This window comes from Triticum urartu, chromosome 5A, assembly GCF_056163025.1.
Source record: "Triticum urartu cultivar PI428250 chromosome 5A, HENAU_Tu73, whole genome shotgun sequence".
Taxonomy (NCBI): Eukaryota; Viridiplantae; Streptophyta; class Magnoliopsida; order Poales; family Poaceae; genus Triticum; species Triticum urartu.
This window is the reverse complement of record NC_141877.1, coordinates 424,920,461-425,032,137: the sequence shown is the minus strand read 5'-3', so window position 1 is coordinate 425,032,137 and position 111,677 is coordinate 424,920,461. Positions and strand designations below refer to the sequence as shown.

The 111,677-nt window shown below is 44.8% G+C and overlaps 8 protein-coding genes and 3 long non-coding RNA genes across 13 annotated transcripts; 6 read left to right on the top strand and 5 right to left on the bottom strand.

The window, feature by feature from the left end:
• Window positions 1-25,612: 25,612 nt before the first annotated feature.
• Window positions 25,613-26,568, bottom strand: LOC125509406 (low molecular mass early light-inducible protein HV90, chloroplastic). The gene is made up of 2 exons (XM_048674371.2): window positions 26,259-26,568; window positions 25,613-26,175 (listed from the first exon to the last, which is right to left on the bottom strand). Exons 1-2 carry the CDS (start codon window positions 26,427-26,429, stop codon window positions 25,822-25,824), a joined length of 525 nt encoding a protein of 174 aa, XP_048530328.2. The 5' UTR covers window positions 26,430-26,568; the 3' UTR covers window positions 25,613-25,821.
• Window positions 26,569-30,078: 3,510 nt separating this feature from the next.
• LOC125509402 (S-adenosyl-L-methionine-dependent methyltransferases superfamily protein) lies at window positions 30,079-33,664 on the top strand. Of its 3 annotated transcripts, none has more exons than XM_048674368.2 (2): window positions 30,079-31,100; window positions 33,377-33,664. In XM_048674368.2, exon 1 carries the CDS (start codon window positions 30,115-30,117, stop codon window positions 31,042-31,044), a length of 930 nt encoding a protein of 309 aa, XP_048530325.2. In that variant the 5' UTR covers window positions 30,079-30,114; the 3' UTR covers window positions 31,045-31,100; window positions 33,377-33,664. The 3 variants fall into 3 exon arrangements, with proteins under 3 accessions (XP_048530325.2, XP_048530326.2, XP_048530324.2); XM_048674369.2 differs by lacking the exon at window positions 33,377-33,664 and adding an exon at window positions 32,300-33,277 and having other exon boundaries at window positions 30,079-31,096; XM_048674367.2 differs by having other exon boundaries at window positions 30,083-31,096; window positions 33,377-33,629.
• Window positions 33,665-34,253: 589 nt separating this feature from the next.
• LOC125509403 (low molecular mass early light-inducible protein HV90, chloroplastic) lies at window positions 34,254-35,322 on the top strand. Its single transcript, XM_048674370.2, has one exon. The coding sequence runs from the start codon at window positions 34,673-34,675 to the stop codon at window positions 35,189-35,191; it is 519 nt and encodes a 172-aa protein (XP_048530327.1). The 5' UTR covers window positions 34,254-34,672; the 3' UTR covers window positions 35,192-35,322.
• Window positions 35,323-35,764: 442 nt separating this feature from the next.
• On the top strand, window positions 35,765-51,369 carry LOC125509405 (uncharacterized). The gene is made up of 7 exons (XR_015604800.1): window positions 35,765-36,338; window positions 36,447-36,980; window positions 38,190-40,994; window positions 50,135-50,248; window positions 50,321-50,395; window positions 50,495-50,773; window positions 51,160-51,369. It is a non-coding gene; the product is annotated as an uncharacterized LOC125509405 (long non-coding RNA).
• On the bottom strand, window positions 40,993-57,487 carry LOC125509401 (glutamate receptor 2.1-like). The gene is made up of 5 exons (XM_048674366.2): window positions 57,229-57,487; window positions 49,347-50,677; window positions 48,386-48,689; window positions 46,217-46,617; window positions 40,993-42,319 (listed from the first exon to the last, which is right to left on the bottom strand). Exons 1-5 carry the CDS (start codon window positions 57,485-57,487, stop codon window positions 41,636-41,638), a joined length of 2,979 nt encoding a protein of 992 aa, XP_048530323.2. The 3' UTR covers window positions 40,993-41,635.
• A 13,335-nt stretch (window positions 57,488-70,822) lies between these two features.
• LOC147971716 (uncharacterized) lies at window positions 70,823-72,429 on the top strand. Its single transcript, XM_087524088.1, has 3 exons — window positions 70,823-71,680; window positions 71,873-72,216; window positions 72,372-72,429. Exons 1-3 carry the CDS (start codon window positions 70,823-70,825, stop codon window positions 72,427-72,429), a joined length of 1,260 nt encoding a protein of 419 aa, XP_087380214.1.
• Window positions 72,430-72,759: 330 nt separating this feature from the next.
• Window positions 72,760-77,931, top strand: LOC125509400 (uncharacterized). Its single transcript, XR_007284079.2, has 2 exons — window positions 72,760-73,061; window positions 77,389-77,931. It is a non-coding gene; the product is annotated as an uncharacterized LOC125509400 (long non-coding RNA).
• On the bottom strand, window positions 73,468-81,772 carry LOC125509398 (glutamate receptor 2.7). Its single transcript, XM_048674364.2, has 5 exons — window positions 81,306-81,772; window positions 78,741-80,071; window positions 77,376-77,679; window positions 76,224-76,627; window positions 73,468-74,157 (listed from the first exon to the last, which is right to left on the bottom strand). Exons 1-5 carry the CDS (start codon window positions 81,562-81,564, stop codon window positions 73,702-73,704), a joined length of 2,754 nt encoding a protein of 917 aa, XP_048530321.2. The 5' UTR covers window positions 81,565-81,772; the 3' UTR covers window positions 73,468-73,701.
• On the top strand, window positions 81,536-83,537 carry LOC147971715 (uncharacterized). Its single transcript, XR_015604799.1, has 2 exons — window positions 81,536-81,671; window positions 81,748-83,537. It is a non-coding gene; the product is annotated as an uncharacterized LOC147971715 (long non-coding RNA).
• A 1,399-nt stretch (window positions 83,538-84,936) lies between these two features.
• Window positions 84,937-92,018, bottom strand: LOC125543469 (glutamate receptor 2.8). Its single transcript, XM_048706836.2, is given in 6 exon segments — window positions 84,937-85,417; window positions 85,419-85,834; window positions 87,008-87,414; window positions 88,009-88,315; window positions 88,695-90,034; window positions 91,754-92,018. Coding segments are annotated over 6 exon segments (2,883 nt in total). The 3' UTR covers window positions 84,937-85,269.
• An 8,717-nt stretch (window positions 92,019-100,735) lies between these two features.
• LOC125509397 (glutamate receptor 2.2) lies at window positions 100,736-109,402 on the bottom strand. Its single transcript, XM_087526293.1, is given in 5 exon segments — window positions 100,736-102,839; window positions 103,653-104,012; window positions 105,924-106,227; window positions 106,977-108,307; window positions 108,933-109,402. Coding segments are annotated over 5 exon segments (2,460 nt in total). The 5' UTR covers window positions 109,273-109,402; the 3' UTR covers window positions 100,736-102,714.
• Between the last annotated feature and the right edge of the window lie 2,275 nt (window positions 109,403-111,677).

Below are 111,677 nucleotides of genomic sequence, written 5' to 3'. Positions count from 1 at the left end.
AACATGACGAATATGAAACCCTAGAAGAATATAAATATGTGGAATCATAAAAGACGAGTGTGCATATGGAACTCTAGAAGAGAAATCTGGGATCCTAGAGAACAAGTATAGGACTTTATAGGAAGACTCAAAAGAGGACGGATGTGGAACTCTAAAGGAGGAAGACAAATATGGCAACCCCGAGGAAAGGTACAAGGACAAATATGGGACTTTAGAGGAAAACTTGGAGGACAAATACGACAACCCATCGAAAAATTCCATCATAAAAAAACATTGGATCGAGAACCAAGGAACAAAAGAATTTAGTCTAAGGTGCAAAAAGAAGTTGACCTTTTTCTATTCGTTCTTCAAGAACTGTATATCTTGGCGAGATCTTCATCCCGAAGTTACTTGACAATAGTATAATTGGAGTGGATACACAACTCACAACAAAAATACGGGAAGTCTACTAGGTAGACTGGTCCAAGTGAAGAGAAAAGAAAGCCATACGGAACTCATAGTATTTTATGGAAATGTTCATATTTTTGAAGAGATGGATAAAACATTAGGTGGTTGTTTGATACCAGACAAAAAAATTCAGAGGAATCAAAAGAAGAGGGAAAATCGGTCACTATTCAATAGAAAAACAAATCAGGAGCAAGGAAAAGTATTTCATTTCTGTTTTCCCTGCAACCGCATATGATATGGATGAAGGAAGAAATTTAGCAACACTTTTCCCGCATGATCTAGAAGAAAATAAGCCCAATCTTTGACTTGTCAGTTTTACCTCTCATGCTAATAGCAAGTAAACTCTAAGAGTTCTGCCAATATCAGTCCCGTTATTCCAAGGCCGAGAGTGAATCACTTAGCCAACGTGAAGAAGCTATTAGCACCTTACCGAATCAAAATAAAGAATGCCAATCTTTGATGATTTTTTTGGCATCAAACTACGCTCGAATTGGTTTATTCAAGAATCAAAAACATCCCAATGTGACAAAAGAATCTAATCCTAGAATTCCTATTTGAGAAAATTTTGGGCCCTTACCTACAGTATATCTGATTTGTGTTCACCTTACTATTTACTACTCCCTCCGTTTTTATTTACTCTGCATATTCGATTTGATTGAAGTCAAACTTTAAAGCTTGGCCAAGTTTATAAAAAATGATATAAAGATTTACCGGAACAATCATATATGACGTGAAAGTATATTTAATAATGGATCTAATGATATTGATTGATTATTGTGTATGTTAATATTTTGGTTTATAAACTTCATCAAAGTTTACAAAGCTTGACTTTGACCAAAACTAATACGCGTACTAAATAAAAACAGAGGGCGTATTGCATAATCAGATACTGTAGAAATAAATTGTTCCTTGACAATTTTAATCAAACCTTCCAGGTACTTCAAGGACTTGTATGCACTTTGTAGATGAAAATAAAGGGATTTCTAATTTAATTTTTGCGAGGAAAGGATTTCTAATTTCGGTAGTAAAGTAACGTTGGATCCATTTCTTTTGAATTGTCACTTTGTCTGAATCTCAATAGTAGCATAATCATGTTCCATAGTGTCTTCAAAGTGCGTTTTTTGATTAGTTCACGTGGGTAAGTTCCCCCCCCCCCCACCCCCCCACAAAAAAGGTTGGCGTGAGAAAGTTTAGAGCATCTACAGCCAGGCATCTCAAACCCGCCTCATACGTCCGGGTGGACCGCCCGGTCACTATCCTCTCGCAAAATTTTGACTCAGACGGCCCTCTCAAACGGCCTTCAAACGTCCGGGCTAACCGCCGCTCCTCATATCCAGCCCAAATATGGGGCGTATATGGGGCGCGCGGGCACACCCGCCACGTCTGACCCGACAGCTCGACCACACCCCAAATTGCACCAAATCCACCCCCAAGACCAACCGGATCCATTTGATACGTCCTCTCTTATTTCTCCTCCGTGCCGTCTATCTCGCGCTCCGTAGCCGTTCCTAGCCTCTGCACCGCCAGCTCCGGAAGAGTGGTCCTCTCTCCCGTCCTCACCGCGGGGGACGTCGTCGCCGGCCCGGACGCCATCGTGGTACGTCCTGCAACTCTCTGGCTCCGCCTTGCGCTTGATGTGTTCGACACATTGCCCGACTAGATTTTTCATGATTTTGTTAGGGAAAACGATGGATTCCGATGCTTCATCGGACAAGGAGTAAGGACCGAAGGAGCTTGACCAAATGATTCAAGATGAGGTCGCCAATTCCCCGGATTCGGACGAAGAAATGGACATGATTATGCTCATGACAATGCAAGAGGAAATGGACCGCCAAGTCAAAGCTGGTTCTTTTTCTTGCAAGAGATCATGTGGGAAAAGTATTGCTATATTTTTTTCCTTTGGCCATTTCATATGTGACTGTAGGGCAAACACCAATGAAATACTTTTCTTTGCTCATGAGCTTTTTTGTTGAATATTGACCCATTTTCCCTCTCTTCTTTTGATTCCTTTGAATCTATTTTTTTGTCTTGCTAGTGGTATCAAACAACCACTCAATATTTTATCTACCTCTTCAAGAAAATGAGTATATTTTCAGAAAATATTTGGAGTTCCATATGGATTTCTTTTCACTTCACTCGGACCAGTCCGCCTAGTAGACTTCCTGTCAAGTAAATTTAGGGATGAAAATCTTGGCAATATACAGTTCTTGAAGAACGAATAGAAAAGGATCAACTTTTGTTTGGCATTTTAGAGTAAATTCTTTTGTTCCTCGATGCTCAATCAGACCTTCTTTTTCTGATGAAATCTTTCGTTAGCCTCTCGTATTCGCCCTCCGATTCTTCTTCTAAAGTCATCTATGTGTCCTCTATGCATTTCTCGGGGTTGCCGTATTCGTCTTCCGGGTCTTCCTCTAGAGTCTCATATTCGTCTCTTGGGTCATATATATCCTTTCTGGGCTCTTATATTCATCTTCCGAGTCTTCCTCTAAAGTCCTATATTCGTTCTTTGGGATCCCATATTTGTCTTCTAGGGTTTCATATTCACACTCCTCTTTTAGGATTCCGTATATTTAGATTCTTCTAGGCTTTCATATTCGTCGTGTTGAGTCTTGTATTCGTCTTTTAGGGTCTCATAATACTATTTTATAAATTTAAAAATTCACATTTATATTTACAGGATCATGCAATACGCAAAAAATGGTATTTCTACTTTAAACACCCATAAAAGGCGATTTCGATCGAAATCCCGAACATGATAATAGCTTTATTTCTCTTGTTCTTGATGATATTGTAATGGAATAGTGAAATAATTACTATGCAATAGAAAAAACTTGTATCCTGGATTTTTATTGAAATCGTGTTTTGAGTAGAAATACTACTTTTTTTCTTGTTGCATGTTATTGTAAATATAAAATGGGTTCAGAAATTTTAAATTTTAAAAATAGGCCCCTGGAGGATGAATATATGACTAGAGAGGAAGACTCTGAGGATTAGGAGACCCTAAAAGATTAATACAAGACCCAACATGACGAATATGAAACCCTAGAAGAATATAAATATGTGGAATCATAAAAGACGAGTGTGGATATGGAACTCTAGAAGACAAATCTGGGATCCCAGAGAACAAGTATAGGACTTTATAGGAAGACTCGAAAGAGGACGAATGTGAAACTCTAAAGCAGGAAGACAAATATGGCAACCCCGAGGAAAGGTACAAGGACAAATATGGGACTTTAGAGGAAAACTTGGAGGACAAATACGACAGCCAATCGAAAAATTCCATCATAAAAAAAACATTGGATTGAGAACAAGGAACAAAAGAATTTCGTCTAAGCTGCAAAAAGAAGTTGATCTTTTTCTATTCGTTCTTCGAGAACTGTATATCTTGGTGAGATCTTCATCCCGAAGTTACTTGACAATAGTATAATTGGAGTGGATAGACAACTCGCAACAAAAATACGAGAAGTCTACTTGGTAGACTGGTCCAAGTGAAGAGAAAAGAAAGCCATACGGAAATCATAGTATTTGATGGAAGTATTCATATTTTTGAAGAGATAGATAAAACATTAGTGTAACGCCCTGTGACCGTTGTGCCACGTGTCTTCCTGTTATTCGCTGTTGTTGCCATGTCATTGCTTGCGTGTCATGCATTGCATATCATGTCATCATGTGCATTTCATTTGCATACATGTTCGTCTCATGCATCCGAGCATTTTCCCCGTTGTCCGTTTTGCATTCCGGCGCTCCTATCTCCTCCGGTGGTCCTTTCTACCTTTCTTTCGTGTGTGAGGGTTAAACGTTTCCGGATTGGACCGAGACTTGTCATGCAGCCTTGGTTTACCACCGGTAGACCGCCTATCAAGTTTCGTGCCATTTGGACTTCGTTTGATACTCCAACGGTTAACCGAGGGACCGAAAAGGCCTTGTGTGTGTTGCAGCCCAACACCCCTCCAATTTGGCCCAAAACCCACCTAAATCTCCTCCATCATCTCGGTCGTTCGATCACGATCGCGTGGCCGAAAACCGCACCTCATTTGGACTCTCCTAGCTCCCTCTACCTATAAATATGTGCACCCCGTTCATTTTCGCGGTTGAAACCCTAAAAAACACTCTCCTCGCCGCGCCGGACATGTCCGCCGCCCCGCAGCCACCTCACTCCATACAATAGCCGCCCGCCACGTCACCGCCTCCGCCGCCTCAGCCAACCGCGCGCCGCCACCTCATCCCGCGCCGCGCCCTCCTCTCTCCTCCGCCGCCGCGGGCCCGCGCGGCCCAGATCCGGCCCGCGGGGCCCGAACCGCCGCCGCCCCGCGCCTGGGCGCTCCGCGCCGCCGCCTGGGGAGCCACCCCGCCGCCCGGACGTGCTCGCCGCCCGAGCTGGCCGGAGCAGTTCGCCGGCGCTGCCCTTCGCCGAGCTTCGACCCCGCCGCCTCAGATCTGCTGCTCCGCCCCGCCGTTCGCTGCCCTGGCGACGGATCCGGCCGCCCCGTCGCCGGATCTGCCGACCCCGACCCGAATTCGGCGGTCCCTACCTCCTCTCTGGCGATCCCCGGCGTTCCCGGCGAGCTCCGGTCATCCTCGAAGTCTGTGCCACGAAACCCTAGATCTGTTCTCGGAGGGTAAAATTCCACTAAGTCCCCGAATTCCTAGTTTCATATGCTCATGTTCATCGTGTCGTAACTTTGCATCCATAGCTCCGTTTTGAGCATATAGCATATCAAAATGTTCATATCAGAGAGTACATCATTTCATCTCATTGCATCATTTTCATTTGAGTTCATCTTGATGCCCGAAATGCTGTTAGAAGAATGCTATTTGAGATAATTGTCAGATCTGCTGCTCCATTTAGCTATCTGTCATTTTTGCCATGATTATTGTGTGCATGATATGCCCATGAGCTCTACATGTGTTTTGTTAAGGGTTTTGCCATCTTTCCAGAGGTGCAACCCATGTATTTTTGTGATGTGTGTGGTGACTAGCACAAGCTTGCAATGTGAGGCACATGGTAATGCTGATTTCAGGGACTTAGCATTTCCACTAAGTCCTTGATCTGTTCATCTCATTATGCCATATGTTCATGTTGTTTTCTAGTGATCCGTGCCTCTTTTGAGGATGATCAGTAAGCATGATTTGTTAATCTTGTAGTGCTCTATCCATCCATGTCTTTATTTGCATTTATGGAGCACCCTAGCTTGAGTCAATCGAGCTCTACTTTTGCTATTTCGTGAATCTGGGCAGATTGTCTACTTGTTAGCGATTTTGCCGAGGATATTGTAGTTGATCCGTGCATGCTATGTTATTGTTATTGCCATGTCTAGCTTGCATTTTGTGTATTCTTGATGGGTGCATGCGTAGATTGTCATGCCTTGCTCTGTAGTGAGTGCATCGAGCTCGTAAACATGCCTACTTGATATCTGTTTCAGCATGCTCCAGTTTTCACCAAGTCTGTGATCTGATTATGTTTTTGCCATGTTCACATGCTTGCAAATGTATTTTCTAATCCCTTTCGACTCAAGGTCACTAAGGGACTTTTGTTAAGCTCTTTGAGTAGCCCCATGCCATGCTTTACTTTGCCATGTTCAGGTCCTGTAGCATATTATTTTCTTGCTCCAAAGTGTGCTACCTGATCTGATATTCCAGGTTTGTGTTAATTTCACTAAGTCTGAGATCTGTTTACCATATGCGCTTTTGCCATGCTTGTTTGAACCTGTTAATGGATGAATTGGTCATAGCTCAGTGTTCATCTTTTTGTTAAGCATCATGAATGGATCCCTGCCATGTATTTTGTTGTCATGTTTGAGTGCTGTAGCATGTTCATCTCATTGCATTTAGATGGCTACTTGCTGTAAATCGCAGAACGTGGCCATATTTGAATCGCTTGCCATTTCCAAACCGTAACTCCGATTCCGGTGATCTTTATATTGTTTTCAAGCGATTTCATCTCACCTTTCCAGTGGCATACTTGGATTTCCAAGTTGAGGCCGGGTTCTTTCATTCCCTTGCAAATCATGCATATGCATCGCATACCGCATCCCGCATATCATACCATGTTCATGTGTTGGTTGTTTACTATGCTGTGTGTTTCTTTTCCGGTGTTGCTTCTTCGGGTTGGTTCCGTTAGCGTCGTGTTGTGAGGATTCGTTCGTCTACGTCTGTTTGTCTTCTTCATGGACTCGTTCTTCTTCCTTGCGGGATTTCAGGCAAGATGATCATACACTCGAAATCACTTCTATCTTTGCTTGCTAGATGCTCGCTCTTTTGCTATGCCTATGCTGCGATACCTACCACTTGCTTATCATGCCTCCTATATTGTTGAACCAAGCCTCTAACCCACCGTGTCTTAGCAAACCGTTGTTTGGCTATGTTACCGCTTTGCTCAGCCCCTCTTATAGCGTTGTTAGTTGCAGGTGAAGATTGAAGTTTGTTCCTTGTTGGAACATGGAGATGCTGTTCCTTGTTGGAACATGTTTACTTGTTGGGATATCACTATATATCTTATTTATTTAATGCATCTATATACTTGGTAAAAGGTGGACGGCTCGGCCTTATGCCTGGTGTTTTGTTCCACTCTTGCCGCCCTAGTTTTTGTCATGTCGGTGTTATGTTCCCGGATTTTGCGTTCCTTACGCGGTTGGGTTATAATGGGAACCCCTTGACAGTTCGCTTTGAATAAAACTCCTCCAGCAAGGCCCAACCTTGGTTTTACCATTCGCCACCTAGCCTTTTTCCCTTGGGAGTCGCGCATCTCGAGGGTCATCTTTATTTTAAACCCCCGGGCCAGTGCTTGTCTAAGTGTTGGTCCAACCCAGAGCACCGTGCAGGGCCATCCCTTGGCAACTTGGGTTACGTCAGCTTCTGTACGCTTAGCTTATCCGGTGTGCCCTGAGAACGAGATATGTGCAGCTCCTATCGGGATGTCGGCGCATCGGGTGGTCTTGCTGGACTTGTTTTACCATTGTTGAGGATGTCTTGTAGAACCGGGATACCGAGTCTGGTCGGAATGTCTCGGGAGGAGGTCTATTCCTTCGTTGACCGTGAGAGCTTGTCATGGGCTAAGTTGGGACACCCCTACAGGGATTTGAACTTCTGAAAGCCGTGCCCGCGGTTATGGGCAGATGGGAATTTGTTAATGTCTGGTTGTAGAAAACCTGAAGTTGACCTTAATTAAAATGAATCAACTGCGTGTGTAACCGTGATGGTCTCTTTCCGGCGGAGTCCGGGAAGTGAACACGGTGTTGGAGTTATGCTTGATGTAGGTTGTAATAGGATCACTTCTTGATCATACTTTTATCGACCGTGCTTTGCCTTCTCTTCTCGCTCTCTTTTCCGAATATGTTAGCCACCATATATGCTAGTCGCTTGCTGCAGCTCCACCTCTTACCTTTACCTTACCCATAAGTTTAAATAGTCTTGATCGCGAGGGTGCGACATTGCTGAGTCCCTGTGGCTCACAGATACTTCCAAAACCAGCTTGCAGGTGCCGATGAGACCGTGCAGATGACGCAACCAAGCTTAGGAGGAGCTCGATGAAGATCTTGCCCTTTGTGTTGCTTCGTTCTAGTTGATCAGTAGTGGAGCCCAGTGGGGTCGATCGGGGTCCTTGTCGCATTTGGGGTTCTTCTTTTATTTCGGTTCCGTAGTCGGAACTTGATTGTATCTGGTTGATGTAATGCTTTATTCATGTATTTGTGTGAAGTGGCGATTGTAAGCCAACTATGTATCTTTTCCCCTATTGTAGTACTTGGGTGGTGTGAAGATTACCTCACTTGCGACATTGCTTTAAATGCGGTTATGCCTCTAAGTCGTGCTTCGACACGTGGAAGATATAGCCGCATCGAGGGCGTTATAATTAGGTGGTTGTTTGATACCACTAGAAAGACGAAAAAATCAGAGGAATCAAAAGAAGAGGGAAAATCGGTCACTATTCAATAGAAAAACAAATCATGAGCAAGGAAAAGTATTTAGTTTCTGTTTTCCCTGCAACCGCATATGATATGGATGGAGGAGGAAATTTAGCAACACTTTTCCCGCATGATCTAGAAGAAAATAAGCCCAATCTTTGACTTGTCAAGTTTACCTCTCATGCTAATAGCAAGTAAACTCTAAGAATTCTGCCAATATCAGTCCCTTTATTCCAAGGCCGAGAGTGAATCACTTAGCCAACATGAAGAAGCTATTAAGGCCAGTTCTTTTCGGCGATTCTTCCAGAATCGCCCCCTCCCCAGCTTCTCCCAGAATCGCCATTTCATATATTTTTTACAATCCTAGCTAATTAGACCTTAACTAGACAGGGTTGTCAAAAAAATATGGAGTGACGATTCTGGGAGAAGTTGGGGAGGGGGCCGATTCTGGGAGAATCGCCCAAAAGAACTGGCCCTTAGCACCTTACCGAATCAAAATAAAGAATACTAATCTTTGATGATTTTTTTGGCATCAAACTGCGCTCGAATTGGTTTATTCAAGAATCAAAAACATCCCAATGTGACAAAAGAATCTAATCCTATCATTCCTATTTGAGAAAAAATTTGGCCCTTACCTACAGTATATCTGATTTTTGTTCACCTTACTATTTACTACTCCCTCCGTTTTTATTTACTCTGCATATTAGATTTGATTGAAGTCAAACTTTAAAGCTTGGCCAAGTTTATAAAAAATGATATAAAGATTTACCGGAACAAGCATATATGACGTGAAAGTATATTTAATAATGAATCTAATGATATTGATTGATTATATATTGTGTATGTTAATATTTTGGTTTATAAACTTTATCAAAGTTTACAAAGCTTGACTTTGACCAAAACTAATACGCGTACTAAATAAAAACAGAGGGTGTATTGCATAATCAGCTACTGTAGAAATAAATTGTTCCTTGGCAATTTTAATCAAACCTTCCAGGTACTTCAAGGACTTGTATGCACTTTGTAGATGAAAATAAAAGGATTTCTAATTTAATTTTTGCGAGGAAAGGATTTCTAGTTTTGGTAGTAAAGTAACGTTGGATCCATTTCTTTTGAATTGTCACTTTGTCTGAATCTCAATAGTAACATAATCATGTTCCATCGTGTCTCCAAAGTGCGTTTTTTCTTTAATTCACGTGGGTAAGTCCCCGCCCCCCAAAAAAAGGTTGGTGTGAAAAAGTTTAGAGCATCTACAGCCAGGCGTCTCAAAACCGCCTCATACGTCTGGGTGGACCGCTTGGTCACTGTCCGGTCGCAAAATTTTGACCCAGACGACCCTCTTAAACGACCTTCAAACGCCCGGGCTAACCGCCGCCCCTCATATCCAGCCCAAATATGGGGCGGATATGGAACGCGAGGGCACACCCGCCACGTCGGACCCGACAGCTCGACCACACCCCAAATTGCACCAAATCCACCCCCAAGACCAACCGGATCCATTTGATACGTCCTCTCTTATTTCTCCTCCGCGCCGTCTATCTCGTGCTCCGGTGCCGCGCGTGCTCCGTAGCCGTTCCCAGCCTCTGTGCCGCCAGCTCCGGAAGAGCAGTCCTCTCTCCCGTCCTCGCCGCGGGGGACATCATCGCCGGCCCGGACGCCATCGTGGTACGTCCGGCAACTCTCTGGCTCCGCCTTGCGCTTGATGTGTTCGACACATTGTCCGACTAGATTTTTCATGATTTTGTTAGGGAAAACGATGGATTCCGATGCTTCATTGAACGAGGAGTAAGGACCGAAGGAGCTTGACCAAATGATTCAAGATGAGGTCGTCAATTCCCCGGATTCGGACGAAGAAATGGACATGATTATGCCCATGACAATGCAAGAGGAAATGGACCACCAAGTCAAAGCTGGTTCTTTTTCTTGCAAGAGATCATGTGGGAAAAGTATTGCTATATTTTTTTTCCTTTGGCCATTTCATATGTGACTGTAGGGCAAACACCAATGAAATACTTTTCTTTGCTCATGAGCTTTTTTGTTGAATATTGACCCATTTTCCCTCTCTTCATTTGATTCCTTTGAATCTATTTTTTTGTCTTGCTAGTGGTATCAAACAACCACTCAATATTTTATCTACCTCTTCAAGAAAATGAATATATTTTAAGAAAATATTTGGAGTTCCATATGGCTTTCTTTTCACTTTACTCGGACCAGTCCGCGTAGTAGACTTACTGTCAAGTAAATTTAGGGATGAAGATCTCGGCAATATACAGTTCTTGAAGAACGAAAAGAAAAGGATCAACTTGTGTTTGGCATTTTAGAGTAAATTATTTTGTTCCTCGATGCTCAATCAGACCTTCTTTTTATGATGAAATCTTTCTTTAGGCTCTCGTATTTGCCCTCCGAGTCTTCCTCTAAAGTCATCTATTTGTCCTCTAAGCATTCCTCGGGGTTGCCATATTCGTCTTCCGGGTCTTCCTCTAGAGTTTCATATTCGTCATCTTGGGTCATATATATCATTTCTGGGATCTTATATTCATCTTCCGAGTCTTCCTCTAAAGTCCTATATTCGTTCTTTGGGATCCCATATTTGTCTTCTAGGGTTTCATATTCACACTCCTCTTTTAGGATTCCGTATATTTAGATTCTTCTAGGCTTTCATATTCGTCGTGTTGAGTCTTGTATTCGTCTTTTAGGGTCTCATAATCCTATTTTATAAATTTAAAAATTCTTGAACCCATTTATATTTACAGGATCATGCAATACGCAAAAAATGGTATTTCTACTTTAAACACCCATAAAAGGCGATTTCGATCGAAATCCCGAACATGATAATAGCTTTATTTCTCTTGTTCTTGATGATATTGTAATGGAATAGCGAAACAATAAGAGACCTTTTACGGTGCATCAAGATAATTTGAACCGTTCATTTTTGTGGTTAGAGCGCTCAGATTAGCCAATACTACTCCAGATTTTCGGTAGTATATTGAAGAGTTAAGGGCATTTTTGGTCGTTTATCAATCACATACTCCCTTCGGTTCTTTTTAATTCGCATATAAGATTTGACTGAAGTCAAGCCTCGTAAAGTTTGACCAATTTTATAGAAAAAAATACCAACATTCATAATCTGAAATCAATATCAATAGATGTGTCATGACTTAAAGTTTCATATTATATATCTTTAGCATGGCAGATGTTGATATTTTTTCATATAAATACGGTCAAACTTTGTGAAGTTTGACTTCAGAGAATTCTAATATGCAGAGTAAAAAGGACCGGAGGGAGTAGTTGTCAGACGAAATCGATCTAGAGAAGGGAATCGGTCAACCTGCTGCTGTGTATGTGCTAAGTATGTGTATTGCCTCGGTCAGCTTACTTCGTCGTCTTTGCCACCGCACGCCCCAGAAGTAATCCATGATGGCCTCATAATTTGTATTGGGCTCGAGGTTCCATCGGAGGAAATGAAGCTCGGCAGTGGCACTGCTGCTAGTTGCGTTTCTCGTCTGGTATCTGGCGTCGTGGTTGTCGCCTCAGGAGAGCCATACTCGAAGTGCTATGTCGAACATATCGCCGGACACCTCAGGCACGAGGCCGCACACTTGCATGGGTTGACTCGGCCGCCGTCTACATCCATCGGCTCGACGAGGCCAATGACTGCATGTGAAAAGGTTCCTCGTCTATGCCCGACCATCCAAGAGCCCCCACGGCAAACTCCATGAGCCCGGCCTTCGTCGGGCTGAAGCATACACTGGTAGAAAAAGGGCCTGTTGTCCCGGTTCGTAAAAGCTTTTTGTCCTGGTTCCTGAACCGGGATTAAAGGGTCGGTACTAATACCCTGCCCCTTTAGTCCCGGTTCAATCCAGAACCGGGACTGATGGGTCTCCACGTGGCCTGTGCGCGGAGCCTAAGCAGGAGACCCTTTGGTCCCGGTTGGTGGCACCAACCGGGACCAATAGGCATCCACGCGTCAGCATTTCTGTGGCTGGAGTTTTTGTTTTTTTTGAAGGGGGGGGTTGGGGATTTTGGGGGGTTAATTTAGGTGTTTCATATATTATGTTAGCTAGCTATAATTAATAGAGAGAAGTGTCCTCTCTTATGTCCGTGCTTGGTCGACGCTACGTACTATACATACGTATAGAGAGGACTAGACACGCTAGCTAGCTAGTAAGCAAAAGAAGAAAACAGAAGATCGTCATGAACATATATGCATACAGAGAGAAGTGATATCGACCACCTCTCCTTCTCCAAGAGATTGGTCGAATAACAAATTCTCGTATATCTATCCGACACTACCGGCTACATATATACAATAATTATCTCTTACAAATATAATCATACGGACTCATGGTCCATATAGTATTCTCCATCTTTAGTGATCACGTGGTCAAGAAAGAATGCCGCCAATTCCTCTTGAATTGCTCGCATGCGAGCTGGTGCTAGGAGTTCATCCCGCTTCCGAAACATCTAATTTGAAGAAGGGGGTCAATACGTATATATATGAATGAATGAAACTCAACACAAATGATGGTAATAAAATAAAATTGTGAATGTTGCTATTTACGTACTTCATATTGTTCGTCAGTGTAGCCCCGCTCACAGGTCGTGTGGCGGATGGACTCGCAAACGTAGTATCCACAGAAATCATTCCCTTTTTCCTGCCACAACCACTTTACAAGAAATAGAGGTCAATCAAACTGATAAGTAAGAATGTCAAATCAATAGGAGATGCACGGAATATGCTATTATAGTACTTACTTTAGGGTGTATAAATTGCAGCTTCTTTGGGAGTCCTGGAGCTTTTTTGAAGAATTTTTTCAAACCCTGCCAGACAAAGAAAACAATTACTTGATATATCAGGAAATGAACAAAGTTGCTAATATGGTGGATAATGATCGATTTAACTTACTTTTCGAGCATTTGAGTCATGTCCGCATAGTCCTGGGGATCTTTTTGTTTTGAGTCTAAGACAGTTACTAGTCCTTGCTCAAGCTTAATCTCTAGGAGAATATAGTGATAACTGCACACACATGCATAACTCATCAATTACATTACTATAACCTTGACTAATATATAAGGGAAACCGAATACGCACAAGACAGTAACACTCACTTGAAGTTGTAAGAAAAGAGTATTATATCTTTGTTTTCATTTATTACCAATGATCGTAGCAAGTTGGCCTCGGTATCTGCAGCATGAAATTTAACCTGAGTTGCATCTATGAGATATGTGTTAATGAACCCAATATCACCGACTTGTCTTTTCTTCAATTCGGCGATCTTCAATCTCCATAATATAGTGAGGATAATTATAAATACATGCAATGAAAGAGCTGAGCTATATAGAGAGACTTAATGACAGAAGTAGTACTACTTACATACAGTAGCAGGTGACCGTTGTTTTATCGAGGGTCAATTGATTGAAAAACTGAAAGAACTCCTCAAATGGAACAGGCAACAGTTCAATTCCAATGAGGTCATGCTCCTTTTTAACTTTCACATACAAAGTACTCCTCCCCCCAGAGTCTCTGCAGATTTTCAAGTACCAATCATGCAATCTTCGCATCATCGTTGATAGAGATCTTTCATCTTTGACGAGAGGCTTCCCGTATTCGTATCTTTGTATCTGCACCTCCATGGGTTCATAATGTACATCGTCGGGCAGGTAATCGGCAAGATTGCTATAACCGGGCACCATCCTCGGATCATTAGCGACGTTGTCGCTAGGCACCTTGAGCGGGGGGCACGATTGCTTCGCTTGTTCGCCGAGCTGGGCAATTTGTTTCCCAGCTCGTCGTTCTTTCAGCCTTTGATCACTGACAGTACTTCCCGACCGCTCCGCTTCGGCAAATTCCTTTCCAATAATGCGCTCATAGTTTCCTTTCGGCGGAGACTTGGGTGGTTTTGTCAGGGCAGCCAGAGTGCGCTTCGCTTTCACCGGATCTACCTTCTCCTCCGGAGGTGGATGTCTCTTTGCTTTCAACCCTTGAAACCAGTCATCCACTTCGGTTCGCGCGATCTTCGCATTCTCCTCTGGGGTCCTCTCGTATGGTAACTTCTCTGGAGTTTCAGAGAAGGACCGAATATGTATGTCCTCCCGCCACTGGCTGTACTGCTAGACGCCGGCCGAGCAGACGGAGCGGATGTCTTCTTTACTTGCTTATGAGGCGGAGGAGAAGGACTACGACACGCCGGAGCAGCCGGAGCGGCGGCAGGTCTCTTCCGCCCTTGCTGACGAGGCGGAGAAGGAGGAGGCTGGCTGCTCAGGCGCGTTGGCGCAGGCGGAGAAGGAGGCGGAGTGCCGCCACGCGCCGGAGAAGGAGCCGGTCGAGTGCCCTGATCGTCACTCGACGGAGGAGGAGGCGGTGGAGGAGGCGGAGTGCCCTGACTCGCCGGAGGAGGAGGCGGTGGAGGAGGCGGAGTGCCCTGACTTGCCGGAGGAGGAGGAGGAGGCGGAGGCGTCCAGTTCGGAAGGTTGATGAGCTCCTTCCGCCATAGGCATGGAGTCTTCAGAGCAGACCCTAGCCTAGTCTCCCCTTCACCGGTAGGGTGGTCAAGCTGGAGGTCCTCAAATCCCTCCGTTATTTCATCCACCATCACCCTAGCATATCCTTCTGGAATCGGCCGGCAGTGAAAAGTTGCGCCGGGTTCAGTAGGATAAACAGAGCCAACAGCCGCCTTGACCTTCAAATTCATCCATTGCGTCATAAGGTGGTAATTTTGAGACTTCGTGATAGCATCCACGCGATAGCTGGCAGGAGACGTCAAGGCATGCTCCGGCTGAAGCAGCTCGGTGGAAGCCACGCTGCTTCTCCGCTGAAATGGCGGGGTAGCTTCGGGGGAAGTTTCGGCAGTACGTTTGCTGCGATTTTCTTCTCGTTCCTCTATCGCTTGTACCCTTGCTTGGAGCGCCTGCATTTGGGTCTGCTGCAATTTTTTCCTCCTCTCCAGGGATTTGTAACCGCCTGCGTCCGGAAACCCAACCTTCCACGGAATGGAGCCTGGCGTGCCTCGTGTCCGTCCAGGGTGCTCAGGATTCCCGAGGGCCATTGTGAGCTCGTCGTTCTCTCTATCTGGAAAGAACGTCCCTTGCTGCGCTGCTTCGATATACTGCTGAAGCTTCCTGACTGGTATGTCCATTTGATCGTTCGTCCAAATGCACTTCCCTATTACAGGGTCCAAGGTTCCGCCAGCCCCGAAGAACCAAGTCCGGCAACGGTCTGGCCAGTTAATTGTCTCTGGTTCGATCCCTTTATCAACCAGATCATTCTCAGTCTTGGCCCACTTAGGCCGGGCTACGAGGTAGCCACCTGACCCCGTGCGATGGTGATGCTTCTTCTTTGCAGCATTTTGCTTGTTTGTCGCCGACATCTTCTTACTCTTTTCCGATGTCTTGTGGGCCACAAATGCGGGCCAGTGATCTCTGATCTTCTCATATCTGCCCTTGAATTCTGGTGTCTCTTTATTTTCGACAAACTTATTCAGCTCTTTCTTCCACCTCCTGAATAGTTCTGCCATCCTCTTAAGATCAAAAGACTTGATTAATTGCTCTTTAACTGGCTTCTCTAGATCATTCTCTGGCGGTAGGGTGAAATTTGACTTCAGCTCAGTCCAAAGATCATTTTTCTGCATATCATTGACATAAGACACATCAGGGTCTTCTGTAGCCGGCTTTAACCATTGTTGGATGCTGATCGGGATCTTGTCCCTAACCAAAACCCCGCACTGAGCAACAAATGCGCTCTTTGTCCGGAGGGGTTCAATCGGTTGGCCGTCGGGCGCGATTGCTATGATCTCAAACTTTTCATCCGAGCTCAACTTTTTCTTCGGGCCTCGTCTCTTTACCGAAGTTGTGCTCGATCCAGAGGGCTAGAAAAAAGAACAAAGACTTAATTAATATGTGTACATACCAAAACAATGAATGCATCAATTAGCTAGTCAACAGAAGCTTAACTAATATATATACCTGGCCGGACTCGGTTCGGTCACCGGAGACGTCATCACGGTCTCCTTCTTGCACCGGCATTGGGTCACCAGAGCCGTCCTCACGGTCTCCTTCTTGCACCGGCATTAGGTCACCGGAGCCATCATAATCATAGCCAGCTGCTCCCAGACCATCGGTGTCGTTGAGAAACAACGAGCAGACGGCATCACTTCCTCGTGCGATTATGTCCCCCAACAACTCTTCTTGTACTTCGTCTCGGGCGGTGTCCATAGTTTCTACAAATATTTACAACATGGCAATTATTATTCAAACATGACAGATGGATATATTAGTGGCAAACATAGAACTAATATTAATTAGTGGACTCGACGCTGCTTCTCTAGGGTTTGGGGTGGCCTCGACAACGCTTCAAGGATAAAAAAAGAGGAAGAAGAAGAAAAAAAGAGGAGAAGAAAGAATAGAGGAGTACTTCTTACTCCTCTATTCTTTCTTCTCCTCTTTTTTTCTTCTTCTTCCTCTTTTTTTATTGGGAACGAGGGTCGTCGAGGGTCACCGAGCGGTAGAGGAAACCCTAAATAGCAAGTATCGTGGGTGTGAGATACATGTGGCCGTCGGTGTCGGACACTACATCCACGTCCCACAAGTGATGTGGGCGTCGAAGCCCGCGCCACTTGTGGGACGTGGATGTAGTGTCTGACACCGACGGCCACATGTATCTCACACCGACGATACTTTCTATTTAGGGTTTCCTCTACCGCTCGGCGACCCTGACCCTCGACGACCCTCGTTCCCGATATCTTCTTCTCTTTTTTTTCTTCTTCTTCCTCTTCTTATTTTTTTTCTTCTTCTTCCTCTTTATTTTATCGGGAACGAGGGTCGTCGAGGGTCAGGGTCGCCGAGCGGTAGAGGAAACCCTAAATAGAAAGTATCGTCGGTGTGAGATACATGTGGCCGTCGGTGTCGGACACTACATCCACGTCCCACAAGTGACGTGGGCGTCGAAGCCCGCGCCACTTGTGGGACGTGGATGTAGTGTCCGACACCGACGGTACATGTATCTCACACCGACGATACTTTCTATTTAGGGTTTCTCCTCTACCGCTCGGCGACCCTCAACGACCCTCGTTCCCGATAAAATAAAGAGGAAGAAGAAAAAAAAGAGGAGAAGAAAGAATAGAGAAGATAAAAAAGAGGAGAAGAAAGAATAGAGGAGAAGAACTCCTCTTTTTTTTCTTCTTCCTCTTCTTTTTTTATCCTCTTCTTCCTCTCATGTTCGACGACCCTCGACCCCTCGGCGACCCTAGACCCCCTCTCGACCCCCTCATGTCGAAGTTATCGGGTAGGGGGTATATCGACAACGACATACCCGATACATACATACATACATATCACATGCATCCATACATATATGAACAAAATTAATATCTACTAATTAACAACCTAAATAAAAAAACTAATACATATAGGAAGAAGAAGAAAAAAAAGAGAAGAAAGAATAGAGGAGAAGATCTCCTCTATTATTTCTTCTCCTCTTTTTCTTCTTCTTCCTCTTGTTTTTTTATCCTTTTCTTCCTCTCATGTTCGACGACCCCCTCTCGACCGTCGACCCCCTCTCGACCCTCATATATAAAACATTTTCTTCCTTCTATTCCTTCTTCCTAAATATATAAAACTTTTTTAAAAATGAAACTAACCTAAAATGTACTAAATCAGAGAACATATATAGATAAAAAATTTCTAATTAAAAATCTAACTTTTGCATATATGTATTTTTAAAACATCATTATAATTGAAAACATACATACATACATACAAAAAACATATAAAAAATACATACATACATACATATATGAACATACATCAAAAAATACGTATATCTAAAAAATACATACATACACATATATATGAAAATATAAAAACATGTAAAAAATAGCATGTATAATAAAAAAATGCACGGCGGCGGCGGGGGCGGCAGACGTGCGGTGCTCACAGAGGCGGCGACGTTCGGGGCAGGGGACGGCGGCACGGCGACGGCAACGGGGCAGGGGCGGCGCGCGTCGGGGCAGGGGACGGCGGCGCGCGGCGACGGTGTCGGCCGAGGGCGCGTGCGAGGGCGCGGGCGACGGCGTCGGGCGAGGGCGCGGGCGACGGCCGGCGAGGGCGTGGGCGACGGTGACTCGGGGCGCGGCGACGGCGACGGCTGGGGCGGCGAGCGGCGTTGGGGCAGCCTGGCGGCGTCGATGTGCTCGGCGTCGTCGGGGGGCAACTGCGAGGGAAATGTGAAATTTTCCTAAGTGCTGGCTTATATAGCAAAGGCATTGATCACGGTTCGTGGCACAAACCGTGACCAATGCCTCCCTTTAGTCCCGGTTGGTGCCACCAACCGAGACCAAAGGCCTCTTTTCAGCAGGCCAAAGGGCGGGAAGCGGCGGCCTTTGGTCTCGGTTGGTGGCACCAACCAGGACTAAAGGGGGGCATTGGTCACGGTTTGTGCCACGAACCGTGACCAATGGCCCCCTTTAGTCCCGGTTGGTGCCACCAACCGGGACCAAAGGCCTTGTGCGGCTGCTGCGTCGAAAGTTTAGTCCCACCTTGCTAGTTGAGAGGGGTGCGCAGTGGTTTATAAGCCCCACTGCCGCACCCCTGTCGAGCTTCTCTCCATTGCAGGCTTACGGGCCTAATTGTCACTGCTATGCCTGTGGGCCTACTGGGCCTCCTGCGGGCCTGAATCCTGGCCCTTTGATGGGTTTCTAGTCGTATTTAGGCTGTGGGGGCCCAGTAGGTGGCATTTTTTTGTTTTTTTGTTGCTTTATTTATTTTATTTTCTTTTGTTTTTTGCTTTATTTTTTAATTCTTTATGCTTTTAGTTTTAGAAAAATTATAAACTTTTTGTTAATGTCATTAGTTTTCAAATTTGAAAACACTTTTTTTGTTTTTTTGTTTTCTTTGTTGCTTTATTTATTTTATTTTGTTTCTACTTACAACAAAATACTTATTGTTGCTATTTTTCCAGTTTTTTTGTTTTGTTTCCTGCATTATTTATTTTCTTTTGTTTTTTTGCTTTATTTTTTTATTCTTTTTGCTTTTAGTTTTAGAAAAATTATAAAATTTCTGTTAGTGCCATTTTATTTTGTGATTAACTTTACCATAAAAATAGTTTTTTCCTGTTTTTTTTATTTGTTTTTTGCATTATTTATTTTCTTTTGTTTTTTGCTTTAATTTTTAATTCTGTTTGCTTTTAGGTTAGCAAAATTATAAACTTTCTGTTAGTGCCATTAGTTTTCGAAAAATTATAAACTTTCTGTTAGTGCCATTAGTTTTCAAATTTGAATAGTTAAAATTTGAATTCTTTGAAAATTGTTTGAATCACAAGTTTGTGATTAACTTACTAAAAAATGAGAATAGATGCGCTTATAGAGAAAATTCAACCTAAATTCCTAGTAAATTTCTATGAATTTCAGAGAAATTTACTATGAATTTAGGTTAAAATTTTCTTTATTAGGGCATCTATTTTAACTTTGAGAGGAGGTCAACAAGGCAGAGAGGGAAGGGCTTATAAACCGGTGTGAGCCCCCTTCGGTTGGCGAGGTGGGACTAAACTCTGCCCGCAACAAGGACCAACCCTTTAGTCCCGATTTGTGGCACAAACCGGGACTAATGGTCATGGGCCAGGGGCGAGGAGCAAAATTATAAACTTTCTGTTAGTGCCATTAGTTTTAGAAAGTTGAAAGTTGGCATGGGCCAGGGACTAATGGTCACGGTATTACGAGGGCCGAACCATAAGACATGAAAGCATTTCAAATGAACTCTGAAAAAGTTGAAAGTTGGCATGGTATCATAATTTCACCCACATAGCATGTGCATGTACAAAACGGACAATGGTAGCATGTTCGTGTGTTACAAAGTTGGCATGGTATCATCATAATAGTTGCAGGAGAAAGTCTTCACTTTTTATTCGCTTGTGTCATTTGCTTATTGCGCCGTAACCATGGATAATTTTCATTGTTTATCAGGATGCTTGGGTCAGCCTTGACATTGAAGGGAGGAATTTCATAAAACTTTTCATAATCTTCAGACATGTCTGTCTTGTCGTCCACTTCCAGGATGTCCCTTTTTCCTGAAAGAACTATGTGGCGCTTTGGCTCATCGTATGATGTATTCGCTTCCTTATCTTTTCTTTTTCTCGGTTTGGTAGACATGTCCTTCACATAGATAACTTGTGCCACATCATTGGCTAGGACGAACGGTTCGTCGGTGTACCCAAGATTTTTCAGATCCACTGTTGTCATTCCGTACTGTGGGTCTACCTGTACCCCGCCGCCTGACAAATTGACCCATTTGCACTTAAATAAAGGGACCTTAAAATCATATCCGTAGTCAAGTTCCCATATGTCCACTATGTAACCATAATATGTGTCCTTTCCGCTCTCGGTTGCTGCATCAAAGCGGACACCGCTGTTTTGGTTGGTGCTCTTTTGATCCTGGGCGATCGTGTAAAATGTATTCCCATTTATCTCGTATCCTTTGTAAGTCAATACAGTCAAAGATGGTCCCCTGGACAACAAGTACAACTCATCACAAACAGTATTGTCACCTCTGAGACGTGTTTCCAACCAACTGCTGAAAGTCCTGATGTGTTCACATGTAATCCAGTCGTCGCACTGCTCCGGGTGTTTGGAGCGTAGACTGTTCTTGTGTTCATCGACATACGGGGTCACCAAGGTAGAGTTCTGTAGAACTGTGTAGTGTGCTTGAGACCAAAAATATCCGTCCCTGCATATTATTGAGTCTCTTCCAAGAGTGCCTTTTCCAGTCAGTCTCCCCTCATACCGCGATTTAGGGAGACCTATCTTCTTAAGGCCAGGAATGAAGTCAACACAAAACCCGATAACATCCTCTGTTTGATGGCCCATGGAGATGCTTCCTTCTGGCCTAGCGCGGTTACGGACATATTTCTTTAGGACTCCCATGAACCTTTCAAAGGGGAACATATTGTGTAGAAATACGGGCCCCGGGATGACAATCTCGTCGACTAGATGAACTAGGACGTGTGTCATGATATTGAAGAAGGATGGTGGGTACACCAGCTCGAAACTGACAAGACATTGCGCCACATCACTCCTTAGCCTTGGTACGATTTCTGGATCGATCACCTTCTGAGAGATTGCATTGAGGAATGCACATAGCTTCACAATGGCTAATCGGACGTTTTCCGGTAGAAGCCCCCTCAATGCAACCGGAAGCAGTTGCGTCATAATCACGTGGCAGTCATGAGACTTTAGGTTCTGAAACTTTTTCTCTGGCATATTTATTATTCCCTTTATATTTGACGAGAAGCCAGTCGTGACCTTCATATTGAGCAGGCATTCAAAGAAGATTTCTTTCTCTTCTTTCGTAAGAGCGTAGCTGGCAGGACCTTTATACTGCTTCGGAGGCATGCCGTCTTTTTCGTGCAAACGTTGCAGGTCCTCCCGTGCCTCAGGTGTATCTTTTGTCTTCCCATACATGCCCAAGAAGCCTAGCAGGTTCACGCAAAGGTTCTTCGTCACATGCATCACATCGATTGAAGAGCGGACCTCTAGGTCTTTCCAGTAGGGTAGGTCCCAAAATATAGATTTCTTCTTCCACATGGGTGCGTGTGCCTCAGTGTCATTCGGAACAGCTAGTCCACCGGGACCCTTTCCAAAGATTACGTAGTGTAAATCATTGACCATAGCAAGTACGTGATCACCGGTACGCATGGCGGGCTTCTTCCGGTGATCTGTCTCGCCTTTGAAATGCTTGCCTTTCTTTCGACATTGATGGTTGGTCGGAAAAAATCGACGATGACCCAGGTACACATTCTTCCTGCATTTGTCCAGGTATATACTTTCAGTGTCATCTAAACAGTGCGTGCATGCATGGTATTCTTTGTTTGTTTGTCCTGAAAGGTTACTGAGAGCGGGCCAATCGTTGATGGTCATGAACAGCAACGCCTTAGGGTTAAATTCCTCTTGTCTATGCTCATCCCACGTACGTACACCGTTTCCATTCCACAGCTGTAAAAGTTCTTCAACTAATGGCCTTAGGTACACATAAATTTCGTTGTCGGGTTGCTTAGGGCCTTGGATGAGAACTGGCATCATAATGAACTTCCGCTTCATGCACATCCAAGGAGGAAGGTTATACATACATAGAGTCACGGGCCAGGTGCTGTGATTGCTGCTCTGCTCCCCGAAAGGATTAATGCCATCCGCGCTTAAAGCAAACCATACATTCCTTGGATCCTTTGCAAACTCATCCCAGTACTTTCTCTCGACTTTTCTTCACTGCGACCCATCAGCGGGTGCTCTCAACTTCCCATCTTTCTTTTGGTTCTCACTGTGCCATCGCATCAACTTGGCATGCTCTTCGTTTCTGAACAGACGTTTCAACCGTGGTATTATAGGAGCATACCACATCACCTTCACAGGAACCCTCTTCCTGGGGGGCTCGCCGTCAACATCACCAGGGTCATCTCGTCTGATCTTATACCGCAATGCACCGCATACCGGGCATGCGTTCAGATCCTTGTATGCACCGCGGTAGAGGATGCAGTCATTAGGGCATGCATGTATCTTCTTCACCTCCAATCCTAAAGGGCATATGACCTTCTTTGCTGCGTATGTACTGTCGGGCAATTCGTTATCCTTTGGAAGCTTCTTCTTCAATATTTTCAGTAGCTTCTCAAATCCTTTGTCAGCCACAGCATTCTCTGCCTTCCACTGCAGCCTTCCACTGCAGCAATTCCAGTACGGTACCGAGCTTTGTGTTGCCATCTTCGCAATTGGGGTATAACCCTTTTTTGTGATCCTCTAACATGCGATCGAACTTCAGCTTCTCCTTTTGACTTTCCCATTGCGTCCTTGCATCGACAATGACCCGGCGGAGATCATCATCATCGGGTACATCGTCTGGTTCCTCTTGATCTTCAGCAGCTTCACCCGTTGCAGCATCATTGGGCACATCGTCTGGTTCCTCTTGATCTTCACCAGCTCCCCCCGTTGCAGCATCACCGTATTCAGGGGGCACATAGTTGTCATCGTACTCTTCTTCTTCGTCGTCTTCCATCATAACCCTTATTTCTCCGTGCCTCGTACAAACATTATAGTGTGGCATGAAACCCTTGTAAAGCAGGTGGGAGTGAAGGATTTTCCGGTTAGAGTAAGACCTCGTATTCCCACATTCAGTGCATGGACAACACATAAAACCATTCTGCTTGTTTGCCTCAGCCGCATCGAGAAACTCATGCACGCCCTTAATGTACTCGCAGGTGTGTCTGTCACCGTACATCCATTGTCGGTTCATCTGCGTGCATTATATATAATTAAGTGTCCAAATTAATAGAAGTTCATCATCACATTAAAACCAAAGTGCATACATAGTTCTCATCTAACAACATATAGCTCTCCAGAGCATCTAATTAATTAAACCATACATTGAAACTATGTAAAACATTTCAATGCGAAAACAACTGCGATCATAATCGCAACCAAGGTAACAATTGATCCAACGGCATAGTGATACCAAGCCTCGGTATGAATGGCATATTTTCTAATCTTTTTAATCTTCAAGCGCATTGCATCCATCTTGATCTTGTGATCATCGACGACATCCGCAACATGCAACTCCAATATCATCTTCTCCTCCTCAATTTTTTTATTTTTTCCTTCAACAAATTGTTTTCTTCTTCAACTAAATTTAACCTCTCGACAATAGGGTCGGTTGGCATTTCCGATTCACATACATCCTACATAAATAAAATCTATGTCACGTTGGTCGGCATAATTTTCATAAACAATAAATGAACCAATAGTTATAAAGATAATATATATACCACATCCGAATCATAGACAGGACGAGGGCCGATGGGGGCGGATACCAAAACCATCGCACTATATAAGATGCAATAATAAAAGTAAGAAAATAATACAAGTATCTATGTAAACATACAAGTAAGAATATTTTTCTTTTCAGAAAGAAGATAAGAACAAGAGGTTCACCATGGTGGTGCCGGCGATGAGCTCGGCGCGGGTGATCGACGGCGGTGAAGACGGGGACGGGGCGTGACGGTCCGCTAAACCTAGACAAATATTATGGAAAATGGAGCTTGGAGGTCGAGCTTGGAGAGGAGAAAGCTTAAGTAGTGTGGCTCGGGCATTCCATCGAACACCATGTGTGCATAGGAGGTGAGCTAGAGCACCACCAAGCCCTCTCCCCCTCGGCCAGAGAAAGACAGAGCACTGGGGCTCGCGAGCGAGGGATATATATAGGCACCTCATTGGTCCCGGTTGGTGACATGAGCTGGGACTAAAGGGGAGCCTTTGGTCCCGGTTCAAGCCACCAACCGGGACCAATGGTGGTGGTCCAGGAGCGAGGCCCATTGGTCCCGGTTCATCCCACCAACCGGGACCAAAAGGTCCAGATGAACCGGGACCAATGGCCCACGTGGCCCGGCCGGCCCCCTGGGCTCACGAACCGGGACCAATGCCCATATTGGTCCCGGTTCTGGACTGAACCGAGACTAATGGGCTGACCCGGCCTGGACCAAAGCCCTGTTTTTTACTAGTGTTACAAGGTTGTCTTGGAAGAAGTGAACCGGCGCCGACGTCGCAGCTACCTTCGCCGGGCTCCCACGATGCCTCCGTCGTCATCACTTCAGCGTCGGCACGAGGTGCCCGGCGCTCATGGCCTGCAAGCGCGGGTTCGCCACTTGCACTTGAACTACGCTAGTAGGAGCTTGTCGCGGCGGCGGGTCTCCTGCAGGACCGCTCCGGTAGGCGGTAGCCCGACGGAGCAGCGGCGACGTGGATTGTAAACGCACCCACGCATGCCTCCTAGCTATTTTTTGCTGGTTTGTGCGGCTGCAGCGGCCGGGGATGGCGGAGGACTTCCAGTGCAGTGCGTGCATGGAATTATCAATATGCCTTAGACCAACAGTTTGCTCAATCCACACCCACCGTTGGATCAACTAAATACTACTCATTATACTGAGTAGTATGATGCACCGTAAAAAGTCTCAATAATTACTATGCTTTTTGACATAAAAAACTGAGTTATCATGAAAAATAGAAGGATGGATAAAATTCAATTTGTCATATTAACTGACAAATCAGTGTGCATGAAATGTACTGTACTAGTTAATTGTAAAATCAAGTTTGTGTGAATGCTACAATAGCAACGTTGAAGTTTAAGACTCTCTCTCCGAAATTTAGGATGCGGGATGAGCCATGCACCCCCTATCTGACTATCGGGCATTTTTAAGGAATCCAACCGTATAATTTCATTTTTCATATCCGAGACAAGGTACGTTCATAAGCCTATTATATTCCAACCCGTCTCTTATTTTTTAGAAGATTTCGAATGATAAACAATTCAGCTCCCGGTAGCATATGAACTACAGTATGTATCTGTAATTAGTACTACAAAGAATACGAGGACGATCCGTTCTCATCATTTACATGTCCTACTCGGTACAGGTTGTGTTATCCGGTCGACAACAAAGCTATTAGTTTTACACGTTGATGAAGGGCGCGCCAGTGATGATCTCCGTTGCCGCCAGAGCGACGAGTCCGAGCATGGCGAAGCGGCCGTTCCAGAGCTCCGCGTTGGCGTTCATGATGGCGCCGGCTCTGCCCTCGGCGCTCTCTCCTTGGAGCAGCGGCACCAGAGAAGCTACGGATAGCACCGCCACGGAGTAGGCGAACCACGCCTGCCCGGTGCCGCTGCCGAGCTGCGAAAGGAGCCCGTCGCCGCGCCCTGCCTCCACGGCGAGCGCCGTCACGAAACCCACCATGGCCAGGCGCCCATTAATGCGCTCCGGCGCAGGGCCGCTGAACGCCAGCGCGTCCCAGATAGAGGTGCTCGCCTGTGCCGTGAACAAATATCAGAAAACTGTCACTCGGCTGAGTTTAGCGACGGCGCCGTGCCGCTTATACAGTTGGTACGTACCTTGGGTTTGTTTGGCGGTGGTGCGCTCGGGCCCCCGGTCTGTGCCCTGACGACGAGGGCGCGTCTGCCCAGCGCTGGCAGAGACTGGGCGCCGAAGCGGCTAGCCGAGCCGCGCGGCAGGACGGCGGCGCCGGCGCCGGCGAAGGAGCTCATGGCCATCATGGTCGCCATTAATCAGCTGCGGACGGGAGGTGCACGAAGGACAGAAGAAGCTACAGATGCTGCAACAGGCAAAAAAAAACTGCTAGATGATTGCTAGTGGAGTGCTACTTGCTGCTGTGTCGCCTTGTGTTTACTGATGTATTGTTCCGTGTGAGAGGGCACAATTTATAGGCCGTGCTCCACGCAAGCCAACCCATGACGAGCTGAGCGCGGTGGCGGCGACCGTGCCCACGTCGCGAGCAGCTCTCGGCCGTGAATTATCCTCTACGTGGAGCGAACCAGTGAGTACGCGGACGTGGAGGCCACCATGCTGAGGGCAACGCCAAACTGCAGACAGACAAGTTGGAAGCTTGTGTCGACGCACAGATCTTAAAGAGGCACGTGTGGACCAGAAGCTTTTTTTTTTAAGCTCGTGTGGACCAGAAGCTGAACTTTGGCATTTTTCTTTGTTTCTTACTTTGGTTTTCTTTATTTATATTTGATTTTTTTCTTTTCCTTTTTCTAAACAAAACACATTTCTATACATTGTACATTTTTAGTATACATGAGGAATACTTTTGATACATGTCTAACATTTTCCAAATACTACATGGTTAAAAAATAACTATATAATTTGATGTCTAACTGTTTTCATACACATTATGCATTTTTGGTATACATAAAAAACGTTTTTATACATGTTTAATATTTTTTAAAAAACTTTATTAATCTTTATTTCAAATACTTGTTTAAAAAAATGAATAAGTGTTAAACATTTTTCAATACAAGCTGAAACATTTTTTTAATGGTACAAAACTTTTTTGTAAAAACTATGCAAACATTTTATTAAACAATATAAACATGTTTCAAAATTTCAGAAACATATTTTCCAAACGCGTGAACATTTTTTATATGTAAATTACATTTTTTGAATGGTACAAAACATTTTCTTTAATTATATGGAAAAAATACAATGAATAATATTTGCAAAAAATATCACATACATTTTTTAAACTCGTGAACTTTTTTCTGATGTCACAGACATTTGTTAGTGCTTAAATTGTTTTTAAGAAGTTATACTAACAAAATATATACACTGTGTTAACATTTACAAATTCGCAGTAAACTTTAAAAAAAAGTATATTAAGTTTTTAAATACATGTACTACTCCCTCCAATTCTATGTATGTGTCGTGGTTTAGTTCAGATTTGAAATAAAATCATGACTCTTATTTTATATCGGATAAAGTATAATATTTTGAAGAATATAAACAAAAAGAATAAGAGAATAGAAAAAACTATTAACAAAATTGATGTATGTGTACCTGCATGATTATGAGCCGGACCATTTCGGGTGTCCTTGAGGCTAGACGTTGCTTGTGTCTCGCCGATTCCACCAAACATTGTGTGCATATTGGTGCCGTTATGCAACATGAGGATTTGTGTGCAAACAAACTGGTGCAGTACATGGCCCAAAGCATGTATTCCCCGCAGGATCTACCAGGCCAACTTCCAAGGAAGCCGAAAAATAGTGCTAGTAATCAAACACGTCCTAAGAAACTAGATGATACTACACACGTTGTTGCGAAATATTTTGCAATATATTTTTAATAAAGATTGGTTGTATGAAACATGCATATTTGGAGTAATATGAGAACTAAAACTAAAAATGCATATGATTCATTGTGTTTGATTATTTTATTATCATAAAATATTTATTAAATTTAAATATAATAACAAATTTAAATATTTATTAAATATAAATATCATAATAATTGAAGATTCTCATGCATGTTTGCATGTTGAGGTGAAGTTTTTTCCATGCATTATACATGATGAGATGACATGCTTGCATATGAGAGAAATATGATAGTGAAGAGTAACTATTTAAATATAGAAAAATCAGGATCGTCTTCTTTTTGCATCCACCCACGACATGACATGAGCAGTACACATGGTTGTCTCGAGATCTCTGTCTGGCCGGAGTTTCAGCAAGCGGAGATAAACCCGGAAAAAAATGTTGCGATCCCGTCCCCTTCGTAGGACATGCCGCCGTGAACAAACGCTAAGCACACCAAACTGAGTGTCTAACAATCGATACGACTCGTCAACACAACCCTGAGGATGAACATAGATATGGGGGAAGCCAAAGAACCATTGTTACCATTGTCGTTTTCGCTCCAGCTTACCATGATGAAAAACTCAAAAACCCTCATAAAAACGGACCAAGAGACTCGGATCTGGGTCCCCTCATTCTCTGACCGTCACAACAATTTTTGGAGGCAAGTGGAACCTGTGATGGCACCCGCGGGTCGAGGGGAAAAGATAGGCTCCTCCTCTTTGGCAACCCTTAGAAAAATGATTCCTAGATAACGACCTTGTTTTTTTACTACATTGTGTTTCGTGTTTAAAAGAAAATACAACAGCAGCAACAGTTTCATCTCTGAATAGATGATTTTATATTCTCAACATTCCCACTGTTTGTTTTTGTGTTGCGGAAATGATTTATTGGTGTGTTTTTCCCTTGTGTTGCGGAAATAATTCATTGGTATGTTTCCTCTTGTGTTGCGGACAATGGCATAGCCAGAATAGCCGCACACCCAAGACCATCCTCGCTGCTACAGTGTTTAGTGCAGCTACAGTGCATTCATGTAGCTACAGTCAGCGAACATTTTCATCGGCACGGCCCTGGTAGCCCGGAGCCTGGTTACGCCCCTGGTTGCGGAAGTGTTTTAGCTTTTTCTTCATACAAATTGATTTTGTGAGAGTACATCTGCCCAACCATTTTCCGCATTTTAAATTGCCTTAGATGATTTACCGGTTTTTGCTTTGATTTCTGATGCCCATGCCAAACTAATGTGTGAAAAATGAGGACAACTCAATCGGGCATTGGTTATTTACACGTTAGTTTGTGTTGGGCAGTATACTTGGAAAAGTGGTAAAATGAAGGACATCACTCCCTTTTCCACCTCCATCTCATCGTCGAATAAGGGTTCTCCAGTTTCTTCTCCATTTGGTCGTCATCTTCAATGCCGGCGAGGAGCATGGATTATTTTTTTCCCGATGATCTGCTGGATGGGGCGGGTGGTGCGACCGGCAAGGTGGCATCAGTGAGATGGTGGAGCCGGTGTTGAGAGGCCTTTCATTCTTCCAGCTTCCCCTTCGTCATGGCGGTGGCCCTCTCGGCGCTGTCGCCAAACTTGGAAGATTGTGCAGGTGCATGTGTGGTTTCTGGACTCCGGATCTGTTGGTTCTCGTTGGTATGGGCATCTCGATAAGCCGGCGCAAGTGGTGGCACTATGTCGATCCGGATCTTCTTCGGCATGCTGGCCTACTGGGCCGAGGATGGTGACTTCTCGTCGTCAGCAGTCTGCGCGCATGACCAAGGTTATCACCGGCTATGGAAGGGAGTGGTGGTGATGGCGGCGGCGGTGCGCCCTCATCCCGCGTCGACGATGTTTCTGGATTGTTTCTCCAAAATGTTCATTGTAATTTCCTTATTTTGCGGGGTGCATTGTACCACTGCTTACTTTTAATATATGGTCCTTTTCGTAAAAAAAATTAAGGAAGAAAATGATTATGAGTTTTTTAAAGAGATTATATTTCAAAGAAGACTTGCCCGCGAAAAAAAAAATCGAAGAAGACGAAAAGGATTAAGGAGTAAATAAAGGACCAAAAACAAGTACCCCAGCCGCTGCCTTGACGGAGAATCGGAGATGGCGTTCCCGGTGGCTGTCCCACGCCCGAGACCCATCCTCCGTCTGGACCGTCTCCACCTCACCCCCATCCGCGCCGCCGCGGCAAGAACCCCCGTTCCCCAGCCCCTCCCCGACGAGCTCCAGCTCGTCGCCGACGTCCGCTCCCCGCACAACCACATCCGCGTCGCCGACGTCTCCCCGCGCGCTGCCGGCCACCCCCTCGCCGGCGCGCGCCTCCTCCTCCTCGACGGCCCGGGCAACATCCACTCCGTCTCCTTCCCTCGTCGCCCCTACTGCCCCCTCACTTCCACCTACTTCGACGTCTTCGCCACCCTCCCGCCTCTCCTCCCGCGCCCATCCCTCGCCGTCCTCGGCTTCGGCGCGGGCTCCGCCGCGCGCGCCCTCCTCCATTTCTACCCGGACATATCCGTCCATGGCTGGGAACTCGACCCCTCCGTCATCGCCGTCGCCCGGGACTTCTTCAGCCTCGCGGAGCTCGAAAGGGACCACGCCGGCAGGCTGGTCATCCACGTCGGCGACGCGCTGGAGGCCGAGGCCGTGCCGGGGGGCTTCGGCGGCGTGCTGGTGGATCTGTTCGCCAACGGGAGCGTGCTGCCGGAGCTCCAAAAGGCGGACACTTGGCGCCAGATAGGCGCGATGGTAGCGCCGGGAGGGAGGATGATGGTGAACTGCGGCGGGGGCTGCGTGGAGGCGGAGGAGGAGGGGAGAGACGGCGAGGCAGTGAAGGATGCGACGCTGCGGGCGATGGTGGCAGCGTTCGGGGAGGGAATGGTGGCGGTGCTGAGCGTGGATGAAAGTTGGGTGGCGATGACAGCGCCGGTGGCGCGGGCATCGGAGGAGGCGGCGGCGTGGAAGGCTAGGCTGCCGCCGGAGCTGGGCCACTATATTGACATGTGGAAGCCGCACAATGGCAATGGTGATGCATGAATAGATGGGGATTATGCAGTGGTTCTCTGTGCAAGAATGCAGAGTGATTTCTGTAAGTAAGCGCACCACATTACTGAATTCTTCTTGTCCCTATTACCTATACATTCTTGGAATTCATTGACTAGTGACTAACAGGGCATGCCAACTAGAGAAAATGAAACTATATCTAAGCTATTTAAAATGTAATTGTCACAAAATGAGTGGTCTAAATCTATGACAAATTGTTTTTTCTGTGGTATGGAACTATGGATAGTGTCTGCTGAAATCTCTAATAACCAGATGGTAAATCAATGTGTGTGATCACAAATGTGAATTGGCAAGAAAGAAAGATTCTAAAGGCACAACAAGATTTCAGATCCGATGAGCTGTCGGTTATTTTAAAACCTGTTCAAATCACAATTTAATAGTTCAAAATTTCGGTATTATCTCAAATGTGGAGGAGAGCAAAGGTGTTGTGTTTCATTGTTTAAGATTTGTTAGTGGAGTTCGTGCAACTAAATATCCCCGCTTCACTGGTATGTAGTTATTCAGAATGATTGTGGTAACTGATAACAGCATAAAATCCAGATCTCTTCTGTACAAACTGTAGTGATTTATTTGTTACTAACTTCTGTTGTGCTGATTTGGTATTTGCCGTCTAAGATGCAAACTTGTAGATTTTGACAGTACAGTTCTGGAAGAGAAAATATTTGGGATTTTTCAGCTGCTTTCTCAATTAAGTCACACATTGCATGCTGCATTTTTGTACCTAACTTTAATGTCAAGTACTCCCTCCGTTCACAAATACTCCCTCCGTCTCAAAATAAGTGTCACTGATTTAGTACAACTTTGTACTAACTTTGCACTAAATCAGCGACACTTATTTTAGGACGGAGGGAGTATAAGATGTTCTAACTTTTTTCTGAATCGGGTGTATATAGACACGCATTAGTGTGTTTGTCACTCATTTCAGTCCTACGTAGTCCATATTATATCCAAAACATCTTGTATTTGTGAACGGATGGAGTAGTTAACTGACCTAGTTTAAAAGACCAAGGATCACATCCTTTTTAAGCTCAAGGGAAAAAACAGAGCCACATTGGAAGGCAAGATGTAACAGTCTAAAAGGTTACATTGAACTTCATATGTCGATGTGTGGAGACAATTCCCTGCAAAAAGCATCAAACTGCGTATGATTATAGCAAGTTAACCCTGTTGGTATTCCTTTTTTCTCCCTTATCTTTATTTTTCAAGCGTTGACCATTCCCTTCAACAGGCACATCAAACTGCAGATGATTATAACAAGCTTTCAAAAATTGGCTCAGACACTACATGTTGCGTTTTTTCCAGCAATTTTCACGTCTTCGGTAGCTAAATTATCTACTCCTCTCTACAGACATTAATTAAGCCCTGACAAAAACAGAGTCGGCATAGACAGACTTCATGTAAATGGATATTTGAGGAAACAGAAGACAGTTAGTTTGCTATCTAGTACTCCCTCTGTCCGGAAATACTTGTCCTAGAAATGGTTGTATCTAGACTTATTTTAGTTATAGATACATCCATTTTATCCATTTTTAAGACAAATATTTCCAGACAGAGGGAGTACTTGATTAAGACAATTAGATTTAATGCTAGTTTCCCTCTTTAATAAACTCAACAAAGAACAGAAAAGATGTGCTGCATGGAAAAGTCCCACCCAACAGCTTGTAAAGTTGCATTTCGATTTAAAGCATGCATTGCAACAGCCGATTCCCTCCAAAATGCGTCCGAACTAGTTGACCTTTACATACGCATTCCTTGTGCTCTTTTATTCCCCTTTTCATACAAAGAAAGACAAGGTTGTTCTTTCCTTCCTCCTCATCTTTTCTCCTTTGATCCCTTTCCTTTTTCGCTTTTGCTCCTGCCCACACGCCTGAGTAAAACTATTTTCGCCCCCAAACCGAGCGCTTTGCCTTTGCATCTTGCTAACCATGCCCTTCAGCGTTCTTGAAAGAAGGCAAAGCTTGCGCTAATGGATCGGAAAGAGCTCATCTCCCTCTTTTCATTTCCCGTGCAACTTCCTCAGATTCCTCTCCCGTGCACTGACTGACTGTTTCAGTAGCATCTCTTTCTTTCTATGCTTTGGCAAACATCTTTTTCTGTTCCTTTTCACTGGCTTATAAACACAGGCGTTGCATTGCACAGTCGGGCTGTCGTATCGATCCGTTATCGCTTGAAGTTTCGGCTACCTAGCTAACTGGTAGAGTAGTGCGTACGTGCAGGACCTTCCTCTTCTTTCACATCCGTTCTTTGTTCTTTGATTTGAGATTTGAGTTGACACTTGTAACTCTGTTTGTTTTTCCGTTTGCAGGCAGGGTGCAGGATGGGTTTTCAGAGAAAGATTCTTCTGCCCGAGAGAGCCACCATCCAGAAGACCGACGCTGGAACTCTGCAGCCGCTGAAGATGAAGCGGCCTCGTGATGGTGAGGACGAAGGCGCTTCGGGGCCGCTGACGCCGACGGCGAACAGCGCAGGGACCGCGCATCCGTGCTGCCCGCCGGCGCCGCCGAAGAAGCCGAGGCTCGTGCTGGGGTGCAGCCTGGACGGGTTCAAGGTTCTCAGCGTCATGGACTTGCGTTGCTTCCTTCGTTGACGAACCACCTTGCTTGCTTGTTTGTTTGTTTAGTTAGAGAAGAGAGGGGATTTTCTTTTGGTGTTTTTGTGCTCTTCAACTGTTCTTTTTAGCCGGAATAAGCCTGTAGATTTGCATTGTGGGCTGCTATGATATGCTGAAGCGGCCGCGACCTTATTACAGTAATTATCACTGAAACTAGAGCTGTTCAAATCGGCAAAGGCTCTTATTTTTTTTTTCTTTTATCTCCTGACGACGAAAGATAACCCCGTCGGGGCCTCGGTGCGGGGCTGATCTGCACTCTGAATAGCTTTGCGTCAAGAGCAATGGATCGGTTTCAACAGTCACCCGTGTCATTCATTCCCAATCCCTGGGTTTCAGCATTCACTGCGTCTTGGACGATAATGGAGCCAGGAATTGAGTTTATCCGAAATGAATACGCAAGTCTTATTATATCTTTCTGAACACGGTAAGGTCTTAATTTTTTGTAAGGCATTAGATCAAGAAACGTATGCATGATGGGATGGCACAATGCAAAGAAGAAAGTTTACCGGTGCTTTCCTGCCTGCAAAGGCTCCGCTTCCGCGCATGTACACACGTGTTTCTCTAAGATCTTTCCATTAGCTCGCGCTAGAAACAAAGCCCGAATTTAACACGGTGCTGCGCTTCTGGTCCGTACCGTAGGTGCTGGAGTCCGCGGATGCTTCCCAACTTTTCTAGAGTATCTGTTTGGCGTTTCATGATGAAGCCCTTGTCCGCACGGTGGCCTCCACGTCCGCTCCCTCGCTCCACGTAGATGGTAACCCACGGCCGGGAGCAGCTCGCGACGTGGGCACCGCCGCGGCCACCGCGCGCAGCTCGTCAGGGTTGGCTCTCGCGGAGCACACGGCCTATAAACTGTGCCCCCTCTCTCGGAACAATACATCAAGCAAACACTCAGCGACACAACAACAATCAGAAACTGTACTAGCAATCATCTAGCCGATTCCTTGCCTGTTGCAGCATCTGTAGCTTCCTTCCGTCCGCGGCTGATTAATGGCGACCATGATGGCCATGAGCTCCTTCGCCGGTGCCGCCGTCCTGCCGCGCGGCTCGGCAGGCCGCCTCGGCGCCAGGTCTCTACCAGCGCTGGGCCGGCGCGCCCTCGTCGTCAGGGCCCAGACCGAGGGCCCCAGCGCACCACCGTCAAACAAACCCAAGGCGAGCACCTCGATCTGGGACGCGCTCGCATTCAGCGGCCCTGCGCCGGAGCGCATCAACGGGCGCCTTGCCATGGTAGGCTTCGTGACGGCGCTTGCAGTGGAGGCAGGGCGCGGCGACGGGCTACTCTCGCAGCTCAGCAGCGGCACCGGGCAGGCGTGGTTCGCCTACTCTGTGGCGGTGCTGTCTGTGGCGTCGCTGGTGCCGCTGCTCCAGGGCGAGAGCGCCGAGGGCAGAGCCGGCACCATCATGAACGCAAACGCGGAGCTCTGGAACGGCCGCTTCGCCATGCTCGGCCTCGTCGCTCTGGCGGCGACCGAGATCATCACTGGCGCACCCTTCATCAACGTGTAAAACTAGCTTTGTTGTCAACCGGATAACACAACTTATACATAGCTAGTAGGACATGTAAATGATGAGAACTGATCATCCTCTTATTCTTTGCAGTATATACTAATGGGATATATATATTTTTTGTCCCTCAATCAACTTTACCGGTAGTTTAGAAATGGTCTCAAAACTACAAAACCAGAAAAACCTAGTCCCTCAATTGTCGAAACCGGATATTTTTTCATCCCTCAAACGACTGTGCTGACGTGGCATGGTTTTGACCACTGACCTCGCCACAACCTCACCTTTGTCTTCTCCCCCTCTTTCTCTATGCACAGGGAAGCACCTCACCGCACGTCTGCTCCGCTGCCTCCGGCAGTCGTGGCCTCACCTTCGTATTCGTCCACCTCTTCCTTGGCTGCTGATGATACATCCATACGCAACTTGATCGATCCTCCTGTGCGAAGCTAGCCAAGCAAATTGATTTGGTCCCGGCCAGAAACGCCCAAGTCTCACGCACATACACACAAACCAGTCGGCTGGAAACACAACGCAGGCACGCACACAAAAGCTGGCTATGTTTGCTAAAGGTTCGTCTCGAGCCTTGCTGATTTGTTGATTCTTTAACGACTGTTGTTTACAGGGGATCCCCTAGCTCGCTCCCGCTCTGGTTCCAAGCCTGATCCCTGACGGTATCCTCTCGCTCCTGCTCCCGTCCCGCCGTGCCGACGGCAGCGGCAACAGGTCCAGCGAGCCATGCAGCCGTGCTGAGACTGCTGGTGCCGCAACGCAGGAGCCCGAGATGGCATGTGCATGGCGCCCTTCGTGATGTGCGACCCTGTTTCCCTGTGAATGCGCTGGCGCTGCCGTCCGAGGACGTGGGCACTGGCACATGGCCACCGTGCACTACTTTGACAACCACGGAGTGGAGCGCGCCGTCACAACGGTGTACGACCAGCAGCAGGCACTCGCAGCCACCGCTAGCTCCCGTGTGGAGACGCCCTGAGGCCAGGCCCATGGTAACCATGTGTGATGTGTCATCGGATTCTTCTCCGGCCTGGGTGAGAGAGAGAAGACAGAAGAAGAAGACGAAGATGAGTTGGACGATGATGTGGCAAGTTCAGTGGTCAAAACCGGGTCGGGCTCTCCTGCAGGGTTCCCATCTGTCCTGGTATGCCCCATCACTTAATAAAACGTTTTCCTTTTCTTATAATTTATTGAAAACAATTTTTCTTTGTCTTATCCGTGCGTACCGCTGCTGCCACTCCCTCTTTCACAGCCACTCATTCCACTGTGAGGGAGGATTTCGACCAGGAGAAATCTACCGTTCAGGTCCGTCGCCGGCGGCAAGACCGGAGCTGTATAGCGCCGTCCATCTCTGACGCGCTTCGCCGCCCAGAGCTGTCACGGCTAGCGCCACCCGTCTCCGGCGCGCTTCGCCGCCATGAGCCGCGGGGTTCGAAGGCAGTAAGACAGAAATCGCCGCCGCTCGCCTCCGGCACGCTGCGCACGGCCTGGGGCCGTTGTATTGGCTGGAGGCAAGATGGGATCCATCACGGCTAGCTCCGTTCGCCTAAGGCGCGCTGCGCCACGCCCGGCCGTGGACTTGGCCGGCGGCAAGACGGGGGCCGTCGCGGCTAGTGTCGCTCGCCTCCGGCACACCCAAGGCCAGCCCAAGGTTGTGGCTGATCCACTCCCTGTGAGGTGGTGGCACGGTGGAACTGCAGCGCGTGCAGCCGGTGGCTGAGATTCCGTGGGAGTTCGTGTGGTCACAGTGGAAGATGCGAACTCGATGCAAACTCAACAGGCAAAGGTGAGAGATGATTCGCTACTTCATCTACCTTTGTGCTAGCACCTAATTAGCTCTCGGCTACATACGTACGCAAGCTATTACTGGTAGCAATGTACTAGCTCTGTACTAGTAGCTAGCTATGTAGTGAACTCTAAAGTATGCAAGCTATCTACTCTGCTCTATTTTTCAGTCATACAGTACAGGGGAAATCACAAATTGGTGAAAGCACCTTTTAATGAATTTAGTGCCTATAAGCAGGGGCGGCGCTAGGGGTATTCTTGGGTCTTTATGTGAATACCCACGATTTTTACAAAACAATGTTGATTTTGGTAAAACAGTGACAATTTTAGAAAAAACAATAATTTTGGCAAAATAAATACACATGAATACCCGGTTGCAAATTCCGGGAGCCGCCACTGCCTATAAGAACACATTTAACTGGAAAACTAAACCTCAGTTACACGTCTAACATATCATAAGGAATAACCAACAACTAATCCATATTCATGTATATATTTTTATTTGAGCATAAAACCGTTGTGCATCTAACATTAAAAGGAACGGTAAGATAAATTATTACATCTCAAAGGAACTGTCTTGTAGAGCAATCCTGAGATACGAAGTTTACATAGAGCTATTTAAAAGTGTTTATCTTGTATGTGGCTTGATTGGCTACCCAAGACCTGGAAGAACAAAGAAATAATTTCTTATGACATATAAACTTCAATTGGGAATATGACTTGTAAGTGAACAATACCTGAATTGGCAGCTGGTCATTTTTGAGATGTTGGCCATCCCGAGTCCGATAACATTTGGGAGCTCTACATACAATGTTGATTCAAAAGTCAATACAAGGGAATGACATGTGCATGTTCATTTTAATTTATAGCGATTAACTAATAAAATTCTACCTGACTTGGTTGAGTGCTAGTTGGCGGCTGGTGATTATGAGATGTTGGCCATCCCGAGTCCGATGACACCACAGAAGTCTACATGTAGTGTTAATCAAAAAGTAAATGACCCGTGCATGCTCGTCTTAATTTTAACAACAAACTAAATAAATATACCTGACTCGGTTGAATGCTATGATAGAAATATGGTTGTTGTGGTCGCAAGCCAAGTAACTGTTGAAAACTAGTAGTGCCTACCTGCGATAGCGGAGCAGGCAAGCCATGATGTAATACTTGCAAATTATAGGTATTGAAGAATTTTCATCTGCTTGTCCTGTAGGTATTGAAGAATGGCACCTGTGTCTCCTTTTTGGATTGATTGCATACGCTTTGATCGGAGATAATTTTTATAATCCTTTTGACCAAAGCTAAGACATCGCCTACCCCCTGCTTGTCTACTCATCACTTCATGACCAGATTTTGGTCTAATACCTGAATCGTTCAATATGTCAATCTGGGCCTTCTGAGCTTCTGTAATTCTTCTTTGGGATCGCAGTAGATGGGCTTTGCTTGGAGTTACAAGTTCATGATTATGAGCATCCTCAAAGCTGCTTACAACATACTTTCCATTACCACTTATTTTGATGGTCATCTCTGCCATACACCCAACTCTTGTATCTGCTCGCTTTCGCTGGCATTGTTCCTTGCTCTTGTCCTTGAAACCTGCCTTTGAGCATACAAATTTCTTTGTTCGAATAACATTCGTTGAGGATTTATCATGCCAAAATTTCCTGACACTGAAACCAACATGTCCTGCATATGCATTATAAAACTCATATGCTATATCTTCATTCTCAAATTCCATTCCTATCTCTGGTTTTAACCTTTTGCTGTAATCATCATCTGTGTTTCGACCTGCCTCTCCCACATCTGTGGTGTCATGATCTACACAACATAAAAAATATAATATACTAATTAGTTCACGGGCGACACATGGAGTAAAAGATAACACGATATTCACAATCCTGGTTTTAGTGAAACCTGAAAAGCGCTTATAGATAGAACAATGCTTTTTGGAAAAGGACACATGGTATTCACGGGGCATTCGAAAAATATTGATCTTTTTCTTTGATACAATAATCTCTATCATTAGAGTTAGCAAAAAGAGAATATGTCAAAGGAGAAATCTCAGGCAGTAAAATTTATAATAAACTTAGGTGGTATTCTGATGCATAATGTACGCAACATCATAGGAGTAATCATCATTAACGGAATTATAATGCAATTCCGAAGGATTAATTTGCATGTGTTTCAAAGAAACGGGGCTACGGAAGATGAAGTACTGGGATAATTTGCATGTCATACATTCAACTCTTTGTTTATTTGTTTCTTTCAATCTTATCAGCTTCGTATGATCAAGAGTGTTGACAATCTGTACATTCCAGGCGCAAGAACATACCTACGGACGATGAATTGGCAGGAGCTCCGTCCATGCTGAAGAACACCGTAGATGTTGATCCACGGAAAGGACAATTTCCTATCAATCTTGATCTATTCTCCTTTGAACCGGGGGCAACAACAATGGAATAGATCGGTACGAGAAAGGACGGATGAAGCCATGAAGAGATTTTGGCGGCAATCTGTTGTTACGCGGGAGATAAACCTGTCGTTTTGCTGATTTTCTGGAACTTAACTGCAATTATAGAGATACGCTGGGTTGTTTAAGTGGTGGGGCCCTATCAGGACAGGTGTCGGACATCCGTTGGCCCTGCACGATAGTGCGTACTGGGAACCCTGCAGGAGAGCCCGACCCGTCAAAACCATGCCACATCAGCACAAAACCATTTGAATCCGTTTGAGGGACGAAAATATCCGGTTTTAATAATTGAAGGACTAGATTTTTTTGGTTTTGTAGTTGAGGGACCATTTCTATACTATCGGTAAAATTGAGGGGCAAAAAATATACTTTTCCCTATACTAATTAAAGACGGTCTATTTTTTTCTCACTCGAAATCTTCTTAATTATCTCTATTACTCTATATGTTGACATACATTCATCTTTCTACCGTCGTATGTTCGAGGAATTTTTGATGAAGTTTAATCCGGAAGAAGAGTAGATAAAACATGATTAACATAGTACTCCCTCCGATCCATATTACCCCACGAAGAAACAGGAGGCTTGCGAGTAGGGATGAAAGCCGGGAATCGGCAGCGTGGCAGACGTGCGCGGCGGCTCTGGCAATGGTACACGAGGAGAGGTCGATTAGCCCATGTTGGCCTGGGTTTAACCCTAGGTAGAGCAGGCCTTCCTAGTTGCCGCAGCGACTCTGGTAATGTTTTCCTCTTGCTATGCGGCGGCGACGACGACAAACCCGTGCTGGCCTGGGCTTAACCCTAGGTAGAGCAGGGCCTTCCTCGTTGTCGCAGCGACTCTAGCAATGTTTTTCCTCTTGCTGTGCGGCGGCGGCGGACGCGGCTTCGAGCTTGCAGTCCTACGAGTGCCTCCGGCCCTTCTTCCTCTTAGGCCGACTGCACGACATGCTGCTCATCCGTCAACGACTTCTTCTTGGTCGGCACCACCGTCTTGTGGGCTACGTGGGGCTTGCCTTTGGCGGAAGCAGGCCGAAGGCAGCGTCGAGGATCGGCATGTCGTTCATGACAAGCGGCCGGAAGCGTGAGTAAGCGGGAATTTTTTGGAAAAGAGAGGGAAATGAGGATGGTTGTGCCGCCGACTAGCAGGCTAAGGGGAAGAGTAGGCAGGCGTTGTAGGTGCCAACGCAAACAAGGTCTAAATTTGAACCAGGATGATCGCGCGACGGACAAAAAATAGATGCAGGCCACGTTTAGATCAGCGTCTTGGACTGTCTTTTATATCCGTTTGGACCCAAACAAACAGGACCAATTAGTCCGCGTTGGAGTTGCTCTGAGGCCCGTGTCCCACATCGCGCGCGCAAGGTGTCCGCAATTATTTTCCTGTTCGCGCGCAGCTCGGCGAGTGGCGGGCGTGGAGGTCGCCTGCGCCGCCGACATCGCAGCGACTCTCCGGCTGTGCTCTGCTCCACCACCCAACCACCCTTTCGACGTACTACTCCAGAAGGATTCAGCCGGCTGTTACTGGAGCCCGCGCCGTGCCGCGCCCGTGCAGGTACGAGCCTGCTCAGTTCTGCAAATCCCGGAACTCTTGGTCTAGCCCCCGCAAAACTCTTCTCTTTCTAATTTTGGGGTATGTTTTCCCAAGGATGTCCTACATGCTAGTACATGGTGAAAAATACCAATTTTGAAAATACCAACTTTGCGCCAAACATGAGTGTAGCTGAACTAAGCCAAAACCAGATGTCTCATTGCACGCCAGGTGTTTGTTAGAGTGCCGATTCGTGGATACACTCGAATTATGTCTGTTTTTGCTGTGAAACAATGCCCGCATCTGCGGCAACCCCTAAATCCCTAAACCATCCAAGGAGCCAACATGTGACAAGCTGTACGGGACTGAAGTTCATGACAAAAAAGAATGTAATAAACAGTTGAATAAATGGTTCAGTTCAATCAGGTCTGAATAGGGTATACACACGGAAATTACTACGAACAATGACCGGACTGGGGCCAGTGCTGACAAACTGGATGCCCAGGATAAGTTGAACTTTATGTATGGGCATAAACATAATTAGCTGTTGTATGTCGAGCTAATTCAGGCCAATCCTTTACCATTCTAGAAATTTATTCAGCTGGAGACTGCTTTATGCAATACCAAATGAGCTAGAAACAACTTGAACTTGAAACAGGTGCCACTCATGTGCTAAGACTTCTGCGGCCGGTATCAGCGACAGTCGAACCATCGCGCGTATGGTCACTTGTTTGTTGACCTATGACTTCTTCGACCCTGACAAGAGACAGTTGAACCATCCCTCCTCGAGCATCTTCACTTGTTTGTTGACCTGTCTCTTCTTGGACCCCCATAGGAGACTGTTGAACCATCGCTCCTCCAGCCTGCTCGCCTCCATTTCCTTGTGCCTGCTCCCCATTTTGGCCAGGTTGCTCGCCTCCAGCCTGCCCGCCTCCATTTCCTTGTGCCTGCTCCCCATTTTGGATAGGTTGCTCGCCTCCAGCCTGCCCGCCTCCATTTTCTTGTGCCTGTCCCCCATTATGGCCAGGTTGCCTGTCTCCAGCCTGTTCGCCTCCATTTCCTTGTGCCTGCTCCCCATTTTGGCCACGTTGCTCGTTCCTTGGATACAAGTAAATGATCACAGCTACCACAAAACAGGATGTCGTGATAGCTACATTAAGTTTGAAAAGTCCTCGAAAACTGCCAAACGTGAGTTCGTCTGGATCAGGTGCACGTCCTGCATTGTTACAGTTGTTTTCATATCCTACTCCGATCCATTTCTTCTCAATTTGATTGATGGTATCTCCTCCTATTACACTGAGGATTGCCTTTGAGATGTCCCCAACTAGAGGAGATCCTTTTGGAAATGCCTGTTAAAGAAATTTATTGTTCTATTAGCTTATATGCATAGCTCTAGAGCACTTCATATTCTGCTATGGTGATGCCTAAAGGAAAATCAAAATTGAACCCATGTGGTATCAAAGAAGTCCAGATTGTCGTTAGCATAAGTGTTTTAGAAAGTCATTCTGATGTGCATAAATAAAATTATGTGGAAGCACATGTTATTTAGTAAGAGCTAGGAAATCCAAAATTTTCTTGGTCTAAGTTTTAAGAGCTCATTTAGATTTATGTATATGAACGTACGTGGCAGCACATGTTGACTCGAGGAGTCGGGGAACTAATAAACAACAGTGCTGCGCCTAACTACTTAGCACCCATTCGTTGTGCGTAACTGAACATGCATAATTGGATTCTATATCTATGTGATAAACAAAGATAATTTTTGCTTGTATGGGTGAGTTGTGCACAATTTCGAATTGATAAGTCATCGGTGTTGCCATCACTTGTTTGAACACTTGTGTCAGCATTATCGTACATGTCGTTAATGAGGATAATGTACTTCGTTGGAACTTTGTGTTTCTCCAAATCCACCATATGACATTCCGCGGTATCTTATCGAGTTATCATAGGACTTCTCCAAATCAATGAACACCATATACAGGTCCTTTTGTTACCTGTATCTCTCCACAAGTTGTCGTACCAAGAAAATGGCTTTCATGGTTGACCTCCCAGGCATGAAACCAAACAGAATTTTAGTCACGCTTGTTGTTGAAGATTGGTATTAATATTCCTCACCTCTGTTCTTTAGGCATCTTGTATGACCCAAAAAAGAGGTTGAAAAGGTTAGTTAGCCATACTACTGCCGTCTCCAATGCCTCTCCACACCTCAATAGGGATACAATCAGGGCCCATCTCCTTGCCTCCTTTCATCCTTTTTAAAGCCTCCCTGGCCTCAAACTCCTAGATTCGTCGCACAAAAACGTATGTTGGCATCATCAAAGGAGTCGTCCAGCTCAATGGTAGAGCTCTCATTCTTTCCATTGAATATTTTGTCGAAGTGCTCTTGCCATCTATGCTTGATGTCCTTGTCCTTCACCAAAAGCCGATCTGCTCCATTCTTGATGTATTTGACTTGGTTGACATCCCTCGTCTTCATCTCTCGATCTTGGCCATCTTATAGAAGTCCCTTTCGCATTCCTTCATGTTTAATCGCTGGTAGAGGTCCTCATACACCCGACCCCTTGCTTCACTCACAACTCGCTTTACTGTCTTCTTTGTCACCTTGTACTTCTCTATGTTGTCTGCACTCCTATCCAGGTGTAGGCGTCTGAAACATTCTTTCTTCTCCTTAATAGCCTTTTGGACATCATCATTCCACCACCAGGTATCTTTAGCTCGGCTTCTACTTCCCCTGATCACCCCAAATTCCTCTAAAGCCACCTTCCGAACGCAAGTCACCATCTTCATCCACATATTGTTTGCATCACCCCCTTCCGCCCAAGAGCCCTCCTTAATAACTCCTTGAAAACATGAGTTTCCTCTCCTTGAGCTCACACTGCTTCGTTCTAGCGACTTTGGCACGCTTATCCTACTGGACACAAATCTGAAAGCGGAAGTCAGCACCACAAGCTTATGTTGAGGAACAACACTCCCCCTCCATGTATCACCTTACAATCTAGGCAAGCATGTCCGTCTTCTCTTGAGAGGACGAAATCAATCAGGCTAGAGTGTTGACCACTGCTAAAAGTCACTAGATGGAATTCTCTCTTTCCAAAGAGGGTGTTAATTACAATCATGTCGTAGGTTAAAGCCAAGCTTAAGACATTCCCTCCTTGATTCCTGCTGCCATAACCAAAGCCCCAAACCCACGCGAACATTGAGGTCTCATGCTATGAAGAGCTTCTCGCCAATAGGTACACTTCTAACCATGTCCCAGGCCTTCCCAGAATTCCCTTTTGGTCCTCTCACTGTGGCCTACTTGCGGAGCATACACGCTCATAACATTGAGAACTAACTCCCCGACGACGAGCTTTACCAGGATAATCCGGTCCCTTGCTTGTTGACGTCTACCACTCCATACTTGAGGCTCTTGTTGAATCTGCCTACTCCATTTATGCTTGTAGTTCTCCCCTTGTACCATAGTTTGAAGCCGGTATCCTCCACCTCCTCCGTCTTCTGTCCCTTCCATTTGGTTTTTGGACTCATAGGATATCAACACTCCTCCTCACCGCTGTATCAACTAACTCTCATGACTTACCCGTTGGGGACCCTACGATTCCAGCTACCTAAGCCGATCCTACTAGGCCCAACTAGCTTCCTTGCCCATCGCACTCGTTGAGTCAAATGCGAAGACGCTTACTCATTTTTCGCTACACCTAGGTGTCGACGTAGCGCGCCACTAAGGATGTGATGATCCGATCCTTAATCACTTACAACCACATGCAGATCAAGATACGGCACGCCACCAAGGTCCAAGGGGTTATGGCCCGGCTCGTGCCCATTTGACACCACACCAGGGTTCCGATATGGCGCGTGGCGTCTGGGTTTCATCTCCATAAGAGTGCTGAGTTTGGACGTTGGCTCGCCAAGTCTATCACAACCCTCCTCCTTTACCCGGGCTTGGGGCCGGCTATGTTGAGACATGTTAGAATTGAGTATTTGTGCACTTCGAAAGAAAATAGTATATGCACAACATGTTAGAACACATGCACCACTCAAAAAATTGAACATCAGCATGTTGTAATCATAAATACATGTGGTCAAATGCTTTCACAATTTTTCGCTAATCTATACATATGAAATGACATGTTGTAATCTGAATTTAAATACTTTGAAGACGAAACTTTCTGACAAATGTTGTGAAGTCCTATTTCAGCGGAAGGTTTCTATACTCGCGTAGGTTCCATGAAGCTCCCCTCTTGTAAATACTTTCTCTTACATACTCAAAATATTATATACTGTCGGGGTCTCCCAATCAATTTTCTTTCAAAATATGTTTTTTAATGCACACGTTTGATTTTCCAGAATTATGTACTACCCATAGAAGCACATATTTTTCCATTAACTAGTAGTGATACCATCCTCTTACTTAGGAATAGCACCTGTGGCGGCATAAATCATTATGAAATTTCAATGTCAAAGTTGATCATTAGTCACTTCAAACAGTGATCTTTCAGGATATGCCACTGTATAGTATGGAATCTATTACTCATGTGAATAGATTACATACAATGATCTTTCAGGAGTAACAAAAGCGGCGGGTGGCGACGCTGATTGGAGTTCAACTAGGATGGCAGGTGGAGCTAGCTATGCATGCGTGTGTGCGTCTGACCGTCTGTTTTCTTCTTTCTTTGTTTAGATGTGCGTTCGTCTGGGTTAGATTAGGGGCATGGGTCAGTTAGTGGCCCCGTAAGTCAGTAGGGGTAACTTATGTCAAGTTTACAAATGCTGACACGTTTTTCTTCTGGTCAACTGGCCAAAAGAAATGGTTAACCCGCAGAGGTGTAACAGAGCGGTAGTTGTCATGCATTGTCAGAAGCTAGAATGGTAAAACTGAAATGTCAATTTTAAGAGTGGCATGGTCCAAATTTAGAGTGGCAGAAAAAAAATTCCGAGGCCAGTAGCATAACTTAGTTGACTTAGTGCTAAGGAGTTATGAACTAGTGATTAACGGCCATTTTATCAGTAAACATCAAGTGTTCACAAAGTGCATATGTTATGTGAGCATTAGTTCAATACCATTTGACATCTGTTCATTCAGTTAGGAATTAGGTATGCAAAGCCAGCAATGCTCGCATCTTAAATAAAACTAGCAGCGATGATATGTGTGTATGTATGTCTGTAATCTATACGTTTTAAGAAAAAAATGTATAACTGTCAGCTCAAGAAATTTATTGCAAACAAACAGATGAAATTAGGTTACTTACATATCCAAAACCTGCTGCCTTATAAAATGGAACCATGGTGTATCCTTTGCAGTTCCTTGCCAGAAATAATCTGATGTATGGAACTTCATGAATGAACGCGGCAATTCCGCCATTTTTGCTTCCCTTCGAGAGTGCACTGTAAAATCCGTCATAGGTACTATAGGTCTTGATCTTCGATTTGTCGAAATTGAGTTGTTCCAGTAGACTCTGGACGTAGGAACCATGAGTGCATCCTACATAGTCCCCACTTCTACGGAGGTCATGGATATCGGTTATAGTTGGATTTAGTTGTCTTATGGTAAGCATTGTTGCCAAATTTGCGGTGTAGCTTGCTGACAATACAAGGAAGAAAAACACCCATACAATCAAGACTATCCGAGATAGTAAGTGTCTCACTCTGTCTGAAATTTTTGATATGGAGTTCAATTAGTTTTTCAGTCATATGGAAGGAAAATTCAGGAACCACATAACTACATAATATAGATGAAAGTGATGAAACTTGATACGTAATTTTCTAGAGAGAATTCCTTCTTTAACACCGTGTCTAAATTTTATGCCCTATTTAACATCGACAAACGATTTCTTCCCTATCTAACAAAGAGTTTAAATTTTATGCCTTTTATGACACTTTTGTCTATTTTGAGCCTCAATGACAACTGAAAAGACCCTTTTGCCCCTCATGTTTTATGTTTGTGCGCGCGTGTGTGCTGCTGATGTTGCGTGTGTGTGCGTGCGTGTGTGTGCTGCTGATGTTGCGTGTGTGTGCGTGTGTGTATGTGCTGCTGCGTGCCTGCGTGCTTGTGTGTGCGTGCGTGTGTATGCTGCTGCGTGTGTTGCTCGGTGTGTGCTGTCGCATGACTGCGTGTTTGTGTGTGCGTACATGCTGCTGTGTGTGTGCTGATGCGTGGGTGTGTGTTGTTGTGTGATGCGCGCGTGTGTGTGCTGTGTGCGTGTGTATGTGCTGCCGCTGCGTGTGTGCGTGTTGCGTGCGATGTGTATGTGTTGCCGCTGTGTGTTTGCTACTGCCCCGTACTGATATTGCATGTGTGTGTGCTACTGTCCCGCACACATACATATCACATGAAGGGCAAAAGGGTTTTTTCAGGTGTCATTTAGTCTTAAAATGGAAGAAAGTGTTATAAAGGGCATAAATTTTAGACTCGTTGTTAGATAGGGAAGAAAAAGTTTTTCAGTGTTAAATAAGAAAACAAAATTTAAGATAATGTTAAATAAGGAATTGTTTCAATTTTCTACATGTGGTGCTTATTAAGTTTTTCAGATAGTGGGAATTATTTGCTAGTGTAGTTATCTTATGGCTCACGACGCACTGAACAGGGTTCTGGACAAGCATAGCTGCAAATCCTGAACGTGTGGTTGAGAATCAAACTTAGATCATCAGCCAGAGACAAGAGGTACCACACCGAAGCTATTGTAGTGTTAATTATTCGTAATACGGCACTGTTTCTGTGACAAAACTATTGTATATAAGATACTGAAATGACGTACAAAGTAACCTGACCACTCGAGCTTTGTTTTATACACCCCAGGCCTATCCGTTAAGCTTCATGTACTAGACAATGCAACCAAAAGTCCGAACTGATGAAAAGAGCTAGGCAATCTACATATACACTTCAATACCCCCTCTCACGTGTGATGCGGGAAGTCAATACATGGATAGATTTAGAGGTATGGCTAAAGAGGCCTATACATGGACACAAAGGGGGGCAGCAGCAATTTTTGGATAAATTGCGAAAGCCTGGACTTGAACTCAAGAAGGCCCTGATACCATGTTAAACTTCATGCACTAGCCAAAACAATCAAAAGTATGAACTGATGGAAAAGGCTAGGCAATCCACATATACACTTAAACATATCCAACAGCAGGAGCATCTAGTTTTGTAAGCTATGTCTACACGTTCACGTTCTTGCATACTTGGAGCATCTCAGATTGTTGAGCATAGACCCAAGGTTTGTTCCCTACATTGGTTGTTTGCTCATCTAAGACATGGAGGCAACTGGATGCATGCCTATTTGCTACAACATTGTAACTTTGTTAGTTGCACCAAGAATGAAATAATGATTTTGGTGCAGCTTGATACTTCATGTCATATGTTATGTGAAAGTTAATTTTCTCTTAAGGAATAGAAGTATTTTGGTAAATGTACTTACTATCTCCAAATAGAGAAAAAAATGTCATAATCCCGATGTTTCTCAGAACTTCTCCAGTAATATTTATGTTGTTTTCCAGAAGCTCCAATATGCAGACAACAAACCATGTGTAGAACAATAATCCGATGCTTCTGAGCCACAGGCCACGTGATAATGGCTCAACGAAAATCCATGCTTTGTTAGTTCTGCTGCTCTTGGCTGGAACAACCATTGCCACTCCTGATTCTGTGTACGGTAGAGTGAAATCGACGTAGGAAGTTCTGTTATGTGAGATTGTTATATCCCCAATTGCTACATCATATTTCTGCAAGGCATCAAACAAAATTTGCTTTACTGACCAGCACAATGATCGCTTAATCTTTATTATGAAAGCTGTAACTATTTCATAAGGACATGAATAGGTAAACCAAGAAGAGCCTAACTATGCCATGTTTCTTATCATGTACTCCGTCTGTAAACTAGTATAAGATCGTTTGGATCACTACTTTAGTGATCCAAATGATCTTATATTAGTTTACAGAGGGAGTAAAGATGATGTGTATATTTCTCTGATATAGTACTATACCTAATGAGTTGCAAGCAACAGTTGACACGTTAATGCAATTTTTGCTACAATAACATAGTATCCCCTCTGTAAAGAAATATAAGAACGTTTGGATCACTAAAGTAGTGATCTAAACGCTCTTATATTTCTTTACGGAAGGAGTACCAAACAGTCACCTGACCCATAGTTAAGCATGATATGGTCGTTGTACAGACTATATAATAGAGAAATATGCCCCTGCTTAACATCTCCTCTCAATTGCAATTTATTTGAGCGGGCTGTGTGCCATTTCTTTTACATGGTTGCACTAAACTAAAAGTAGTAAATATATGTGTGAGCTCTTACATCATGGCATGCATATAAAATGTACTTTTAGCAAATTCAATGCGGAAGTTGAAGCCCTGTTGCGGTTATTACCTTAAGGTAAACTTGGTAAATAAAATCATCATAACCTCCACTGCTTGTGTCATTTGTAGTGCCAAATGCTACATATTCATAGGGTAGTGCATAGGGAAGTCTTTTAACTGCCTCTTCGAATACATCAATTGAAAGGCCACTTGCTTTAGTTGCCCCTGTGATTGGATCCTTTCCACTTGTCATAAATTGTGGGTATACACTTACGTGCACTCCTACTCGAAGCTTCTTCCCATTTACAGGAGCTTCCCACCCTCTCGGTATCTCTGTTGATTTTCCCGGCCAAATCACGGGGTTTAGGTCAGAAGCTAAGCCTGAATGATGTGGCATTGCTTCCCCGTGATATAGTCGCCGGGAAATACCATTCTCTGCAGTCCAAAACCCAATTTGTTGCCACCCTTTACCAACTACATTTATGATCTGAAATGTAGAGGCTTGCAGCTGCCTGCCAGAAAGGTCAAAATGACCACTCAAACCTCTAAATTTGTATTGCAAGATGGTCTTTAGGAGATCCGGTCCATAAACAGAAGTTCCCAAGCTTGTCATATTTCTTGCAACTGCTGGTTTTTGAAATGATGTTTTGTTCTTAATACCAAGGTTTTCAACTGCTTGTGCTACCGCCCATATAGTATCATAGCCCCAGAGTTCAAATATGGTTGGTTTCAGTGGTGGATCATTTGGGTTATCAATCTGTAATCTCCTGTTCCAGCGTATGGTGAAGTTATCCAGTTCTGCTGATTTAGGAGTATAAAATTTTACACCTAAAACACCATTCATTGCATCCATGACAGAAGGGTCCATGGAGTCTATGACATTGGTTAGTCCATCTGTCATGATCCATACGAATCCTTTCTTCATCATACCAACCTCTTTTGCCTTTGTGAAGAGGATCGACGCCAAATCAGGTGACATATGCACCACGAAGACCCTTGTTTGCATTGTCATTAACTTATAGAGTTCTTGGGTAATTTGTTCAGTAGTTGCTGACAGAGGGATCACACTCCGATAGGGAACACGGGCATCAATTTCTTGGAGGGCGTCGATGAGATATGGTATGACACCTCTACCATAGTCAGTTTCTTCATAAATTGGCACCACCTGTCTCCACCCGTAGGCCTTAATTAGGGAGGCAATGCTATTCACTTGTGTAGAGTCACTCAATGTTGCACGAACAAAATATGGAAGACTGCCAGAGTAAAGAGATGGGCTTGTTGCTGTGAAGGAGATGACAGGGACCTGAGTTTTATTCCCGAGATCCGATACAAATGCTGCTTGTGAAGATGTTTGAGGGCCTATGATAACTTGGACACTGTAATTCTCTAGCAGGTCAAGAGCTGTGAAGTTGCATAATCAAATTTTAGTTGAATGCAAATTTGTGGCTGCCAGAAGCTTCGTAAATTCCGAATCGAAGAGTGAAGCAATGCCGTATGGTATTTACTCAATATATGTTCGTTCATAGCACTCTATAGCGTGTGTTTCTACTGTCCTAGCAAACTTACACTTGTGAAAACAGGATTGCAAATTTTTACCAATTTACAGATGAAGCTGCAAATTTGAACCCACAATCTTTGTATGAATGTAGCAAACCATGTCGTCATACAATGAATGATTACAGTTCGCTCTGTTCACATGAGTTGCTTGTTTTTAAACATGGCATTTATCGTGTTCCTGCATTACTAGTTATGCTGATAAATAGTGTTTATTTTACATTGGATTTCATCACAAAACTTTTAGAAGCCTCTTATGGAGTATATTCCGTGCTCTTTTACTACAATAACAGTTCTAAGCAATGCTTGATTCCCCTTTTCCATTTCAGGTCATCCTATCATAGGGATATTTCCTTGATCCATCTGGAGGATTGTTTGAAGGTATTTTGGTGTGATTTTTCCATTGGAAGTGAACTTCATATTTCCATTGAAAAAAAAGTGTCCTCACATAGAAAGATGACTGCTAATAACGGCATTCTGATTTTAAGTCCACTTGTTATGTTCTGATTTTTGCCAAAAAAGGTTTTCGCCTCGCTTTATATATAAAGCATCGATCATCAAGCACCCAGTACAAACACACGCCACTGCAACACACGCACACACCCAGGGCAGGATACATAGGCGCTGAGCGCAGCAACACCACCCCTAGCACTGCCACCACGAAGAGATGAAGCTACATATGACGAACCATGTGTTTCAAGGCGGCGTCTTCGGGAAGGGTACGACACCGGAGCGCCGCCACTGCTCGATCCTAGTATCAGAGTTTTCCCTGGAGCCGCATGACGGGCAATGAGAGCCGCGACGACGCCTTCAAGAAGGGAACGATCTTCGCCGCCACCGGTCCGTCCGAAGATAGAACAGGTTTTCACCTCGGCCAACACTCACTGGCATCGAACGCCACACCTCGGCAACCATGCGCCCACACGGCCATGGTGACCGGGCAGCACCAAGGCACGGGCTCTCTGCCCAAGAGCACCGTGCTACCACCACCAGGGCCACCGCCTCGGCATCGAAGACCTTAACACCACCTCACCCGAGACCCGCCGCAACCCCAACAAAAAAGGCGAGCGGAAAGGTCCCACCTTTCGTACCCCTGGGCGACCCCCAGCGTCGAGACCCAACAGGCCGGCCAGAACTGGCATCCACCGACCCGTCCTGCTACCCCGAGTGCGAGACGAGCTCGGTCCTGCAGCACCGGGAGGGGGACGAGGTCAGTCCTGCTGCACCGTGCGCGAGACGAGCTCAGTCCTGCAGCATCGGGAGGGGGACGAGGTTAGTCCTGCTGCACCGTGCGCGAGACGAGCTCGGTTCTGCAGCACCGGGCGCAAGACAAGCGGTGGACCACAACTAGGAGAGGACCAGCCCTTTGATGGGAATAGCGCCCGGCGACGAGGAGATGGCGAAGGTCGAGACGGTCCGAACGTAGACGAACCGACGCCAAAGCAGAGTCCGGTCGTCGCCGTGGCCGAGACCACCGAACCATCGTGTAGCCGACACGTCACAGGAAGGTCGCCGCAAAGCCAGACCTCATCGTGTCGCCGCCGCCCACGGCCAGAGCAGCCACCACGCTGAGAAACTGCCCCACCCGCACCATCCGCCAGGATCCACGCATCAGATCCGGCGCCATCCACCACCATCTTCCACAGAGCCGACCACGACCAAATCCACCGCCAGCCGAGCTCCCACGCGAGCCGAACCAGCCTGGCCGCCGTTGAGCCCAAGTCTCCCGGAGGCACACCAGGAGCCAGATCTGGGCATGCCCAGCCATGGCCGCCGGCGCCCCTGGCCACCCTCGCGGACACGGAGCCGCCCGCGCAGCCACCATGACCAGGCGGCGTCGCCTGCCGGCCGGTCGCCGCGCCGCCACGCCCCCCGCACGCGCCGCGCCTCCACCTGGATGCGTCGTCCCGCGCCACCCGCTGCCAAGCAAAGAGGAGAGGCCGCCCCACCGCCGGCGGCGGCAACCGGGCTTTGCCCGGCCGCGCCCTCGGGCGGCGGCGAGGGAGGGAGGAGGGGGAGGAGGTGGGGTCTCCGGCGGCGGCGGTTAGGTCTCCTCCCGTGACGGGAGCCTCTCTGTTTCGTCCTCTGTTTTCGTTGCACTGTTACTCTGATTTTTTGTGAATAGAAACTGTTGATCAGTGAATCTCTCTGTTACTCTGTCAGTACGGAGAGAACAGTCCAGATACGAAGGGATCAACACCATGGCTCTGATCAAGCAACCGGGTTACCTTATCACAAAAAGCACGCTAAAGCACTTGCCCACCAAAGATAGCTATCCATTGTCGAAAATTTATATGATGAATATGCCGTACGATTAAATTTCACAAAATACAGATGACCATACATCTGAAAACATGAATAAATCTATAATCTCTGGGTACTGAAATTTGAACCCAGTCAATTCACAGCAATTAGGTGGCTAACGGGATTACATCCGGGTCGGAACTAGCAGTAATCATTTTTGTTGTTAAGGTTTCTCAGACCAGCGAACTTATCAAGGATAAGCTAAGCTAAACATAATTGGGTTATTAAATATGTATGCACTAACCTTTATGAGAGTAAAACTCATAATATTTCCTTGCAAAAAAGTGTTGTAAATATTTCTTGGTAATAGTAACTTAGGTCATCTCCAACTTGGACCCCTAAAACGGACACAGGATCCGTCCGCAGATGCATCTGCGGACATGAATACGGGAGGCGGCTATCCAACCGTGTACGTCAAACGTCCGGAGACATTTCGAACGGAATCTGAACAAACCGAATGATTTTTCATGCAAATCGGATGATTTTCATTTAAATCTTGTTAGGAAATATTAGTATTGGTCTAAGAGTCCTTATTAGACTACGTTTCCTTTCCTTACACCTCAAGTCTTGCGTGATACGAGTATATATATGCCCCTTGGGCCTTCAAGCGGTTGCTACAAATCAGCCGGTTGATTTGTTACAAAATTAAGCCACCTAACCAGCCGTCCGGTCTGACGGATACTGGCCGTGCAATCACAGCAAACGGAGTCAACGTCTTCCTCCTTTGTTCTTCCATCCACCACACACATCATCCAACATCTGCACACGTCAGCGACCTCGCGGCATCGGAGCCGTCGGCGACCACTGCATCGCAACACCGAGAAGCCATCCGGGTGCTGCTCAAATGGCAACGCCAAGCGCGACGAAAAAAGCTTCAGCGCAGCAGCTTCCATGGCAGCACCGTGCGGCGCGAAGCACCGGCGATGCTCCATTGCAGCCCCAGCGCAGTACATTGCAATCCCCGGCAGCGCTCCATTGCAACCCCCGGCGAGCCTCAATGACCCCGTGGCGCTTCATCGTAGCTCTAGCATGCTTCAATGCAGCTCCGGTGCTCTTCATTGCAGCTCCGGCATGATTCAATGAAGCTCTGGTGCACTTCATTGCAGCTCCGGCATCGCTTCAATGCAGCCCCGACTGACCTTTAACGACTCAAGTGGTGCTCCATTGCAGTCTTCGGCAGCACTCCATTGCAACCCGTCGAACTTCACTGCAGCACCACGAGCAGAGCACGTCGCGTCGGATGCCGACAGCACGACGAGCGTGTCACGTTGGATGCTGCTTTGCAGCACCACGAAGCGTTGCTGCCCCTGCGAGATCCATGGTCAGCTGGTGCTGCAAGGCCGGCCGTGAACCTGTCTGCTGCAAGGGCTCATCCATGGGTGGGGGGGGAGGGGGGGGGGGCGCTGAGCCCTGATCTCGCACGCCGGTGCGCTAGTTGGGCAGCAGCCAAGCCCATCTCGCACGCCGGTGTGCTGGTTGGGCAGCAGCCGAGCCCCGATCTCGCACGCCAGTGGCTTGGAGCGGTGGCTGGCGCCTTGCCTTGCAGCCTCACCGCGGCTTGCAACAACGGTTTGGGTGGGGCTTGCAGCATCGTCCTGTTTGGGTGTCTCTCATCCGTGGAGGTGGATGGGAATGGGGAAGGAGAAATCGAAGGAAGAAGTTGACTCGGTCGAGAGATAAGGATAAGGTGGACGGGGCGGTGGGTGGGTCCCACGAAGGAAGTGTGTCGATCTACGCCCATTGTCCTTAGCCAGCGAGTTTCTTTCGTCGTCGGTTGTCATGGGCTATGATTTTCTGTGCAATGCTTTATTCTCTTGATGTGCCATCTTCCTTTGACATCCATCTTATGTATCTTCTACTGATGTGGTGTCTTTCTCTGATGAGTCATCTCTTCATTATCCCCTTTGGCTTGACTCGACAAGTTTTGAAGACTCTTCATACTATGGCAACACTCTCAAGACGCATAATTGGATTATCATTTTTTTTCTTCTACTACTAAACTTCTTAGGGCGCCGCTGAGCCCTGATCTCGCACGCCGGTGCGCTAGTTGGGCAGCAGCCAAGCCCATCTCGCACGCCGGTGTGCTGGTTGGGCAGCAGCCGAGCCCCGATCTCGCACGCCAGTGGCTGGGAGCGATGGCTGGCGCCTTGCCTTGCAGCCTCAGCACGGCTTGCAACAACAGTTTGGGTGGGGCTTGCAGCATCGTCCTGTTCGGGTGTCTCTCATTCATGGAGGTGGATGGGAATGGGGAAGGAGAAATCAAAGGAATAAGATGACTCGGCCGAGAGATAAGGATAAGGTGGACGGGGCGGTGGGTGGGTCCCATGAAGGATGTGTGTCGATCTACGCCCATTGTCCTTAGTTAGCGAGTTTCTTTTGTCATTAGTTGTCATGGGCTATGATTTTCTGCGCAATGCTTTATTCTCTTGATGTGCCATCTTCCTTTGACATCCATCTTCTGTATCTTCTACTGATGTGGTGTCTTTCTCTGATGTGTCATCTCTTCATTCTCCCTTTTGGCTTGACTCGACAAGTTTTGAAGGCTCTTCATGCTATGGCAACACTCTCAAGACGCAGAATTGGATTATCATTTTTTTTCTTTTACTACTAAACTTCTTCAAATGCAATGCTATTGCATACGCTTTGCATTTGAGGGGGGTGTTAGGAAGTATTAGTATTGGTCTAGGAGTCCTTGTTAGACTATGTTTCCTTTCCTTGCACCTACGCCTGCTCCATGGTAAAGTAAGCATGTACCAATGCCGGTGGGGGTGTTCGCTCGTCATCGGACGCCTCCTCCATCGCTGTGTCGTCCTCGCTCACCTCCGGCGAGCTCGCCAGCAAGCCGGCCTCTATCCGTCGCGCATGACGGGCCTGCCATCCCACTGCAACGCCGGCCAACTCGTGCTTCTGCTCCGTCAAGAGGCTCTCCCACATCACTCTAGAGCTCCTGGTCATAGCGGAGGTGGCGCACGGAGGAGGAACAGAAGCAGGCGTGTTGCGGTGCGAATCGTGCCAAGCGTGGCCACGCATAAATAGTGGGCATCGGCCAGGACAAGCGGTGGGCGGTTCAATGCGGGCGCCGGAGTGGGTTTCTCAGACGCCGTGCCTGTTTAATGCCGACAAGCAGGTGAACGGGCACTAGTTTTGAATGCAGTAGTTAGTCGTCCCGTTTCGTCCAGTCATGTCTCTCCGACATTGAATAGGTGTGAAGTTCGTTTCGTCCAGTCATGTCTCTCCGACATTGAATAGGTGTGAAGTTCGCGACGCGGCATGGACAGGATGCCGCTTTAATGGTGGCTCCAGTGACCGGTGGTGTTCGCTCTGGATCGACATGAATGCGGTGCGGGGAGCGGAGGTGCGGTCGCGCGGGAGATGTTTTTGGTTGGGACCGGGGTGCTAGACGCGTACATGATGACGGTCCGAACGCCCGCAAACCTCCTCCTGTTTGCGTCCGGTTTATTTGCGTCCAGTTTGCAGGATTTCGGACAAGCGGATTTACGCCCGAATTGGATGGCTTGCGGTGTCTCGGCCCGGGCGTTTTGAGGGTCTGATTGGAGATGCCGTTAGTAAGAATTTAGTAGCCGGACATTGTCCTTTTATATGTTTCTGAACTTTACCGAGAGATATACGCTTAAAGTACTTCATTTAATATGATTGTCATAAATTAGCCTTGTTAGTATCTATTTATTTGGTTTACAACCTTTTCTGTCCATCAGCATTTGTTAGTTGGATGTCTATTGTTAAACAGAAGAAGTACGGAGTATTATGGAGCACATGGAAAGTAAAGTAAAAACCATTGATAAATGTTACAATTAAACTCCTCCAACTTTGTCCATTAGTAGTGGTGGCACGTTGGAGGATAACTATGTTATTTTTCCATCGAAACTGTGTTGATAATATTTCACTTTTGTAGCTTATACTAACTTGATTGATGAAAGTTGCGGTCAAAAAAAAAAACTTGATTGATGAAAGTCAGTTATATAAGTTGTACTTTGCAGAATGTGTAAAAAAAAAGTTGTACTCTGAAGCATATACTATGTAGCAACGGAAGTATTAGGAAAGAAGTTTTTCATGATAGACTGCAGAACTTTTACCTGCTGATGCAGCTTGGACATTGTTACTTTTGGAGTCCCTGATGTGGAGAACTAGCTTCGGGCTGTAGTTTCTGTGGACTGCATAGAAGTCTTCCAGGGCCATCAAAATGCTGGTCCGTGTCATCTTGCCCCCCAATGAATCCAAGTCAAGGATCACTCCGACAGGGAACTCATCTGCTCCACTTGTGGTAGCATTTTGAGCTGCGCCGAAATGGATGATAAGTAACAGGAAGAAGGTGATTTGAGATGCTCTCTCCATTGAGTGCTGCAAGGTTCGCGAACTATTTTGTGCCCAGAATCTGAGGCCGCCGAGGTTCATATATAGTTGGTTTCTTTGACGCATTCAAGCTAAAATTTCAGCGTAACGGCATCGGTGGCTAAATTTCGATACCTTGAGCCATGCATATTTTATTGCTGAGGAAATGGTTCTACCCCATTTTCAGTTGTGGTTTCCAAAGGTCAAATGATGTAGCACGGCCAAGGAATTTAAATACAAAATACGTAGTTGAGGACATGTTGCATTGATGGGTTCGATGATACAGTAGTGGAGTACTCCGTTGCTGCATGTTACCACCGGGCTGTACAGGTACTTAAATACTACCAAGCGACCAGTAGCTCCTTCCGTTCAATCTAACGCTATATCCCTTGAAAGCGACAACAGCTGTTATCCAATTGTTTTCAAATGTTTGCCTTATTTCCCCAAGGAAATGGATTTTGTTGACGCGATTTCTGTTGTTTATCTGAAGTCCAATTGCTGGGAAGTTGTCCAGAATCCCCTTCATTATGTTGGTTAACTAGACTCCAATTGCTGGGAAGTTGCCCAGAATCCCTTTGATTATGTATGTCAAAACCTGATGAATGTGACAATGGAATTTCCTTACATCAGAATGCGTGTGTTGACATTTGAGGAAGGGAAATTTCTGGAATTATTTCGCCCGGTTACTCATAGGCGAAAAATGGATTGTCGGGTTGTCTCGCTGTCCAAAGAATTGTACCTACGTAAATTACCAAAACATAGGTGTTGGGTGATGAACAGATGTAGACTTCCTAAATTTTATTTTGCTGAATTTCTATTGGATGAGCTTCAGTTTGTTATTAGCATAGCTGGATCGCTGGCCTTCTCAATTTTAATGTAATTCAGCACAACTGGTCGAGTATAAACCAGTAATTTTCGAAACCAACTTGATAACAAAGTCAGACACGAACCAGGACATGCGCATTGAGTTGTATCAGTAGCACTCTATGAGTGCGCTCCACGATGACAATCATATTAGCCTAGTATTACAAGTGGTGCCAATTGCAAACAGGGAAATTGTTTTTTGATGTTTGGCAAACCATCTAACGGCACTAAGAGTTAGGCACCTTTCGTGCCATGATATAGGAAGTTGCAAAAAATTGTGGAAAAGTATGACTAACTGTGTGGTGTTATCCCTGTATTTTTTGAAGTGATAGCTGTGCGTAATTCAACGAAGTTCCCTGTGGCAACCCCAAGAGGACTGAGCTGGATAGATTCCTTAGTAAGGTCAAGCTGGGTCAATGTGAGCTAGATCCAACGTGGTGGACGCGCTTGGACGTGTCCAGGCCTCTTTATATCCACCGTAGATATGAGTTGGATTTAAGGGGTGTCGGTCAGTCTGGATGTATAGGGCTAGTGTGAGGGGTGCGGCCGGTTTGCGATTTCTTAACCGGTCAGCGACTGGGCCGTCCACCCAGACGTATAGAGGCAATATAAGGGGTTTGGCTGTAGAAGCACTCATGCTGATTTTGGGGAACAGTGTTGGAGGTGGAGCCAACAACTTCCCTATCCGTGAAATAAATTGTTGTTTACTGGAAGTTGGAGCAAATTAGAGCATCTCTAGCAGATCTCACAAACCGGACCATCCGGCAAAATAACTGCCGGTTTGCGAGATGGAGGGGGTTTGACCGGTCCGAATAGATCCCACAAATTCGGCCGTCCTAGAATTTATTTTGTGGGATCTCGAATCCGCAGGCTCATTTCCTCCATGTCTATGGGGTTTCGTTCGATTTTGTCGGCTCCCCTTTCCTTTGGTGCGAATGCATTTTCGCCCGCTTCAGTTCGCACCTCCACTCCCTGCCACCACCACCGCATATCCCCCGCCCGTTCTTGTTGCCCCGTGCCGTCCGAAAGCTCCGCCGCATCCATTCCACCAAGTTTCAGCACGGGGAGTGCCCTTTTGTGTCTGAGGACTCACCGCCACCGCTGGCACCATGGATCCGCCCCGGAGCTTGGTGCGCGGCCTTGTAACAGGCGGATCCGGTTGGTTCCGGCCCCGGTGAGCCTTGGAATCAGTAGGGCTTGCCCGCGCGCATCGGAGGAAGTGGTGGCGCGGCTTTGCTTCGGCCGGCGGGGAAAAAAGGGCGGCACGACGAGACTTTGCTTTGGTTGGCGGGGAGAAGAAAGGGGCGGCGCGTCTTTGCTTCGACCGGCTTTGGGCGAGGTATGTCCAACACCTGCGGGTTTGTGCTTGATTTGGCTCGGTTGAGGTTCGGGTCAAATTTATGGACGATTCGCATGCATTTTGTAGATGGATTTGAGTTCATCTTCGCCGCCTTCGTCCGATGGTTCGGACATAGAAGAGATTATCCTGGACAACAATGTCGACAACCTAGTGTTGTTGCATCGTGTGGAGGAATTTGAGACGGGGGCCGAAGAAAACCGCCTAAAACTTTACCACTTATACGTTGTTGCATCTTCCCGTATAGTTTTGGCGGGCTAGAAACAGCCTAAAACTTACCATCCACCTCGACGGAACCTTGCCACCACACTGCCTCGCGCCGGCGGCCCCACACTGTCTCGCGTCGCCCCTCGCCAGCGGCCGTCATGCGTGTCACTTGACTAGCGGATCCTAGGCCATTATCTATTTTTGTTTAACTAAAAGTAAAATAAAAGAAGATTTATGGGGAGATGTTATGGGAACTGATAAAAATAATTCTGGGACAACTTTCTCTAAATTTTATTGTGTTTTTCGAAGGAGCTGTTGAAGTTGCTACCAAACACACCCATAAGAGCAACTCTAATGGGGCGACCCAAATGGATGCGCGTCCGTTTTTCGTTCACGGGCGGCCCATTCCAGGCCCAATTTTGAGCCGAATTTGCATCGGCGCAGACACGAGATGAACGCGCACGCGCGCCTACTCCTCTCCCCGGGCACGCCTGTCGGTGGCAGCCACCACCATTTTCCCCAAAAACGCTCCCGCCCGCGCGCGCCCCCGCCCCCCAACCAGCCATGGAGGACGCCATCGACCTCGACCTCGACGCCGCTGCTGGCCTCGCCTCCCTTGCCTCGTCCGGCGCCGTCAGCCCCTCCGGGAAAGGCAAGCCTCGTGCCCCGCGCAAGACCGCTGCGGCGACCAAGCCGAAGAAGGCGCTGATGCCCGAATAGCGGGCAAGGGAGTCGGCCAAGAGGAAGGGCCGGAGGCACGCCGCAGACATGAGGGATGAGGCCACTGCGCAGGTCGCCACCGCCGCCGTGCAGCAGGAGTTCACCAACGCCCGCGTCGCCGCGGCAACGAGGAAGGCGCTCTATATGCTTGGGATAAACCCTAGCCAGCACAACCTCATCCAAGCCGCCGTCGCCGCGGCCAGCACCGGCTCGTCGGTGTTTCCTCGGATGGTGATGCCCGACTCACCCCGCGCATCGGCTTGCAACCCGGTCCACAGCCCATTTGTGTCTGAGGACTCACAGCCACCGCTGGCACCATGGATCCGCCCCGGAGCTTGGTGCGCGGCCTTGTAACAGGCGGATCCGGTTGGTTCCGGCACCGGTGAGCCTCGGAATCAGTAGGGCTCGCCCGCGTGCATCGGAGGAAGTGGGGGCGCGGCTTTGCTTCGGCCGGCGGGGAAAAAAAGGGGGCGGCACGACGCGACTTTGCTTTGGCTGGCAGGGAGAAGAAAGGGGCGGCGCGGCTTTGGGCGAGGTATGTCCAACACCTGCGGGTTTGTGCTTGATTTGGCTCGGTTGAGGTTCGGGTCAAATTTATGGGCGATTCGTGTGCATTTTGTAGATGGATTTGAGTTCATCTTCGCCGCCTTCGTCCGATGGTTCGGACATAGAAGAGATTATCCTGGACAACAATGTCGACAACCTAGTGTTGTTGCATCGTGTGGAGGAATTTGAGACGGGGCCGAAGAAAACCGCCTAAAACTTTACCACTTATACGTTGTTGCATCTTCCCATATAGTTTTGGCGGGCTAGAAACAGCCTAAAACTTACCATCCACCTCGACGGAACCTTGCCACCACACCGCCTCGTGCCGGCGGCCCCGCACTGTCTCGCGTCGCCCCTCACCAGCGGCCGTCATGCGTGTCACTTGACTAGCGGATCCTAGGCCATTATCTATTTTTGTTTAACTAAAAGTAAAATAAAAGAAGATTTAGGGGGAGATGTTATGGGAACTGGTAAAAATAATTCTGGGACAACTTTCTCTAAATTTTACTGTGTTTTTCGAAGAAGCTGTTGAAGTTGCTATCAAACACACTCGTAAGAGCAACTCCAATGGGGCACCCAAATGGACGCGCGTCCGTTTTTCATCCACGGGCGACCCATTCCAGGCCCAATTTTGAGCCGAATTTGCGTCGGCGCGGACACGAGACAGACGCGCGCGCGCCTACTCCTCTTCCCGGGCCCGCCTGTCGGTGGCAGCCATCACCATTTTCCCCAAAAAGGCTCCCGCCCGCGCGCGCCCCCGCCCCCCAACCAGCCATGGAGGACGCAATCGACCTCGACCTCGACCTCGACGCCGCCGCCGACCTCGCCTCCCTCGCCTCGTCCGGTGCCGTCGCCCCCTCCGGGAAAGGCAAGCCTCGTGCCCCGCGCAAGACCGCTGCGGCGACCAAGCCGAAGAAGGCGCTGACGCCCGGACAGCAAGCAAGGGAGTCGGCCAAGAGGAAGGGCCGGAGGCACGCCGCGGACACGAGGGATGAGGCCGCTGCGCAGGCCGCCGCCGCCGCCGCGCAGCAGGAGTTCACTGAAGGAAATATGCCCTAGAGGATAATAAAGTTATTATTTATTTCCTTATAATCATGATAAATGTTTATTATTCATGCTAGAATTGTATTAACCGGAAACATAATACATGTGTGAATACATAGACAAACAAAGTGTCACTAGTATGCCTCTACTTGACTAGCTCGTTAATCAAAGATGGTTATGTTTCCTAACCATGAACAACGAGTTGTTATTTGATTAACGAGGTCACATCATTAGTTGAATGATCTGATTGACATGACCCATTCCATTAGCTTAGCACCCGATCGTTTAGTATGTTGCTATTGCTTTCTTCATGACTTATACATGTTCCTATAACTATGAGATTATGCAACTCCCGTTTGCCGGAGGAACACTTTGGGTGCTACCAAACGTCACAACGTAACTGGGTGATTATAAAGGAGCATTACAGGTGTCTCCAAAGGTAGATGTTGGGTTGGCGTATTTCGAGATTAGGTTTTGTCACTCCGATTGTCGGAGAGGTATCTCTGGGCCCTCTCGGTAATGCACATCACTTAAGCCTTGCAAGCATTGCAACTAAATGAGTTAGTTGCGGGATGATGTATTACAGAACGAGTAAAGAGACTTGCCGGTAATGAGATTGAACTAGGTACTGGAATACCGACGATCGAATCTCGGGCAAGTAACATACCGATGACAAAGGGAACAACGTATGTTGTTATGCGGTCTGACCGATAAAGATCTTCGTAGAATATGTAGGAGCCAATATGGGCATCCAGGTCCCGCTATTGGTTATTGACCGAAGACGTGTCTCGGTCATGTCTACATTGTTCTCGAACCCGTAGGGTCAGCACGCTTAAGGTTACGATGACAGTTATATTATGAGTTTATGCATTTTGATGTACCGAAGGTTGTTCGGAGTCCCGGATGTGATCACGGACATGACGAGGAGTCTCGAAATGGTCGAGACATAAAGATTGATATATTGGAAGCCTATGTTTGGATATCAGAAGTGTTCCGGGTGAAATCGGGATTTTACCGGAGTACCGGGAAGGTTACCGGAACCCCCCGGGAGCTAAACGGGCCATGATGGGTCTTAGTGGAAAAGAGAAGAGGCAGCCCTACATGGGCTGTGCACCTCCCCCTTCCCCTAGTCCTATTAGGACTAGGAGAGGTGGCCGGCCCCCTCTCTCTCTTTTCCCCCTCCGCGAATCCTATTCCAACTAGGATTGGGGGGGGGGAATCCTACTCCTAGAGGGAGTAGGACTCTCCTGGCGCGCCACACCTTGGCCGGCCAGCCTCCCCCCTCTAGTCCTTTATATACTGAGGCAGAGGCACCCTAGAACACACAAGTTGATCCACGTGATCTATTCCTTAGCCGTGTGCGGTGCCCCCTGCCACCATAGTCCTCGATAATACTGTAGCGGAGTTTAGGCGAAGCCCTGCTGCTGTAGTGCATCAAGATTGTCACCACACCGTCGTGCTGACGGAACTCTTTCCCGACACTTTGCTGGGTCGGAGTCCGGGGATCGTCATCGAGCTGAACGTGTGCTCGAACTCGGAGGTGCCGTAGTTTCGGTGCTTGATCGGTTGGATCATGAAGACGTACAACTACTTCCTCTACGTTGTGTCAGCGCTTCCGCAGTCGGTCTGCGTTGGGTACGTAGACAACACTCTCCCCTCTCATTGCTATGCATCACATGATCTTGTGTGTGCGTAGGAATTTTTTTGAAATTACTACGAAACCCAACAGTGGCATCAGAGCCTAGGTTATTTATGTTGATGTTATATGCACGAGTAGAACACAAGTGAATTGTGGGCGATATAAGTCATACTGCCTATCAGCATGTCATACTTTGGTTCGGCGGCATTGTTGGACGAGACGACCCGGACCAACATTACGCGTACGCTTACGCGAGATCGGTTCCCCCGACGTGCTTTGCACATAGGTGGCTTGCGGGCGACTGTCTCTCCAACTTTAGTTGAACCGAGTATGGCTACGCCCGGTCCTTGCGAAGGTTAAAACGGAGTCAAATTGACAAACTATCGTTGTGGTTTTGATTCGTAGGTAAGCTTGGTTCTTGCTTAAGCCCGTAGCAGCCACGTAAAACTTGCAACAACAAAGTAGAGGACGTCTAACTTGTTTTTGCAGGGCATGTTGTGATGTGATATGGTCAAGACATGATGCTGAATTTTATCGTATGAGATGATCATGTTTTGTAACCGAGTTATCGGCAACTGGCAGGAGCCTTATGGTTGTCGTTTTATTGTATGCAATGCAATCGCGATGTAATGCTTTACTTTATCACTAAGCGGTAGCGATAGTCGTAGAAGCACAAGCTTGGCGAGACGACAACGATGCTATGATGGAGATCAAGGTGTCACGCCGGTGACGATGGTGATCACGACGGTGCTTCGGAGATGGAGATCACAAGCACAAGATGATGATGGTCATATCATATCACTTATATTGATTGCATGTGATGTTTATCCTTTTATGCATCTTATCTTGCTTTGATTGACGGTAGCATTATAAGATGATCTCTCACTAAATTATCAAGAAGTGTTCTCCCTGAGTATGCACCGTTGCAAAAGTTCTTCGTGCTGAGACACCACGTGATGATCGGGTGTGATAGGTTCTACGTTCAAATACAACGGGTGCAAAACAGTTGCACACGCGGAATACTCAGGTTATACTTGACGAGCCAAGCATATACAGATATGGCCTCGGAACACGGAGACCGAAAGGTCGAGCGTGAATCATATAGTAGATATGATCAACATAATGATGTTCACCATTGAAGACTAATCCATTTCACGTGATGATCGGTTATGGTTTAGTTGATTTGGATCACGTGATCACTTAGAAGATTAGAGGGATGTCTATCTAAGTGGGAGTTCTTAAGCAATATGATTAATTGAACTTAAATTTATCATGAACTTAGTCCTGGTAGTATTTTGCAAATTATGTTGTAGATCAATAGCTCGCGTTGTTGTTTCCCGTGTTTATTTTGATATGTTCCTAGAGAAAATTGTGTTGAAAGATGTTAGTAGCAATGATGCGGATTGGATCCGTAGTCTGAGGTTTATCCTCATTGCTGCACAGAAGAATTATGTCCTTGATGCACCGCTAGGTGACGGACCTATTGTAGGAGCAGATGCAGACGTTATGAACATTTGGCTAGCTCAATATGATGACTACTTGATAGTTTAGTGCACCATACTTAATGGCTTAGAATCGGGACTTCAAAGACGTTTTGAACGTCATGGAGCATATGAGATGTTCCAGGAGTTGAAGTTAATATTTCTAGCAAATACCCGAGTTGAGAGATATGAAAGTCTCCAACAAGTTCTATAGCTAAAAGATGGAGGAGAATCGCTCAACTAGTGAGCATGTGCCCAGATTGTCTGAGTACAACAATCGCTTGAATCAAGTGGGAGTTAATCTTCCAGATAAGATAGTGATTGACAGAATTCTCTAGTCACCATCACCAATTTAGTAGAACTTTGTGATGAACTATGATATGCAAGGGATAACGGAAACGATTCCCAAGCTCTTCGTAATGCGGAAATTGACGAAGGTAGAAATCGAGAAAAACATCAAGTGTTGATGGTAGACAAGACCACTAGTTTCAAGAAAAGGGCAGAGGGAAGAAAGGAAACTTCAAGAAGAACAGCAAGCAAGTTGCTGCTCAAGTGAAGAAGCCCAAGTCTGGTCCTAAGCCTGAGACTAAGTGTTTCTACTGCAAAGGGACTGGTCACTGGAAGCGGAACTACCCCAAGTGATTGGCAGATAAGAAGGATGGCAAAGTGAACATAAGTATATTTGATATACATGTTATTGATGTGTACTTTACTAGTGTTTATAGCAACCCCTCGGTATTTGATACTAGTTCAGTTGCTAAGATTAGTAACTCGAAACGGGAGTTGCAGAATAAACAGAGACTAGTTAAGGGTAAAATGACGATGTGTGTTGGAAGTGGTTCCAAGATTGATATGATCATCATCGCATACTCCCTATACTTTCGGGATTAGTGTTGAACCTGAATAAGTGTTATTTGGTGTTTGCGTTAAGCATGAATATGATTTGATCATGTTTATTGTGATACGGTTATTCATTTAAGTAAGAGAATAAATTGTTGTTCTGTTTACATGAATAAAACCTTATATGGTTACACACCCAATGAAAATAGTTCGTTGGATCTCGATCGTAGTGATACACATAATCATAATATTGAAATCAAAAGATGCAAAGTTAATAATGATAGTGCAACTTATTTGTAGCACTGCCGTTTAGGTCATATTGGTGTAAAGCGCATGAAGAAACTCCATGCTGATGGGATTTTGGAATCACTTGATTATGAATCACTTGATGCTTGCGAACCATGCCTCATGGGCAAGATGACTAAGACTCCGTTCTCCGGAGCGAGCAACTGACTTATTGGAAATAATACATACTGATGTATGCGGTCCGATGAGTGTTAAGGCTCACGGCAAGTATCGTTATTTTCTTAACTTCACAGATGATTTGAGCAGATATGGGTATATCTACTTGATGAAACATAAGTCTGAAACATTTGAAAAGTTCAAAGAATTTCAGAGTGAAGTGAAAAAACATCGTAAAAAGGAAAATAAAGTTTCTCCGATCTGATCGTAGAGAAGAGTATTTGAGTTACGAGTTTGGCCTTCAATTAAAACAATGTGAAATAGTTTCACTACTCACGCCACCTGGAACACTATAGTGTAATGGTGTGTCCGAACGTCATAACCGTACTTTATTGGATATAGTGCGATCTATGATGTCTATTACCGATCTATCACTATCGTTTTGGGGTTATGCATTAGAGACAGCTGCATTCACGTTAAATAGGGCACCATCTAAGTCCGTTGAGACGACACAATCTGAACTGTGGTTTGGCAAGAAACCAAAGTTGTCGTTTCTTAAAATTTGGGGTTGTGATGCTTATATGAAAAAGTTTCATCCTAATAAGCTCAAACCCAAATCGGAGAAATATGTCTTCATAGGATACCCAAAGGAGACTGTTGGGTACACCTTCTATCACAAATCCGAAGGCAAGACTTTTGTTGCTAAAATTCGGAGTTTTTCTAGAGAAGGAGTTTCTCTCGAAAGAAGTGAGTGGGAGGAAAGTAGAACTTGACGAGGTAACTGTACCTTCTCCCTTATTGGAAAGTAGTTCATCACAGAAATCTGTTCTTGTGACTACTACACCAATTAGTGAGGAAGCTAATGATGATGATCATGTAACTTCAGATCAAGTTACTACCGAATCTCGTAGGTAAACCAGAGTGAGAATCCGCACCAGAGTGGTACGGTAATCCTGTTCTGGAAATCATGTTACTAGACCATGACGAACTTGCGAACTATGAGGAAGCGATGATAAGCCCAGATTCCGCGAAATGGTTTGAGGCCATGAAATCTGAGATATGATCCATGTATGAGAACAAAGTATGGACTTTGATGGATTTTGCCCGATGATCGGCAAGCCATAGAAAATAAATGGATCTTCAAGAGGAAGACGGACGCTGATAGTAGTGTTACTATCTACAAAGCTAGAATTGTCGCAAAAAGGTTTTCGACAAGTTCAAGGTGTTGACTACGATAAGAGTTTCTCACTCGTATCTATGCTTAAGTCTGTCCGAATCATGTTAGCAATTGCCGCATTTTATGAAATCTGGCAAATGGATAAAACTACATTACTTAATGGATTTATTAAAGAAGAGTTGTATGTGATGCAACAAGAAGGTTTTGTCAATCCTAAAGGTGCTAACAAAATATGCAAGCTCCAGCGATCCATTTATGGACTGGTGCAAGCATCTCGGAGTTGGAATATACACTTTGATAAGTTGATCAAAGCATATAGTTTTATACAGACTTGCGGAGAAGTCTGTATTTACAAGAAAGTGAGTGGGAGCACTACAACATTTCTGATAAGTATATGTGAATGGCATATTGTTGATCGGAAATAATGTAGAATTATTCTGTAAAGCATAAAGGAGTGTTTGAAAGGAGTTTTTCGAAGAAAGACTTCGGTGAAGCTGCTTACATATTGAGCATCAAGATCTATAGAGATAGATCAAGACGCTTGATAAGTTTTTTCAATAAGTACATACCTTGACAAGATTTTGAAGTAGTTCAAAATGGAACAGTCAAAGAAAAATAATTTCTTGCCTGTGTTATAAGGTGTGAAGTTGAGTAAGACTCAAAGCCCGACCACGGCAGAAGATACAAAGAGAATGAAAGTCATTCCCTATGCCTCAGCCATAGGTTCTATAAAGTATGCCATGCTGTGTACCAGATCTATTGTATACCCTACACTGTGTTAAGCAAGGGAGTACAATAGTGATCTAAGAGTAGATCACTGGACAGCGGTCAAAATTATCCTTAGTGGAATAAGGAAATATTTCTCAATTATGGAGGTGACAAAAAGGTTCGTCGTAAAAGGTTACGTCGATGCAAGTTTTGACACAGATCTGGATGACTCTAAGTCTCGATCTAGATACATATTGAAAGTGGGAGCAATAAGCTAGAGTAGCTCCGTGCAAAGCATTGTTGACATAAAAATTCGCAAAATACTTACGGATCTGAATGTGACAGACCCGTTGACTAAAATTATCTCACAAGCAAAAACATGATCACACCTTAGTACTCTTTGGGTGTTAATCACATAGCGATGTGAACTAGATTATTGACTCTAGTAAACCCTTTGGGTGTTTATCACATATCGATGTGAACTATGGGTGTTAATCACATGGTGATGTGAACTATTGCTGTTAAATCACATGGCGATGTGAACTAGATTATTGACTCTAGTGCAAGTGGGAGACTGAAGGAAATATGCCCTAGAGGCAATAATAAAGTTATTATTTATTTCCTTATAATCATGATAAATGTTTATTATTCATGCTAGAATTGTATTAACCGGAAACATAATACATGTGTGAATACATAGACAAACAAAGTGTCACTAGTATGCCTCTACTTGACTAGCTCGTTAATCAAAGATGGTTATGTTTCCTAACCATGAACAACGAGTTGTTATTTGATTAACGAGGTCAATCATTAGTTGAATGATCTGATTGACATGACCCATTCCATTAGCTTAGCACCCGATCATTTAGTATGTTGCTATTGCTTTCTTCATGACTTATACATGTTCCTATAACTATGAGATTATGCAACTCCCGTTTGCCGGAGGAACACTTTGGGTGCTACCAAACGTCACAACGTAACTGGGTGATTATAAAGGAGCATTACAGGTGTCTCCAAAGGTAGATGTTGGGTTGGCGTATTTCGAGATTAGGTTTTGTCTCTCCGATTATCGGAGAGGTATCTCTGGGCCCTCTCGGTAATGCACATCAGTTAAGCCTTGCAAGCATTGCAACTAAATGAGTTAGTTGCGGGATGATGTATTACAGAACGAGTAAAGAGACTTGTCGGTAACGAGATTGAACTAGGTACTGGAATACCGACGATCGAATCTCGGGCAAGTAACATACCGATGACAAAGGGAACAACGTATGTTGTTATGCGGTCTGACCGATAAAGATCTTCGTAGAATATGTAGGAGCCAATATGGGCATCCAGGTCCCGCTATTGGTTATTGACCGAAGACGTGTCTCGGTCATGTCTACATTGTTCTCGAACCCGTAGGGTCAGCACGCTTAAGGTTACGATGACAGTTATATTATGAGTTTATGCATTTTGATGTACCGAAGGTTGTTCGGAGTCCCGGATGTGATCACGGACATAACGAGGAGTCTCGAAATGGTCGAGACATAAAGATTGATATATTGGAAGCCTATGTTTGGATATCAGAAGTGTTCCGGGTGAAATCGGGATTTTACCGGAGTACCGGGAAGGTTACCGGAACCCCCGGGAGCTAAACGGGCCATGATGGGCCTTAGTGGAAAAGAGAAGAGGCAGCCCTACATGGGCTGTGCACCTCCCCCTTCCCCTAGTCCTATTAGGACTAGGAGAGGTGGCCGGCCCCCTCTCTCTCTTTTCCCCCTCCGCGAATCCTATTCCAACTAGAATTGGGGGGGGGGGGATCCTACTCCCAGAGGGAGTAGGACTCTCCTGGCGCGCCACACCTTGGCCAGCCAGCCTCCCCCCTCTAGTCCTTTATATACTGAGGCAGAGGCACCCTAGAACACACAAGTTGATCCACGTGATCTATTTCTTAGCCGTGTGCGGTGCCCCCTGCCACCATAGTCCTCGATAATACTGTAGCGGAGTTTATGCGAAGCCCTGCTGCTGTAGTGCATCAAGATCGTCACCACGCCGTCGTGCTGACAGAACTCTTCCCCGACACTTTGCTGGATCGGAGTCCGGGGATCGTCATCGAGCTGAATGTGTGCTCGAACTCGGAGGTGCCGTAGTTTCGGTGCTTGATCGGTTGGATCGTGAAGATGTACAACTACTTCCTCTACGTTGTGTCAGCGCTTCCGCAGTCGGTCTGCGTTGGGTACGTAGACAACACTCTCCCCTCTCGTTGCTATGCATCACATGATCTTGCGTGTGCGTAGGAAATTTTTTGAAATTACTACGAAACCCAACATTCACCAACGCCCGCGTCGCCACGGCAACGAGGGAGGCACTCTACATGCTTGGGGTGAACCCTAGCCAGCACAACCTCGTCCAAGCCACCATCGCCGCGGCCAGCACTGGCTCGTCAGCGTTTCCTCGGATGGTGATGCCCGACTCACCCCGCGCATCGGCTTGCAACCCGATCCCCGGCTTCCACGTCTACCCACAGGCCTCCCGCCTCTCCGGGGAGTGCTCACCCGACGTGAGCGTGGTCGCGCCTTCCACGCCCGCGCCCATCGAGCTCAACGCCACCCCGGTGGACGGTGGCTCGTCGTCCAACGGCACGAGGAAACGCACGCGACAGACGCCGGCCGACGGTCTCCCGGACGCCCGTAACCTATTCGAGGAAATGCCGTCCGTCATCGACGAGGACTACATGCAACACCTCATCTTCGAGGGTGGTGCGCCGGGCGCTGGCTACGATCCCGAGGAGACGCAAAGCCAGGACGGCCGCGGGGCGTTCACGCCGGCTGCTGGCTATGATCCCGATCAGGCGGCCTTCATGCGTGATCAGGTCGGCATCGACCTGGACGGCTTCCCCCTCGACCACGAGTTCCCGGACGACTATGGGCTAGAGGAAGAGGACGAGTGCGACATCGAAGTGGAGCCTTTGTTCGAGGACGAGCTCGCCAACCAAACCGCCGGTCCTAAGCCGAAGCGCAAGAGCAAGCGCACGAAGGCGTACACAGCTGCCGAGGACAAGCTTCTTTGCGAGTGTTGGCGAGACATTGGACAAGACCCAAAGACGGGCGCCGAGCAAAAGCATTCAACCTTTTGGACTCGTGTGCACCGCGAGTTTCATGACCGCAAAAGGTTTCCATCCTACCAATTTGTGAGCACGCGCGGGTGGGTCTCCATTTCCAAGCGGTGGAGGGTGATCCAATAAGAGTGCAACAAGTTTTGCGTCACCCTTGAGAGCGTCAAGGCCCGCCCCGTGAGCGGCATCGGCGTGCAAGACATGGTATGATAGCAAGCAAGCCGCCCTCTTTTTTGCCATCAAGATCATCCTTTTACGTCTTCATTTTGCTATCACTTGCCCATATGCTTGCATGGAAACATTTTATAGGCATCCAAGGTTCAACACAATGGCAAGTGCTTCAACCTCTCCCATTGCTATCGGATCATCAAGGACGAAGAGAAGTTCAAGGCACAATATGCCGCGCTCAAGGCACATGGGGGGAAGGGCGCCGTGGAGGATGTTGGGGAGGGCGAGCCGGCACGACCGCGGGGGAAGACCAACTCCAAGAAGGAGAACACGCGAGATGCGGCCACCAACGCCTTGATCGCAAGCGTGGACGGCATGATGAATAAGAAGGACTCAAGAGAGGAGGAGCGCCGGCGTTTCAAGGCGGAGCAAATGGATGCTTTCATGGAGATCCAAAGGAGAAGGCTTGATCTTGACGCCAAGAAGCAAGCCAAGATGTTCGAGCTCGAGGCGGAGAAGCAAGCCAAGATGCTAGAGATCGAGGCCGCCAACGCAAGACAAAGGCGAAAGAAGTGGCTCTTGCAACCATGATGACCGGGGTGGAGATCATGAAGGTGGATTTCAACGCCTTGTCGCCAAGGAAGAGGCCGTGGTTTGAGAAGATGCAGGCCGACATGCTCAACTTCGACGACGAGTGATCTATGACGTCGAGGGGGATCTTTTTTGTATGCCGGCAGGTGTGCCGGTATGACCACGAGAGCCGCGATGGCGTGGTCGAACTGAAGTCTCACCATTTTTTGTGTGCTGGCATGTGTGCCGGCCGGCTGGCAAGTGCGCCAGCATGAACTGTGGTGTTTTCTGAAGCCGACATTCTATGCCGGCACTGGCATGGTGCCGACATGAGACATGGCCGCTGGCATGATCGGCCGCGGGCCTTTTTTATTTAAAAGTTGAATGCGGATATGAAATAGGTCTACGCGTTGGGCGCATTACCGATCCAAATGCAAAACTGGGCGAGCGGTGAACAGACGACCGATCCAGACGGACAAAAAGCGAACAAATACGCTGTCCATTTGGTCGCCCCATTGGAGTTGCTCTAAGGCCCGTGACCCCACATCGCGCGCGTCCGCAATTATTTTCCTGTTCGCGCGCAGCTCGGGGAGTGGCGGGCGGGTAGGTCGCCTGCGCCGCCGACATCGCAGCGACTCTCCGGCTGTGCTCTGCTCCACCACCCAACCACCCTTTCGACGTACTCCAGGAGGATTCAACCGGCTGTTACCGGAGCCCGCGCCGTGCCCGTGCTGCGCCCGTGCGAGGACAACGCGACAAGGTACGAGCCTCGCTCGACGCTCAGTTCTGCAAAACCCCTCTTCTCTTTCTAATTTTGGGATATGTTTTCCGACGGATGTTCCATGATGTGTTTATTTCATGCCGCGCACATGCTACATGGTGAAAATACCAACTTTGCTCGAAACATCAGTGTTAGCTGAAATAAGCCGAAACCAGATGTCCCGATGCATGCCAGGTGTTTGTTAGAATGCCGACACTTGAAAATATGTCTGTTCTTCGTGCGAAACAATGCCCGCACCTACGACAACCCCTAAATCCCTGAACCATCCGAGTGGCCAGCAGGTGACAATCTGTATGGGACATGTGAAGTTCATGAATTCACGAGAAAAAGAATGTAACCTTGTACGTAAGAAGCAAACACTTGGCTAGATGGTTCTGTTCAACCAGGTTTGAATAGGTATGGCAGTGTGCTTAAACAAGATTCACACATGAAAATTAGTACAAACAATCATCCGACTGGGAAGAGCGTTGGCAGACTGGATGCCTAGAGTAAGTTGAGCTTTATCTATGAACCGTAAACATAATTAGCTGTTGTATGTTGAGCTACTTCAGTCCAAACTCTTACCATTTTAGAAATTCATTTAGCTGGAGGCTGCTTTATGTAATACCAGCTAGCTGAGCTAGAAACGACTTGAACTTGAAACAGGTGCCACTCTTGTGCCAAAACTTCTTCTAAACCCCCAAGAGACAGCCGAAGCATTGCGCCTGTGGCCACTTGGTTGTAGACCTATGTTTTGCATCTCTTCTCCAGCTTCATTACCTCTTTCATTTCCTTCTGCCTGATCTCCCTTTTGGTCAGGTTGCGTCTCAGTTGTTGAGTTTTTCTTTTCATAAAAGTAAATCGCCACGGCTATCAGAAGAGAAGAAGTCGAGATGGCTCCACTAAGTATGAAAAGTCCTGTAAAACCATCAGGTGTGAGTTTTTCTGGATCAGGTGCACGTCCCGCATTGTTGCAGTTGTTTTGATATCCGATTCCGATCCATTTCTTCTCAATTTGATTAATAGTGTCTCCTCCTATTACGCTGAGGATTGCCTTTGAGATGTCCCCAACTAGAGGAGATCCTTTTGGAAATGCCTGTTAAAGAAATTGAGAGTTCTGTTAGCTTATATCATAGCTCTAGCACACTTCGTATTCTGCTATGGTGATGCCTAACGCAAGATGAAATTGAACCCATGTGGTAGGAAAGAAGTCCAGTTTGTCATGAGCGTAAGTGTTATAGAAACTAATTCTGGTGCACATACATGAACTTATGTGGCAGCGCATATTGCTTGGTAAGAGCTAAGAAATTTAAATTCTTCTTAATATATATGAACATATGTGGCAGCACATATTGACTTGGGAAGAAGTAAGAAACTACTTAGAAATGAACATGCATAATAGATTATATATTTGTGTGGTAAACAAAGAGGATGTTTTCACTTGTATGGGTGAGTTGTACACGATTTCGAACTGAGTACTTGTGTATCTTAAAGCGAGTTAGTGTTTGTATATTTCATTTTTTATGCACAAAGTGCATCCAGAATTATCTAGTACCCATAGAAGCACATATTGTTTTCCCATTAACAAGTGGTGATACCATCCACTTACTTAGGGAATAGCAGTATAGCACCTGTGATGGCATAAATCATTATCAAATTTCAATGATAAAATCAATCATTGTCAATTCATACAGTGGTCTTTTAGGGTATGCCACTATATAGAATGTAATCCATTATTTGCCACTATATAGAATGTAATTCATAGAGTGCTCTTTCTGTTTGTGCTTAGAGGTCGATTACTTCATGATTTGCCATATTGACTTTAGCTGTTCATGTTTATTTCTCTATTGCTCTTTTTCTTGAGAACTACACGTCTTTCCACTAAGAGATTAACAGTCAATGTGTTACTGGCTCGAGATAGCCTATGTTTCTGAACTAAATGAAAGGAAGAAAGCATGACCTGAAGAAAATGAATTGAGCTGCTAAAATGACAGACAGATTAAAATAATGATCCACAACTCAAACTACCCAACTGTCCAGCACCCAATCCATCTAGGATACTCTGATAATAAACCATTTTCTGGACTCTTCCTTGATCGTTGACACTAAGCACAAATAGAAAGTTCTGGTTAATTGGAAACCTTGTTATTCCTTTCCTTCCACACCATCCAAGCAACCAGGATGAAAAGGTACCAAAGCCCTTTCTTAAAATACTACTGAGTACTGTGCACATGCGCCCTGGAAGTGATTCACCAATCGCCATACTTTAACTCTCCTTATGAAATGCAAAAAAGGGGTTTCACATTCTCAAGGAATCTGGTGGTTCTCACTGGCTACAAGGACAAGGCCAAAACTGGTTATGGTGGTTGGCACTGTCTTTCTGGTTGAGATGCGGGGGTAGATGATGCCCAGGTGTGCCCATCACGTGCTATCACTCATCCTGTCTTTCTCCTAATGGATCTGAGTATAAGGCAAAGCACTGGACCAGTCCTGGCAATTAGTGATGCATGAAGGCGTTGGTGGTGAACAAAACTAGGCGGAGACCTATTTGGAGTTGAATCCATGCTTTTTGATGTGTTTATAACTTTATATTCTTGGTTGGCTATGGTGAAGTAGATCCTGACCATAATGGTACAAAGTTTTATCAAGTTGCAAATAATGGATTTCATCTTGCATAGTAGTAAATCCTATATGCCTGCTCTATGAGCTGGAATGATGATTTTTTGACTTTATTTGGATAAGATTGTTTGTATATGTAAGCTGAATTTTGAGCTTCCTTGTGGGTGTGTTTGTTCTTAAATTCATTTTCCAACTGTCTCCCCAAATTTATCTCTTCGAAGTCTTTTTAGTTTGATTTCTGATTATATTAACTTGTAACTTGTCATCTGAGTTATGTGATTAACAGCCATTTTATTAGTGAACATCAAGTGTTCACAAATGTGCGTATGGTAATTATGTGAGCATTGGTTCAATATCATTTGCCCTCCACTCATTCACTTAGGAATTAGGTGTGCAAAGCTAGCAATGGTCCCATCTTAAATAAAACTAGCAGTGATGAGATGCGTACAGGAATGTCTATGATATATTCGTATTCAAACAAATTTAATGACTGTCAGCTTCAGAGATATATTGCAAACAGACAGATGAAAGTGTGTTACTTACATATCCAAAACCCGCTGCTTTATAAAATGGAACCATAGTGTACCCTTTGCAGTTCCTTGCAAGAAATAATCTGATGTATGGGACTTCATGAATGAACGCAGCAATTCCACCATTTTTGCTTCCCTTTGAGAGCGCACTGTAAAATCCATCATAGGTATTATAGGTCTTGATCTTCGATCCGTCGAAATTGAGTTGTTCCAATATTCTCTCGACGTAGGAACCACGAATGCATCCTACATAGTCCCCACTTTTGCGGAGCTCATGGATATCAGTTATAGTTGGATTTAGCTGTCGTATGGTAAGCATCGTTGCCAAGTTCGCGGTGTAGCTTGCTGACAATACAAGGAAGAAAAATACCCATACAATCAAAACTATCCGAGATAGTAAGCGTTCCACTCTGTCCTCTGAAATTTTTGATATGGAGTTCAATTAGTTTTTCAATTATATGAAAGGAAAATGCAGGAACCCACATAACCGCATAATGTAGATGAAAGTCATGAAACTTACTATGCAAATTTCTACATATTGTGCTTATTAAGTTTTTTCAAGTGTGGGAATTGTTTGGTAGTCTAGTTATCTTATGGCTCACAACGCGCAGAACAATGTTCAAATCCTGGACAACCATAGCTGCAAATTTTACCCCCCCCCCCCCCCCCCCAACTTGTGGATGGGAATCGAACTCGGATCATCAGCCAGAGGCAAGTTACCACACCGCTAGGCTATGGTAGGTTTAATTATCAGTAATATGGTACTCCCTTTGTAAAAAAATATAAGATGTTTTAGACCACTACTGATCTAAAACGTCCTATATTTGTTTACAGAGGGAGTACAATGTATCTACGACAGAAGCTATTGCGTTGATAAGGTAATGAAATGGCTCACAAAGTAACCTAGCCACTTGAGCTTTGTTTTGTACACCCTGGGCCTATCCAACTGCAGGAGAATCTAATTTTCTAAGCTATCTCTACACATTCGCGTTCTTGCATCGTTCAGGCAACTAGAAGCATGTCTATTCACTACAACTTTGTAGCTTTGTTTGTTGCACCAACATTAAAACACTGCTTCTTCATGCAACTTGATACTTCATGTAAGATGATATGCAAAAGTTCATTTTCTTTCAAGGAATGGAAGTATTTTGATAAATATACTCACTGTCTCCAAACAGGGAAAAGAAGGTCATAATCCCGAGCTTTCTGGGAACTTCGCCTGGGATATTTGTGTTGTTTCCAAGAAACTCCAATAGCCAGAGAACAACCCATGTGTAGAAAAATAATATGATACTTCCGAGCCACAGGTCACGTGATAATGGCTCAACGAAAATCCATGTGTTGTTAGTTCTGCTGCTCTTGGCTGGAACAACCATTGCCACTCCTGATTCTGTGTACGGTAGAGTGAAGTCGACGTAAGACATTCTGTTCTCTGAGATTGTTATGTCTCCAATTGCTATATCGTATTTCTGCAAGTGCATCAAACAGAGTTACTTTACTGACCAGCAAAATGATGATGCTTAATCTTTGTTATGAAAGCTGTAACTATGCCATGAGGATATGAATAGGTTAACTGAGAAGAGCCTAACTATGCCATGTGTTCTTATCATGTAAAGATGACATGTATATTCCTTTGATATAGTACTTTACCTTACGAGTTGCAAGCAACAGATGGCATGTTATTACAATTTTTTACTACAATAGCATAGTACTTGCAAGAATGGTTACCAGACCAGTAGGGAAGCATGATATGGTGGTTATACACACTATACAATGGAGAAATATGGCCCCAGATAGAATTCAATTTGGGTATTTATCCTCGTCGTATCCTTTATATGGAAATCCAGGTCCAGGGGATCATTCCCTTGACTCTTACTGATGATATTTTTTTTACTCCATCAGAAAATGAACAAAAAGCTGCCAAATTGGCCTATTTCTTGCGCGTAGCTACCAATTGAAGTATTTTGAGGATTTTTTTTTAAACTGAATTGAATGGAGAAAATAAGAACTGGAAGAAGAAAAATTTTCTCAACAGGGGGAGGAAGTCCCTTTGAAATTGGATTTGTTGTTGTAAGGGGATTTTCAAGTATTATCTAAAGGAAGGAACAAACGAGGATAAGAGAAAATTCCTTTTAATTTATTTTATCCACGTGAGATGTATTGCATACTATTCTTCCATTTTCATCCGAAAGGACTTAAAAAAAAATCTATTTCACTATCTCATTCCATCTAGTGCTAAGAAAGAACCCAATGCACTGAAATTCCTGCTCAACATCTCCTCTCAATTGCAATACATTATTTGGGTGGGTTGTGTGCTATTATTTTTTACATGGTTGCATTAAACTAAAATGTAGTATCCCTCCGATCCATATAACTTGTCGCTGCTTTAGTACAACTTTACTAAAGCAGCGACAAGTAATATGGATCGGAGGGCGTACATAAATGTGGGAGCAGTGAAATCATGGCATGCATATAATTTTACTTTTTGCAAATTTGATGCTGAAAGTTGAAGCCCTGATGCACTTACTACCTTAAGGTAAACTTGGTAAACAAAATCATCATAACCTCCAGTGCTTGTGTCATTCGTGGTGCCAAATGCTACATATTCATAAGGTAGTGCATAGGGAAGTCTTTTAACTGCCTCTTCGAATACATCAATTGAAAGGCCTTCTGCTTTAGTTGCCCCTGTGATAGGATCCTTTCCACTTGTCATAAATTGTGGGTATACACTTACGTGCACTCCCACTCGAAGCTTCTTACCATTTACAGCAGCTTCCCACCCTCTGGGTACCTCTGTTGATGTTCCTGGCCAAATCACGGGGTTTAGTTCAGGAACTAAGCCTGAATGCTCTGTCATTGATTCTCCTTGATATAGTCGCCGGGAAATACCATTTTCTGCAGTCCAAAACCCAATTTCTTTCCACCCTTTACCAACTACATTTATTATTTGAAATGTAGATGCTTGCAGCTGCCTGCCTGAAAGGTCAAAATGACCACTCAAACCTCTAAATTTGTATTGCAAGATGGTCTTTAGGAGATCCGGGCCATAAACAGATGTTCCCAGGCTTGTCATGTTTCTTGCAACTGCTGGTTTTTGAAATGATGTCTTGTTCTTAATACCAAGCTTTTCAACTGCTTGTGCTACCGCCCATATAGTATCATAGCCCCAGAGTTCAAATATGTTTTGTTTCACTGGTGGATCATTTGGGTTATCAATTTGTAATCTCCTATTCCAGCGTATGGTGAAGCTATCCAGTTCTGCTGATTTAGGTGTATAAAACTTTACACCTAAAACACCATTCATTGCTTCCATGACAGAAGGGTTTGTGGAGTCTATGACATTGGTTAGTCCATCTGTCATGATCCAGACGAATCCTTTCTTCATCATACCAACCTCTTTTGCCTTTGTGAAGAGGATCGAAGCTAAATCAGGTGACATATGCACCAAGAAGACCCTTGTTTGCATTGTCATTAGCTTATAGAGTTCTTGGGTAATTTGTTCATTAGATGCCGACAGAGGGATCACACTCCGATAGGGAACACGAGCATCAATTTCTTGGAGGGCGTCGATGAGATATGGTATGACACCTCTACCATAGTCAGTTTCTTCATAAATTGGCACCACCTGCCTCCACCCGTAGGCCTTGATTAGGGAGGCAATGCTATTCACTTGTGTAGAGTCACTCAATGTTGCACGAATAAAATATGGAAGACTGCCAGAGTAAAGAGATGGGCTTGTTGCTGTGAAGGAGATGATGGGGACCTGACTTTTATTCCCCAGATCCGATACAAATGCTGCTTGTGAAGATGTTTGAGGGCCTATGACAGCTTGGACATTGTAATTCTCTAGCAGGTCGAGAGCTGTAAAGGTTCATAATCAAATTTTAGGTGAATGCAAATATGTGCTGCCAGAAGCTTCATAAATTCAGAACCAAAGAGTAAAAAAATGACATAGTATTTACAAAATATATATGTTGGTTCAGAGCACTCTGTAGCTATGCTTTTGTTGTCCTAGTTAACTTAAACTTGTGGAAAACAGGATTGAAAATTATTACAGATTTGCAGATGAAGCTACAAATTTGAACCCACAATATTTGGATGAATGTAACTAAACTTGTTGTCAGTATAAAATATAATTACAGTTCAGTCTGTTTACTTGACTTGCTTGTTTTGAAATATGACATTTATAACCTGTATTACTAGTTACGCTGATAAAGTTAAGGTTTCTCAGACCAACAAACCCATCAAGGGAAAGCTAAGGTAAACATAATCGGGTTATTAAATATGTATGCACTAACTTTTCTGAGAGTAAAACTCATATAATATTTCCTTGCAAAGAAGTGTGAATATTTGTTGGCAATAGTAATAGTTTAGTAACCAAACATTGTCCTTTTGATGTTTCTGAACTTTAGCAGGAGATATATGCTCAAAGTACTTCGTTTAACAGGAATGTAATAAACTAGCCTTGTTGCTGTTTATTTATTTGATTTACAACTGTTCTTCCCATGGGCATTTGTTAGCTGGATGTCTATTGTTAAACAGATGAAGTATTATGGAGCACATGGAAAGTAAAGATATAGCCAAAAAAAACACTCGTTCCTAAGTAAAAACCATTAAATCCTTTTGATAAATGTTACTATCAAACGCTTCCAACTTTGTCCATTAGTAGTGGCACATTGGTAAATAACCATGTTGATTTCCATCAAAACTGTGTTCATAATATTGCAGTTCTGTAGCTTGTACTAAGTTGAATGATGAAAGTCAGTTATATTCCTTTGCTCGCTGTGTTCAGAGTTCTTGCCCTTTCCACCAGCCTGATGTATGGCCTGGGGTGGAATTTAAACTTTTCTGGCTCAGCTACTTTGGTTTAGCCGAGCACTGTGAACAGTAATCTGTGTTTTGCTTACCTCGTTTAATTAGGGGGGGGGGGGGGGGGGGGCTTTCGATAAAAAAGACAGTTATGTAAGTTGTTTTTTTATGACAGCGTAAAAAGTTGTACTTCAAAGACAATAAGAAGTTGAGAAAGCATATTTGTAAGCAACATAGGGAGTGGGAAAGAGTTTTTCCTTTTCATGATAGGCTGCAGAACTTTTACCTGCTGATGCAGCTTCTACGCTGTTACTTTTCGAGCCCCTGATGTGGAGAACTACCTTTGGGCTGTAGCTTCTGTGGACTGTATAGAAGTCTTCCAGAGCCATCAAAATGCTGGTCCGCGCCATCTTGCCCCCCAATGATTCCAAGTCGAGGATCACTCCAACGGGGAACTCATCTGTTCCACTCGTGGTAGCATTTTGAGCTACGCCAGAATGGATGATGAGTAACAGGAAGAGGGTGATTTGAGATGCTCTCTCCATTGACAGTGCTGCAAGGTTTGTGAAGTATTCGGTGCCCAGAATCTAAGGCCACCTTGGCTTTTATAGAGTTGGTTTCTTCAAGCTAAAAGCTTAGCATGACGGCGTAGGTGACTACTCTTCAATGCCTTGAGCCATGCATATTTTATTGCAGAAAGAATGTTACTAATTTCTACCTCATTTCAGTTGTAGTTTCCGAAGGTCAAATGACGTAGCACGGCCGACCAAGCAATTTAAATACAAATACGTAGTTTAGGACATGCTGCAATGATAGAGTTCTATAATAGTGGAGTACTCCTCCTCTGCATGTTACCCAGGTACTTAAATACTAACTGACCAGTAGCTCCTTCCATTCAATCTTGCAATATATCACTTGAAAGTGACAGGAGCTGTTATCTAATTGTTTTCAAACGTTTGCTCTGTTTCCTGAAGCAACTGAATTCTGTTGACACGATTTTTGCTGTTTATATAAATTCCAATTGCCCCCTTTTAATATGTATGTCAAAACCAGATGAATGTGACAATCATATTTCTCTACGTCAGAATGCGCGTGTTGACATTTGAGAAAGGGGAATTTGTGGAATTATCTTGACTGCTTACTTGTAGGAGAAAATGGATTGCCGGGGTAGTCTTGTTGTGCAAAGAGTATCTACGTAATTACCAAAACCTATATGGTGGTTCATGAAAAAAAAACTGTATGGTGTGTTTTGTGATGAACATACGCATCCTCTCTCAAATTTATTTTGCGAAATTTCTGTCGGATGAACTTCAGCTTGTTGTTAACATTGCTGGGTTGCTGGTCTTTTCAGTTTACTCTAATTTAGCACGGCTGTTGAGTGGAAACCTATAATTTTCTAAACCAATGATAACAAAGTCAGACACGAACTTGCAAAGGGTGTGTGTATCAGTTTGAGCTGTCTGATCTCCATAATACAGTAACATTTTAGATGTCAAGGAGGTGTGTATCAGTTTGAGTGCACTACATAATGACAATCATATTAGCGTATTATAAGTGATACCAACAGAGAATTGTCTCTCTTTTTCTTTTTCTTTTTTTGTGATCAGAGAAGTTATCTGTTAATGAAAATATTGGCGGACCATCTGCCACTGGCAAAGTTGAGTCACCTTTCGTAGAAGAAGGTGTAGAAGTATGACTATTTGTGTGGCGTAGAAGAAGAGATACCCCTGTATTTTTGAAGTGATGGCTGTGCAAATTCAAGGAAATTCCCTAACCCAAGAGGACTGAGCTGGACAGATTCCTCAATTAACCAATGGGATCGCAAGGAACAAGTCAAGGAACTCGTATTTGGCAGTGACAGAGGCTCCTGTTCTTCTATGGAGTACTATAATAAAGTTTTGTGCGTGGTTATATGTTGTTGTTTTTTTGAATAAAAAGGGGAGCCGCCCGGTAAGGACATGCACCTCTCTACCCCTCGTACTAACAATTCAGCAAAATGCACACATACAAAGAAAATAGGTGATGTCAGCACAAGGTATATCTATTTTGACATTTCAAAAACACATTACTTTCAAACCAATTGACCAAATCAATATCTGCTTTCACTTTGCGTTCATAATTACAAGATCTTCGAAATTAGATCCCACATGAACATGTTTCGATAAATATTTTTGAAAAGCAACTTTCTCCTGAAAAAGCAAAACAAATTTATGAACTTGCTTTTCTAGCACATGTCTATTACAAGTTGGTATTTGTTTTGAGTCTATTACAAGTTGGTATTTGTTTTGAGTAAAAGTAAAACTAGATCCCAAGAAGACTGAGCAGGACAGATTCCTCAATTAGTTAACCGTGGGATCATGAGGAAGAAGTCAAGGAACTCATTTGGCACTGCCAGATGCTCCTCCTACTCTGCTACTATGATTCTATAGTTGTGTGTGTAGTATGTGTATGTCTTTTGTTTGTAAAACTATGCACCATTCTAGGCGCTTGTGTAAATGTAGCTAGTCGATTCCTCTCATCCTCTCAAAAACAAAAAGCAATAATTTAGTCAACGGTGATGCAGACGATTCTGTTGTAAATCCATGTCAATTTTTATTCTATAAATAACCTCCTACTTTGGCCCAAGAAGCATTTCATGTTGTAATGTCAAGTTAATGTGCCTCTGTTTTGTGGTCGCAAGTAGCTGAATGATTATGCCGGACGTTTGAGAACCACGAAATGATTTTTATAGAAATTTGGAATCTTCAGGATTTTTTTTCTTACGGTGGTTGTTTGGTTTGTAGGATTGAATACTAAATGTTTTTTTCTAAGGATTCTTTTGTACTATATTTCATAGGAATTTCAGCCTTTGCTTAAACCCTTAGAAAGATTTTTTTAATGCAATCAAACAAAAGAAAATCGTGTAGGAATATGATTAAAAAAGGCATTGATATCACAATCCTTTTGTTTTCCCTATTTCTATGTGCCCTCGGATGCCTATAGCGTTGGGAGCTCGTTTCGTGAATAATGAAAGGCTCAGTCAGATGTATGAATTATGATAGAAAGTGTTTTCCTACAGTAATGGAAACACGAATGTGTCTTGTGTGTAACCGCCTCTGTGAGTAAAATGGATTTTCGGTGGTCGGCAGCAGTGGAGCATGATATTTTGAAGCCCCTAAAACAAGTGCTTAAATAATTTGAAAAAAAATGAATTCCTTTACATGAATACGCATGCATGTGGTCCAAGTACCTGTTAAATTTCGTTTGAAAATACGTTATATTGTACGCTGCACAAAAAGACAAAATTTCGACTCAAAATCGAAAAAAAAGCTGGCCCTAAATTTGCATGTATTTTGTCTTTTTTTAATCTCTCACATGCAAGCACGTACATTGGTGAAATTTTGGCCCATTATACTGCACTGCTTACGTGCATGTACACAAAATTTTAGAACTTCAAAATAACGGGAGTGCCCGTGCTCAGATGTCAACTTTCGCTCTGTGAGCAAAATTTATGCAGCTTAACGTTGAGCAGCTATGCTGACGAACCAGGCCCACATGTCAGACACCCTGCTCCTTCCCTATCTTCGAGTCCCGCGGCCGCCCGTCGCCGTCCTCCGCCTGCCACCGCAACGGCTCCTCCGCATGCCGGGGCTCGCCCACCCGCCGTCGCGACGGTTGGAGGAGCCCATCGCCCCATCCGGCGCCCGGCGGCCCTGCCGGCAACCAGCAAGGTACGTCGAGATTCGATCAGTTCTGCCGAGTGCAAACTTCCCAAATGAACTCTTGCTTCCCGTCCCTCCTTAAGATCGAAATTCGATTCCTTAATGGAGTATATGCGTTCGCGAATGTGCTACCGGAATTTTGCAGACACTAGTTTGATGTACGTTGGAATTTATGGGGACAGACGGATACTGCAGCCAAGGTGTTCGTTAGAATGCCCGCCTCGTATTTTCCATCTCGCGAAAAGAAGCGATGATTATTGGATGGTCCACGTCCACCTCCTTTCCGTGTGAAAACTTGAATGTATAAAGTATTTACAGAAATAGTCCCCTCTACAAGGAGTGTATAGCCTTGATTTTTCCTGGAAAACTACAGTACTATATGATAGACCGAGACAGGTGATGCCCGGAAGGGTGAAGCATAAGACAGACTGAAACTTTACTTGATTTTGCATCCATAGGAAGCTCCACACACCCAAAGTTCAGCCAGGCTTTCCCCGCGGTTAGTTGTGGATCTTTGAGATTGGAAGGTGATCTTTGCTCAGCTTGGAACTAGCTTGATCCACTTAATGACATTCTACTTTTATCTCCCCTGTGAATGGTTTGTGGACCAATATGAGTCAGTGACGTTGCCTTGTTATTATGTGTGAATCCACAGCTTATATTGTTGTTCTTACTGTCTGGTGGTAGCTGGTCACTCTGTGTTCGAACTGAGTTGCACAGTCAATGTTGTCTGCTTCTCTATATCACTGCAGTTTCCGTGTTCATTGCTGTTTTGATCTCCTTGTTCTTCCTGTGAATCTCCATTTTCTCCTTGTTGCCCGTGTACACATTCATTTTGATCGTCTTCTTTGCTCCATGCATTTTGTTGATATTTTTTGTAGAGGTTCATCAGCATGGCTACAGCAAGGGAACAGGTTGTCACAATCCCAGTTAGGAGGAATAACCCCCCAAAACTTTCAAAAGTGATTGCGCCTGAACCATCAATTTTATCCTCATGTTGATGGCTGTTTTGATATATCCATTTCTTTTCAATTTCATTGATACTATCTTCTCCTGTTATGTTGAGTATTACCCTTGACATTTCAGCTCTTAGTGGTGATTGCTTGGGAAGCGCCTGATTACCAAAGAGATCATTATTATAAGCTTGCACAAGCTAACATACAGAGAATTCTATTCATCATAATATCTGACTATAAAAGCCTGAAAAGTAAAATTTCCATTGGGCTGAATATTCTTAGCTAACAAGATATAATGGAAGATGGTCAATGATGGTGTTGCTTAGCAGCAGTACCATACTTTCACACAATCATACTGAAAGTTGCTCAAGCAGTACAAAAATCCAGTAATCTGACCATAGGGCCTGTTTTCAGGTTTAGTTTGTGGTTGTTGTGTTGTGATGTACTCCTAGTGTCAAAAAACGTCTTATATTTTGATACGGAGAGAGTTACTTATTTTTGAAGTTGCTTTAAGAAGGAAGTTGTGAAAAGTCTATTACTCTGTTTGATAAATCAGACTAGAGTTAGATATAGTGTTATCGAATGGTTGACCTCCCACATTACATCTCATATGTTCTCGAATGCAGATTATGCAATTCGTTTTAGAAGAGATAAAACAGACTAACTAAACGCCAAGGTTATCTAGAAGCAACCCATCCAACCGAGATTATTTATCATAAAAATGAATGGCTTAAGGGGGTGAAGTCCCTCTGTGCTTATATTTTGATACGGAGAGAGGCTCCTGGAAATGTGACCACGAAGGGTCGATCCCAGGCTGGTGGCAAGACCACCAGCACGGCTACCATCCAAGCTATTGCTTGGTCTCCAAGATTATTTATCATAATCCACTGCAGTGCCAAATGGAAATATCAGCTCATATACTTTTTTTGATAGAAAATGGATGGATCCATTTTTATGCTATATTGTTGTATATGGTAGTTAAGCTTACATTGATGATCCCCATAGGGTGCGGTCAGTGAGAGTTCATTATTGGGGACAGACAGACTAGAAAAGGGCATCGTTTTCACTTTGACATTTATCTCCACCCTTTCCAACTTTTCATCAGTCAACTGGAAGATACATTATTCATCGTATGCTATTAGATAGCCTCACTATTTCTATTTTTATTTCGTAACTTCGAATTTGTATATAGCAATCTTAGGGGTCATGGTATGTAGAATTGAAGGAGACACATGAGCATAACATTTTGCTTGACTTGTAGCAAACTTCAAGGCAGATCTTTTATTCAAGAGATTAAAACAAAGCACCCTAGTGAGTGTAGTTAAACTTACAAATGCAAAACCTGCACTCTTGTAGATAGGTCCCACCATTGTGTAACCTTTGCTGTACTTTGCAAGAAACAGTTTGATGTAGGGGATTTCATGTACAAGCGCAGCAATGCCACCATCTTTGCTTCCTTTAGAAAGAGCAGCAGCGAAATCTTCCTGTGTTTCGTAGGGCCTCATCTTTGATTTTTCAAAACCAATATCCACCAGTAGACCCTCTATATAGGAACCACGGTGGAACCCTACATATTCTCCTTTCCTCTGGAGTTCATGAACATCAGTCACTGTCGGTGAAAGCTGCTGTACAGTCAGCATTGATGCAAAGCTTGCTGTATAACTTGATGTAAGTACCAGAAAAACAAACATCCATACAAGTAGAACAATTCTGGATAGAAATCGTTCCAGCTTCTCCTCTGCAATAACGATGAAGATATTATTGAGACAGTAAACAAACTTGAAAGCTGGGATACTGCAATGCATAACATTCCAGGACTTGATTGGGATACTGCAATGCATGCCATTGCAGGACTTGCTTGAAAGCATATGCAATATCTATTTCTTGATATGATAAATGCAAGTCTCACCATCATTTTTTTTTTCAATTGACGCTATAAATTTTTTCCTTTAGTGAAGCACAATTATGAAGAACAGATGTATTGCTTTCATGTTTCTAAAGCAGATACGTACTAGCATTAGTTCATCCCCAGCTAGATTTGAACTAAAACCATAACAATAATTATGGAACGAAGGGAGTACTAATTAGACAGATCTAGGTTCTTATGCTGAGAAACATTAAGATAAGTTTAACTAAAATGGGGTCATACAGATGATTTTCTTTCCTAAAAGTTGTGGAGGTGCAGTTTAGTTAGATCACTGCAGTAATCTTTTTTGAAGGAATCTTTCGGCGCTTCTTATTTTCATGTAGTGCAACGTATACTTTGTCTATGCAACTGAAATACTTGTTCAAAATTAAGCAAAGATCTAGGAAACTGTAATGTTTACTCAACTCTCTTCAAAAATGGAGAAGAACATTGTAATCCCCACTTGTTTGAGTGAAAAGGGACCATGTACATGTTGATTGCCATTTAGATACTCCAGAAGCCAGGCAACAACTCCTGTGTAAATAAAGAATATGATGCTTCCAAACCACATTCCAGTGCTCAATGGTTTCAAGAAAATCCACATATTCTTGATCATGTTTTCCTTGACTGGAACAATCATCCCTACTCCAGATTCTGTGTACGGTACAGTGAAGTCGACATACAATGATCTATTGTACCTTACAGTAATATCTCCAACCGCTATGTCGTATTTCTGCAATGGCATGAATCAGCTTCATATATTTGAGAAATAAGAAAGTGATGATCTACTTCTAAGAATGATTAAACACTGGAAGTAAATTGTTCAATAAGAGGAAAATATTTTAGCATGCAAAATAGACTTTTGATTTGCTTTGAGAAAAACAAAATACAATGAGCCTTTCTATCTGACATCCTTCTATGTAAAATAAAATAGGAGCCTGGTTTTAATTGCAGAACAAAACACTGGATGAAATTGTGGAACATAGTTAATATCTTGTAAAATGTTTTAGCTACTAGAGTTTTCTTCTTAACAGTGGAATGTATGCAGCTTCTAGTTTCTGCAATGGTAGATTAAGAAATTGAAACCAAATCTTTCGTAATGTATTTCTTACCTGAAGATAAACTTGATAAATAAAATCGTTATAGCTTCCTGTAGTTGCTGTATCAGCTGTGTCAAATGCCAGGTACTCATAAGTAAGTGCAAAAGGTAGCCTCTTTATTGCCTCCTCAAATATGTCAACTGAAAGGCCACTCGCACTTGTTACATTTGTAACAGGATCTCTGAATGTCTTTATAAACTCTGGGCAATTGCTCGTGTGCACACCGACTCTAAGCTTCTTACCATTTATAGGAATTTCCCAGCCCCTCGGTATTTCAGTTGACTCTCCTGGCCAAATTACAGGATTTAGATCAAGCATTGAGGCTGATCCTGTTGTTTTTAAGCCATTTTGATTCAACTGCCGTGACAGTCCACTTTTGACACTCCAAAACCCGATTTCTCTCCAACCTCTCCCAACCACATTTATTATTTGGAACACAGAAACTTTAAGCTGTTTGTCTGTAAGGTCAAAGTCGCCACTTATACCTCTAAACTTATTTTGTACAATTGCTGCTAAGAGTTTTGGACCATTTGGGGAAATAACCATGGATTCCAAGCATGTGGAGTTCTTAATGGACCATGGTTGCTTATTTGGGGCACTGGATATCCCAACCTTTTCTGCTGCCTGTGCTAATGCCCATATCGTATCATAGGCCCGTAGTCCAACAATGCTTAGCTTATTGAAGGGTGATTCATCTGGGTTATCCTGTTGGTACATTCTGTTCCACCTTATGGAGAAACTATCAAGCTCTTTTGATTTGGGGACATGGTACCTTACTCCCAGTACACCATTCATCACCTCGGTCACACTTGGATTGAGTGAGTCGATGATGTTTGCTACTCCGTTTGTAGTAATCCACGCAAATCCTTTGTCCATCATCCCTGCCTCTTTGGCCTTTGTAAAAAGAAGGTAAGTCATCGTGGATGACATATGAACAATAAACACCCTTGTTTGCATTGTCATCAACTTATAGAGTTCTTGCATCATGATTTCACTTGTTGCTGATGGGGGGATAACACTCTGATACGGGACATGAACATCACTCTCTTGAAGTGCACTAATGAGGTATGGTAGAATGCCTCTACCATAGTCAGTGTTTTCATATACTAGCACCACTTCTCTCCATCCATAGGCTTTTACAAGCGAGGCAATGCTATTCACCTGAGCTGAGTCATTCAATGTTGCACGCACAAAATATGGCATAGTATCTGAAGTGAGAGAGGGGCTTGTTGCTGTGAAGGATACTGTGGGGACTTGGGTTATATTTCCGATCTTGGAGATGAATACAGCTTCTGATGATTTCTGGGGACCAATGATGGCTTGCAGTTTGTAATTATCCAGTAATTCAATCGCTTTTGAAATTGCATAAGGAAATTTCAGTCAGATGATATTAGTTTAATAATGTAGAAACAACATCATAACACATAACAAAGCATATATATATATATATATATATATATATATATATATATATATATATATATATATATATATAATGGTGAGTTTAGGTTTTTGTGTGTTCGTGTTGCTTGTGATGTTTTCTATTTTCTTGATCATTTGACACCTGTTTGCCTAAGCCTTATACGACTCCTATAACTAAGACTGCTTTTATCCTTGATGAAATGATAACACAGACTCTGTTTACATGTTCTTTCATTTATACTCCTAATACTATCAAAGGGGGTTTGATTTGACTCATTTGGAGAATTATGTCACTATGTAGGTTATGGTTTGCAATTTACAATAAACATATGTTTTCTCGATCTGTGATTTTTATAGACTCTGCTTGGCTTACCATTAGGGTTTTCCTACTAGGGAACTGATCAAATGCTAATCTGAATATGACTCTTGTTTAAGGTGACAAATGCTTCATAACTCTAAATAATTTAAGTATGACTCTTGTTTAAGGTGTCAAATGCTAATATAAATATGTTTTTCTTGTTTAAGGTGTCAAACTATGGACTTCCGTTTTCCTCTTTTTATTTAGAAAAAAGTCCATTTTACTACCCTGAATAAAGTGGGTGGTTCACTTTACCCCCTGATCTATGTTTCGGTTCCTATACCCCCCTAAACAATCTCATACCGGACAAAAAATCAGCCTAGGTGGTTTACCCAAACCAGATGATGACGTGGACACAGTCAAAGGTGGTATTTGACCTGCCGGTGGGTCCCACTCGTCAGTTTTTTAAAAAAACAAAGAAATAGAAAAAATAAAAAAGGGGTGCCCCCTACTGCAGTAGCAGCCAGCCACAGCGGCGGCAGCCGGTGCGCGCGGAGCAGGCAGGCGGCCGTGGCGGGCGGAGCCGGCGCGCGCCGAGCGGGGAGGCCGAGCGCGGCCAGGCGCAGCGACGGGTTCGCGCGCACGAGGGCAGAGCGGCACGGACCGGCTTGGGCACGAACTGGGCTGCGCGCGCGAGGGCAGAGCATGCGTGGTCGGAGTCGGTGTGCGTCGAGCGGGGGAGGCTGGGCGCGGCCAGGCTCAACGATGGGTTCGCACGCGCGAGGGTAGAGCGACGCGGATCGGCTTGGGCGCGGACAGGGCCGCGCGCGCGAGGGCAGAGCGGGGGCGGTTGGAGCCGGCGGGCGGCCGGGGACGACGGCGCGAGCAGCGCGCGAGGGCGGCTGGGGTCCACAACGCAAGCTTGGGGAGGAGGCGGGGCGGCGCAGGCGCACGGCCGGAGCGGCGACGGGGCGGACGGCGAGGCGGCGTAGCCGTGGGAAGAGGCGGGCCAGCGCGGGGTGGAGCAGGTGGCGACGCGGCTCGTCGGCGGGGTCGCGCTGGAGCCGGAACCAAGCGCGAGGGGGTGACGGGGATGCCCACGCCCGACCTGACACCGAGGTCAAAACCACCGTTGACTAGTGCCACATCAACAGCGGGTGGAGACAAACCAGCCAGGGGTGGTGTTTTGTCTGGTTTTGGTTTGTTTGGAGGGTAGAAGGAGCCAAAAAATAGATCATGGGGTAAAGTGAACCACCCACTTTATTCAGGGTAGTAAAATGGACTTTTTTCTTTTATTTAAAGTCCTTCCGTTTTCCTGAATCCTGACAACTTAACTTTGACATACACATACCTGCTGATGCAGCCTTTACATCACTGGCCATGGAATCCCTGAAATGGAGGACAAGCTTTGTGCTGTAAATCTGGTGGACCGCGTAGAAGTCTTTGACGGCCAGTGAAATGCTGGCTCGTGCTACTTTTCCCACCAGCGAGCCCAGATTGAGGATCACTCCGACATGGAACTCGGCTGCTTTGCCGGTGGTGGTGTTCTGAGCTACGCCGGGATCGACAAGGAGCAAGAGGAAGAGGAAGAGGATTGCTCGGGGAGTTCTCTCCATTCCGTGGTGCTGAGATGCACTGCATTGCACCCTTTTATGTAGGATTCCGCTTGTTGAAGATTTTTCGGCTTAATAATGGTGACAATGGTGACATGGTGTCACTGGTCAAACTGAAAGTTGCAAGGCAAATCCGCTCAGCTGTGACAGATTGGTTGTCTATTACCAGCATCTTTCGTCGTGCACTGTTTCTTTCTTGACTTTGGTGTTCATTTGCAGCTAAATTACCGGGAATGTCAACCGGAGTTGCCTCTGCATATAGTAGTTAGCTAAGAACATACTCCCTCCGTCCCAAAATAAGGTACAAAGTTGAGTCACAATTTTGGGACGGAGGGAGTATAAAACAGAGGAAGCAAGATTGCGTACTGCCCCTATCGGGGTCTATAAGTGGGGCATGGGTTTTTAGATTTTTAATTTGACACATATGTTTTGTTAGTCAAACTGACCTGAAAACCCATGTCCAACTTATAAACCCGGATGAAGAGTGCAGAATGAACTGATTGATGGATTATGTCCTCGATAAGGAATCTACATAAGGGTGGTGTGCCTACATATATAAATATTTGATTTGTAATTTGTCTGTTCCAATAAACGAGATTTATATTGCTTCCCTTGGGGACTTGTGCAAATTAACGTTGACCTTGAAATATTTTGAGGAGCGTTGAGATTTCCTACTTTTGAGACGCTAAAATATTTTGGCATACAAGGCAATTCCAAATATTACAAATTAACAACTGAAACTCTTCGTAACCCTAGGCATCATCCTCCTTTATAAGACGGGTCAGGTTCTTTGTAACCCTAGCCATCCTCCTTTATAAGACACTAACAACGCGTTTGGTTCCGCCTCAGGTAACGTAATGGGTTTGGGTATGGAGAAGCGCTGCTTCCGATTTTCTTTTATCGAATACTGTCCGGTTTCCTAATCACCTTCAGCTCGGCTGTTTTCGACTCTAGGAAGGCCCGTATCAGAAAACGCTGCCAGCGAATACATAGTGCGTGAACCAAATGAAATCTATCGGTTTCGGGAAGCGTGGGTATCGGAAACCGTAGCCAAATCATCGAAACAAACGCGTCGTAAAACTCTTTGTAACCCTAGGCATCATCCTCCTTTATAAGACGGGTCAGGGCTAGCTAGAGACACCTTGCATCCAAGCTAATACTCTTGATAGAGCTTACTATTCTCCATTTTAATCCCCTCTCATAAGGCACCCTTACCATCAATCCAATCCAAGCAGGAGTAAGGTATTATCTCCATCATTAGGGTACAAATCTGGGTAAAATCTTTGTGTGCTCCCTCGTCTAATACTTCCAATCACGCACATCACCCTATGGTGACTACTACTGGTTTCATATGTCGACAGTTGGTGCGCTAGGGGCTGACTGTGTGGCCCGGTAAACCAATCCAGATAGGGTCTCTAGTCCAAATTGGTGTCTTTGCTTCGGGCGAGAGGATCACCATTTGCTACTTGAGATGCGTCGCCAACTTGGCAAGGTGACTCGTCATCATTAGCGATGGAAGGTCTTGGTCGATTTCCTTGTCGAGTAGACCGAGGCCCAGCAAATCCCCAAGTGTGTCGACCTCGAGCATTGGAGGACGTACTTTGACGGCTCCATGATGCTTCTGGGCTTGGGGGCCGGCGTTGTCATGATGTCCCCGAAACGGGTAAGATGAACTATGCTGTGCTCTACATACACTTCCCAACCTCCAACAATGCAGTCAAGTATGAAGCCCTCCTCCATGGTCTCTGCCTTGCTGTCTCCATGGGCATACGACGGCTCAATTATCGCAGTGACTCTAGCCTTATCGTGCAACAGGTCATGAAGCCCTTCGGTAGAAAGGATCCAAAGATGGTGGCCTATTGCTTCGAGGTGCGCCGACCCAAATGTCAGTTCGACACCCTCGAGCTTCATCACATCAAGCACTATGACGGTTGACACCCACGTGAGGATGGGCGCCCTTTAGGACCAAGTCCATTGGACACCTTGCCCGAGCATCTCCATCAAAATGGAGCCGGATCAAGAACTCAAAGGCCAGGGAGCAATGATCTTGGCTGTAATCCTGGAGTGGACCAAACCAATCCTTGCTTATCTCCTAAAAAAGGATCTCCCGAAAGACAGAAACGCTGACAGGCTCCAACGCAAGGGTAGGCGTCGTCGGGTAGAGTCTGTGACCACTGTAACCGACAGGTAGAGGTGGCCGAGCATCTGCACCAGGTGGAGGCAGCCGAGTGGTTGCACATCAAGCGTGCTGCGGCGGCCGGGCAGGGATGCTGCAACGCCTGGCGGGTCTTCCGCCACTGGAAGGACGACGGCTTGCGGCGGCCGGGCATGGATGCCGCAACACCTGGCGGGCCTTCTGTCACTAGAAAGACGACGACTCCGACGACAACGACACGTATAACAGCTCGGCAATGACGTAGATGGTGACGGAGGTCCATATGGCCAAGGAGGACATGCCTGCAAGGTCCCCGTTCGGTACCCCATTTAGTTTAGGTTAGGTTAAAATTTGTTAAATTTCGTCCATTTAGTTGTAAATGTACCAAATTTAACAAATTGTGTGTGCGTTTAACATGTATTTCATCTGTGTTTGTGTACGAAACGTTTGAATTGGTCCGAATATTTGTTGTCTATGGTTGGATAGCCTCCACGCCTATAAATATCCGCAGACACGTCTGGACGTGTCCACGACATTTGGTGAGGTCCATATTGATCATCTACGTTGGAGTAACCTTTATTCCTAGCGTCACAGGCAGCCACCCCTTCCTGAAGACCATTTAATAAATTGCCAGTATATTTCAAATCTTAATCAATGACACATTTTAATCACATTATCATTCACTAAAAGTAGCAGACAATGATAAAAAATTGCATAGGACTGAAGCAACATCTTAGCAGTTGGTAAACATATCTCCCAATCCATGTTGAAGATGCCCGGTCCAACTTGACTAGAGTTGGAGGGGACTGCTCGAAACGACGCCCAATCAACGGGATCTCATGTAAGGCGGGAATGTATCCGGTGCATCCGCACTTGTGGTGCTACCGGTGTGTGTGCTATAGAATGTTTTAAAAAATCTGAAAAAAAATTCCAGCACGTTAATGCAATATCAATGTATGATGTCACAAAAAATCGTATCAAAATTTGAAAAAAAAATTGAGCTACAAAAATGACAAATTTGACATCAGTGTGATAATGGGTCAAATCTAAAGCCCAAGTTATGCTATGTACTATTTAGTGTTGAATTTGTCATTTTTGTTTTTCGAGTTATATTCCAAATTTTAACTTGATTTGTTATGACAAGCTACATTGATGTTGTATGACTGGGCTAATTTTTTTTCAGAATTTTTTGAACATTTTAAAAGCATAATGTGAGTTCGGTGCACCAGTAGCATCACAAGCTCCGATACACCAGATATTTTTCCCATGTAAGGTAGAAGAGCTTAGCCCACGGCAAAATCAAGCCATTCGACATCAGCACAAATTGTCATTGTTCACTAAAACAACGCTCAATCAACAGAATCTCATGTAAGGCAAAAGAGTTTTGCGCGCAGTAAAACCAAGCATCCAACATTGGCACATATTGTCATTGTTTTTGTGGTGGTTTCAAGACAACTCCAACGCGGCTCATAAATTTGTCCTAATTCAAAGTGTTTAAATTTTGTAGGCGAAAACCAAAAAATGAGACCAATTCAAAGGCTAACCCTGGTTGGCATTTTTTTTATAGGAGAAATTCCGCGAGCACCACGCGTGCAAGCCGGAACTCGAACTCGAGTGGTCTGGAAGCAACCTTAGTCCAACGGGTCGACGTCCCGTCCTCTTTGTAAGCGAAAACCAAACTGGAGGTAGTTTGCCGGCATCCGGATGTCCACCTGGCCCAGCAAAAGCCACCGTGGACCCACACCACAGCCCCTCTCTCTCTCTCTCATCTCAGCCATGATCTCCCTCCCTCGCAAAAATTCCCAAGTCCGCCGCTATCCTCGTCTTGCCGCCGTCTCCCGCCGTCCGTCGATGCCCGCATCGCCGCCCGCACGCGGAGCTCCGCTGTACCGTCTGTCGCTGGCCACCTCGACGCGGACGGGGAGCAGCACGAAGCTTCGCTGGAGCGGCGCCCACTCCCCGCCCTCGAACTCGCGCAGCTCGAGCTTCTCGGTTGCACGGGAGGCTGGCGCCAACGAACGTGGGCCGGCCGAGCGGGAGTGAATTGCAGAAAACCACCCCATTGAAGCCTAGGGTTGCAGAAAAGACTCTTCTACGTTTTTGTGCCAGAAAACACTGATTTTGGTCCTAATCATTTGCAGAAAACACCTAACCGTCTGTTCGGGTAGTTTAACCTCTATTATGACAGGTGGGCCCCGATTTTGAGGACGTGGCGTAACGCCCACGAGCTCACGCCGTCTGACGGTGCTACAGTGGCAACGGACGTGCCGTCTCGGTCAAAATGGCACGGGTCCCTTATCCACTTCATTCTTCCCCTTTCACCACTCTACTCTCCTCTGTCTCTCTTTCTCCCCGTGCTCCATGGCGACGGCTAGCCCTGACAACGGCGGTGGAGTGGATGCCGCCGGCGGGGGAGTGGATGGAGGCTGCAGCGGAGGGTTGCTTCGCGGCGGCGAATCGAACGAAGTGGAGGAGGTGTGCGGCAGCTCAAACCCTAGTCGGGCCCCGAAGAGGAGAGCGTCGTCGCCATCGCTTGAGTACCGCGCCGCCGGCGCTCTTGCCCGTGCTGTGCAAGCTACTCCGACGGGTAGCCATCAATGGGCTTCTGGATTTGGCAGCGTTGAGTAAGTTGTCCCCCTCCTTTACTGTGGATTCTAGGGTTAGGGATCAATTTCTAGGGTTAGGGTTAGGGATCAATTTCTCATAGTTCAATAGTTAGGCTTCGATTTGAATGAACTGTAGGTCATTATTGTTTGTAGTCTAACCTCTGATATTTATCCTATCTGTTAGATGCATTTGCTTCTGTGTATGAAGTTAACTGAATTTTCTCAGTGTACAAAAGGTTTTCAGTTGACTGAATATTGTTTAGTGTCAATAGTTAACTGAATTCTATCAACGTCTGAAGTTAACTGGATTAGGGTAGTGTATGAAGTTAAATGGATTTGCTTCACTGTATGAACTTAACTGAATTTTTTTAGTGTTCAAAAGATTTCAGTTAACTGAATATGTGTCAGCTTCACCTAGTAATATGTAATATTTCAGTTAACTGAATATGCACTGTATATAGTGTAGTCAGTGCATTGAAACTGTATGTGTGCTAATTATTTACTTGTGCACTGTATATACTTCAGTTTGTTATTGATTTTAATTATTAGAAATGTATGCATAGAGATTAATGTGTAGCTTCTTTGCTTTGTAGTTTGTGTGATGATGTGTGGGAAGTTAGGCTCCACTTTCATGACAGGGACAATTTGGAAAGGACCATGTGTGTTTCAGACATAACATTTCTGAATCTAATAGCACTAATAGAGACAGAAGGCTACAGAGAGGATGACTACATGTACTTTGTTAGGGATGCTGGCTTGGGAGTAGCTGGTTTGAAAGAGATATGTGATGATGCCAAGGTTGATGAGATGCTAGACCACATTGCCAACAGAGATCAGACCATAGTTAATCTGATAGTAGTTAGGGGTAGTGCGCCCAGACCTGGAGATTTAAACATAGGTCATGTTTGTGAGCAGCAGGTCCCTATAGGCAGTGTTGGAGAGAGGATTGTGTATGAGGTCAGTGATGAAGGTGTGGTGTATAGGTCGCCATCCAAAAAAACAAGGAGAGTTGCACAAGTTGATGAGCAGGAGGCATATCCAATACAGTTTTACTCCAGAGAGCAGATCACACATCTAATTATGCACAAAGGTAAACTCTAGGGTCATTTCATTGATATGTCGACAAGATGAGGCTCAAGGTAAACCCTAGGGTCATTTCATCGATATGTCGACAAGATGAGGCTCTAGGTAAACTCTAGGGTCATTTCATCGATATGTCGACAAGATGAGGCTCTAGGTAAACTCTAGGGTCATTTCATCGATATGTCGACAAGATGAGGCTCAAGGTAAACCCTAGGGTCATTTCATCGATATGTCGACAAGATGAGGCTGTAGGTAAACTCTAGGGTCATTTCATCGATATGTCGACAAGATGAGGCTCAAGGTAAACCCTAGGGTCAAATCATCGATATATCGACAAGATGAGGCTCTAGGTAACCCTAGGGTCAAATCATCGATATATCGACAAGATGAGGCTCAAGGTAAACCCTAGGGTCATTTCATCGATATGTCGACAAGATGAGACTCTAGATAAACTCTAGGGTCATTTCATCGATATGTCGACAAGATGAGGCTCTAGGTAAACTCTAGGGTCATTTCATTGATATGTCGACAAGATGAGGCTCAAGGTGACACTGTGGTTACCTTGTCCATATATCGATGAAATGACCCTCAAGGTTAATCCATGAATCTAGATGACATAATTTACTAACTTAGCACATGCACCACCTTGGCTTGAGCACATGTGATTCTACTAAGCACAAACACCACATAACAATCAAAATGCACTCATGTTCATAAAGGTTCATCAAGGTTGGATCCAACACCTGATCTCACAAAATACATACATAAAGGTTCGGAAATAGATACTAAAGTACTTAATAGATGATTATCATCTAGATTACAACACTACTAGATCCAACACCATAGATCACAAATTCATCACTGAAGTACTTGGGTCACAAATTCATACTAAAGTACTGGATAGAAGATTATCATCTAGAAACCGATAGATGATTATCATACTAGAAGGCACCCTACTCATCTAAGATGGCCTTCACACCCTGAAGTTTTAACTTTATCTTTTCCTCAGACTTTTGAAACTCAGAAATGTGATACTGCAGTTTAAGCCTCTCTTCTGTCAGCCTCTCCTTCTCCTTCAAATGATTGAACTTCAAGTTCCTAATCACATTGGCTTGAGCACATGTCAGGTTCTTCAGAGTTTCATAGTTTTGCAGCATCTTCTTCTTCTCCTCCTCTCTCTTTGACAGCTCTGCCTTCAAGTTCCCCACTACAGTCTCAAGCTCAACAATCTTCACATCAACATATTCCTTCTGCTCCTTCTGATTGTTTAACTCCACACCCCTCTGCTGCTGGGCATCCAAGAGAGAATTCACATCAGCATACAAACTGTCATAGTTCTCCTGTAGTTTCTTCTTCTCCTCCTTTTTCTTTGACAACTCTGCCTTCAAGTTGCCAACTACAGTTTCTAGCTCAGCAATCTTCACTTCAAATATTGCTTCTGCTCCTTTTGATTGGTTAACTCCACACCCCTCTGCTGCTGGGCATCCAAAAGAGCATTCACATCAGCATACAAACTGTCATAGTTCTTCTGTAGCTTCTTCTTCTTTTCTGTCAGGTTGTGAATTGCAAAGGAACTCTCTAGATTGTCCTTGGTCCTAGCTGACTTAATCTCCTCATACATATCCCATAGCTTGGCCAATGCCTTCTCCATTGAGTCTGGCCATTCAAAATCAATCCATTGAACTACTCCACAGTTTATGCCTTCCTGTATTATAAACAATAAAAGAATAAATAATTGTCTACGTGACTAGGATGAAGACCACTATTAACTGCCATACTCCATCGTATTTTCAAGACCATCAAACCAACAGGTTCAGGTATCTAATATGTGCACTGTTAAACAGACAAATAAACAAGTCACTAAGCACTGACAGGTTCCTTAATATACAACAGACAAATTAACATTGCCCACTGGTAAACAAGTCATTAAGCACTGACCATAATAAACAATGACTACCATCCACTAATGAGAACACACTCCAACGGTGGCTAAAGCAAATTAAACAAAGACAAAGCACTTAACCAAGCTTAACAACTTGATAAACAAAGGAGTAAGCACTGACCACAATAAACAATGTGTACAGTCCACTAATGACAAGGCATGTCAGAACAAGCTAAACAAAGACCAAACTAAAAAAATCTTAACATCTTGATAAACAAAGCATTAAGCAAACAACTTCCTTTACACAGGATGTGAATCATACCTTCTTAGCACATCCAAGAAACCTCCTGCCCATGTGCATCCCTTCAAATGCTACAAAGCGTTCAGCCGGCTCACCGTGTTCACACAAGACATTCACATCTGCATCAGTGCCATTGAAATTTGGATCGTGCATCGTAGCTGGAAGCTGCGGGAGCAAGCAAAGAGGAGGCTAGGTTCAGATCAAGCTCAAACAAAATCCCCAATTCACTAACCCTAACTCTAGCTCTAGCTATCTAATCAACTGACCTTGATGATGCCATCACAGGAGGAGGAGATGTTCAGGACTGAATCCTCACTGGTCTCGTCGCTCCACGACACCATGGCACCAGGGAGCAGCAGAACGGCGGTCGGCTGTGTGGCGGCGCCGGGGGAGAAGAACAGAGTGAGGAGAGGGCGAGGCAGAGGCGAGAGCGTGAGGAGAGAGCTGGATCGATCCAGTTTTTACCCACATGGCGGACCAGTAGCGGCCGCCACGCCGTTAGACGACGTCAGCTCGTGGCCGTGACGCCACGTAGACGAAACAGGGCCCCACCTGTCATAATAGAGGTTAAACTGCCCGAACAGACGGTTAGATATTTTCTGCAAATGATTACGACCAAAATCAATGTTTTTTGGCACAAAAATGTATAAGAGTCTTTTCTGCAACCCTAGGCTTCAATGTGGTGGGTTTCGACTGCACGCCCACCTCCGTGAGCACGGAAGGCTCGGAGTCCGGGTCAGCCACCATGCCCAGGTGCCGCAGCGAGACCGGGTCATCTGCTGCTCATGCTCAATTGACGGCGACACCGTGCTCTTGCCGCCGTCCTCCGCTGCGACCTTCCGTGGTGCCTCCCTTGCTGCCGTGGTGCTACTTCTCGCGGCCGGAGTGGACATGGGCTCGTCGGCGGAGTGCATGGTGGGCGTCGTCGTTCGCTCCGAGTACGGACTAACTAATCTGGTGGTGCATGCACTGGTCTGACGATGCAAATGCAACTGAACAGACGAGGCTGCAGTTACATACGCGCCTGTCCGTGGTCCGTGGCCATGATCTGCTGCGTGGCGCGCGCGTCCGTCCGCGCGGCATGGCGGCCGAGGAGGAGCGGCCACCACGATGCTTCGCGCCCAGTGGGTCGTCGTCCTTCTCCGACGGTGCGCTCCGTCCGGCATCCGCCATCGAGCTCCAGGAGCGCGGTCTCCTCGCAGAGGCGCGTGCGTGCGTGCCAGTCAGCGCGTGCTTGCCGGCTGGGCGCGTGACATGCGCGCGTGTGTGCACCTTGCGTCGTGTGTGTGTGTGCAGTGCGTGTGTGCGACGGCCCGGCCTCTCCAGCGAGCTCGGCCGCCGGCGTGTGAGTGCAGTGTGTGCCATTGCCGGGAGTGAACACAGCATGTTCGATGAAATGTCTGAGAAAAGAGAGGCGGACCAGTGAGAAATTTTTTGATGACTAGCATTGGATGGCTGCCTCCTTAACTCTGTCAGTTGGGATTGACGTTGGAGTTACCCCTATTTCTCTCCTACTCAAAAAGAACGCAGAGATCCGTCGTCCACCCTGTCCTTCGTCCAACCTGTATGTTCCCCTTTCTCTGCGTTTTGAATTTTCCCTTCCTATATCTTTGTTTTTTTCACCGGTTTTCCTTGAAAACCATCTTAACTGCCCCGCCTTTTATTGACTTACCAAATAAAAATATGTTCCATTTGACAAGTCAATAAGTTTTTACCAAGTATAATCCTAAAATTTATTTAGGTTGGTAAATCACTTGCACGGTGCACGGTGCACCTTTATTTATACAATCACATTAATATGGGCAGATAAATCACTGGCTAACATACTAGAATATTTATGCGCATTGCAACACACGGGCAATTATCTAGTCTAGAAAAAATCTGCTTCCGCCTCCAGATACGGTGGATACACATTGTGCCTGCCCCACTCTAGGGTGTCTGATGAAATGCGAGCATTGGAACCTGAGCATTGGTTCAGGTTGAGAGGAAGCTGTGCAGTGGTCATGGTTGAAACTGGAAGAAAGGGGGCGATGCTCTCGGAAGACCTCGATAAGGGGCACAGACACAATGCACAGGTGCCAAATTGTAGTTCAGGCTACCCTGATACTCCTTGGATTACAGTCTTACACTGATAGATTTTTGATTTACACTTGGAACCTGAGCAAAATTAGAATACATTACATAATAAGCTTACAGTTGCATTGCAGTTGCACTGGCATGCAGTTAGCAGGCATGACTGTCAGCATTCATACATACTACACAGGCAAATACACACATGAGAACAAAAGCTGACCAGGTTTACTCTGGAGACTGAGAACCTGAATAAGGCTGACTTAACATGGCGCTACAAACCATTGGCTGGTGTTCCATGAGGCATAAAATCCGGAGTTGTTTGGACTTCTGAACACGGGCTTGTGAGTTCTCTGGATATCTCTATCTCTTGTTGGCAGGCGTAGCTATCTGAATCATCAGGTACAGTTAACTGCATATCGTGGGACGGGTTAGAATCTGCAGTCGTCTCAATCTGACCTGTGCCGTTCCTTATCTTGTACCTCTTGTAGAGAAACATCATGAGGGCTATCAAAAGGGCAGAAGTTGAAGCAACTCCTGTGAGCAGAAAGAGTCCTGAAAAGTTTTTGAAGTTTAGACTGCTTGAGCCGATGGTGGGGCCGTCATTCTGACAGGCATGTTGGTCTCCTATCCATTTCCTTTCTATCTGAATGATAGTATCTCCCTCTGTTATGCTGAGGATTGCCCTTGAGAAGTCCTCGACCAGAGGGGAACGCTTGGGGAATGCCTACGCAAGTAAACATATTCAATATTATACAAACTACTTGAGTAATAGGAATTCAAAAATTATTTTCCACACGAAAGTGAACACAAATAGCATGGTACGTATTTACACTTTCTGCAAACAAGTGCCCCTGGATTGAATTGCTTTTTCTTTCTTTTTGAGTGATGTAATTTCAAGTTTTGGTCGATAGAAGCTGTCAACCTGATACTAGCTGTGATATGCCACTCTGCTGCCTATAGTTCTTTGTGCATGTAATTTGGTGTCTTTGGTCAATATAATTTTTTTCTAGAACTAAATATATGATTTTCACTGCATATGCTTCTCGTCCAGTGTACCTATATGTTCAAATGTGCACTGCATAGTTCGTGAACCTTACATCACTGGCCAATAGTTTTTGTTACTATAAGTTGTTCCTTGTAACAAACTACTACAACTAACAGTATGGCTTAAAAGTTTTTGAAAGTACTAACTGCAGTAAAAGATTGCGGAGAATGATGACCTCCATACCAGGTATTGTCTTGTTAAACTGCATTGCTTTGTTATCATCTTGGGTCTTAGCACTGTTCATTGATCATGCCGCAACTTTGTTAATCTATATCTTATATTTCCATATATACTCATGTTTACGTAAGTATGTAAGTATGTTCTTTGACGTGTCAGTTCCTTTTCTGTGTCTGAGTAGCTTTCAAGTATAACTTTCCTAGTCATTTTATACTTGACACTTTAGAGGTATGTAATGTACAAAAATTATCTGGTATAGCTAACTTACAAAGCCAAAACCTTCAGATTTGTAAATTGGTCCGATCATTGTATAACCTTTGCAATACTTAGAGAGGAATATTTTGATGTATGGGACTTCTTCTATCACAGCAGCAATACCACCATTTTTGCTCCCTTTATAGAGTGCATCATCAAAATCATCCGGATTACTGTATGGCTTGATCTTTCTTCTGTCAAAACCAATTTGTTCTAATAGGTCCCCTAAGTAAGAGCCATTTGTGTAGCCTACATATTCTCCTTTCGCAAGGAGTTCATGGACATCAGTTACTGTGGGTTGAAGCTGCTGCACGGTAAGCATTGATGATAAATTCGCTGTATAACTTGATGTAATAACGAGGAGAACCAAAACCCATACAATGATGACCAATCTAGACAAAATACTTTCCACCCTCTCCCCTGCAAAATGGTGAACAACCATCTATCAGCAGGTCCAAAGGGAAGACGAATACTGAATTGATTCTTAGCATGATAGCATCCTTTGTTTTCTTAATACAAAATCAAACAATTATGAAAACAAATTGAGTACATTTCACAGAACACTAGGTAACTGATCATTAGTAAATAGTAACACAAATCAATTAGGAATAATTGACCTGATACCATCAAGTGCTACTTCGCCAAAATAAAATTGCGATGTTTGCAGTGCCACCAGCAGGTGCGGAGGTACGTTAGGGCCAGCCCGTGGTGTGGCCCGCCCACCCAATGGGGATCTTGTACACTATACATCTAATCCTGGGCCTTGGAACAACATTCCACGAGGTATTTCCTTCTGTTTGGCCCGCCCAGCTATGGGCTTCAAGTACCCCTTTCAAAAAAAAACTATTGGCTTCAAGCTCCTGGCCACCGGTACATATAAAGTGAATGAACTTAAAGTTACTAATCTATCTCTCGTTTTTTCTTTGCGGGATATTTCTTCCCTCCTGACCCCAGCACACCCTTCCCATGTGCATGCTGCTGTTGTTTCTACCCTAAACTACCTGGATCATGACTCTGGGACTGTGAGGCTATAGACCAAAGTTCCCCAGTCTCTGACAGCTGTGCGTTACATTCTGCGATTCTGGACTACTGGTACAGGACATGAAAATTTTATTACCTAATTATGTACTGGTTCCTGCTCACTCTATACACTATATAAAGTTCAGTTGTTTTTTTGAAACAAGAAATTTATCGGTCTGAATTTCCTAACAGAGAGAAGTCTGCATTACCTCCCTCATTTCTTGATGAAGTTTAAGTTACAACCCTCCCCAACTTCTCTGTTTAAAGTGTAAACTCCAACTGTGGTTGATTGCGGTTTTGTCCTACGTGTCTGCCACCTCAACTTCTATCTACTCCCCTCCACGTCAACATGACACAACAAACTTCAGAATTGATGGTTTCCTAAAGCTTTGTTCCATTTGGCTGAATTTGACCAGTAGATTAAGGGGATCATCTTTGATTTTCTGTAATTGTTTCACATTTTTCTGGACAGTTTGAATTATGAGTTTTGTTGCTTCAAATCTTTTGTCAACATTTGAACTTCCCAGAAAAATATAAATAATTATATATAATCAAAGATGATCCTCTGACTCTAGTTTTCAGATTTCATCCAACAATTTAGGATAAAACTACCCCCTTCGTTCCTACATACTCCCTCCGTTCCTAAATATAAGTCTTTTTAGACATTTCAAATGGAATGCAACATACGGATGTATGTAGACATATTTTAGAGTGTAGATTCACTCATTTTGCTCCGTATGTAGTCACTTGGTGGAATCTCTAGAAAGACTTATATTTAGGAACGGAGGGAGTAGAAGTCTTTCTAGAGATTCCAATATGAACTACATACGGAGCAAAATGGATGAATCTACACTCTAAACTACATCTATATACATCCGTATGTAGTCCATAGTGAAATCTCTAGAAAGACTTATATTTAGGAATAGAGGGAGTAGTTCTTAAGTTTTCGCTTCAGATTTTGCCTCAAAATGCAAACTTCTCAGAAAAAAATCTGAAAGGTGATCTCCTGACAGTATTATTCAAATTTCAGGCAAACACAGAAACAATTTAGGAGAAAATTAGTTTGAAAGTTTGTTGCAATGTGTTGGCATGGAGGAGCCGGGGGAGAAGGTGAGGTGGCAGACACGTAGGACAAAAACACGGTCGGCCATAGTCAAAACAGGCAATGGGGATTTTTTTTAGTGGTTCCAGAATTGGAGGCTGTACTTTAAAACATAAAGTAAGAGAGAGGGGGGGGGGGGGGGGATGTATTATATATGCAATATTCTGTACAGAAATAAGAAAGTATAATATGGTAACATCGTCACTTACTATCAGCAAAGAAGGGGAAATATATTGCTATCCCAAGCTGGCGGGAAATGGAGCCAGTCAGTTCAGTGTTATCGATTCGTCGCTCCAATAGCCAGATCACAGCCCCTGTGAATATGAAGAATACAATGCTTCCAAACCACAAGTCAGTAGTTAATGGCTTCAAGAAAATCCATGTATCCTTTGTCGTTCCATCCTTTACTGGCACAATCATTGCTATCCCAGATTCAGTATAAGGTAATGTGAAATCAGCATAGGAAGTTCTGTTGTACCTGATAGTTATATCCGCGACTGCAACTTGGTACACCTGCAAGCATGTCATTTAGTGTTGCATACCCATGTTTCTTTAAACTAATGATCACTTGATCAGTATACTCTATACTACTCCTTAATCTCCACAAAAGTTACGAATTATTAGGGCTTGCGGAAAACATTAGCAAACAGCACGCATGCAACAATTCTACCATAATCTTAGAAAAACACTAGTAGTGCCATTTATGGGCATACATCTAGTCAAACCTTAACTGGTTGAATCATACAGTTAGTAATAATCTTTTCGCCCAGAATAAATATTGTTTAGGTATATGCACATAGAACAAGGAGGAAAGGAATGCCTTAATTCCTGACATAATTAGCCCTTGTGCCCATCTATCTAATACTTGTACCCCCTCTGTAAAGAAATATAAGATCGTTTAGATCACTACTTTAGTGATCTAAACGATCTTATATTTCTTTAAACCCTCTGTAAAGAAATATAAGATCGTTTAGATCACTACTTTAGTGATCTAAACGATCTTATATTTCTTTAAAGAGGGAGTACCAATCAGCATTCAGTATGACTAACTGGTGGAAACAGTTGCCCGGAAAAAATAAAACGGTACAAAATTGCTAAAATATGATTAGATTGTACAAGTAGGCATAGATGCAGACAATTTTGCAAAAATAAAACACTACAATATACATAGTAAATTTAGTAAAATATTTTGTGCAATAAAGAGAGCATGCCCAATTTCTGCAATAACGATATGGATAGTGTGAGAACCAAGATTTACTTACCCCAAGATTAACTTGGTAGACAAAATCATTATAGCTCCCATTGCTTACTCCTTGATCAAATGCTACATATTCATAAGGGATTGCATATGGGAGTCGCTTTAACACCTCTTCAAATACGTCAATTGCATACCCAGTGGCAGTTATTGCATTGGTTAGCGGATCCCTTTCAACCTTTATAAGCTAAGGATACCCACTTGTCAGTACACCTACTTGGAGCTTCTTTCCATTGGTAGGAATTTGCCACCCTTTAGGCACGGCAGATACTTCTCCTGGCCAAACCACTTGAGTCAGATTCGGCCCAGAATTTAGGTATGTGTGTTCTGATCCATTTTGAATCAAATTCTGTATTATTCCATGCTTTGCCGTCCAGAAACCTATTCCTTTCGGCTCTCTTGTAACCACATTAATTATCTGGAATATGGAAGATTGAAGCTGCCTGCTCCTCAGGTGAAAATCACCACTTAAGCCTCTGAACTTACGCTGTAGGATTGCATCTAGAAGTTTGTGACCAATTGTAGAAATACCCAAAGTTCCAAGACACGTTGAGTTTTTTATGTCTTGCTGCTTCTGAAATGTTGCATTGTACATGCTTACCTTTTCTGCTGCTTGTGCCAAGGCCCAAATAGTGTCATAACCCCAGAGCCCAAAAATGCTTAGTGGCAATGGTGGGTCATCCAGGTTGTCTTGCCTGTACCTCGCATTCCATCTCTTAGTAAAATCACCAAGTTCCTTCGATTTAGGCACATGGAATCTCACACCCAATGCACCATCCATTGCATCAAGAACCGAAGGGCTTAGCGAGTCGACAACATTTGCAATCCCATCTGTCAAAATCCACGCATAGGCTCCACTCATCATTCCTAACTCTTTGGCCTTTGTGAAGAGAATGGAGCCAAAGGCCAATGACATGTGCACAATGTAGACCCTTGTTGGCATTGTCATTAGCTTGTATAGTTCTTTCTCAACTTGGTCACTGTTTACTGATCGAGAGATTGCACTGCGGTATGGCATAGAAGCTCCAAACTCTTGGAGGGCATCAACCAGGTAGGGTATGATGCCCCTGCCATAGTCTGTGTCCTCATAGATGGGCACTACTTCCTTCCAGCCATATGCCTTAATGAGAGCAGCAAGGCTATTCACTTGAGCAGCATCACTTACAGTTGCACGTAAAAAATATGGCACCTCAGCAGATGAAAGGGTGGGATTCGTTGCTGTGAAGGAGATAACTGGGACCTGACTGTTGTTCCCAATATCAGACACAAAAGTTGCCTCTGAAGATTTTTGTGGACCAATTATGGCCCGTACATAGTAATTTTCCAGCAGGTCAACAGCTGTGCGAATGTGCAATTCAGTCAAGAGAAAATATTTAAAGAACATTTGTGTAGATTCTGGTTGCAGCTAAGGTATCTAGTGCATGTACATTAGGCAATCTCTGATGTTATAGCTGAAAAGTATAACGACTTGGGCTACATGATCATTTCTTCAGGTACTGGTGGTTTCTGACTTTGAGGGGCATAAGTATATCAAGGAATCAGGTTCATAGGGAAATTCCAAAGTTCCCTATTTTTATCTTTGCGCAAATTCACGAAGTCATCTTTTTGAAAGTAGTATATTGTAAAAAAAATCTTAATTTGTTTCAGACTTGCAGTGGAAATAGAAAACAATCACAATACATTTGTAGAAGTCGTATACTGAATGAATTAAGGAAAATTACAGTTTCAGTGCTTCTTTGGTTTGCTTCTCTCTACATAAATCTATGTTTTGGAGTTTTATGAGGAAATCAGCAAAAGTTCCTAATGTTTTGATTTTGCTATCATGATACACAACAAAATAAGAACAGCACAGGATTTCGCTTCATCACAGATACCAAGTTTAACAGTTCCTTTCTTATGTTTCATAGCTTCTTTTCGTACAAAATTCGGTGACGGACAACAATTCTCAAAATGTGATATGTACCTTGTGATGCAGCTCGCATATTGTCTCCGTTGGAATCCCTGATGTGGAGAACTAGCTTTGTCGTATAATTCCTGTGGACTGCATAGAAATCTTCCATAGCCATCAATATGCTGGTACGTGCTATTTTGCCCACCAAAGACTTCAGATGGAGGATCACTCCGACATCGAGTATACCCGCTCTACTCTGGGTAACATTTTGAGCAACACTGAGACTGAGGAACGGCAAGAACAACACCAACAAGGTGGCCCTTGCCGCGCCGTCCATCTCTTGAGCTGTTTCTACAGGAACAGGGTGGTGTGGTGTAGGGTCAATGCAGTCTCTTATAGCAATGGTTATCATTGTTCATTGCACCTGGGGAACAGCAATAATTGGCGTTATTCTAACCAAGTCAATTGACATTTTTCAGATTCGTCAGCTCCGAACTATAATATCAACTGTCTGTTTGGGCTATCTTTTCTTGTGGAAGAATCTACCGTTCTATATGTATGTATGAAGTGGATGACACCTGTACTTTGAAGCGATGGCTCGGCAAGTTCGAGGAAAGTTCCTGTGCCAAACCCATGAAGAATGACGTTGGTAAATTCCTCATCCGTTGAATCTTCTGAATCCAAGACTTTGATCCTTAAGGAATGGGATTGTGACAAGTCAAGGAGCTCAGCTTATACTCTTCCATGCTTGTGTTGTGTGGTGGAAGGTTTATTTTTGAATAGTGCAAGTTGCATTTTTCATCAAACTGAAGTTGCACTTTCCAGAATCGATCAAAAGATCAGAAATATGTCCCCCTCTAGGTGCTTAGGTAACTGTACTTAATCGTTTCTTCTCGAGAAAATAGAGGAACGAGCTAGTTAATGACTATTGAGTAGTGGCATATGTGCTACGCTGATTACATTCATATTCGAATAGTCTCTTTTTAAGAGCGCGAGGGATAACAGATTCATGCAGCCTGAAAAATGGCACTGCTGGAAATAATTTCCTGTTGTTGCAATTATTTTTACAGGAGCAGAAGTCAAGCCATGTCATTGTGATATTTGCTGGTGGCTAGGATTCTGTTAAACATTTGAGAATCAGATTTTGATAGTGGAAGACTTGAGGCGTCTGCATAATTGGCCTTCTGATTTATCCATCAGTTTATGTAGTGGTTGGTTCGTCATGATCGATTGTGGCCTGAAGACATGCAAATCAAATGGAATCATGGAAAGTATACGCTGGAAAAACAATATTTCTACAGGACCAAGTCTAGATTCAAACTTTGCCCGTCAAGCTGGACCCACATAATGACCAGGTGACACGTGCCTGGCATGGATTTCGAAGCAACTCAAGGCCTTCTTCCCCAGTTCGCGTCAACTTGGCGACTGACCAGGACGGGACCTCGGCGCCGGCATGCTCAGTACGTACTGAGCACAACCTTGCGGTCAAAGAGAGGCCTGTCACTAGAGAGCGCCATGGCCTCGGAGTATACTGTTCTTGTTAGCTGTGGTGCGCGCCATCTGTTTGTCTGGTAAAACTGTATTTAAAGAAAAAGGGCCTGCTAAAAATCAGTCAACTGAGATTTAACCAAGTTTCAGTTGACCATGCAGCATTTCTTTTGACCGTTTGCAACCATTTTTTCCTACCGGTTGCAACGTTCGTCTTGTTGGTTGAAGCACGTCATACCTCATTGGTTGTGTAGCACGTCATCTCACCGGTTGCAACATCCTTCATTGACGGTTGTAGCATTTTAGTTAGAACGTTTGTAGCATTTTTGTTGTTGCTTGCAATACCATCGCAACATTTTTCGTCGCCGTTTGTAGCATCTACCCATGCCACTTGTAGCAAAAAAAAACGCCGACATCACTCGAGCAAGACTTCGTCAAGTCTCAATCGACTGATTTCTAGACACACCCTTAAAAGAGAACTTTCGATCTATTCATAATCTATCATGACAATAGAAGGAACATAAAAATTGTGTCTTTGTTTGTAGACCACCTAACTATGATTACAAGCACTGGAGTGTGCACCGCCGTCATTGCCCATTCCTCATTGGAGTCGGGGCATAAGCTTGTTGCGGTAGACAGTTAGAAAGTCATTGTGCCGGGGCCCCATAGGACTAGCGCACTAAAACAACAACTGTCATCGATAAAAACATGCGTAAATCGAAAAGATCCAACTTGAAGACACACAAACGAAGACTAGATCCACGGAGATCCACAGAAGACCAACACCGACCGAATCTCACAAGATCTGCTAGAGACACACCTCCATATGCCCTTCGATGACACTAGATGCACCATCAGGACATGGGCTAGGTGGGGAGCCTTATTTCTTCTTTAGGGAACCGCCACCACCTTGCCTTTCTGAGCAGGACATAAACCCTAATCATCCTCAAAAGAACACCTAAAACGGAGTACAAACCTTCCCACCGGCAAGGGCAAAGGTCCACCGCGCTTCCATGGACCTAAGGCCATCAGAGAGAGGTGGACCGACGGCGGCGCCAACAGGAGATGGAGAAACCCTGCCGCCAGAGATGCGATGGGGTCTGGTAAAACTATATTGTCTCCCCAACGAACACACCATTTTAATAGTGGAACGAATGGGTGGTGGCATCGAAATTATCTTTACCATGTAGCGCGTAAGTTAGGTCGCACACCACTAATACCGAACAAACTAGTGGTGTGTGTTGCACGTGCACACGCCACTAGTAATTACTTCAGGGCCCGCATGTGGGCCCATGTACTTGTTGCATGCATGCTTTATCACACATCACT

Bases quoted from the DNA above. Each gene is read 5' to 3' on its own strand.
- LOC147971716 (XM_087524088.1), top strand. From the start codon at position 70,823: ATGCTTGGGGTGAACCCTAGCCAGCACAACCTCGTCCAAGCCACCATC. The intron at 71,681-71,872 runs GTGATCCAATAA...AACATTTTATAG, and splicing joins CCATTTCCAAGCGGTGGAGG to GCATCCAAGGTTCAACACAA. The intron at 72,217-72,371 runs GCAAGCCAAGAT...CTTGTCGCCAAG, and splicing joins CTTGATCTTGACGCCAAGAA to GAAGAGGCCGTGGTTTGAGA.
- LOC125509401 (XM_048674366.2), bottom strand. From the start codon at position 57,487: ATGGAGAGAGCATCTCAAATCACCTTCTTCCTGTTACTTATCATCCAT. The intron at 46,618-48,385 runs GTAAGTACATTT...CAAAAATTTCAG, and splicing joins TTTTTCTCTATTTGGAGATA to ACAGAGTGAGACACTTACTA. The intron at 42,320-46,216 runs GTAAGTAACCTA...TTTCTTTAACAG, and splicing joins AGGCAGCAGGTTTTGGATAT to GCATTTCCAAAAGGATCTCC.
- LOC125509403 (XM_048674370.2), top strand. From the start codon at position 34,673: ATGGCGACCATGATGGCCATGAGCTCCTTCGCCGGTGCCGCCGTCCTG.
- LOC125509406 (XM_048674371.2), bottom strand. From the start codon at position 26,429: ATGGCGACCATGATGGCCATGAGCTCCTTCGCCGGCGCCGGCGCCGCC. The intron at 26,176-26,258 runs GTACGTACCAAC...TTCACGGCACAG, and splicing joins CACCGCCAAACAAACCCAAG to GCGAGCACCTCTATCTGGGA.
- LOC125509402 (XM_048674368.2), top strand. From the start codon at position 30,115: ATGGCGTTCCCGGTGGCTGTCCCACGCCCGAGACCCATCCTCCGTCTG.
- LOC125509398 (XM_048674364.2), bottom strand. From the start codon at position 81,564: ATGGAGAGAGCATCTCAAATCACCCTCTTCCTGTTACTCATCATCCAT. The intron at 77,680-78,740 runs GTAGTAAGTGCA...ATGCACTTGCAG, and splicing joins TTTACCAAGTTTACCTTAAG to AAATACGATATAGCAATTGG. The intron at 74,158-76,223 runs GTAAGTAACACA...TTTCTTTAACAG, and splicing joins AAGCAGCGGGTTTTGGATAT to GCATTTCCAAAAGGATCTCC.